We start from the raw sequence: 144,179 nt of genomic DNA, 5'->3' as shown, positions 1-144,179 counted from the left end.
TACTTGGGCATGCTGCAGTTCGAGTGAGACAGTTTTTTCCAGCATTAGATCAATACAGAGAGTGTGATAGGAGCAGAATTCTGCCTAAAAGAGAGATATTTTGTGTACGTATCCAACTTGCTTTTCAATAATTAAGCATATATTTATAAGCTAACCAATTTCATTTGCTAACATTCAGACTTAAAAAACATGAATGTTTCTAAAATGTTTGTAAATTTTTCAGGCTACGCTATTTTTTTCCGCCTTGCTTAATAAAGCTTGATAGCTTTCCTCAAATTAAACTAAATTAATATGCCAGCTGTACCCAGTTTTGAGCACACAAAGCCCCCGATGGTTTATAATAAATTAATACATATGGTTATGGTACATCTTAACATGAAACTCTCGTTTGCATGTTGGATGCCAGAATCTATTAGATTTGCTTCATAGTTCTTACATTAAGTTTATCTCAAGACATCACTCTCCCTGCCGATAAGTACAATTAACTACATATTAATTTGCCCTAAGTGGATTTTTGTATTTTGGTTTGTAACCGATGGATGCATGTTTACTAAAGAACTGTTCTAAATTCCAATATTTTCTTATTGCCCCACTAAACTTGTAATCTCTCTCCCCTGTGGGTTTCTGTTACCCAGCTGTGATTTGCATTAATTATTTTTTCAGTTTAGGACCTCTAACAGTTAATATAGGCACCGTTGCTTTAAATGGGCATTAGTTTGGTTGCCACATGGACTGCAGGCTTGACTACAATTAAGCGTGTACATAACTGTTTCCAGAATCACCATCTCAGCAGCAACCTCTCTTTTTCATTTGTCATCCACTAAAAAGAAACACTGGAAGCACAGATACTCTCAGCCATTTATTGAGCTTTAAGTTCTAGCAGAGACCAGACATGAGGGCATCATGACTACTTAGAGTACAGATGCCTTCCAAGATTAGGATGAAAAAGTCAGATCCTCTGTAGTGGTTAGTATTTCAGTTCTGGGTTCCGTTTCAGATATGGATGTCTAGAGCAGTTTGGTATATTGTAAAATATCCTATTTGGCTTTCAGCTTCTGGTCTGGAAGGGTACGGTCTCCTGCAGGTCCTGTGTCATCTCTGCCTGACTTGCGTGGATGTCTCTGATATTCTATGGCAATTCAGATGACCCTAAGCACTCATGTGTGGGCAACTGAGAGAGGCCATCAGTGGATGAAAAGCAGATTAAGGGTAAAATTCAGCCTGAGATGGACAACTTCATTTAGGTGCTCTCAAATGAGTGAAGTGTCCAAGCTCCCACTACAATCAAGAGTGAGTTATTCAACAGAGAGACTCATTTGCCTAAAAGTAGGTCACTAATGTTATTTTAGAAACAGTGACCATCCTCCCTGACCTCTGCCTGCTAGCCCAGATGATCATTCAGTGTAACATCTACCAGCCATCTAAGTTGCATCTAAGCAAGCATCTGTCCAGCTTGGATAACTCAGGGAATCCAAGTGACCGTTGTGTTCATCCATCTGAAGCCCAGCCAGTGATCCTGCCCAGCTCTGGGCTCCACTGGCTGTACTGATGTACGGGGTCTGGCTGGGATGGAGACCACTTTCCCCATAGCAGCCCTTATAGCGCTGTGCTTTGTGTTTGTAGTTAGAACGATGTTGATGACACACCGGTGTTTTGGCAACTGCTGAGCAGTGCTTGCACAGCATCAAGGCTGTCTCTCCAACCCCCCCCAACCCCAACAGCCAGTAGGATGGGGATGGACAAAAGGTTGAGAGGGGACATAGCCAGGAGAGCTGACCCAAACTGACCAAAGGGATATTCCATACCGTATGACATCGTGCTCAGCAATAAGAGAAAGAAGGAGGAGCAGGGGCATTCGTTATTTAAGCATTTGTCTTCCAATGCAACCACTACACATACCAAGGCCCTGCTTCCCAAGAAATGGCCAGACATCGCCTGCTGATGGGAGGTAGAGAATAAATCTTTTCTACTTGGCATTGCTTTCATTTGCAGCCTTTGCTTTTCTTTATTAAACTGCTGTTACCTCGACCTATGAATTTTTAGTCTTATTTTCTCCCCCTGTCCTGCTGAGGAGGAAAAGTGATAGAGCAGCTTGGTGGGCACCTGGAGGCCAGCCAAGGTCAACCCACCACAACTGAGTGTGTACTGATATGTAGAAACCTAAATGGAAGCATCCTGTCCTAGGGGTCCAAATACCTTCAAAGTTTTAGCTAAAAGCTATATGTGCTATATATGCTAAAGGCATATGTGTTAAAACTCTATAAATACGTATATATATATATACACCCATGCACACCTATAGGTATAGGTGTATATGTATGTATCAATAGAAAAATAAAGCTTTAAAGTAACCAGAAGCATACATGCCTAGAAAGGTTCATTTTGATAGAAGAGTGCTAATAAAAATACTCCCCACATACCATATTTATGCTATACTCATATGCAGTATTTGGGAGTCCATGCAGAATACTAGCAGAGTAGTGTCACCTTTCCTAACTAAATTTTCTAAACAGAATACTATAAGTGAGAGTATTTTTGTGAAACTTAACTGTTATCAATTTCAAATACGTCTCACTTCCTTTACAGACAGCCGTTAGGATATTCCTATATCCATCAAATATTTTTGAAAGTTTCATGACAGCTATAAAAGATAGGGGCAGTTAAACAAATTAAATACAATTAGTCTATTTTTGTGAGTATTAGCTTTCAGTGACAGTGAATTTGCCATTAGTTCATTATTGGGAAAAGTATCCACAATATGGTTACAGCACTGTTACTCCTTTTTATGGGAATTAGAAAAAAAATTAAGTCAAAACTTAACCATATGGTTTTGCCCAAGATGTAACTGTGATTATGATATATTAGACACTTCATGAGAAGTAATGCCTAATTCATTAGCCAATTAAACAGCTTAATACTTGTTCCCAATATTGCATCATATCTCTAATGATTTATTAATTTACAGCATCGAGATCAGCAGCTTTCTCCTCTACAGAGAGCTCAAGGTAAGTCTTCTGGAAGAATAGGCATGTCTGCAGGATTCCCTGGAGACTTCAGGAGAAGCTATGCCTCTTTTGGGAGGCAGCAAGCCACAAGGTATTAAACATGCGATTCCACATCTCAAATTGCAAAATTGTTGAACGGAAACATTGTAGCAAATATTTTGCCTATTCAACATTTTTATATGGTGGGATGCATTTGGAGGAAGTAGGGTTTATTCTACCCATCTGTAGAGAATGAAACTGGACTTTAAAGAACGGGACCAACACTCAAGCCGCATCACTGGCCTGATGAACAACCTAACAAATTTGGAAATGATCCAAGAAAATCTTTGTGTTTCAGTTCCCTGATCCAGTGACTACTTATGTATTTATTTGAGAGAGTGATCAGGTAAAATGGCATTGGAAGAAGACTCTTCCTTTCCAAGGGAATGACTTCCAAACCAGACTCCAGGTTCCCTCACTTCTCCTGATCTCATGAATCTTGCTTTCCATTCTGGTTGTGACCAGATCCATAAGGGCTATAAAGAATGCTATCACCACTTGCAGCTTTCAGATAGGCACTCTATAGGCAGATATGAATCGTCTCAGATTGAGAAGGATATTGGATCATGATACTTCAGGTCCTTCCAATAAATGTGAAGAGTTGGATATTGATGCCTTTGCTGAGCTTTAAAATTCGTGAAGAATTTTTCCTTAAATTACTATCGTGTTGCCTTCAGGGAGTTACACTGATCAACACACTTCAAGGCTCTGACCACCATGACAGTTAATCTGAACAACCTGCCTAAGCACTGCCCTAATTCTGTTCAGCTCCACTGAGCAAGCTGAGCTCTTCTTATTCAAAATAATTGTTGAGAAGTACTGTCCAAAGGCCAAGAAAAAAAGAACAACCTGGAGGCTACCATGAAAACCAGTAACCGTGGCTTTGCTTGCATCAGTGCACAAAGGTATTCGAAAACACTCTGGTCTTCCTAGAGGTGATCTTGTTTTCTACCACCCCGCTGTTTGGTAACCTCAGCATCAGCACCTCAGGTGAGGGCATCTGGGAGATGTCATCACCTCGGGGACAGTGGCCAAGAATGAATTACAGGTGATAGGAGGATGGGAAAATGCAATGCTTTTTGGCAGGCTTGCTTACACAAGTAAAAGCCAGAACTTTTGGTGGAAGCTCATCAGGTTTTTCTAAGACTTGCAAAGAAAGAAGTAGTTATACTTGGGTAGTTGCTACATTGTGAGATTTCCTGCTGTTCTTCTAATAGCAACGACCATTGAAAAGGACCTTTCACCTTTCTCCTGTAAATACTCAAAGGTCTCCAAGGTGGAGGTAATATACCCCTTCTAAAACTACATTAGCTGTTGTGACTTGGATACACCATTGATGTTATTCTTCCCCTAATCATTGCTTTCCCACAATCACGTGGTTTTGTAGCACTCATTCTTTTCATGGTCCAGGTGGTTGAGGTGTTAAGCTCTCCAAGCAGTCATTGTCATTCTAATGTTAGGAGGTCTATGTGCTGTTAGCTGCTGGGCAATGAAGCCATCCAGTATTCACTTCTCTGAGGTGGATGTCTGGTGAGTCAGGAGGTATATTTTGGGTCAGTGAGATTTTCAGCAGGACAGCAATATTTTATGAATCATACAGACATCGTTATGAAATTTAGAGGATGACAGAGGATATATTAAGGGACTCCCTTTCTGAGCCCTGGCATCAGATGACTGCAGCAGTTCTTTCTATTCTGGAACATCTGTTCATTCTGTGGAGTTTATTATCTATACAAATGAATCTTTTAAAAATCAAAATAGAAAATTAGTCACATGCCTTCTAAGTTTCACATGTTTTGACACGACAGAAGTGAATAAAGAACAATCTCTGTTTGTTATAACCATACAAATGTTGGTGTATATAAATTGTACACAGCAAAAATAGAGAGTTGTAGCTAGCAGGTATGACAATGGAATCTAGTAACCTTTTAGCCTATATTCTCAGCCATTAGCTTGATTCAAGGGATGCATAGTACCGCATATAAAAATAAATTGCTGTCTCTATTAGAATGGAATAGCTAAAGTGAAAGGTTTTCCAAAAAATACTGATGGCCTACCTGTGATAGAGCCGGTATAATTGGCTTTGTTCCAGCACTTTGTACAGTTTGAGTTTTACCCTAAACCACTAAATTATATCTGAATAATAATGACTCTTTCAACACCAGAAATGTGATTTTTTTTAAGACTTCCACCAATTCTCTGGGGAACAAAAACACTTCACATGCCATGTGCCTAAATACAACAGTTTGAATTTTAAGCAACCAGCATTTGCAAGGAAATGAAATGCAATCTAAAGACCAGGACTTTTTCAAAGCAGTTATTTGCAGAATAATAAGGCTTACTGGGAACTGCAACGTGCTCTGGGAAAACCTGCAAATAGTAGAGAAATTCACCGAATGGAATATTCATTATTTGCCTACCTCTAGTCACTACCTCTCAAATTCTGCTACACAAGGGAAGCACTGTTTAGTGTCCAATAACATCAGATAAACCCCAGTAACACAACAAACCTTCAGTTTTAGGCACGCTTCATAGACAAGCACCGGATTTAGGTTCGTGTGTGAGACACCCTTCAGAGTTACGGTTTCCAGCTTTGTATCTTCTGTGACAAAGAGGACCGTGATTAATGCAGCATCTTCCACAATCTGACTGCTCAAAAGAGACGGAAAAAGCTAAGTAATTTCCTGGCCCAATGGAAATTTTATTAGTTCCCATCCTCTCTCTCTTTATTTTCTGATTGAGCTGAGCATTTTAAGATCAGTTTTCCAAAATACTGCTATTAGAGAGCTGCTCCAGAATTCAACTCCTCTAATGAAAAGAAGTGACCTTCCAACTTTCTTTTTCTTTTTTTTCATGATCCATTTGTATCCATTTGTTCTTATTCCAGTGTTGTCCTTTAGTTTAGCTTACACTTTTCTTGCTGTCCTTACATTCTTGATGTATTTACACTCTGCTCTGCAGGGCTGAGCACAGTCAAATCCAAAGGCTTCAAATCAGCAAAGTATTCAAATATGCATTTAATTTTAATGTGTGTGTAAGAGACTTTTCTAAGTTAGAATTTAAGTACATAAGGCTTCATATAGATAAACTGAAATCTGGTTTTGAGGGCAAAATATTTCTCTGACAGTCATGCCTTTTCAAACTTCTGTTTAATCCACATTGCAAACTGGTGTCAATACCCACACAGTTACAAGGAGAAATAATTTACAAAGATGAGATTTTATTTTAGGGATATTTTTCTAATTTTATACGTTTGGGCTAAATTTTCCCATCAGGTTATGTGACTGAAGGATCATCTCCATGAACACAAAGGAGCACAGAGGAATGGTGACGGGCACAGGGTGGTTCCAAATAACCCATCAGAGATGTGAGCCTCTGACGCGGTCCCTCCTGGGGCTGTCCCAGGGCACCCTTTGCCCCATGGCCTGGGGTGACACCCAGCACCATGGGGCAGTGGGAGAGCACCTTACAGACTGGCGGGGTCGCTGCCTATGGGGGTTGTGGCATGAAGGGGAAGAAGTTTTGGGGATTGCACAAGACTTAGTATGGGTTGTCTAATGGAGAAACCAAAGGTGGGACCAGGAAGGGATCAAGGTAAACAAATGTGGGAAAACAGAGATAAGGGGACAAAAAGGGCCAGTAATCTGTAAACAGTACATGTGTGTGGCCATGCCCCACACCTGATGGACACGGTCTGTCCTGTCTTCTCATTTAACTCCATTTCCAGATATTTTCTGGTCTGAGGGGCTCTCTGTTCTGCATGTGTGCACGTGTACGGGGCTCTGAGTGCCAGCAAACAGAGCGGGACCAAGGGTGACAGGGGCCCACGCGTCTGTGGCGCCAGCAGCTAGAGTGATGTACACATCACGTGGGTGCGTACGTCAGCGGGTGATCAGAAGCAAACATCAAGCTGGATTAACCAGCAAGCAGGACTAAGCGCTTAGGAACAAGTATCAGGGTGGCCATAAATCTGTGCTGGGTACAGGAGGGACCCAAGGGGTTGGGAGCTGGCTGCTGGAGGGACCAGGGGGTCCCAGCCAGTGACTGGGTCTGGACCGGCTCCTGGAGACACCCATTACACGTGTGTGTGTGTGAATGAAGGGGTCTCCACCAGCAGCTGGAGTGGGGCTGTGGCCTCAGGGGCTCCCCTGTCCAGGTGCCAGCAACTGGGGAGACTGGGGTCTAGGGGCAGCTACTGGATAGACTGAGTGCCTGATCCCACCTGCTGGGGGGCACCACACTACACATATGTGTGTATATATATATATATTTCCCACTAACAGACCTTCATCCTGATGAGCCAGAGGATGAATCTTTACCCTGATTGTATTTGTGTGAGTGCTGTGTTTTCTTTCTATGTTGATAGGTGCGACCAGGCATCTGTATATGTATAAAGGTCTTGAATACAGGTGTATCTGTGTGTGTGTGCACCTGTATGGAATACGTGTTCAGGCTCGCTCCCAGCTGGACCTGGCAACAGACCTGCAACAGCGTCCTTTCTGTCAGGCTACTGGATTAGGAAACTCATAGCATATTCCACAGGTCTTTGCTTTACCTTCAACAAACATGCAAAATAATCAAAATAACAAAAGTATTTCTCATATATGAGCTGGGGAGCAAACACATGAGATCTTCAAGGCCTAAGGAAGGCATTAGAGAAAGGCAAATTGGGTTTTGTTTGAGATAGTTGTTTTGACATTGTTTTTAAAAAAATGTTAGTTAAATTTGCCCAACGCTATGTGTTCAAAAGCCAAACAAACCCAGCATTTTCCTCAAAGGAGACTGAGCACAATATATGTGTATGCATACAAGCAGAGAGGCTAAAATAAATTTGCACAGTTGTACACACATCTATCTGATGGACGCTGGGAAAAGCAGGAGCGAGCATTCTTGCAGTGCGTGACCCTGAATACATGCAGCGCTGGACATAGGGATAATTACAACCTCTGCGGCCCCTTGAGCAAATCTGTGCCTACAGGCACCAATTCATTCCTGACCCACCTGAGCTTTTAAAGACTTGGCTTGGCAAGAATAGCAGCATTTGTACCATATGCGGCACTTTACTAAAATGAAGAGATACTACAGTACCGTTAGGCACACACCAGGTTTCTATGCATTAAACATGCGTGCAACGTGTGCAAGGAAGCAACGTCTCTATTGCAATTTTGCAGTGTCAAAAGTTGTCACTTATCGAGTAGGGGATAATATGGGAAAAGCATTAGTAATGGTGCCATCTTGTGTTTGACATCTGAAAATGTTGCATAACTTTTTGTTGTGATAATCCATTTGTAACGAACTTCATGAAACTAGAGTTTACAAGAGATTGCAGCCGGAATTTAAGTTGATAGTCAGAGAAGGAATCAGGTTTTGAGCCTTTATTCTGCAAATCAGTTTGTGTTTAAACATATGGGATTGTGTTTTAAATGAATGTTAGGGATGATTAATCTAAAAGAAGTAAAATAGCACTAGCAGTGATTTTCTCAGTCTTCCAATTAAGAAGACTTTACACATTGCCTTTTTTTTTGGTGTATTTTAAACTGTGCATAACATTCCAAATCTAAACTCCATAGAAATTTTACTGCAAGGGATTACTATAAAATTTTCAAAAGAGAAAGCCAAGTAAATGCAAAATCTTAGGAACACCAAAAAGGGCCTGCAAATTGCACAAATGTTTCCCACCTATTTCCTCATACCTAAAGTGACATAAAAAGGCAAGAAGAATACAACCTTTTACAAACAGAAAGAAAGCTAACAAGTCAGCACCAGGGCCATCTGGCTGCAAACACACAGGAAGGTGCAAACAGTACTCGCTTTTAGTGAAGGTGATTTCTTTTGATGATAGGTTTACAAGATGCAAACTGTGCACAGAACTATATGAAAACATCTCGTCATCCAGACAAGCTTCATCATATATGCAAAAACCCCAATTTCAATGCACACATGCATGTCCCAGAATACTGAGAAATCTGCCCAAAGTACACTTTTTGGGATTTTACATTTTCAACAATTTTTATCTAATGACAAACAATCCTGGAATGTAAAATATTTTGCATTTGAACACTTAATTCATGATTTGTACTTATCTTAGGCATGCAAATACCAGCTTTGGAAACTCAAAGCGTATGTACAGCTTGACCCTAAATATGAACTTAACCTGATTTCAATGGGAACAGCTAGAGGTCCATTTTACTTAGATGTCTATTATTCAACATAACATTTCAGTTATATCAAGTAATTAATTGCACTGTGTGACAGTTAAGGCTGCACCAAGCTACTGAAGGAAAAGAAAAAAGAAAAAAAACCCACCCAAATTAGCTTTCCTTAAGATGTTAAAATAGTTACTTGCTAAAATTTATAATGACACAAATTTGTTGCATACAGTTTGCTGATGGATTCAGGGAGAGAAAGAACAGCTTATATAGCTTATTTTTTATGTTAGCTGTTGATGTTTGAATTGCAAATCTCTGGATGCAAAATGTTTTACAATAACTGCTGAGCTGCAACATATCTTAAAAGAGGCTTTCTGTGTCAATAAGCAGAGTATGTTATCCTTGATCTGACCATATACTCCTGTTGGACAGAGTTCAATAGCACTTGGCTGGGCAGTATTCTCATTTTGCATTGAGTAAAACGTGACCACTTGCAAACCACAGGCTTAATTTAGCTTTTTTCTAATGTTAGTAGATACGCTTGGTGTATCCTTGCCATCAACTCTCTATTTAAATATGCATTTTAAAACCCAATCCATATTTCTATTAATATTAATAAGAATGTGATTGCAACAACTATGGAATAATCTACACAGTTGGTTTCAGTGACAGCAGCCTTGATCAATTGCTTCTCCATCACTCTCACAAATGTTTCTGGGTATTTTTCCATAATGCTCTCAGGGCATGGGGAAAAACTGTCTTGCAAGTGATTAACCTGATATTTTCCCTTTTTTTTAAAGCTGTCATAACATCTACAGATTACTTCATCATGGCAGTGGGTAGAAAATTGATGAGTTTCACTCTAGCACTTACTGCAAATGCTACTTGTTATTCCCATATCCCTTCACTCCCCCCCCCAGTTTGTCCCAGTACTCACCAGGGCCCAGCTCCACAAATTCCTTTAGTCCCTTAATCTGCCCAAACAGGGACTACCTTTGCACTGTGTTATTCTCTAGAATGTTGCTAACACTCTGAATTAAAAGTGCAAATTAAGAAAGAACAGTTTGAGACAGGATTTAGGTTTGTGGGGCGTTTGTTTGGGTTTTGGGGGGTTTTTAAGGGTTTGTTGTTGTTTTCTTTTAGGGGCCCCTCAAGCTCTACCACAGATCTGAACTTTCAGCAGCTTTCACGGATACTCCTCTTGGATTTTTGATCTACTCCCGGCTCTACTCTTTAACAGTTATCTTTTTTTATTTATCTGCCTCTTAGATTTATTTAGATAAGTTCACCCACACCGGTACCTAGTAGAATATACTCAGGGGATCTGCTTCTGTTTATAAGCTATTTCCAGACCAGGCACACAAAACAAAAAGTGGTCATATTTTTATGAAACTAAGTTATGTTCTGATTTTGGAGATGCAATTCACTTTTTATCAGGCTATAAATGAAAAATACTTTTGGAGATAGACTTGATTTTATGAGTTATGGTTTAAAACAGTGGTTATTATGAATATTTTGTACAACACTATTTGTGTGGGGAAATTGAAGCTCGTATTACTTTCAATAAATTATAAATAAGAACTTTAAGATCTTTCCTTGAGAAAAAAAAGAATAAAAACCAACAAACCACACTGTGCCAAGAAGTAGAGAGATCACTTCTGTGCTATGGCATGATGAAATTTGTTAACTAACTGCTAGCATTTATGAAATATTGAGTGGAGAATCTGTCTACTGACCTGAAAATCAAATGAAAAAGCTATAGACAGTGCAACAAAGTATTTAAAACAATCTGGCACAGGGGGAAAAAACAAAACAAAACAAAACAAAAAAACCCCAACCAACCAAAAAAAAAAAAAAAATCAAAGCAGCAAGAGCAACAAAACTCTTCTGTTCTTTAGAGTAAAAGGATTACTGCAGTAGCTCTGGGGGGGGACTATGAAGTGACAAGTCCAGGCTCATTGATCTCTGTTACAGATTGTGATCTGGAGGAAGCCACTTCGATTCAGAGACTCAAAAGATATGCAAGTTCTGTGCTACTTGGTCCTTCAAGACCTGTATGGTTTCAGGAGGTAGGGTATCTTTAGAAATGACAGGTACTTGGAAGCCTGTAGCCCTTCAGTTGCTCCCCAGCATCTCTAAGACAAAGGAGAGGTTATATAAATACATTCAATACTCAGATGTTGCTGCCTGCTGAAACACACCTCAACGCAGATGTAAATGTTTTTGTGAAGATAACAAAGAATGACCTAGATGGTCTGGGTTTTTTAAGCTGTCTTGCAAAATTCAGTTGAAGAGAAAGAACTTCAATATTTGAATGTGGATATGCATGGGAAAAGGTATTTTCACATCTTCAACAAGTGGATCTCAAAACATTCCCCCGGAGGAATGATGTGCGTTTACATGCTTGTGATGTAGCCCAGGGAGCGAGAAGGTTTAGGAGACATCATGCACTAACCTCCCTCTATACTTCACTGCAGCCCCAAAAGTCCACATTTTCTATACCAGTTTCCTCAAGCTGGAACTCCACATGAACTGAATTCAGTGGCTTTGCAGTTGATAGACACTACAAAAACAGCTCTTTTCATTAACATTAGCCATCATTGCCTAAAAAAGAAAAAAATGCCAGCAAACAGAATGATATCAGCTAGGGAAATACATTAGCAAAAATTCTGCTCTGCAGATATTTGAAATGCCTGTATTTCTGTTCTGCTTAAGCCCAGGTAGGACACCACTCTTCGTGACTGGGCAAAAATCAAAATCTATGAATTTTACAGTAGCAGAAGAAATAACATGATTGTTCTTTATGTGATCAAAGTCAGTTAGAAAGAGAAACTAACCTATCAGCTTAGGAATGGAATGTTTCCAGCAAACACTGAGGGTACTGAGCATATGATTAGAAGACTGAAGAGGAGAAAATGGAGGTATGTACAGGAACAGTAATGTATCTTGGTTCTCAAAGTCTTCTGCATTTAAAGAATAAATTCTGGCAACCCTCTTTGCCACTAAACTATTGGAGGATGCAAGCTCTTGACGCGATGAAATGTGTTCAAGTAACAGCCTGCTGACTCATGGCTACATTGCATCGAAAGGATCTAAATATTTTATGAAGCATAAAATGAGCAATGAACTGTGTAGCGTTTCAACACTTGCTTACAATTCCAGCAATTACAAACTGAAGCACAGCAAATCTTTAAAGGGGAGAGAGAGGGAGAGAAAGAAGAAACACCCTAAAACCCAGTTCGGCTGGCTAATAGCTTTTACAAAGAATTCTGACTCAGTCCATAGAGGAGCAAACCCTAGACGGTGATATTAAGAGGTTGCAAGGTGGCAGAAGAGTCTCACATAAGAACAACAGCACAAAACAAAGGAAAACAAATTTACTAGTTTAGGGCAGTTTTTGCATCATCAGATTGCGATTCCCCCGAGTCTTAGGGTGATGTATAACAGGGATGCCCCAGGCAACTCTGGTGGTGATTTGGTGCAACCGACACAACGGGATCCTTTGGACAACAAATCCATGCCATAAGCCATAAAGCTTGATGTTGCTTTCTTTGATCTCCATCGCTATGGGATCGTTATAATAAATTTGGTCCAAGCAGCACTTCATAAATGAGTTTTTTATCTTAGTCTACTTGAAAAATATACTGAAGCATGATTTTGGATCTGGTTTTCCCTTCTGATGGGTCCTTTTGTTTCAGTAAGTGAATAAATAAAACCGCTCTGTGTCTGACATTTCTAATACAGTCCCAAATTCCTATTTTTCATTGTGTGCTTCAGCCAAGTATTCCAATAATCTCTGCAGCTCTGTGGTAAATTAGGATCCCATTACCCACCTGAGTCTCAAAGACCAGCTCTGTTGCAATTAGGCACAAAATTCTTTAGTCAAAATCACACCAAATAACTCCAGACAGTACCACCTGCCTAAATCTGGGTCTGGAAAGGACTTTTTCCTAACTACATTTTTGACATTGACTGCAGAACTTGATTATAAATAAAAAACCCCTGGACTTAGAAACATAAACTAATTTAATTTGGAAAAAGGCATTGCCTAGTGCGACCTCTAGATGAAAGAAGGGCCAACTTCAAAAATGGATCTAAGTCTGAAGTTAGACCATGGGTTTTGACTGCCCTGACATGGTGACTTGTTTTTCCCCTATATCTAATTGGATTCTCCCTTGCTGCAACATGTGCATGTTGCCTCCAGTTCTTTCCTTGTTCACCTCTGAGAAGAGTCTGTCTCTCAGTTTCTACATGCTCCCAGTAGGAAGCTGCAAACAGCAAGAAGGTTCCTCTTCTTCTCTTCTCCAGCCTGAACAGACCAGCTCTCAACTTCTCCTCCCACATCCTGGCCAGCTTGGTAGCCCTTTGCTGGACTCCCTCTAATATATTAATGTCTGTCTTGTACTATAGAGCTCAAAAGTGAGCAAAATACTGGAGTTGAAGTCTAAGAAGAGCTGAGTGGAAGGAACTGTAAGCACAAAAGGAATGGCTATCTACCAAAGAATCACAAAACCAGCCAAAACCAAATGGCCTTAAAAAAAGAATGAAGCTTGAAGCTTTAGTTCTTCTACAGTTGTAGGAAACCACACCTTCCTTCCTTACAGGAGGCACAGAATGAAATTTCTGACCAGCAACACAGAAATAAAAATAAATAATTTTTTTTTTTTACTTTTTTAAAATTGGTATTTACATCCAACACTGTGATCTTGGGACGGCTAGAAAAAGAGAATGAATGTACAATGTACTGTAAATACATCAGGGGCTCAATTCCCAACTCCCACCACTACAATTGGCAATAACAGCCCTTTCCTTGTTTTGCTTACCTGCAGGGCAGAGTCCATTTGGCTGCAGAAATCCCGTTGTGGCCAATATTTCTGTTGATATCAGAAGACTGGTTTGGCTCTAGGTGAGTAAGGTGTCTTTCAGACTTCCTCCTCACTTGGTGTGTTGGAGTTACAGTATGACAAACTAGCCCATCCCTTAGAGTATTTTCAGATTTCGGACTTGTGTCTGCCTTGCAGTTGTGTACAGACATGCACTGTGTACAGCCAGTGATGGGGATATAAATTATTCTCTGAGGAAGAACATACTTTATATTTTATATATTTTTTTTATCTTCATGTTTTGGATTTCAATACAAACAAAACAGATGTGGATCTGTTAGGTCTGTAGCAGGTTAAAAGGCTGCACTCTACTGTTCAAAACCAATACTGCACGATGTTTCTAAAATCAATCTGTTCTTGAACACTTCCTTTCTTTATGCAACTAAATTTGCATATCCTGCAGCTGAAAAAGGCATAATTAGTAATTTGTGATTAATTTAAGCAGGAGCAGCTATAAAAATCTTAGGTATTTACATAGTTCTCATAAATTAGAGTCACAAACTGTAATTTGTTAAATTGAAATTCTGCTAAAAGCTTGCATTTACATAGATGTTCAGATGTTAAAGTGTTGACACGCATTTTAAAATCAACACTGCTGGCACATTCATAATTCATGCCAATGAGCTGGAAGGTTTATTTGGGAAGTTATTTGGACAGTAAAATATGATGGTCAGTAAGAAACTGCAATTGTAACCACTCTTAACCAATGCAAGCATGCATCTTCTTTATTAACAGTAGAATATGTTTCTACAGAAGATCTGCATGCATTATCATTGCCAAAACCGGAGCTACACTGATTGATGTAGTACGATATCTTGGGCTAATCCCATGGTCCTGCTTCATATTCATTATTTGCAAGAACAAAAGATCAGGAAATGGGCTGTACAAACCTGTCTGGACAAGTCAACCCTTGGTACTTGATGAAAGTTTGCAGATGAAGACACCAAACAAGGTGTTCACTTCAAGAATGGAATATGCAAAAAGTCAAAACAGTCTCATTTTAAGAACTGTGTCAGTACATCTGAATTCAAAATGGAAAGGTCATATTAAGGTCTGGGAAAGCTCTTTTCTATAATGTTGCAACTGTCAGTAGTACTAATGCAAATAGTGAGATGGTTAATGGACTGAAATAGAAACATCAATGCCAGGTCACCCATTAGCTGACACAAGTCAGCACAGATCTACAGAGGCATAGCTAGCTTTATGTCCTCTAAGAATCTGTCATCTGAAGTACTCAAAAAAAATTAAATTTTACTTCTTAAGTGCTGAAGAAGCCATGTTTTAGTATTTTAAAAATACTAATATCAGGAGTCTCCTGGGTAGACTGGTGATTTTATTTTTGTTTTCAAATAACACCCTGTGTAACCAGATATGACTAACTTATGACTAAGTGGCTATGCATATAAACATTTGTATATCTACAGAGAAGTAAGATACTATAGAATTTCCTTCTAAAATGTCAACATGGTTCTGTAAGACCAGAAATGGATAAAATAGTTTTGCCGTATTCCTGCTGTATAGATATGCTAACTGTCACAAAAGAGGGAAAAGTAAAATGCCCAGTCAATGCTTAGTGATGGTGTCAGGTGGGATGTTCTCCTGACCATCTTCAGAAATCTCTAGGAAAACACTTTTTTCTGGCACTGCTATTTATCCACACAGAACTGGTGAGGCCAGATCCTTTCTCTTGACTCAGCAGAGGATTTGAACAGAGTTGCCCAGATTCATCTCACTTGGCCTGAAGTGCTGACACTAGGAACAGTGTTGTTCTTAATGCAGTGAAGAGTAAAGACAGACCACTCCAGGCCCAGGTATGATCATAGGTGGGCTGAAACTCCCTCTGAAGACATCTGGCTCCTCTCTCACTTGCAGAGAATCAGCTCCTTTCCCATCCAGGTGCCTAAATGTTGGTGAGATGGATCAACACCATTGTACTTCAAAGTAAAACACAAGTATGAACTCTCGCCCTATTTTCCAAACCTCTCTTACATGTTTTTCACCCATCTTTGATCTTGTTCCTTGTTGCAAAACTGCATATGCACATCTCCATATACTCTAGACTTTTACCCACAGAGAAGCCTTACAAATTTATATCTATCTTTCATTTTATTGGACTGCTCAACTCAAGCTTGATGACATTCTGCTAACATTGCACCCATGTCCATGCCTATATCCAAAGGCAATTTTCCAATAGGACAATCTTCTCTCTCTTGGGTTCCCTTTCTGCCCAACTGCCCTGCCAGAGCCTTTGCAACCCCTAGCAGCTGCACAGTAATCTATCCCTTGTTAAGTCAGGTCCTTAGTGAATGCAATATGAGTTCGTGCCTGCCTCTACCCTGAAAAGCACTAAAGCAGTTGTTTGCATACTAGAGTTCCATCAACGTTGACTTGAACCTGATACCCTTTAACATTCGATCACAGGTATGAGCTAAGGCAATGCCCTGGAAGCTGGCTGTAACAGTAAACTCCTAATGGGTCCAACAGTATGGAAGAATATCGTCTGCCCAGCCAGAGCGGATGCGCAGTCTGGTGCTTTGCACTGCGGTACTTATCATAGGGTTAGGCTATCCATAAGGTTTAACAGATGTATTTGACAGCAGCCAAGCTGCTGCTTGTAGGTGTTGAGAATACGTGTCAATGAAAGCAAAAATTCAATAGAATGAAAAAATTACATCAGATATAATTTTCAAAGTAATAATTGTCTATTTTTATTTGATTTGATTTATGAAGTATTACATTTCCTTTCTTACTCTGTGGCACTTTACTTGAGATTGAGTCCCACAATCTAGTCTACTGTAAGCTCCTTAGAGAACAGAAAATTACGTTATCAGTGTTTAATTTTCGTGCACAGCTTGCCACAGTGACTAGCTCTCCTTAGAAGAGAAGCTGAGTTATTTGTTACTGCAAAGCATGCTGCTGATAATAAGATTAGAGGTGATGCATGCTCATATTTTCACCATTACCAATAAAGCCTAGCTCCCGTGTGTTTAACTGTTCAAATCTTCACAGTGATCTGCTTTATAAAATGCCAGGCACCCAGGAGTTTCCACAGAAGTCAGCGGAAACAGTACTCAGCAGTTTTGAAAATAGATTTGGAAACCAGAATAATCATATAATCTAACATTTTTCATCCTGTTGGCCCCATAAAATGTAGATGACTACATAAGGTTTTAGAGACTCTCTTATAGGCAGCTGTATCTTAAGAGAAATTAACATTGTCTCTGGTTTTTAGTATTGGCACTATTAAATACTGTTACAATGTTCAAGGGACATTTTAAAATTTTTATCTATATTTCTTGAGGGTGGCATTACATTAATTGGCTTTTGCATCATTTGAGTTGTGAGTTTCACATAATCAAAACAGTATAAATTTACTTCTGTTTTTTTAGGTTTTATCTTGTTACTTAAATACAATGGTTGAAAATAGCTTGCCAGAGGTTAAATACTGTTTTTATAAGATGTTAGGAGCTTTGGAAATATTTGCTGTAAAGAAAAGAACATATGACATAAAATATACAGTGACAAACTTATTCAGTCTAAGAAATTTACAGTAGACCTATCACTGTGGGTGAAATAGTCAACACTCAATGAGAGCTAAATAACGTTTTGTTTTATTTTATTTTATTTTATTTTATTTTAAATTATGTGCCCATATATCACTGCCTCACAGCTACTGTTAAGTCACTGAAATTATTTATCTGGGGGGACCATCAAATGTCTGTCAGTGAATACAGTGAGAAGGAAATTAGCCAAATTTCTGTCAGGAATGGTTTAGGCTGAGGTGATCTAGGGAGGGAAAAAGGGTAGATAGAAGAAGAAATGATCACTGTAAATCCACTGCTTCTATCAATATATTTTAATAAAGAGAAACAAAGCAGCTTATGAATACTGTACTTATATATACCACTCTATATATAAGATTCTTTACTCCTCTATAGTGAAGGGAAAAGGCAGACAATTTCAGAGAGAAATGTAGATTAATGTTTTAATCCCCAGCTGGTAAGAACTGGCACTCGCAGTTGGAGCTGGTGGCGAGGATTAGCGTATAGGACCACACAGCCAATCGATTGCAAAAGTGTGTACAAAACTTATGAACTGATATTCCCACCTCTCCTCAATCCATTTCACTATTGCACTGTCCATACCTGGATTTGCCTCTTGTCTCTGGCACAGATTATATTGACGGCCTCAATTCATATTCTTCTGTCTCTAGTACATCTGATGAACAAGCACTGACTAAAATTGTACTGTTGATGAAATACAACAGGAATTTGGCTATGGTGAACGTGCCAGAAGCAGATCTCACACCAAGACCTGACTGACTTAAGAAAATATGCTCTTTGGAAAATATCTTCTTAACTCCCCCAGTTTAGGGGACATACATGTAAATAGAAAACTAGGGGAATAATTTGGCCAAGCCTTTGCCCCTATCTCAGTGTTTAACTCAGCTGCAGATGGAAACAAAACCTACCAATTTTCAAAAATGTTTAAATTCTGAAGTGTGGTAGACACTGTCTAGTGTTTTCAAGGATATTTAAACACATTTTTAGATGCCTGAGGTTTCCAAAAGGTCCAATCCAGCAAGGGATTTCTGAAAGTACCTTGCCAAGAATTATTACCATCAGATCTCCCCTAAAACACAGATGTATCTGATTCTTCCTAGGGAGGTGATGGTGTTACACCCTCTGCCCTCAGGTTGCTCAACCAGGACACAAGAGGTGTAGGTTCAACCAGTCACAGCCTCCAGGCATTTAAAAACAATTTGCAGGAGAATTCATGAATCAGTAAACCAGAGATTTGGCTTAGTGCAGGGAAGTTTCCATTCCTTCCCGCCGAAATCCTGCTCCTGAGCAGAAGGGAATGAAGAATTCAAGTGGCCAGAAAAATAGAGGGGGAGGGACTCAGCAGCTGAATAGTTATAAAAGTCTTCTGAGATCAGGGAGTTTTGAGAGTCTGCTTCTGTTCCTAGGACTGTTCAAATTTTTCTGTTAAATTGAAATGATCTGGGGAGCAAGGAAGTTAAGCACTGACTAAGACTCATCATCTGCTGAGCCAGAAGCATTTCCTCCAACTTACCAGTTAAAGTAGAATCCACACCACAGAGAAATATCTCAGGTTTTGTGAGATTATCTGACTCAAATAAATCTTTTTGGGCTATATGTGGTGAAATGCACTAGAAGTGTGGTGTCAGCATCTAAGGAAGGCAAAGAAAAACATTTCTGCTTGTGTCTGGTTCAAGAACTAAACCAAATTTTGGAAAGCTCTGTAGCATTCTAAAGGGTGGTGGAGGTTCATAGAAGTAGATGCAACATTTTTCAGAATAAAGTGTATGCACCAATACCACTGCACTTAATTTATGCATCATATTTGCAAATCTAAATCAAGATCCAAATCCAGTCACTCCAGCAGGAGCTTTGTCGGTCCAGAAACTTCCAGTAAGGATTCAGTCTTCCAGCTCAGGTTGCCATATCTTAAGTACTGGCCACATTAACCATATCCTCCTTCAGTATGCTTAATTTGTTTAATTTTATTTTATTATTTTTTAAATAACAATGAAAAATAATCTTCTGGTCTGTCTCTAGATTTCATTAATGCTGACATCCCCTACCTCTGAATGGCTGTTCCTCTAACATTGTCCAGGACCTATGAAAGATTATAGTTACAATTTTTTTATCTCCAGATTCCAGCTCTGCACAGTTATTCCTGCTCTTGGGAACATTAGAAAATCTCTCCCTAATTGGTCATATGCTATCTTTTAAAGGTCATACCTATGATTCCTCTTATTCACTTGAGAGCAATTCTTTTAAAGGGCAGGCCTGGGTGCAGATTTTTAATCATGTTCCTATATTGTTGCTGGATGGAAAAGAAGAAAAAACATAAGCAATCCTAAGGAAGGCAGCTGTCATAAGGTTTCCAATCCATAAGACTCTTGACTGAGTTCCAGCAAGTTTTCAGAAAATGATCCAAACTCCTAAATTTTTCTCTGTGCTGCGAAACTTTGGATATTTATGTCTAGGTACATGAACTCACTTTTATAAAAGTGTTATTACATCCCAGAGCTGACTTCTTATCTGTCAATCAAGAAGTTCCTTTAATAATATTTGAAAATACTAAAGGGCATTTATTTATCCTTTGAAAGAAGTAATTTAGGTCTCAGCAGGTAATTTGCATATGTCACTAGTTTAACTAAGCAAGGATTAGCAAATTAAAATGTAATTAGGTTTTTTTGCATAATTTGTCAAAATTATATGCTTTGTGTGAGTGACAGGTGGGTGGTAAAGCTTTTAATACAAAGCGTATTCCAAAAGTTTCTCTGACTTTGTAGGGACTTCAGTGGAAAAGTAACTATTTATTTTATTATTTTATTTTAGTGAATACGGGTCTATCACAAACTCCAGGTTAATGTAAAGAATTAGACAATTTTTTATAATGTTTGTCCAAACTGTAAGACAATTTACTTTTCTTTCTCATAAACTCCAGGAGCACTTTAGGATCCTACCCAGAAAAGCTTCTAGTCTCATCAGGCTAGGCAGCTTGTCAGACAAACAACAAAAGAAATGCAATTACCATTTTACTAGTGGAAAACCATAGCCCAAAGAGATTATGCATATGCGACTTGTTCAAAGTCGAGTAACAAAAAACAGGGGGTGGAACTGGATTTTCTGGGTCTCAGAGCAGCTCCTTCACTGCAGCCAGCGCCTTCAAACTCGCCTCAGACTGGCTTTCGCCCAATCACTGCAGCACATTCAGGTTCATGCCACATTCAAAACTGTGCAAAGACGTGATTTAGGCTATGTAACCTGAATAAGTGTGTGCAGTACTAAGAAGATATAAATTTATAATTTTGTATATTAATCCCATGGAATGTCAAAATAATGGAGCATCAGAGAAATGTTTTGGTAAAGCTTATGTGAATTGTTTGTGTTTGGTTACCCTTCAGAAAAACTGCTTCATCTCCGAGATGTGTGTTTTCTATTTAATATGCTGACATAAGATATTGTAAAAAGGCATAACTGTGAGACAGCCAAAAGGAGAAGGCTCCTGACTTTTATTAGTCACACAGTCTTAGAGCATTTCCTACATTGTATAACAACATAATGCAAGGTACTTCTGCAGAGGCCTCTTAAATTTGACTAATGAACTGCCACACAAACAAACTCGCAGCATTAACAGCATCTACTGATTAGTCAGCTGAGCCACCTGAAAATGAAGGTATGCTTGGTATTAGGGTTCTTAAAGCATCAAAAGTTGAATTCATTGCAAAGTGGTCCAGGGAGGCCTCCTTAACATATTCGGTCTTTAGTGCACTCTAAAATGTTTATTGTTAACAGTAGTGTATCCACTCAATGCTTGCATGGCATCATTTTGAGAGCACTGGGAGGAACCCCTGTTGCCTTTGCAGAGGGAAAGAATACATGGAAAATCAGCTTGGGCTCATGGCCTGATCCGAAATGCATCTGGGGTCAATGGAGCATGCACTGATTTTAGTGGATTTAGGCTGTGTCCTGTGATGAAAGGAACAAGGGACTACTCTACAGAAACAATCCTGAACATTACAGATTTCAGCACAGGGAGAAGTACAAGGATAATGCTGATGGCTCATTTTCTTGCTTTGCTGCCATTGTGACTCCGCTAGGAAGGGCTGCTGTATTAATTGAATACAACTTCTACAAATAACAGAGCTGATACAGAAACGGCAAAGAAGTTTCAATGTTTTCGGCTGGCTAGCAATCACAAGGGACATCCTGAGAGCTGGCCGTCTACCTGGGTACGGGACGGGGAGGACACCAGCCACAGGTTCTGTATGTTCACACTGTGGTCCAGCCAGCAGCCGTAGGCAGGTAGGTATTCCTACCTGTTTTAAACTGATAAAACAATGGTCTTTTTTCAAAATCCATGATATTATTTTATTACCTGAGCTGGATTTGCTAATCCAGGAAGCCACCTTTGACCCTAAATGTCAGTGTAGAGTAAATAGCTTAGAATCATACATAGGTTTTGGCTGATCGAAGTATGAGGACGTTTCAAGAAGTGTTTGCAATGTGGACGTAGAGTATCATGAAAATGCCTTGCATGTGGCTAGAAGTAAGATTCAGACTTGCACAGGCTAGAAGCATGAGACATATCTCCTAAAATAGCTATTCACTTGCTAAGGGTTCCACCGAGGCTTGAAGGATGACAGAGTGCCATTATAAATAAGCTGTTGTCTGCTCAGCTTTGGATGACAAATTCAGGTGCTACAATGCTGTGCCTTTTGCAATACATCATTTTCTTAAAGCATGCAGTGGTTTAGGCAAAACCCTGCTCAGGTGCTAAAAATTCACAGAAGGACAATTAGCAGAAGTAGGACGATTGTATCTGACAGTTCTATAATAATATGAACCCTGTAGAGTTGCCCAAAATATCAGTGGCAAGTAAACCAGAGCCATAGTATATGTTTGGTCTTTTGTCTATAATTTAAAGGGTAACTTACATCTCCTGCTGTGTGATAGCACAATTAATTGTATTTTCCCACAGGTGCCTATTTTTAGTGTAGGAAAGGAATAAGGAAGCTGTGGCTGGAGAAGGAAAAAAAAAGTTTTTTAAAAAGACCATCAGAGACCGCAGTGCTGTGTAGCTAATACGTCTCCTTGTGCAAGAAATGGTAGTGTGGCCACTTTCCAGCAGGTCACCAGTTCTCACTTAGATTAACATCAGCTACCTCTGCATCTGGCAGTTGATCTCTAGTGTAGCTTTATTGTTCATATCTAGTTGCAACAATTAAATGGCTTAAAATTAATAAATTAAAATACATAAATAAAATTTTAAAAAACATACCCTTTCTCCCCAATAATTCTTCAAGAAGTTTCGTCAGTTGTCCACCTATACAAGATGCAGGGGCTGCCAGAACTTCTAAAATATTTTCCACTCTGGAATAAAATACCCAAGCAATCTTCTCTTTTCCTCTCCCCTATGCTCGCTAACCTTGTATACAAGAGACCAAGATACTGTATGAAGCTGCTGCAGTCTAAACAAAACCCAAACACTTTAAAGGAAAGGAATAGGTGCACATCCTGAGTTGGTGGCTCGGGGCTGTGCTGATGGGCAAACACATATCCCTGCAACCCAGAGGGATGCAGCTCAGTTCAAGACCTACGCTTTTAGCATTTCTCTATGGCTAACAGGAGGCAGCTACAGACCAAGTACTTGGACCTTAAGTCACGAGTCACTTCATGTCCTGCTTTGAGCCTTATTCTGAAGTACCCATTCCTCATGTACCACAACAGAAATTAGCATTTGTACAAGGATCACAAGAGCTCATGGTCCTTAGTTACGCAAGTCCTTTATTGCACCTAAATACCTATTACAGAACTCTGGATTTGGGTGAATGATCATTCAGTAGCTCCTGTCCACCCAAAAGGGATACAAATTATTCTGCCTACAGTGGCCATTTACATACCATCTCCATGTCCAGAGTCAAACACATGCTTAAAGTCCTCTTTCTCAAGGAAAGATTTGATGCAGTAGGATTGCAGTGTTTCTACCATGTTTGTTGTTTGAGAAGTTTAAAGCATAGAATAGCGGGTAAACACACACAAGGTTTTTATAGAAAGGAAAAGGGAAGGGAAGGGAAGGGAAGGGAAGAGAAGGGAAGGGAAGGGAAGGGAAGGGAAGGGAAGGGAAGGGAAGGGAAGGGAAGGGAAGAGAAGGGAAGGGAAGGGAAGGGAAAGAAAGGAAAGGAAAGGAAAGGAAAGGAAAGGAAAGGAAAGGAAAGGAAAGGAAAGGAAAGGAAAGGAAAGGAAAGGAAAGGAAAGGAAAGGAAAGGAAAGGAAAGGAAAGGACTAGAAAATGTTTTAAATTCATATATCAGAAGGTGTGTCTAAAACTGGTGAAGAGCAGCCAATCCATGGGCACTGTAGTATTAGTTTACAAATATATTGGAAGGACAGAGTAGCTTACATACTTTGAGAAATGCACACATTTAAAAAAACCCCAAACTTCACAGGCCAATCAAATATCTAACTTGAGTGATCAAGAATTAGTACAGACATCTTTGGGGACTGAAATCCCAAGAATATATAAGAATACTTCATTACTAGGATGGAAAAGAATTTTGTAAAATAGTAACAAACTAAGAAATGATAGGGTTGTGAGGACAGGAAACACGATAAAAATAGAAGACTTCAATTATCCTCAGTACCTATGTAAATGTCATGTCACAGTGAGAAAGTGAAGCTCCATCTTAGGTATTGTAAATGCCTTCCTCATGGATCAGGTACTTAAGGATACCAAAGGGAAAAAGCAGCACTTGACTTGATCCAGGATAGAAAAAAGGAGCTGATTGAAAATTTTATTGTTAAAGAACATCTTTGTTACAGTGTACCTAAGATGTTTAGAGTTAACAATCCTCATAGGTGAATCAAGAACAAAAATCTACTACAAGAGGTCTTAATTTCAAAACAGGTGACTAGTGCATAGGCTTGTTACAAAGGAACTAACAACTAAAAGGCTTAAACGTTTGCAGGTGGTGTAGAGATTAAGGACGTCATTGTAGGCACTCCAAGCAAGTGTATGTCAGTCAGAAAGTTGTATGGCAATCAAAAAACATTATAGAAAGACCAGAACAGAAAAAGAAAAAAAATAAATTAAAAGGCAGTAAGACAGGGCAGGAGGACAAAGGAAGCTATTAAAAATATGACATTCCTTAGGAAAGCTATACTCATTTTCAAACAAGGGCACAAATACAAGCAAGAAAAACATATAAGGCAGGCCAAACCAACTCTGAAAAAGAACTTGCTAAAGGCATAAAAACTAATGTGGTTTGGTTGTTTGGTTTTGTTTTTTTTTTTTTCAAACACACCCAAAGCAGAAAGTTCTCCTGCTAGCCGGTAGAGTCAGTATGCAATTAAAACATCAGAGAAATACAGATTGGTTGAAAGTACGATACTGAGCAGAGCTAGTGGATACCTACAAAAGATGATCAATACTGGGTAACACGAAACAGAGAATATGCCAAAGGCAGGCATGTGTTACAATCCACTTGCACTTCTCTGAAAGTACCAAGCAGCATGTTGCTAAAAAAAGGGTCAGTTGCTATTGTTTGTCTCCTTGGACGGCCAAGGCTTTTGATAAATCCCCCATTAATGATTCCTGTAGAAACTAAGCTTCTGTAAGACAGGAAGAAATTTATCTTCTAAATTAATATAAATAGGCAAAAATATAGAAAACAAAGTTTAGGAATAGATAATCAGTTTTGAGAATGTAGGCAAGATTACCACTGAAGTCCCACAGGGCCTAGAGATCGCTAGAATGTTAAGAGACTTGTGCTAGTAACTTATACTGGTTGACATCTTCATAAATTACCTAGGAAATGAGTTAATAATGAGGTAATAAAGCTTGCTGATCAAACGAAGCCATTGAGAGCAATAAAACTGAAAAACTGATTGAGAAGAACTGCAGAAAAACCTCATGATACTGAGAATGCCATTCATCTGACCAAATCTGTGCATCTGCAGTGTACGGAGGCCTTTGTTCCCTTTTTACAGTCTGTGGGAGGAAACAGGTACTTTTATGGAGTGACTTATCTCACCGTAATGCAGGGTGGTTTAAATCATCACTTAAAAATGCCAGTTTGTCTCCATTGATTATAAAGGGAGCCAAAGCCGAAGAGCTCAGATGTCACCAGATGAATCTCACCTTGAAAGACTTGGACATAAAATGACAGATGAAATTTGATATAACTATTTACAAAGAGGGGTATGGGATAAACAATCCTAACTTTGTGTACAAAGTATGGAGTATCAACTAGCTATTACCACTCAGATCTCAAAATTATAGTCCATAATTCCATGAAATGCAATTTCAGTGCTCAAGAACAGTCAAAACCAAACCAAACATCAATAATTAGCAAAGGATAGAAAAGACAGCAGAAATCATCATGCCACTGTGTAACCTCAGCAACTTGAATATCATCTTTGTTCCTGGCCCTTTCGTTCCAGGAAGTGTAGATTAGAAATAGAAAATATTCAGAGAAGGTGGCAGAGATGATCAAAGCTATGGAATGAGACCAGGAGACTCTGGTCTGAAAAAGAGAGGGTGGAGGGAACTATGATAGTAGCCTAAGAAATAGAAAGTAGCATAAAAAAAGTTAAAAGGCAGTGACCATTCACTATAATTTTTTTACTACGTGGACAGGTACATTAAATTAAATTACTAGAATGAAAAGTGTAGCAGAAACAAAGGGAACAGCTTTTCCACACAGCTGGAGTTCAGGTGGGGAGTCCATTGCTGCAGAAGGCTGTGGATTTTAAATGTTTCTATCAATTCAAAGAGCAATTTGAAAAATTGGGGGGGGGGGGAGACACAAGTGCTGTTAAAAACAAAAATACCCTTCTTGCTCTTGCCCCAGAGGTCTGTAAGACGCAGAATTCAGGTTGCTGGAAGGATATAGTGGAGGCAGTGTACCTATGTGTTTGCCCTGTTACTATATTTAGTCATTTTTTCTAGGCCATTGCCATAGACAGTACACTAGAACTAAATGAACCATAGTCTGACTTAGTAAACCTGTTCTCACATTCTAATGTAAACCTTTTGACCTTTTATTTCCTATTACATTTTCTGAGGGAGGTATAGGTGCCTTAAACCTTTTAAGAGAGACTTGCCTTTTATAGTTATTTTTCCATAAACTGAGCTGCAATATGGCAATGATTTGGTATTAAAATATGAAGATTAATTCTTTCAGTAGTATGGATGGTGTATACAAGCAAAGGTGAAAAATGAGATTGTTGTACAAGTGTTGTCTTTAGAAATTTTAACAGATGAAAAAGAAGCAGTGTCCATTATGTATTCCCAGATTCAAGCTTTTCATTAAAGCTACTTTAGAAATATTTTGACCTGCCCACAGTACTGATAGAATATGTTAAATAACAAGCCTCATATGATAATGAGCTAAGCTTTATCTACTCCTACTGAAATCCAAGGGTTCTGAAAGAACACAGCACCTGGTAAGATCAGGCTAAAAGATAAGTTACCACAGACATGGGTTCACTTTTTCTTTGGATGAGAGTGATTTGAAGAGGAATTCTGCTCTAACGTGAGTATTTAATGAATACTTTTTTTACTAGGTTTACTAGAGCGGTATTCATAGAGGTTAATATCATATTGCTTGCTAGAAGTTTTTTTGTGTACACCTTGCACTTCACATCACTGACTAACTCCATGATCAGATTTTTCCATTTCCTAGAACATTTCTTTACTGACCAGATAAGAGATCACATACTAAGTTGCCTTCCCTTGCTGCTCTGTGCCTGGCAGGGGAGGTTGGATGGAGATATTTTGCTGTCTCTCCTGCTGCCAGACATTGTTTTACCCACAGGTTGACAGAAATGTATACGGAGCCCCCAGAAGTGATATTGATTTACGACTGACCCTTGTCACATGTAGGGCAGCAGTCAGACATCACGATGCTCTTGCCATGGAGGGAACAAAACTAATGGGTTGAGTTAGCAGCTCAGTAGGCAAATATGAGCAGAAGAAGGGAGCAAATAAAAGGAAAGGAATCTGTATTCTGTTTATTGAATATTGTGCTTCCTCCAGAGTAATAGCAACGTCTTTTCCTTTTAATTTTTCCATTTGAGTTTGATCACAACCCGTGCAGATGTTGTTTCATGCTTCAGATGTTTAAACCGACTAATTTTAAGGATGTCCGTGGGGCATGCATCTTTTAACACTCTGAGCAGCTTTTCACACTTATGCTCTCTCTAGGCTTTGGGAAATACTGCTTTACACTTGAAGACGCTTTTGTTAAGTGGCCTGGAAGCAGGAATTCTGTCCTGTCATTTTAGCAAATCTAGACTTAAGCTGAATTTTCAGCCTTGAGAAAGTCAGTTTTTCCCATTTTAGAAACCTATCAAATATTTCATCTCTGGTTAGTTAACATGAACAGCATGGACAACTCACAATTGAAATGTATATGTTAAAAGCCCTTTCATCAACTGCATTTATGGAAGCAATTACCTTAGTGAAAGACAGGAAGAAAAAGCAATATCAGGACACAATCAGAAGGAACTAAGACTCCTACACTGAAACAAAACAGAGTCGTACTAAATTTTCTGAGCATATGGAAGAATCCAAATAAATTTCAGTGGTGGTCTTAACTAAAAATAATATATACCATACCAGTAATAATTATACATATAAAAAAGTAGTCCAAAGGAAGTCTCAAGTGAGGGGAAATAATCAGTTTGGGGTCAGAAAATGACTGATATGTGGCTGGAGACTGAACTGGTGGTGACTTAAACAGCAACTCTGAAGTTGAGAGCCATTCTGAAAGGTACTGGTACTTGAGTTGCTGGCCGTACTGTTATGTATGAATCCAATCTGTCAGAGGAATAAAGGACTAACAGATTAAAAGTCAACAGTTGCTGGTGGGAAAGAGAAGGTGGAATCAAGATTTAGTTTCTCTTTTCAGTCTTAAATTTCTGTGTGCTTCTGCTTGGGAAATTCACTTACACCAAACCTTCAAAATAAGCAAGTACTTCTGCTTTGGATTGCAGCTTTAGACATGCAGAGCCTGACTTCAGGCTTGTGGACTCTGCTGTTGTCATTGATTTCATGGCCCCACAGTATTATTAATCCAAATCTCAGTCTTCCTCACAACCACTTACACCTTGAGCTGGTTTTGTCTGGGACAGAGTTAATTTTCTTCATAGTACCTATGTATGGTTTGGATTTGTGCTGAAAACAGTGCTGATAACACCGGGATGTTTTCGTTCCTCTGAGCAGGGCTTACCCAGAGCCAAGGGCTTTTCTGCTTCTCCCCCCACCCCACCAGCGAGCAGGCTGGGGGGGCACAAGGAGTTGGGGGGGACACAGCCGGGACAGCCGACCCCGACTGACCCGAGGGATATCCCAGACCGTAGGACGTCATGCTCAGCAGATGGAGCTGGGGAAGAAGGAGGAAGGGGGGACGTTGGGAGTGATGGCGTTTGTCTTCCCCAGTCCCCGTTCGGCGTGCTGGAGCCCTGCTGTCCTGGAGATGGCCGAACTCCTGCCTGCCCCTGGGAAGTGGGGAATGGATTCCTGGGTTTGCTTTGCTTGTGTGCGTGGCTTTTGCTTTACCTATTAAACTGTCTTTATCTCAACCCAAAAGTGAGTTTTCTTACTTTTACCCTTCTGATTCTCTCCCCCATCCCACTGCAGGGGAGTGAGTGAGTGGCTGCATGGGGGTTAGTTGCCAGCTGGGGTTAAACCACGGCACACCTCCTGAAGGATTGCTTAAGAGTCCATTAATTCCCAGCTAAATTATCTTTAATTACTTAGCATCATAGGGCTAGATAATCTGCAGGACAGACAATCCAGTCCCTTGTAATGAGTAAGAACAATTATATAAAAACCTACTTGATAATTATATGTCACACCTGTTCTTAAAAATCTCTAATGAAGAAAATTGTATGTCACACCTATTTTTAAAAATCTCTAATGAAGAAAGTTCCTCAATGTTGTGATACTGCCTATCCATTAGTTTAATACCTTCTTTTATCATTAAAATTCCTGTAAAAAAACAGTAGTTTTTTCATCTTTTTCTCCTTTGGTACATGGAGAACAATTAATTCCTCTTTACAACAGAAAGCTTACTCTACTTTTCAGGAAAAAAAGAAATGCAATTCACTTCAGTGTTTCCCTTTAGGTCATGTTTTCTGATTTGCTGATCATTGGTGGTTTCCTCTGCCGTCTCTTGTTTACATCTGTGTTAAGGTATGTTTCCCAATATTTGACACAGTATTCAAGTGCCAACTGAAGCAGAATAATTACTTTAGACCTCTCTGACATTCCTATAATTTTATTCTTAAATATAGTTCAGCTTATTTGCAAAAATATGACATTAAATAAAAGTAGAATAATTACCTTTGATCTCCTGACATTCCTAATAATATATCCGTACCTGCAATTCACCCTTTTTGCAATGATATCACTTTAAATTAATCTATAACAATATTTTAGTTTGGATGAGGAATTTTGAAGTGGATTTCCAGGCATTTCTGTTTATCATGCTTTCTTTATCATCAGAGAGAAATCTCAGAGTAGACATACTGAATTCTTTTAAGACGAAACTCACTTGGAAGCTGTGCCCAGTAGTACATGTGAGCACAAGTGCTTCAGCTACTACCTGGCTTTAAGATCACAGAAAGGACCAATCTAGCCATAATCTGAATTTACCCCCTCCTGGAAACACTTAGTGTGTTAATTTTGTGTTTTCAAAATTTTTTTCTCTGTAAAAAAAATCCTTTATTCTGGGCTGCACTAGTTGCTAATGTAAATGTAGCTATTTTGGACTTTTACTTGTTTCAGGCTTACAGGCTCATTTGTATCAGCATCCTCTCCAGCCTGAAATAATCCTACATCAAAGCTCTTCTAGGGATCCAAGTTTAAGTGACTTAGTGTTACCATGGAATTTGGTGGCAGAATGGAGAATTGAACAGAAATACCCCAAATCGTAAGCCACTAGCTCATTTTTCCCTCTGCCACATTAGCAAAGGGGAATTTGTGAAGGTTTTGTTTTGGTGTTTTTTTCCTCCCTAAAGGTGTCAGGTAAAATCAAGTAGGCATATGTCATATGATGATCTGCTATTGCAAGGAATATGCCTCAGTGGACACAGGTTTTTCCTGTTACCTTTATTGTACACTTTCTCAATGCTGAGGAGAACTCCCCCCCCCCCCCCCCCCCCCCATTTTTCATTACTGTTTTAGTAATTTTGGTGCACTTTCTGTATTAGGAGACCAAGATTCAGCACCCACAAGTGTTATTTCAAATATTTTAGTCAAGAATCTTCCATATATATGCTGTAGTTGTACTGGACCAATTTTTTGTTAGTCAAGTACCATTAGGCTATTGCAACAGTAATCTGATTTTACAATATAATATAAGCTGGAGGAAAAGAAACATTAAGTGTTATTTGTCAAGAAGAGTGATCTTTATTAGATCTGACCTTTCTCTAAGCCAACACAATAAAAAGGTGAGTGTCATTTTTATACTTGCAAAGATTAGTTTTGCTTACTGTAAGCAAAAGATGAGTCTCTCAGGGGGCTTAAAATTCTCATTGGAAATAATTGAATCTCATTACCAAGAATGCACTGTGAAGCTCTTATGATTTGCCCCAATAAACTATTAAAATCATGTTCCTACTCAGAGCACTACCTTTCCAACCTCTGCTGCTACATGGTACAGTATTAGTGAATTGACCTTTTATGAAGACTTAAAGCACCATGTAATTAACGTTTTGTATGTACAGAGTTAAGACTTAATGAAACTGTGAGGTTAAACGTCAATACGTCCTTTGCAAGCATTTTTGATATTACAGTTCTTGGCTTTCAGATGTTAATGATACACTTTCTGTACCCATTTTTGGTTTAAAAAAAAATGCAAATTTGTACTGCAGTCCAATTTCACTCTTTGAGCAACCCCAATCAATGAAGAATAGCTCTGAAATGCAAAGCAATAAGCCATTGTCGTGGTTTAACCCCAGCCAGCAACTAAGCACCACACAGCCGCTCATTCATTCTCCCCCCCACCCAGTGGGATGGGGGAGACAACTGGGAAAAAACAAGTAAAACTTGTGGGTTGAGATACGAACAGTTTAATAGAACAGAAAGGAAGAAACTAATAATGATAATAACGACAATAATAAAATGACAATAATAATAAAAGGATTGGAATGTACAAGTGATGCACAATGCAATTGCTCACCACTCACGGACTGATGCCCAGTTAGTCCCTGAACAGTGATCCCCCCAGGCCAACTCCCCCCAGTTTATATACTGGGCATGACGTCACATGGTATGGAATACCCCGTTGGCCAGTTTGGGTCAGGTGCCCTGGCTGTGTCCCCGCCCAAATTCTTGTGCCCCTCCAGCCTTCTCGCTGGCTGGGCATGAGAAGCTGAAAAATCCTTGACTTTAGTCTAAACATTACTTAGCAACAACTGAAAACATCAGTGTGTTATCAACATTCTTCTCATACTGAACCCAAAACATAACACTATACCAGCTATGAGAAAGAAAATTAACTCTATCCCAGCCGAAACCAGGACAGCCATGTTGGAGATTATTTTATGATCCTGATCCAAAATCCATTGAAGTGGATGGAAATGTGTTGTACTCGAGGTTGCATGGTTTCCACATATCTTGTCGTTGTGGTTTAACCCCAGCCAGCAACTAAGCACCACGCAGCCACTCACTCACACACTTCTGTACAGTTTCACTTTAACAGCCAGGGCAGCTTTGTGTAAGACCTCTAGATGGTCATCAAAACCTTTTTGCAAGACCAGTAGCTGATTTGCACACCTCTGAACCGAAGTGATTACCCTAGAAATAGGCATGTGTGGATACCAATTTCATCGGTGGTTGAAAAGTCTTATAAAAGGGATGAGTGAGTATTGTTTTCCCTATATCTTAGCGATACTTGAAATTCAAAGAGAATTTCCCATTTCTCACGTCAGGTTTTTCCAGTGGCAATTCAACATCTTTCACTGACTGTAAGATTTTTAGGGTATGAATAGGTCTTCTCATATATTTACCCGAGCACTCTGGATTCAACTAGGAACAAGCTGCAGTGAATCAGATACTGTAAGAGTTGCTTCCTCTTGAGTACCACAGAAGCTGAATGTATTTCTTGATCGAATTAGATCCATAAATATGAGCTCCTAAATTCCATTTACTATTGTGTCTCCGTGTCATATCAAATTAATAAACTCCTAGAACCCAGGGTGTAATCTGCCTAAGTTGACATGCACTGTGTTTAATAGATAATTAATTCTAATTAAGACAATTAAGAAAGATCATGCTTCTAGGGCAATTTTGCATTTATTTTTTTAAATGCCATTGACTAATACATTTAAAGCTGTTCTGAAATCCATACACAACTGGATGAGCTCTGGAATTTATGAAAGCCACACTCCTATCTTATCAGCTGGTTTGCCTCATACATCTTATGATATATACCAGTGATTTTCATTCGCATCTTACTGAAAAAAAAAAAAAAAAAAGAATCCTGCAGAACTTGTCAGACCAGAGCAAAACCAGTTTTTCACATGCATCAGGACAGCAATTGAAAGTGTATATGTCACTTAGGAGCAGTGAGTTGTTATAAGGAACTATTTAAAGACAGCCAGGAGGCGACAAGCTATAGGCCAGAAAGGGAAGGCTAGACAATAATCTACTGAGTCCCCTTGACTCCAAAGAATAAAGTGACCTTCTGGGGGAAAAAAAAAAAAAAAAAAGAAAAGAAAAAAAAAAAGGAAAGGAAATAGATTTCTGAAACAGCTAGAAAGGAAATCTTAAATTGCATGGAAATTGTGCTTCAGACATTGTCTAGCCCATGGTGCCACAACGTATGAAAAGGCCAATTGCTTTAAAATCTGTCCTTTCAGGTTTTCAGGGAAAATGTCTTTTATTATAACCAGCAGTGGAGAAGTGCTTTTGGGAAGCTTTGCAATACCAGTACTCACACATCTGTCTCCAGCACATGAATTGGGTCCTGGCAGACAATTACACAATATTAGGGAAAGAATATTGTAAAATCTAACTAAGACATTGCGTATGGGCTCCTGGAAGCTGCAGCAAATTACTCCTGAGTTAGAAGACTCTGGACATCCAACACTGTGTACGAGGCAGAAAGCAACTGCATCATTTGAGAGGGATCCTAGGAAGAAACACCAACCTATGCCCTTCTTTCTCTGTCTTTCAGAGACATGTTCCTCCAGTTTGCAGCTTAGCACTTTCTTCTGACATTGAGTTTGATATATTTAATGATTTGGCTAGAAATCTACATATTACCTGTGCATTTCTCTCTCTTCTATACAAATAATCATAGCAACGGGGAGAGTTAGAGAACATTAAGGACATAGGCCTTCTGTAATCCGGTATTTTAGGCCAAAATCCAGCGATATCTTCCAGTGCTACATGAAGGATCTGATGGAGACCTCAGCTTCATTACTACAAAACACTGAGTCTAATTAATAATTGGAGAATTCCTTTCCATTCTTCCTTGACTCCATTCCCCAAGGCTGAGGTGTGGCTTTTACATTCTGCCTAATTTCATTCAGTCAGAAGTTAAATACCAGGCCCTCTTATGACAAGTGACAATAGTGAGGTTAGAAGTGCTGAGATATGGGACACCTGCTAACTTTCACAATTAAATGACAGTGTCCAGAAGGGGCAGTTACAAAAAAATGAAAAAAGTGCTCGTGGCAAAGATGAATGCTGCATCTTTAGATGTAATGTAAAGAAAGTTTCTCAGTGACAGCAGAGAGAAGATTTTGAATTTCTGGAAGTTTTGGGGTTTGTTTTGTTTTGATTTGATTAGTTTTAAGCAAGCAAAAAGTGCTTGGAATAAAGACACAATTTAAAGAAATTTTTTTAAAGTTCAAATGAAGCAAAAATCTTCAAGCATTTCTATCTATTGGATTCTCTCAGAAGAGACATATGAATATTATTTAACCTTCTAGCAGTTAAGAAAAGTGTTTAAGCAGAAACTGCCTATAAGTATATGATATATATATATAGGCATAGTATTAATAGGCATCCTAAGCTTAGACTGCAAAGCAGGCTCAGAGCCAGGTCAGATATAACTTAGGTGCAGTCAAGGAAGCTCTGAACAAAGACTATAGTCTGGCCCTTTTATAATCCCATCTACCTACCACAGATTTGAACTTTTACGTAAATTATCCCATAAACTCTTCCAATTGTTCACCCATAAAACAAAGTTTGTTCTCAGAACCATTTTGCTTCAGGATCACGTTGCATCAACACAAACAAAGGAACATTCTTCTTATTTCTGTGCTCCTGAAGGAAAACTGCTCGAGAATATTGTGTCTTGTTCTCTTTATTAATTTAATGGAAATCTTCAAGACCTTCTTTAGAATGTCACTAATTCCTGATTTGAATATGAATTATAAATGACTAATAAATCTGTTGGAAGTTAACTTAAAAACCCAACTTCATACGAGTATCCCAGAAGAGAAACAAGAAAGCCAGGCAGGGAAAAATTATACCAAACATTATCTCTGACAGAGCAATTTTCATCTCTACATGTGAAAATGCATTACAAAGGGAGTTAATTATCATTATTACCATTTTCCTTTCAGATTGGTAAACTTAGTCAGAAAGAGATTATATAACTCAACAGAGATCCAAGCTGAAAAGTGAGGGAAAAAACCTGTATCTCTCTGAATACCTGCCTGTTTGTTTGTAACTCAGCCAACCATGAAATAACAGAAAAAAAATTAAGGGAATGGAAAGGTAGCAATCGGCGCATCACAGCAAACGAGTCAAAATATGTCCAGAATGGCCACCTTTGGTTAGACCTTTCCGTTTTTCTTAGGTCTGAAGTGCCAGATGAAAGAGGAGGACATGAGGGCCAGCTTACAGTATTATACATGGACCAGCATTTGATAAAACTGTGCAGATAATATTCAGCAATAGTATAAAAAGACCTGGTCTTGGAATAAAAAATCCTATGGTGTGATAAGAGTATATTACTTATTTTCTTTGTATTATAGAAAGCTTCCCTTTTTACTTCATTTGTAATGCAGAAAACATTCTTGATTATGATTTTAAATCAGTTGCTGCATATCTCTAATTTCATCTGCACAATTGCATGGTGTTGCATACCTTAAAAGATCAAAAGCTACATATAAAAGGATGGAAGAAACCTATTGGGTTTTTTTCCCTGCAAGTTCAGCAGTAATACCTTTTGTTGATGCTGTTCTTTAGACAAAAGGATTGTTTCTTCTGAGATTAATAGCACCCAATAACACAAAGCCACAGGTACAGGTGATAATGGAAACTGCAGACTCCAAAACCATCCTGGTTCTATGCATTTAGGTTGCCTCCTTTACTTTTAACTACCTTTTGTAGACTGAATTGTTCATAGTCTAGTTACATAGGCAGCTTTTCTTCTGCAAAGCCATGAAATACTGCAGTCTTCAACCTAAAAATTCTCAGAAACCATTCAGCAAGAACTGCAATAACAGTTTTCTTCCATAAAAGTATGGTTCCAATAAAAATTTTACAATTAAGCATCAACTTGCAAGTAGATCTTGATGATGGCTGTGTAAGTCTGCCTGTGAGTAGAGAGGCATCATGGAAGACAGTTTCATTAAGCACAATTTTTTCACTTACTAGATCACTTTAGAAATCTCTTTGCTTCACTTGGTGTCTCTTCCAGAGGGACTTTTCTCTCTAGCTTGCTTTCCTTCTTTCTCTGGTTTCCTTCCTCTTTCTTTTCACCTATTTTGCATATCTTTTTTTGTCCCACCATTTTCTCCTCCCTTCATTCATCTCACTGATGGTTTTTTTATTATCCTCATACCACATGGACTGTCAGATGGCATGTTACCACTGCAAGTCATATTATCAAAACAGTAGCAACATTTTGACCTTTGTTTTCTGTAAAAACTTGTGTAAAAAAAGAGAAGAAAAAGTTTTCATGTTCTGAGGGAATCAAATTGCTCTGTAAACTCTGATTATCATGGCTTGTGTTCTCTGATATTTGTATCTGCTGATACTAATAATATTTGTAAATAACACAAGATAATGTTGCAGATTCAGATCTTGGTATGATCCTGGAATTGTTCACTGTGTGACCATGAATGTTCCATATTCATGTTAGTGCCATGGAGAACACTTGGGCCCCTGATCTTCTCACCACACTCTTATAATCCAGGTACTTTTGGAAGAAGCAATGAAAGATTATCAAAATGGTCACACTAGCTGATGACAAGAAGCAGAACAGCTCGAGCTCACATCACTTCAGCTGAACATCCAACTACTTTCATTATCAGGCTAAAACTAAGCTTTACTTGACCATCAGTTAACAACATTTGTAAGTTGCTTAAGTACTCTGAGGTGTACAGTGGAGTATGATTTTGAGAATGGCACTTTTCTAATTGTGTCTAACTCTATGAATCAAGCAGCTTACAAAGGATTCAGTAGTGACCTCTGGTTATCAATAAACTGCTCTTGTGAGTAAAGACTTTGATTAGAAAGCCTTATTACTGGGGGAAACATCTATTCCTGACAGCAACTCAGGTTTCAGAAACAAATACTACAAAGGGTAACAATCTATAAAAGCTAAAATATTCAAGAATTAACAACAAGAAGGTCTTTTATTTCATTGTACTTCTCTACCTTGACCCAAGTACACACAAGTTCAGTGGTTTGCTCTCTGATGGTGAGAGCTGACATTCAAGAATAACCTGTGAAATTAGTGCGCTCCTGCACACCCCTACCAGCAGTTCCTATAGGTCATCCAAAAGAATAATTTTGAGGAGTCTTTTTAGTTCACTTTTATTCTGGAGCTTATCCTCTGGGTTGATGTTCCCACCTAAGTAATACAGTACTTCAAACATAGGCTGCGCTGGGGAGAAATATTTGAAACATCTTCACTAAGATATTTTATTGAAAAGTACCTTCTCATATACCCTAGCTGCCACCAGCTAACATTTGTGGAGCATATATCTGCTGTCAAGACGGGAACACGCAGTGGCAACAGAAGAACAGTGACATGGTGTTGAAGAATTTGGGATAAAAGTGGATGTTTGTTGCTTTTAAAAAGCAAGATAATCACTTAAAGGATATCTAAGTTAATTAAATGTACCATTTGGGGGAAAAATTAACCACAAGGAAAACCATATGGATAATTATAAATGAGATTCAAATACTAAATATAGTAATAGAAGTTCACTTAAAACTCACGATCAATTTTATTGAGCCAATGTGAAGAAGAAACATAGTCTGCAGTTTTAGAAGATGATAACATTGACAGCAAAGCTATGGCAAGAAGTTCACAACCCCAGTCCAACCCTCACTATTCGCTGCTTCTAATTTGCTCATCTCAGTGAGGCAGTCAACCACAAACCCACAAACAGCTGTACTAGCACAAGAGAGACAGAGGCAAACAGCATCGTAGGAAGACAGGACTGTAGAAATATCCTAAGCTGCCTTTGTATGCCAAGCAAGGATCTTGTGAAACTATATCCTAGGGGTAGATCCATAGAAGAATTTCAGATATGGTGATAAATTTTCTTTACCAATACTTCTTGGCTGCCTGCATCCTGATGTGAAGTCTGTAATGTTGAGTTAGCTCAGCATCTCAGAGTCAGATTCAGAAAAGCCGAATGTTAACCAGAAGACTGTATCATAAACCCTCCACTTCACTGTCCCCAGAGCACAACCTGGGGCTCTACTTATGTGTACTGGGTCTGGCTGGGATGGAGTTAATTTTCTTCATAGCAGCCTGTATGGTGCTGTGTTTTGGATTTGTGACCAAAATGACCAAAGGGATATCCCATACCATGTGACATGCTCAGCAATAAAAGCTGAGGGAAGGAGGAGGAAGTGGGAGATATTTGGAGCGATGGCGTTTGTCTTCCCAAGTAACTGTGACATGTGAGGAAGCCCTGCTTTCCTGGAGATGGCTGAACAACTGCCTGCCAATGGGAAGTAGTGAATGAATTCCTTCTTTTGCACTGCTTTATGTATTGAACTGTCTTTATCACAACCCACAATTTACTTGCTTTTACCCATCTGATTCTCTCCCCATCCCACAGGGACAGAGCAAGCTGCTGTGTGGGGCTTAGCTACCTACTGGGGTTAACCCACAACATTACGTCAATTTAATTTACTCATGGCTCTACTCTCTCTGAAGAGTGCCCTATTCATTGGTCATGCTCCCTCATCCTATCTCTCTCTCTCCCTTCTAGTCTGGTTAATCATGAATTAATTTACTGATAAGAAGAATTTCAGAAAAAGCAGTTTCCCCACTCTGTTTTGTGCATGCATTCCATGTCTCTGCCTAATTACTCAAACTTTCTGTTTGCAGAAGGACTTATGGATAAATTCATCTGAACAGTGATCTTCCACAGCAAGTGCAATGATGTACAAGAAGACCTGGGCAGGAGCTTTGAAACTTTCAGAGAAAGACAGAGTGTTTTTCTGCAAAACAACCATTTTATAAAGGAGGGCACCATCTTCTTTCAATATTTTAAACTGACAGTAGCCTTGGTACTATGCTCTGCAGAGACCCTAGTCTTTCCAGCGATGAGGTTGGGTTTGCTTTGCTAGACTTCCCCTGACGCCCTTTATGAAAGGGACTGCCTCAGCTGGTGTTTCTATATGGGCTAAGGTTGGTTATAATCACTCACTTCTTTACCCCGTTAAACCAGTGGATACCCACAGAAAGATAGATAAGCACAAATGCCCAGAGAGAGGTGCCTGCTGACTGCAGGTGTAGGATGTATTTGCTCATATGTAGACACCTATAAGGAAAATAATAATCTTAGGCTCCCATCCAGCCCAAAGACATAACAGACACTTTGTCATATCCTAAAAGAGATGTTTAAAAGAGACCAGGTGAAAAATACTTTTTTAAATTCTTCCTAAACTTGAGGCAGAATAATATGAGACATTAATATCCTTTTTTTGGACCTGACCTCAACTGAGGTGTACGAAGGCTGTATTTTGTGACATTTGAAAGACATCTTTGTATATAAATGATGTCACTAATCACCATTAAAAAGAGCCCCAAAGCAAGTCTACTTAAAATTTGGAGGTATTTTCATTCCAGATGATAAACTACATTTGATGAGTGTCTGCATTTTATTAACTGAGAGGATCGAATAATTTGGCTAAACTTTAAACATAAAGCCATATTTGATGGCTTGTTTTAAGGGCCTTACCTAGAACAGCATTTAAGTTTTAAAGAACTGAAGGCCTTCTCTAATGTCCCTGGGACTTCAGTTTACAGCATACTGAATTGTTGGCTTAAACACTGATGCTTTTCTGAACTGCAAGCTCAAATCCAAGTGTTCCTTTAGGGTCTACATCTCCCTCATGCAATGTGTCAGCAGTCCTGTTCAAAATCAGCAATAGCTTGATATATATACAGTAAAGAGGGCAAAATTCATCCTTTGTATGACAGTCGTGAATCATATTTAGTGTAATGTGCACTGAAAAAAAATAGTAAGGTAAACACTTTATTATTGGAACAATCTGAAACACATTTTCAAATTTTTATCTAGATCTTTGTATCCTGTGCAAAACCAGCACGGCACTAGCTCACACATGATGTTCAAACTTCACTGTTTTATTATTCGACCACTGTATGCAGTTATATTTCTGACCTACTCTCTTTCAACTGTATACACTTATCAAGAGAAAAATATCTGGGGGTCATGTGGGAATTGTGTTTTTCTCCACCAGATATTTTAAAAGTAAATATTTCCCATAGAGAATAAAATGAAAACAAAACAAAAAACTTCTAAACACTTTTAATAGAGAAAGTAGCTATGCAGCATTTTCTGAAAAATTGGCACTGAAAATCTCCTAGTAAGTATCGAAACAAGCTCAGATTTATATGTGAAGTTCTCCCTTTTTTTTAATGCAGCAGCATCAAGGTGTCAAGGTATTCTGTCACATGTTCTGAACTTCCAGAAAAGGTTTCACAGGTTGGAGGGCAGGGACGTTAATGGTTTCTGATAAGGTGCTCTTACAGTGCAATGAGATTCTGCTTCTGATTTTTTTCAAACCATCTCAAACAAAAAAACCACATAAAACATATGGTTTATATCTTAACCAACTCACTGCTTTTGAGATGTTTTGATGAGAGTGGCTCTTTGATTTTTCAAAAAATACTGATATTAATATGACAATCTCTCCACTGTTTTCCTCTTACCATTTCCTTGAGTCGTGATTATTTTTCATTTATTCCATTTCATTACTGAACCATAGGGATTAACTGGGATCTTGCCAACAATTCACCTATGTGTTGACTTGGTCCTCTCAGAATCTCTCTATTTCTGTGCAAACATTCCAAGGGTCAGAGACACTTTCACCTTCTCTCAGAGTCTCTGCCAGTGACTCCTTATCATCACCTTTAGAAATATGCATTTTGTTTATAGTTTGGATTTATACAGCTTTCAACTCCCAGATATGGGATTGGGTAATCCTTCAGTATCTTGAAGGCCTTCTGTTGTCTTCTTCTATGAAGATCAGCCAGTAGAGCCAACACCCAGTAGAGCTATCTACTGTGTCAATAAGGCTTTTATTTGCACAGTGTTTTTCAAGTAGCATGCAAAAGTTTTCTTTACATTTATGGTCTCATGTAAATACCTGCCAGCGACAGAGAGAAACAGTGGCTTGATCATGGCTTGTAAAAGTCTACATGGGAGACATACTTTTGAGAGCAAAGGGTTTTTTTAATCTAAGAAGGAGAAGACATCATAACAAGATCCAGAAGGTGAAAACTGAAACTACGTAAACTAATTTCAGGCTAGAAATAATGAAGAGAATTTACCAGTGAAATTAATAAAAGCACATAATGCATCTTTCAGCACTTGAGATCAAGACTGAATATTTACATTAATACATAGAAGTGCACTTGGCTAAACTGTGAGACTGAAAGAGAAATAGTTGGATGGACACCTGTTCCTGTGCAGTCCTTGAATCAAGTTCAATAAACAGGCCAGTCCCTTTTATCTCCACTTGTTCAAAGACAAGAACTACAATAAAAGAGGATAAAACTGGATGTCACTGTAACCTATAAATAACCCTGTCACAATTTTCATTTGTCAAATTTGCTTTTTCTTTTCCCAATAAAACAGGTATCTTTAGTATCTTTTCCCTCAAAAAGAGAGAAACAAACATCATTCTATGATACACTTCACTTTGAGCTGTATTGTTAAATTACATAGGTCTGGATAGCTACAGGTAATCCCATATGTCTGTTACTGCAATTGCAATATTGACTTTATCTTTTTTACACCAGTAAGGATGAAAGCTTAAAAATAAAAAAATCATTGAATACAAGTTCAGCCTGGTGAACACCCCACTGTCAGCTCTCTCAGGGAGATTTTGTCCCAGGTTTGGGAAGACTGGTGGAAAAAAAGACTTAAGGAAAATCTTTTTTTTAGAATTACTTGAAGTCTAATATACATGCTACTGAATCAAAGGAGGGTTCAAGAAATCCAGAGGACCACATTACTAAATCTGATGGGCTTTTTTGGAAAAGGAAAGAGTCTGCAGTTATTTCTACAGAATTTTTAGTCCCTTTTGAGTTCCCATCACTAAAAAAGCCTCAGGAAGACCTGCTGTCGAGTGCTGCTGAGGTCTACGGTTACCAGAAAAGAAAGTTTGTTTTGACATCTGAGAGTAGAGAGACCACAGTGCTGCTGTAGCTTCTACATATTGCTAACATACATTCTCTGACAGCTCACAGGAGTGTGAGGTCCCAAGCTAAACTATACAGAGCATCAAAACAGAACATCTGGAGCATGTATGACAGAGCTGTAGTTTCAATCCCATTACAATTTCCAGTTCGATTGAAACATTAACCTTCTGAGACCTTCTCCTATTTCTACCCATGCAAACATGAGAAGGGTGTCATTAGCAACTTGATTTCATACTGGTTTCCATTACCGTTCCTTAAACGTTTCATATGGTACAACTAATAGACAGAGGCAGCCAAAACTGGCACCTGGTCCAGTGTGAAATGAAGGAGAAGAACAAATCTTAACACTCCATCCCATGGAGCAGGTTTTACCATTATCCAGCTTTTATCATCTCCAGAAGAGAGTTATAGTCTTGTGAAAAGCTATGCCAAAATGTATTATATATGGAAGGAAGTTTTAACTTTACAGGCAATTTTAAAATTATATATATATACTGGGGAAATTAATCGTAGAATCATAGAATGGTTTAGGTTGGAAGGGACTTTAAAGATCATCTAGTTCCAACCCCCCTGCCATGGGCAGGGACACCTTCCACTAGACCAGGTTGCTCAAAGCCCCATCCAACCTGGCCTTGAACACTTCCAGGGATGGGGCAGCCACAACCTCTCTGGGCAACATGTTCCAGTGCCTCACCACCCTCACAGTGAAGAACTTCTTCCTTACATCTAATCTAAATCTACCTTCTTTCAGTTTAAAGCCATTACCCTTTGTCCTAACACTACATGCCCTTGTAAAAAGTCCCTCCCCATCTTTCTTGTAGGCCCCCTTTAGGAAGTCTCCCTGGAACCTTCTCTTCTCCAGGCTGAACAACCCCAACTCTCTCAGCCTGCCTACACAGGAGAGGTGCTCCAGCCCTCTGATAATTTTCGTGGCCCTCCTCTGGACCCACTCATGCAGGTTCATGGCCTTCTTAATTTGGGGGCCCCAGAGCTGGACGCAGTACTCTAGATGGGGTCTCACGAGAGGGAGGGAATCACCTCCCTCCTTCTGCTTGTCACGCTTCTTTTGGTGCAGCCCAGGATACAGTTGGCTTTCTGGGCTGCAGATGCATGTGTCGTGTTGAGCTTCTCATCAACCAGCACCCCCAAGTCCTTCTCTGTGGGGCTGCTCTCAATCTACTCATCGCCCAGCCTGTAGTTGTGCTTGGGATTGCCCCAACCCCGGTGCAGGACCTTGCACTTGGCCTTGTTGAACTTCATGAGGTTCGCGCAGGCCCACGTCTCAAGCCTGTCAAGGTCCCTCTGGATGGCATCCCTTCCCTCCAGCGTGTCAACCGCACCACACAGCTTGATGTCATTGGTAACCTTGCTGAGGGTGCATTCAATCCCACTGTCCGTGTCACCAACAAAGATGATAAACAGCGCTGGTCCCAATACTGACCCCCGAGGAATGCCACGCATCACTGTTCTCCACTTGGACATCGAGCCGTTGACTGTAACTCTTTGATTGCGACCATCCAGCCAATTCCTTATCTACTGAGTGGTCCATCTATCAAATCCATGCCTCTCCAATTTAGAGACAAGGATGTCATGTGGGATAGTGTCAAATGCTTTGCTCAAGTCCAGGTAGATGACATCAGTTGCTCTTCCCTTATCTACCAACACTGTAACCCCATCGTAGAAGGCCACCAGATTTGTCAGGCATGATTTGTCCTTAGTGAAGCCATGTTGGCTGTTACCAATCAGCTCTTTATTTTCCATGTGCCCTAGCGTAGTTACCAGGAGGATCCAGTCCACAATCTTGCTGGGCACAGATGTGAGACTGACTGGCCTGTAGTTCCCCTGGTCTTCCGTTTTTCCCATTTTAAAAATGGGGGTTATGTTTCCCCTTTTCCAGTGGAAATATGGAAATGACTCGTTTACAGAAGCAATGTTTGATCATGAACCTTGAGTTTTAGATTCTGCTGATATCTAGCATCAGCCAGGTGAGAAAGCACATCTTTAAATTATTAAAATGTGTTCTGTCATGATCAGTGCAGACTTAAACAGTTCTTAAAATAGCCACAAAACTGATAACTTGTTTAAAAGCACCAAAATCTCCAGCCAGTCAATTGTCTTGCTTTGGACCTCTTGATGTCATAAACTGGGTGGGGATGTTATTGCACAAAGAGTGCAGGTCCCTATGCAGTGATTCATCTGACTTATTTATTATGAAACAGTTTAAAGAAAAGAAAGAGCACCGAACCCTGAGTGTCATCTATCTCAGTTCACATCTCAAGAAGATAATAATTACCAGTTCATGTTTAACCTTCCTTTCTGTGATATGAAAACTCCAGTGTTTTAGAGAAGATCAGAGATTCAGGCAGGAATTCTTTGAATGAAAAAAATCTCATTTTATGAACATGGAGGAAAAGATATTATGTAAAACTCTGATATTATACTGACATTAAAAACTCCCAAAACATAGAATTTATTGCATAAATATGCCTAAATGAAAGGTATTTCTTCCCCAGTGCTAGTAAACTCAGAGTTAACAGATAAGAGAACTGTTACTTATGGCAACATAAAAAGAATATACCTGAAGGGTCTGGTGCTCCCCTCCCTCTGATCAATCCATCTCTCTAAATGTAACATTCGATTTCACAGGCAAAACTTGTTTAAAGTTTTTAAAGTTTGCAAGGTTTTGAGAAGAATAGGAAACTTGCAAAAAGTTGCAAATAACAACTGAAAGTAATCTTATATTACTATGAGTTCACTTTAGTTTTATATATTCAGAAGTTTTCTAGGCACTTGGAATAACAGTTTTTTTGAAATCACAGTAATAAACATTGAAGGGAAAAATATTGAAAAAAAATCTGCCATAGGCAGGGCAAGAAATAATTTCACAAACCACCAGTTCAAGATTTGAAAACAAAAAATGGCAATACCAAATCTGCACTATGAATTTGCTTCTGAATAAACTTACACCAAAGTGAATCAAGGAGAAATCCAAAGGAGCATGTTTAACATGCAAAGACACAGAAGAAGGAACTATTTCATCAGAGTTTCTGGAACAGAATTTATGATAGGATAACCTTTTCATTTTAAGTAACTGCTTTCTTCTTTTCCATATTAAAATAGTTGATTTTACTAGGTCTTTCATTATTCACTCAGCTCAGAAGTTTGTGTATGTAAACACAGACAGAAGCATAAATATCTATGCATATGTTTTCTGAAAATAGCTAATAGAAGGACTGATGCTAGCTTCAAATGACATTACCTCTCTCCCGATATTTTTGCCATTGTTTAAAAGTCACAATATAATCTGGTTATTCAATAGCCTTTTGTAAAGAACTGCATTCATTGGAGCCTTTACCATACAGATACTCTACATCTTGGAACAGGGAGGCTAAGAGATTTTTTTGATGCAAAGACAAGCTCCAATTGCAGGAACAGAAGAGAGAATTTCTGAAACTATTACATATGTGAAGCATTTTTAGTAGAGAATCTGATTTGTGATTCAATCTCTGCCAGAAAAAGGGTTCTATTTTCTTTTCCCTTTTCCTGGAGAACCTTGTACACTTTTCATTTCTGACTAAAACCACAATCTTTTTGCTTTCCTATTACTACTTCATGGTTCCACATCTTAATTTGCTAACCATATGTGCCTCTGATCAAATCAGCAGATGCTTCTTCTCTTGAGCTCAGCCTGCAAATATCTCAGCAGTGTCGAAAGAGCTATATGCCAGAAGTGCTAACTAAACTAAACAAGTAATAGAAACAGGCAAAACCTTTATCGGTCAAATTCCTAGGTTATTTTTATTATAATTTCATAGCTATCATTAATCTGATCAAAAATATAATTGTGGCTTCAGAGTTTGAAATTCTCTTTGTTCCCAGCAGCAGTGTGTCAAAATTCATCTCTGGGACATGATCCTGTTTATTATCTGAGGCACTTTAAAAACAAAAAACCCAGCAGCATTTCTTAACAGGTGACTGGCCAGAGTCAGACTCAGCACACTCCTTGGAGGTGTTCTTATTTACATTATTTCTGACCTTGCATACTAGGCCTGTCACATCTTTCTTATCCCTATCAATAAGCTAAAGTATGTATTTAACATTTCACCCTCTTTCCCTCCACTCTGTTTTATTCTCTTTGAGCTAATAATCTGTATGTAGCTGTAGTAGCTGCTGAAAGAAGTTCACTGCATTATTTAGTTTTGTTTGTTTTGTCTGAGTGCTGGCAAGAATACTGATGTACACAGCTGTCTTATTCATAGTACTAATTCGTAAGTCATATCTCTTCATGTACATTTTTTACAGCTGGTGACTATGTCCTTAGGGATATTTAAGTAATACAGTTTTCCAGAATGCTATTCTTTTCTTTTTTAGGCAAACCACAAATGAGTCTAAGAAACAGTAGTTCATATAGTTACCTGCAGAAGAAGAAAAGTATGATGGTATAACACCTTAAAACATCTTCACTTTTGTCTTGAGATACTGACATGCAATAAGAAACATCTTACCCCACATTCATTGAGGCTTTGCATTTTATTTCTTTGCATTTTGGACACATCTGTGCTGATGGTCCTAGGCTACAAACTCTCACTGCAAGAAAACCATATTTACTTCTATTTCTAGAAGCATTCTTATCCCTGTGTCATGGTTTAACCTCAGTCGACAACTAACCCCCACACAGCCACTCACTCACTCCCCGCATTGGGATGGGGGAGAGAATCAGAAGGGTAAAAGTAAGAAAACTCACTTTTGGGTTGAGATAAAGACAGTTTAATAGGGAAAGCAAAAGCCGCGCACACAAGCAAAGCAAACCCAGGAATCCATTCCCCACTTCCCAGGGGCAGGCAGGAGTTCGGCCATCTCCAGGACAGCAGGGCTCCATCACGCCGAACGGGGACTGGGGAAGACAAACGCCATCACTCCCAACGTCCCCCCTTCCTTCTTCTTCCCCAGCTCCATCTGCTGAGCATGACGTCCTACGGTCTGGGATATCCCTCGGGTCAGTCGGGGTCGGCTGTCCCGGCTGTGTCCCCTCCAACTCCTTGTGCCCCCCCAGCCTGCTCGCTGGTGGGGTGGGGGGAGAAGCAGAAAAGCCCTTGGCTCTGGGTAAGCCCTGCCCAGAGGAACGAAAACATCCCGGTGTTATCAGCACTGTTTCCAGCACAAATCCAAACCATAGCCTCATGCCAGCTACTGTGAAGAAAATTAACACTACCCCAGCCAAAACCAGCACACCCCAAGACCATGAGATGTATACTACCGACTATATGTTTATGTCTATGATTCTCTGGAAGGCTGGATTCTCCAGCTGCTATAAGGGATGCTGCGTCCCTTCCATCACCTGTATCATAACCTGCCAGGTACACTTGAACATAAGTAATACCGTTCTGTCAGGGCCCTTCTAATCACTTCTAAGGTTCTACCTGCAGCTCTGTTTGCTTTAAAATGTGCATGGCAGATGGCAAGGGTAACCTCAAAAATGGCATGTATCACGATGCTTCAAGCTATGCCATAGTCCTAAGATAAGGAAAAAAAAAAAAAAGCAGATGGATGTTGATGAATGCAGAGGACGACAACTAAGCAATGTTCCATAGAATCAGACAGAAATAATAGTTTCTAAAAGTGGAAACACCTTATTCACCTCATTTATCAGCAACCCTGTTGCCTTCATTCCCATTGGAATGACTCTTCTCAGTACCTATAGCACAATATACGTTGGTTTTATGTTAGCCTTTTCCTGGCCATTTAGCTGCTAAGTTAGCCACATCCACACAGAAATAAAAAGCTAGTCCTCCAGTGAGTATTTCTCTCTCCTCTAACTCTCTGTTGTTGAGGTGTTTTTTGTTTGGTTGGAGGGGTTTTGTTGTTGTTTTTTTCTTTTAAACTCTATTATTGAGACAAACACAAATGAAGCTGCCATTATTTGGTCATTGAGAACCAAGCAGATGGTAGATAACTATATTAAATCAATGATACTAACTTAAGGCATCAGCCTGTCAGCAAAAAATCTTGGCAAAGGCTCTATTTTAGAATCCGAACATGTCCTTCAAAACTTGATGTACATCTGACATTTTTCATTGGTGGGGAGTTGAAGGCATCCAGATCTGATTGGGGAAAAACAATTGGGTATGCCAACAGATAAATTCATATATCTTTCCTAAACTTCTAGCAATTCTAAGTTTCAAGAAAAAACTCTTCTACTGGGTCACTATATTATTTAATTGGTTGTTGTGGTAGGCTAAGCTGAGAACAGTTGAGCTGAAGAAAGAAGTCTGAAAATCTTCATGAAAAGGCACATTTTTTCCTGCATCTCTAGGCACCTAGCAAAATAGAGCTCTGATCAATAATTAAGGATATAGGAATAGATTTGGCAGAACTAATAAACAGCATTCGTGTAAAAGGTGCTGCATAAGGCATTCTTCTTTCTTCTTTGAGTCATTAATGGCCACAGACTTTCCTCCTCATTCATGAGATGTACATTGATAATCAGCCCACTCAAGAAAAGAAAACAACAAAGCCCAATATACAGTTACATACACAATATTTCTTCTATCACAAAAGATTGCACTCTGCTAGGAAGAGAAACCATCAGCAAGCTCAGAAATGACAAATACAATTCAGTTTATTCACAGTGAGATGAGCAGTTCACTTTTGGCAGTTTCAGGTTATTGAACTGAAGAAAATGGACACAGTTTCTTTCAAAGCTAAGAAATGCTCTTTGACAGGTGATTAATATGACAATCAAAATAAGCACATTAAGAAAAAACAACACAAAAATTGGAATTGGATGGGTCAAAACTTTTATGCTACTTCTAACCCTGTAAGTCAAGGGTCAGAGCTTGCAGTCCACAGGGATTTAAATGGGTGACAAAGTTCTCCAGTGAGTAACAATGAAAAATAGTGGGGGAAGGAAGGTTTTGTCAGCATGAGATTAATTTCTTTGACAACTATCATGTTTTCTATAACTTCAGTTTTCATGGTCGAGCATTTTTAGTGTAATTAATTTTCTATAATAAATGTTGAGGAATTCCCAGATCATGTATAGTAAAAATAAATTTTGATAAAATGTACACTTCACCTCCATCAGAGGCAATTAAGAGGGCAACTATTTTAATACACAGGGGCTCACAGATATTTAATACCCCAAATGTAAATAAACCCAAATAAGAAATTTTAATCTATTTTTGGTTTTCTTCTGAATCTCTTGAGAGATTACAATATACACTTCTTTAGGGGCAGAAATGGAAGCTTTTTAATGATAATTTTATATCTTGTTATGAGTATTTCAGCTCTTTAATGACTAGACCGCAATGTAATTAATGCTACCTAAAATAGATCCCTCTAGCATTTTACTTATTAGCTGCAAATTGAAGATAAGATCAAAAGGATGATGCTGGCTGACAGACTGGCTAGTATTACCTTGACCCTAATAAGTGCCATTATACGTTATCCACCTGCACCTACATCTGATAACAAAACTTTTTTCTTTACTCATTTTTGTTATTACCTGGGTCTTCATCTTCCAACGTTCTCACCCTACAGCTTGACCATAATCCAACTGCTCAACAGCTGAGTTACCTGCCTCCTATTAACTAGCATCTCAGTTCACCTCTGCTGGGGTCTGAGACTGAAATACTAATGACAAGAAGAGAGACTCAACCATGCATCTATTTCTATACTACAAGACAAGTAACAATTAAGATAAGAAAGCCGAAGGCAACTACACATAGATGAAATTACAGAACTATTGATACAACTGGAATCTTACCTGAAGGCAAAAGAGTGATAATAATGTATTTTGTTCCTAAGAAGGACTTTAGAGAGGTTAAATGATTTTGTATACAATCATGTCACATTCTTGCCCAGTACCATGAGTCAATGGGAGCACACCTTACAGACTGGGAAAGGGGTGGGACACATTGTGGGGTGCTGGGAAAATAGTCTTTGGTTTGTACAAGACTTACCATGGGATATTTAGAAAAGTAGTCAAAAGTGGGGGAAGGGAGGGATCAAGATAAACAAATGTGGGAAAAGAGAGGGAAAAAAGGAATAAGGGCTGGTGGCATATGAACAGGCTGCTGGTCGGTGTGCTCGTCTGGCCATGCCCTGCAGCGGGTAGGTGCAGTCTGTCCTGTCTTCTCCTTGAACTCCACTTCTAGCTATATTCTTGGGTGAGGAGCTCTTTATTCCACATGTGTGCATGTGTATGGGGCTCTTGAGTGCCAGTGAATGCAGTGGGACCAGGGGTCATAGGGGCCTGTGTGTCTGTGGTGCCAGCAACTGGAGTAACTGGAGCACGTACACATCACATGGGTATATATGTCAGTGGGTGATCACTAGCAACCATCAAGCCAGGCTAGGTGGCAAGTGGGATTTCACACTTAGGTTTTGGGGCAGCTGTCAGCCTGGACTGGATACAGCAGGGATCCAAGGGCTGCAGGAGGGACCAGGGGATCCCAGCCAGAAACTGTGGGGTCTGGGAGTCAAACGGGAGACCTGTTTGGATGCACTAGGCACTGTGCCTTAGGCAACTGGAGAAAAGGGGATCCAGGGAACACTACTTAGTAGCCTTATCTGTGGCCATTTACTGGAGGGATCCACAGTGCTTGTGCACACATGTGAGTGAAGGGGTCTCTACCAGCAGCTGGAGTGGTGGTGCATCCTCGGAAGCTCATCTGTTCAGGTGCCAGCAAAAGGGAAGACTGGGATCTAGGGGCAGCTACTGGTTTGACAGAGGGTCTGAGCACAGCTGCTGGGGGGAACCACCTTGCACGTAAGTATATACATAGATATATTTCCCACAAACAGACCTTCATCCTGATGAGCCACACCAGGGAACAGAATGAGACTGTTGATGCTGTTTATGTTTGTGTGAGTCCTGAGAGTTTGCCCATGTGCCTGGTTATGTGTACGTGTGCATATGTGTATTACACTCATGCGTTTGTGGGTGTACCTACAGGGAACACCCATTCAGCGTGACTCCTGGCTGCAGCTGGGAACAGGGAGCTGTGACAGCCTCGTTGGGCTCCCAGATTTCGCAACTGCTAATAGAAAGAGTCTGACTCATCCAAAGCTACAAAATAGATTTTAAAAAGAATATAGGACACTATCAAAATCTGTATTCCATTTTCTATTCACTAGGGTTTTTTCTTCCTCATATAACATGGAAGTTTACGCTCTGGATGGTTTAGTTGATTCTTTCAGAGTGGAGATATTTCTATACAAATTAGCTACAGAAAACAGATGTTGATAGTTCTTGGAACCCTGTAGCCCTGTAGTACGGCACTTCCATTCTCAATAACAGGCCATAAGCTTTGTGCTGAGTTTGCAAGGCCTCAGGACTGAGATTTGTCAGGCTTGCTCTGACTGAACTTTTGCCAACCTGCTTGAGCTTCGCTTTACTTGGTTTAGCTGTGACAGCAATTTCTCTAGTAGACCAGGTGTCTATCTATATGTAATTTGTAATGCCTTTGTTTATATTTGTATGGTATGACTATAGTTTTATATAAACAAAAATAACAACCACCTATTCCATTTAGAATGAGATATTTATGACTCTAACACAATGATTTAGTGTAGAGAAATACAAGCCTGGTAGCATAGCAGAGGCCTGGAGAAGGGAAGACAGAACAGGGCACAAAAGAGCATGGGCAGGGGATGATGAGAGATGGGCACAGGCTGGCATTAGTGGCAGCTTGCCCATGGTCAGTTAAAAAATGCAGACCTGGAGCTGGACAAAACTGAGTTTAGGGGTAACAAAGAGAATGAAGTCATATCTGGCATAGGTACCATACATAGTAAATTTGGATGTAATGTGGACCTGCAGACAGATGAAGACGTAGGTGTAAAAGCATGCCAGCTAAATCTGAAAATAGACCCCAGATGGTTCTTAGGGAAAGGAAGATGAAACCATCAACACAAACACTGTTTTCCTCTTGGTGGACTCCAGATGCTATTTGCTGTAACACCCTCCCAAACAACCACCACCAGAATGAAACTGTGAACCCTGGCACCAAGAGGAGCAAGGGAAGGGTGAGCACAAGGGCCTGGGACCAAGAGGGCAAGGGGTAGAGAATGAGAAGTGTGTGTATAACAGTTTTAACTGCATAATTACTTCTTTTTCTGTAACATTTAGATCTCAATAAATAACAATGCCTGGATTTGACTGTTGAGATTTCACTTATACAAACAATAAATTCTTGGGTTTATACATATATAAAAAAAAGTGTGTTTACTCTTTTCCCATAAACAAGATTCACACGAAAGTTACTGAAATTACTGAATTATATTGGCTGGAATGAAATCTGTATTGCGCCCAAAACAATAATGCATGATTTCCAAAAAACTGAACCAAAGAGTAAAAGAAAATTAATCTTTTAAAAGCCCTGCAAGACATATAACAGTAACTACAGAAGCAGTCTAAGGGCAATATTTCTCATGTGGTGCATCACTGATTTTAAATTTGATCTAGAGGCAAGATTTTCAACTCATCTTTAACTAGGCATCAATTTTATACACGTAATTTTGTAGACACAAATAACTACAGATACATTTTATGCTTGCTGTGTTACAAGGAACCAAAATCAACTAAGTAGCTCATGTAAAGCATAGCAAAAAGAATACAAATATAATGGAGAACATGATAACCACTCGGCCATGGATAGCCATAAGTTTAGCTCACTCAGACCTTTTAACAGTGTGTACTTTCACCTGAAGACAAAAGCTGCCAGTGTTTTGCTCCCACTTTGAAAATAACTGTCAGTGGCAGGACATTTAAGTCACCATTCCTTATTTGAAATGCAGGCACTAATCATGTGCACAGTCTCTATCTATTGTAACACAAAGTAAAAATGGGTAAATGAAATGCAGAAGGCGATGATAATTTCTTTAGGCTAATATATTTCAATTCATATTTCAGTTCATTAAGGGCATGCCAAAAGGAGTTATTCAGGCTCAGCTGAAGGTTGGTAACATTTTGTGAAAAGAAGAAATTGCTTTGTCGAATGTCCCTGCTTGATCACTTGTCTCCATCTAATCATGTCTTTAGTATTTGTTACCACTTAATAAGTCTCCATGTACGTGGCAGCAACTGATTTGCTTATATCAAAACAGCTCACCTATTCAGTCCCAGTCAAGGATACTTTTTTTTTTTTTTTTTGTGTGTGTGTGTGTGTGTGTGTGAGGACATGGTCTGAAGAATGAAGAAGTGATTTAGGGACTTGGTTGATGTACCTGTGTAGACACAGGCATCTTGCGCCATTTGAGATGCTCTTGCTTCCAGTTGTCACTTAGGCGATGTGTAAAGGCTCTTCCCTAAATCCCATGTTTTGTCTGCCAGCCCCTGTGAATGCCTCAGATACACTGGGATACCTTTTAGCATACCTAAAAATGTCATTACATACCTCTGTTTAGGCACCTGAATTACTCCCACATGGTCTCAAATCACTTAAAGTTGGAATGAATGACAACTGATACCATCAGGCTAAAGCCTTTGGAAAGCTATTATTTCTGGAACTGAATCCTAATTGGGTTGTCAGTGAAAACTCCAAACATTAAGAAAGATGCCAGTGAAATCACCAAAATTATGTCAATAAAACCAGGATCATACCTTGGAATTCTAAAAAAAATTATTTTCAGAACATTTTCCATCATGGGTTACTTCAGTTTTTGTGTTTCTGAATGTCAGCACATTGTTCTGAGTCATAACTCCTTTAAATCCTTTTTTCTTGCAAAGCTTTCAAACAAACAACAGGTCTTTTTCCTGTTCTCTTTCTCTGCAGAAGTACATCTACATATATTTTCCAAGGGTCTTTGTTTTCAGAGGCCTGTTAATTTTTTTTTTTTTTTTGCTATTGAACTTGCTCTCTTTCAAAAGTGGTCTCTGAAGGATATTACAGAACAAAAGAAAAAAAGAAAATTCACATTACATATAGTCACCTACCAGTAGGAAAAATGTGTGTGTCATCAGGTCACCAAATGCTCTTTATCAGGCAGCTTTTACTATACTAGCTGATGTTGTCGTGGTTTCAGCCCAGCTGGTAACAAAGCACCACGCAGCCACTTGCCCACTCCTCCCCCCAGCCCCAGTGGGATGAGGAGGAGAAAATAGAAAGGCAAGCTTGTGGGTCGAGACAAGGACAGGGAGGGATCACTCACCACTTATAGTCATGGGCAAAAGACAGGCTCAACTTGGGGAAAAAACAAAATCAATTTAATTTACTACCCATCAAATCAAAACAAGGCTGATAAGAAGCAAAACCAAACCTTAGAACACCTTCCCCCCACTCCTCCCTCCTTCCCACCTCAACTCCACTCCCGGTTTTCCCTACCTCATGGGGAATGGGGGTTGGGGTCAGTTCATCACACGTTGTCTCTGCCGCTCCTTCCTCCTCAGGGGGAGGAGGACTCCTCGCTCGGCCCCTGCTCTGGCGGGGCATCCCTCCCATGGGACACAGTTCTCCAAGAACTGCTCCAGCGTGGGTCCCTTCCCCGGGCTGCAGTCCTTCAGGCACAGCCTGCTCCAGCGCGGGCTTTCCCATGGCGTCCCGGCCATCTTGGGGGGGAACCCCCTGCTCCGCCGTGGGCTCCTCTCTCCCCGGGCTGCAGACGGGCGTCTGCTCCCCCGCTCCCCTCCCTGGGCTGTGGGGGGGGACAGCCTGCCGCCTCACCGCGGGCGGCGGGGGCATCCCCTCCTGCCCCCCTTCTCCGCACTGACCTCACAGGGGTTCCTCTCACATCCCACTCCCCTCTCTGCTGCAGTTTCCCCTTCTTAACTCTGTTCTCCCAGAGGCACTAGCACTGTCACTGATGGGCTTAGCCTGGGCCAGCGGCGGGTCCGACTTGGAGCCGGGGAAGCTTCTAGAAACTTCTCACAGGAGCCGGCCCTGCAGCCCCCTTCCCTACTACCAAAACCCTGCCACACAAACCCAAAACAGATATCAGTGTCAACAATTCATAACTTATATGTGGGTGGCCAGGTGAACGTAAATATGTTTTTATAGCCCTCCATTGCAAGCTCAAAAGAATCACCCTAGATGTGGATTCTTGGACTGAAGTTTCTGTACTGGTGCCTATTCTTGTAGTAGTGCTGAGACAAGGGTTAAACAGACATGAGATGCACGTATTGTGTTCTTTTTTGTGTGATTATTATCTGTTTTACTATTATACCTACTCTAATAATCCTTCAAAGTATCCAGGAAAAATCACGACTCAGTTTTATACTAGTCTCAATATGCAGAATAAGACCCAAGTTTCCAAACCTTAACTTTGAATAAGGTAAGAGAGAAAAAAATGTGTGAAAAAGAAAGCATTATGAATTCTCTTTATATTCTGCAGTCAGCAATAAAGACTCTCAGAGTTTAAGGATGTGAGAAAAATGTGAAAAAATATATGTGAAATATATGTGAAAAAATACATATCATGATTGGGAAATGAACACAGTTCTATCAGTCCTGCATAGATTAAGATGAGACAAACATCATATCCATTACAACAACCAAAACTGTATTATTAGATTAAGAAATACTTTATTTTATTTTATTTTATTCTAGTTAGCTGAATCTCTCAGCAGGAATCTGGACATGAGAGTTCTCACCCATCTGGTCTAATAACCAAGTGTTTCCTCCATGAGGTATAAACACTTAAGCTCACTCCGTTTTTCTCCATTTTTGCCTGAGGCCATGAATTGTGATAAAGTATGTAGAAAAGGGATTTTGGTTTTTTTTTTTTCAAATGTGGCAGATTGACATGAACAACATGTGCACCCTAGTCCACATGGATGGATTCATGTAAATGTTCATACATTAATCTCATTAGTAACTAACTCAATAAAAAAAGTCATAAGAATTATCAGCAGTGCAAAGTGCTTGGAAAAACTGAATGTTGAGCAAAAATAGACCAAACAAAAGACAACTTCATATGTCAGTTAAGTTAATAAAAATATGGTATTTGTCCTAGTCCCCACTGAAAGCCGTAGTTGATCTTCTGCCAAAGTCAACACAGTGACAATTTTTCTTGAGGCTGACATTGCAGTGCTACCTAATCCTTATTTTGCCATCCCTATCCCTTTTCATTCATGAGGTGTCACATTGGAATTATCCCTCCCTAAATCTTTTGTAAAATATTGTGGTGCTATTTATTGAGTAATAGTTTGTCATTACTGTGAAATTGTGAATTGTGATTTTCTGGAAGTGAATAATCATTTTTTTACTTGTTCCGTTTTTCATTCTAGCGATACATGTCTCTCCATATATTTAGGAAACAGTTGTTTAGGAAATCTTAGCATAATCTCTATTTCATTCCAAAACAGGGAAGTGGTGGTTATTTTGACTATCTGTCCTAGAGATCCAAATAAAACTTTTGACTGCTCTGTCAAGACATCCCGAAGAGCCTTGTGAGCATGTTTGCTTCTTTCTAAATGTCACAGCACACCTGGATGGGCCAGATTCTAAGCTGGCACCGTCAACCTTAATTGTCCTGAAATCAGTGAACCTGTATTCATATATGCCAACCAGGAATTAGAAAACCACTCCTGCTAACAGTAGAGATTTGAGAACAGCAACGTCAACTGAAGCAGTTATTTTACGTATCTTAAATAAGTTCTCTGTATTAAAAACATACATTTGTTGATTGTATTAAAACTAGGAATGTATTTTAGCCTTATCACACAACTCCTTTAACCAACAACAGGTGAGAGTCCATACTGGATATGAGTCTACCACATAAAAGATGTTTTAAAAAGCAAAAGTGGTGCACTGCTGTGAACCAATATATTTCAAGGGTAAGTTTGTACGTGCCTTCTAAAGTAAACACCTCAATCTGTATGAAAAGCTTGGACTATTTTTTTTTTTTTTTTTCCAATGGATTTTAGGCAAATTCTGCTTTGAGGGGAAAAAAAATGCTTATCTTGAAAAGAAGTGCACAAAGTTAGATAGAAAAAGGGTGACAAATGCTTTTAATGGCAGAGAAGCTGGCTTAGGGACATCTTGTCCCTTGCACCACGCACGTGCTAAGTGGTTTCAAGTCAGTCACTGTGACCAGGAGAAAGTCTGGAGTCAAGAAGGAAAAGGAAATTATATGGTGAGAAAAGTGTCCCAAAAGCACTTGGAAATGATGTAAATTAATGCTGAAAGCTTCAGTAATAACCCAGGCCAACACGTCCTTCCACTCAGCTACTCAGAAGAGAGGGGAAGTTTTTGCATCGCCAGGCTTTTCTAAATGTCACGACTGATAATAATAAGGAGGTGCAGGATTTACTGAAAATGCATAAATTACATCTCAGCTGTGTAGAGAAATACGGATTTGTTCTGAATTGCATCCTGCAAGGACCATATCAGTGTAAATTGTGCAAAATGCTTAAATTAAGCATGGTTGTGGGGCTTGATCTTTAAAGCCCCTAAATGTCTCAGAAGAGCTTCTGAACAGTTTTAATCACCACTAAGTCTGAAGTACGTGCAAATAGAGGAGGGGAAAAGCAGCATCTGCCCCCTGATGTCTGTGTAGGTATCACAACACAGTGCCAAGCAAAGGTATCCGAGTGGCTTCTGAACTAGCTCAGCCAGGAGCAATAGGATATTGGTGTGATAACTCACCCAGAGAAATTAGAGCCTGGAAAAGTGTTTCAGGACACGGGAATATTTAATTCAGCTAAACTCCCTCTGGCATCCCAGCTAGCAAACAAGGACAATTTGTGTTTGCACTAACAGTAGTTCTCAGTGCTTCAATTATCTCATATTATGTTCAGAGTCCCAAATGCACATTCACTACCAAACTGTACATTAAGCTGCCTCAAGCCTTTTTCTGGTTCAAGTGTATGTCTAGCCTATAACTAGTACCTACAACGTGTTATGTACAGACAGCTCCAGATTGAAAGAGAAATTACTTTTTTTTTTCCAAATATTTATCTAATAAAATAAAACTTGAGTAAAATTATACAATTTATGGGGAAAAAAAAATAATATATTCAACAACCCAAATAGCTTTTCTTAGCATAGCCTCAGTAAAAAAAAAAAGTTTTGATCTGTCAGTGGTTTTTACAGTCTGACATGACACATAGGGCAATGTGAAAGATCATCTCTACAATCTAAATGTAAAAATAAATCTGTAATATCAAAGTCTCATCTGTTATCATCAATGAGCATAGTTCATAAGAAGCTAATGAGAATAAACATGCTGTAAAACCAGAGTGGAAATTCATTTTTCTTTCCCTGATTCAACATCAGGAACCAGTATTGTTAAAGCTCTTCATTTTCTTTATAGATGGAAATAAAAATGACGTAATGGAAAACCAAGTTTTTAAAGTAATTATTTTTCTTGTTCTCCTGGAACAGCTGGAGGTGAGTCTGGCCTTGAGGATCTTCTCTGGGGGAAGCACTGCTGGTAAGGATGGTCACTGCTGAACCAGAGCTGGTGAACTCAGCAAGCACCAAGGAGTGTTGATGACTGTTATGTGGGAGCAGATAAACACCAAACTCAGAGAGACAATGGTTATCGGTGGCTGGTGAGGCCAGGAAGATCAGCAACCAGCGAAGCTGATAGAAAATTGGATCTAAAAAAATCTCAAAATGTCAGAACCAAAATGCTCCATTTATGGAGATCAGATTAATATGCTTAAGAGTTAGACTTTTCTGAGCCTGGACAAGAAACTAAGAGTGGACTGAAATTGAAGCAGGGGGAAGTTACAGAATGAGACAGTATTTTAAAAAAATTTAGTGTCAACCCCAAGCAACGGAACAAAACTCGTGCTATTGTGAATTGAGCCCTGGGGGAAGAGTCAGGTTCCTTACATATTCTGCACAAGGAAGGGGTAGTACAGGTTTATATTAAAACCAGGAGGTGAAGATTCTACAGTTAAAGTATATTAGTATCCAGTTACTTCAATACAGTAAGAGAACACTGCCTCATATTAATGTGTTAATAATATAGCGAATGATCATTTCCATTTTGCAGCAAGAGAGCAGAAACAGTGAAGTTAAGCACCCAAATTCGCTAGTCTCTTAATAACAAGACCAATGCCTTAATCACTTTTCTTCCCTGATTTCCATTTCTCCATATGCCACATTTTATGACCATAATCAAGTCCCTTATGACTTATGTGTATCATCATTTAACCATCCATCATTTAAAATATTTGCCTCACAAAGGCTGCCAGAGACAAACATTCCATGAATCATTAAATACTTTCATTGAAAATCACTCCAAACACGACTATTATTATTAGCTGTATTAATAATAATTAGTAATGGCCATTAGATCAGACGTTTGTAGTGCTCATGATTCTTTTCACTAAAAAGCATCTGTCTTTAAGAGACCAACTGTTGAAAGTTAATTGTCAGGTGGTCTTAATGACATACATTTATACTGAGGTTATAATGGACCATAAGATGCTAAATCTTCAGCCTAAAATGTTACACTTACATAAGCTTTGGATGTCCAAGACAAGATTAAGACAGTAAAAATAAGTGCTTAATAAGCGATAAGCATATAAATGTGTTTCTTGCTTTCTGGAAACCTATAGGAATGTATCACTCATTAAAACCAGATCAGTAATGTGTAATAAATGAAGCTCAGGTATTACATAAATTATAAGAGATATTATAAAAGATTTTTCTCCTGTGACATGGACATAGAGCACTGAACAGCAATATAAATACACAGAGGGATTAGAATGTAATTGTCCTATGGAACAGGACTTGGTTTTTTAATACGATTTCCTCTGTCCAAATAAGGTCTGCTTTTGCATTGCAGCAAGCAAACTTCTCCTTTAAGCACCATCAATAAAACTTCCAGCTGACCTTTTCACGCCTTCTATAAGGAAGCTAAATGTTACTCGCTTTTCACATTCAATAAAAACTATTACTGTGTTCTAGTTCAATGCATATCTGTGTCATCATGGCGGAAAGTCACTTTGCACTACGTGTTAATCTTCCCTTTAAAGTTCATTTCCAAGCTTTTGGGTTGCTAAATGTGTCACTTTGGTTTATTCATGAGCCCCACGTGGTGTGTGACAAAATAACTTGAAGTTCATCTGAAGGTTTTCAGATGTTTGGGCCTTCAGATCTAATTGTCACAGGTTTTCCGTTTTAAAAAAAAAACCAAACTAAAAGCAACCAGATATTCTGCATTTACCCTAATGCCAGACAGAATGGCATTAAGTTTCAAAAAAATTGATGGTTATTCTGGCCAGAACTTCAACTGGTGCAAAGTGATACAGTAGCACTGTCTTCAGTAGAGCTGTATTTCCCAGCTGAGATAACTGGACACTTCTGATGAGTCTCTGAATAATGATCCCAGTCAACATTTTCAGTGACTGGAGTCTAGTTACGGAGTTTGAAACTTCCTCAGATAATCCCACCAACTGCACCTTCCTCATCAGATTTTCTTTAGATGAGACCCTCTATCAGCCTCCTGAGATCTTAATAAGCAGCACCTTACATGTGAGCATCTTTCTAAGCAGAATACTCATGGATATAAAAACACTGCTGAACTATTTAAATTTTTTGCCCAGGCAGCCAGCCATAGCAAAGTATGTCTGAAGGCACAAAGAGTTAAAAGCTAAATCATAGAATCACAAAATCTTAGAATGGTTTGGGTTGGAAGACACCCTTAAATATCATCCAGTTCCAACCCCCCTGCCATGGGCAGGGACACCTTCCACTAGACCAGGTTGCTCAAAGCCCCGTCCAACCTGGCCTTGAACACTGCCAGGGATGGGGCAGCCACAACCTCTCCGGGAAATCTGTTCCAGTGTCTCACATTCCTTACCATAAAAAATAATTTCTTCTTTATATCTACCTTCTTTCATTTAAAAACTGTTGCCCCTTGTCCTGCCACTACAGGCCTTGGTAAAAAGTCTCTCTCTGTCTCTCTTATAAGCCCCCTTTATACATTGAAAGGACACAATAAGGACTCCCTGGAGCCCCCCAGGGACAAGGTAAACAAAGCTTTTACATTCACTGGAGCCAGGAATCCTCTCATATGGACCATTAGACTGTAGATATCTACCTTTCAGCTAGTTGCCCTATGTTCCTTTTATACCAATGAAAAGAAATAGGTGTCTTTAAACATACCTAGTTTTGATGTGTATTTTTGGCTGAGATAAATCATACTCTAGAAGTGCCTATATCTCTCAGGGACTGTAAGAGAAACCATTATAACTAGTTCCCACCCTGGAAGCTCTTCCTTTTCATCCCTTAGCCGTTAAAGGTAGGTTTCAGAAAAGTTAGAAACTATGGAAAAGTCCCATTTTTACTGGAGCTGTAAAAATTCTCCTCCTGCTCTATAGCAGTAAGTCTTTTAGAACTGTTTGCTGTAAGTTAGCTCTAAGGAGGCCTTTGACAACTTTTGTGCAATTACAATATTGCTCAAAAGGTGTTGTGCATTAATATCACTTACGTAAGCACTAAGAATTCATATTTCAGGTTCTTAATACTCTAATAATGTAGAGACATCCTAGCTCATATTCTCCTAAAATACCATCCCAGTATCATTGTTTGAAGCATTTGGAAATTGTTTCCATGATACATGACATCCAATAAAATATATGAAGAAGCTCTGAAAATTTCTTAAAGGTACAAACCGGGAGTACTTAACATGTCAGGTGTTTGCATTTCAGTTGGTTAGTCTCAGTGATCTTAAATACTCTGAGATATCCTGAAAGCTGTAGAAGAGAGTGTGTCCCAAGCGGAAGTATGAAACAACATAAATCTTGTAAAATATCTAAACCTATCTGAATGCTTACGAAATAAGAATTATTTCTCCAAACATTTTTGGAATTTCTGTTAGCATGGTGAACTACGAACAGCTTTTCCAATACTCATTTTTACTTGCAATAATTAATTTAAATTTAATTTTGCTGATAACTGGACTTCAACTTGAGTTGCAAAGGATACTCTGCTTCACTGGGCTCTGTGCAACTTCATCTCCGTGTCATCAAGATCCTTCCTGGCATCTGACCCTCACCTTCACCCAGGAAGCCCAAGGGCGGCAGTGTGAGCCACTTGCTCCCAAGACCCTGGCTCCAGCCCATGTGTAGAGAAAGCAAGTGAGACAGGCTATGTGCATTTGTAGAGAATCTTGGTGAAACTTGAGATGAGATCAATAAGGAGAGGCATAAAAACTTCAGTATATATGTGTGTGGATGGAAGATTGAGATTTCAAATAGCTAATCAGTTCTTTATATTTTTCTCATTTACATTCTTGATTCTCCTTGAAAGTAAAAATAAACAAACTTCTTTGTTCCCTGTCACTGGCTAGAAATGTCAACGTTTCCTTCTGCAGACGCTGCCTGTGCCTTGACATTTACTCCGTGTTCCCAAACATAGATGACATGCCCCTTAGGAAAAGTCAGTTAAAGAAAAGACAGAAAGGCAGGATCACAAAATATTGTATCTACAGTTGTTCAGTGTGTGTAACTGCCTTCTGGTACAAAACAGAACTCTGAACATACCAGGTGTGTGATGAACACTCTCCCTTTGGCTCATACAGATCTGCAGAAGAGGAGAACCTGCCTCCTCTTGCATTCAGCTTTCCCCTCTTTGTAAGAACTTGCAAAAATTGTTGATTAGCAGGTAGCCTCAAAGATATACTGACAATATGAAAAAGCAAATACCAGAGTTCTGCCAAATGCCCTAAATCTAGGAAATTTTTTTTCTAGTTTACTACACAAAGTGCTGAACAAACCTAACCACTAAAGATTAGTGTTCAGGTAATTTATTAGGAATATGAGCACTTCTTATGTGTACAATGAAAGGCTTTTTTCTTTCTTCTGTTTTTTTTTTTCTTTTTTTCTTTTCACAGAAGTCCAATGTCTGATAACTTAAGAAATAGTAACCATAATTACACGGTAATCATGTTTTCATCAACATCAGCATTAGCTGGCTAGTAAAATGCCAGACAAAGCTAAAAGGAATCTTTTATTTCAAGGAATGTTCATTCAGATTCTTATGAATTCAGTAAAACCATCATGTAAGACTAAAATTTCTTTCTGTGGTTTTAGCAGCATGTGCAGTATAGAAAGAAAATTCTCTCACCTCACGTTTTATAGTATTATATATATAAATAATAGCAGTTTCTACCCAGCAGACTAAGTCAGCTGGTGCAACTGAAGTTGACAACTTAACATGAGAGGTCTCAATGCAAAATTTCATCCAGGTGCCCTGAAAAGGGCAATTTCAAGTTAAAATACAAATGGCCGGATCTGGATGGGATTTCCAACAAACCCATTGAGTCTTAATGGTGATGTTTTGGAAAATCCTTGGCTATTTACTCTTCCCTGTAGCTCATATCTTCATTCTTTTCCTTTCCTCCCTTCCTCATCTCATTTTAAAAAGGGCTGATCTAAAATGCTGACTCACCAGTATCTTGCATTTTCCATCCTCTTCGCCTGCCCTGGTTTAAATCAAAGTAAACCTTGAGTAGCGTTCTATAAAAAATACATCAGCCTCTATTTTTCTGTGGCGTTAGTCAGAGTGGTTGCAGTGAGCTTGTGCCACATTTTCAGGGTCAACTCCCTCTTCTTGTACCACAATGAGGTAGGCGCTGTGGTAATACCATGTTTCAGCTTCTCTGCTTTTCTGAGTACCAGTCTAACTGTTTCAATCACAGAGGGAAAAAAGCTGCTTTGACTTCAGTATTACCCACAAAACACTATAGAGATTTAAAGAACAGATCCATGCTCTCTGAGTCCTCAAAAGTAATTATAAGCAACAGTTTCCAGAGACCACCACAGACAGAAAAAATCTTCATGTACAGAAAACACTCTAATAGTATTAAAAATACTTAAAGGTTATTAAAGTAACCAGTGATGTGTAAAGTGTCTCACTCATGGAGAGATTCATCCTGCTTAACCATAGACATCTGAAAGGTAGGTGTCTCTGCCTGAGATGGTTACCAGATGCTCTTTATATCATCTGTGGGGAAAAGTAGTTTTTTCCAGTGTGTAATCTGGCCAACTTTTTCAGACATATTTTAGGATGACATGAAGCATATCATAGGACTGCTGTGTTTCTCAACTGATAAAAATGCATATGGAAATGTCAGTATTTGGTCAGCTTAAACTTTCAGAGGTTGAGAAGGGAAACTCCTCCATTCCCCTCTAAAAACACCACAGTCCCAAAAGAATAGCTTTAGGACCTTAACATGGCCTCACTCTAACTTATGGATGAAAAGCTGTCAATTCAACACAAGAGCCATCAAAACAAAATCTATATATTGTATCATGAATGATGCATACACTGAGACACAGGACTCAGTGCACACACAAGCTTTGTTCATGTACTAGCCATCAGCTGAATGTACATTACTGTCTTCAACTTCTAAATTTACAGCTTTCTTCTTCTAGCATTGATTAGATCATCTCACAGATGCAGAATGCAGAGTTTTCATTCCGTTCTATTGAGCCTCAGAAAGAAAACCAAAGAAGTCTGAAGCCCATGGGTTACAACTGCAACACTTGCAAGTGTATTTTTGGTCACTTATTCTCATAGCAGTTACAACTGCACAGCTGAATACGAACAAAAGATTGCAAATGTTGCAATGTTTTGCATATTTCCCCACACATTTCCACCATAATAAAACTGTGTTAAGATTGTCATGATCACCAGTGAACTTTGGGGCATCTTCTGGGAACAAATGAAAAGCAAAGCAAAACCAGGTGAACATCTGGTTGTGAACGTCATCTAGAGTTTACTGCAAATCTTCACTCATTTGGAGTGTATCCAGTCGGGTGCAGCATCTCAGTTGGGAGCGTAACATTTTAATAAGAATTTGATTTCCTATGTAGCATTAACACTTTGCCGACAGACATCAGGCTTATCGAAGAAATATTTCTGTTTTCAGGGTTTCACTTGAATGTCCTGTAGCTCCACTGACCGTAGTAAAGTGTACCATAAAGAATTAGCAAAATGAGTTCCTCATCAACTAAAGAATAACATCCTTTTTCCCATAACCCCATTCCTAAGCATTCAGAACAGTAGGAAAAATAGCTGTACTTCAGAAATAGCAGATAGAGAAAAAGCTCAAAGTGTCATTCAGCTTGCTTACTTCACATTATTCGAAGTGGCTTAGAGGACAAAAGCAGCAATTTCTTTCCCAGTGGTGCTCACTACTGCAGTTGCAGAACATAATGCAAAGAGTAATGAAAATATTTCCACAGCTCATCTTGAGTGGTGGCATATAAAAAAAAAAGAAAAAAGAAAAAAAAGCAAGACTAAAATTGCCAATTTATGTTCTTTACCTAGATTTTGTTTGGTTTTAGGATATTCCACTCTGTTTAGAGCTTTATACATTCACGGCAGCAATCCCATTAACTTCAGCAGCAGTTGTGAATGATCAGCGCTTCCATAAATCACAACTAAAATTTTCAGTCAGGCATCCTGTCTCAACCCTGGCTGCATCTACATCTGTGTGGGCCACATGTTTGGCTTCAATTCTAGATTTTCTTCTGCATTCGTATCCGATTTGATTCTTTTTCCGTGCTGCCACCCTAAAGGCAGGACATAGGATAATAAGCATAGGATTGGCAAATACCCTGTTGCAGCCTAACGGAGGGGTTTCCCTGCATGTTCTCTACATTTTGGAAAGGACCATACCCAACTGAGACATAATTGAAAAAAAAATACATCATGAACTGCATCAGATTTCTACTGAGCCTGATAAACTGAGATTTCTGCAGATAAAAAGTTCATAGCAGATGTCCAGGGTGGAGAAATTCAAGCTCATGCAAACAGCATTTGAGAAAATAAATAATAACTGAAAATAGAAAGTTAAAGTGAGAAATCTCATATAACCTTCTATTACGACTATGTTACCAGCTGCATCAATAAACAGAAAATCCCTCTGCTGAAGTTAACAGCAGAATACATTTTGATCTGCAATTATCTCACATGAAAACTGTCAGCAGGTCCCCAGAAGATACTCTCTAAAGTAGTACATTTATTAGTGCTAAAGACTCACAGCATAGGTTTTCTCGTCTTTTTATTAAGTTTTTTTTAAATTTATTTTCCTACAGTATTAGAAATCTTGCATGTAAAGGCACTTTGTAGAATCACAGGTCAAGTTGTCTCTGGTGGATCTCATAATTTTGCACACAATCTCCTTCATCTAAGAGTAAATAGATAAGCTACTAATCTCTATTTTTCAATTAGTAAAAATAAGCCATTTGAAGATATCTCTAAAGAGGTTTTCTATTTTACTGATACTGAGCAGAGTTACAACAGTGGTCTTCAAGCTCTTATAAATTGTTCTTTTAAATTACTAAAGTCCTACAACAAAATTATTGTGAAGCCTCCAGTGTTTATTTCGGTCTTATCAAGAAGTTACAACTGAATACAAATTTACTCATAAATAAATAAAGTTTCAAATAAAATTTGGCTAATACATTCACATTTTATCTTGATGATGCTTCCCATTAAAAACATATAACCTTAAAAAAAAAAAATCCAGATCCACCAGTTGTCAAACTTTTACTGATCAGTGTCAAAATTTTAGTAATAGGAATGCCCATTACTAGGGCATGAGATCATTATCCACATTTTCAAGCCAAAGTACTGACACCTCTGAACAGCACAATGCAGGACAGACCACGGAAATAGGGATTTTTGCAATCTTTGTAAAACACTTTGGGATCCCAGGACAAATAGCTGCTATACAGCAGTTATTGCTACTGTTATTTCTGTTTGTTTAGTCCAAGCCTACAGGACAGTTCTCAAGACTATATGAAATGATCTCACTGAAAGGTGGTAAGGAAGGGCTTTATCCATTTCTTTCTTTCAGTTCTTGGGAGTGACCAATAAAGCCCTGTGGTGGAGGAGGTCTCGGTGGAGGTGGCCCAGGACGATGTGCCTCTGAAGGCTGGGGAATGGCGCGGGCCGTGGCTGACCACCGCTGTTGCGAAGAGGCTGGCTTTGTGTCAGCATGGGGGGGACTAGAGGGTGGCCTTTGTTTTAGGTGGACATCTGTCAGCAGTTGAGCGGGTCAACTGGTGGTGGTTCTCCCTGAGTTCATTAAAAGTGAATGTCTCCATGAAGTAGCCAGACCAACACAGGGGGAGTGAGTATGTGGCTCAGCCCAGAGTAGGATATGGAGGCTGAAAAACTGGCAGGGGTATTTCAGGGAGAACGGCAAGCTTGGGCTGGCTTCAACCCACATATTCCTTCCTGGTGACTGGGGACACCCAGCACTGTAACGGTGAGTAGATAATAGAGACCGGTAATGGGAGTCACAGTGGTATTATGATCAAACTCTGTTTTGCAATTGCTATATATATTTTGCTAAGTGTAACTTACATTTGCATTATATTATGCAACACATTTTGTATCACACTGCTAAATCAGAAATCCTGTGTAACATCAACTATCTTTAAATAAATATATTTGACATTAAACATTTCACCCACCATGTGTACAATATCTGAAAGAACCTGGTCAGAACGTATTGGACTCTGTGAAGCCTTAAGCACCAGTCCTTCACTCCAAATACATTGCAATAATTCAAATAGCTCAAATAAAATCCACAAAATACATGGTGAGTGCTCAGAATATTTCACACTAAGTCTTGCATGAGTATTAAATTAACCCTAATGGTCTCTATATTTGACCACTTACCTAAAATCAACCATTCTTAGACTCTCAGAAGGGAAAGGGATCCAATACTGCGAGACCCACAAGAGGCGTCGTACCACAGCACCTATAGTGAGACTCCATTTTGTAAACAAAAGCAGAATACTCTCAAGTAATGTGACAACATGCAATACCTGCTCTTCATCAAAGTCATTTATCCTACAACGTTTCCTCCAAAACATGGAAAATGGCAATTCTGAGCGACGACATTGCCAGTATTTCCGCCTAGGCTCTGACTATCCACTAAGTACAAGCTCTCCTCTTTGGTTGCAATCTGCCTGGAGTATCCAGATGATCTCCGGTACTTCAGCAAGTGGGAAGGCTAAAAATGGGAGAGGAAATAGTGAATGATGCACAGCTGAAGGTCAGCCTGTACACACTTGTCCCTGGTAACGGCTGCTGGAGGAGACAGTTCAGAAGTTTCCAGGAGCAGTCAACACAGGAAAAGCAGATGGCTTAGACCTTCTCAGGGCAGAGACCTTGCCGTATATTATAACATATAATTGCAAAAACCCACATGAAATGGTTACAAGTAAACATTTCTCAAGAGCTCTGCCATTTCTGATGATTGCCTCTTTCCTTAAAGAGCACTGAGTTTTCACTGCTAAAAATGTTCATAGCCTCCTTGAATGGCCCTGACCCTCCCCTTCATTAGATGGCTTTTACACCAGTATTATTCAGTTCAGCATTGTGCTTCTACAGATTTCAATTATTTTTTTCCAAGATCTCTCTGTGCTCGAGAGATTATAAGAAAGGAGTATAAACATGCAATTATAATGCTAGATGAATGAGACCTGTTTCGATATTTTGGCCCAAATGACCCTTCATTGCAATTGTTCCAGGGGATGAACTGCCTCTTAATGTTTGTTAAATGCCACTGATAGAAGACCATATCTATAGCTGTATATAACAGAGTGTGAAAATGATTTAATGTTTCAAAACTATCTAGAACTCATACTGTGGCTGACTTTCTCAAATCGATTTTTGACAAAGTAATTCAAAGTTATGTGCTAAAACTGTATTATGCCACTTGCTCTGGAGTCTGCCATTGTTCACTGGTTCTGCTGCGTGCTCACAGACGACGACACATACCAGATTTCATCAGCTACACAATTTTCTGCGCAACAGGAAGATTTAAAAAACAAACAAATTGAAGATGAACAAGAATCAAAAGAGACAGAGCTGGTGGAAGGCATTATTTAGCCTTGAAGATAACAACAACAGCAAAGATTTAGATGTCAGATAAGCTGCTATCACAGATGACCTGGATTCATAAAAGATATCTACGACAGGCTGAAACACAGTATGAAAGGCCAGAATTGTATTCACTTGTTTGTTTGGGCAGAGCAGGAGTGAGTTTGCTGAAGTCTATTAATGTTAACATTACTGAAATGGGAACTTGAATTCACATCTCTGCTTCTAACAATGTAGATAGTTCATCTTATATATCTTTCCCTCAGAGTTATCAGAATCCTTTCTTTTGCATCTGATTCTTCCCAGATACTTGTATAATTATGTTTGCAAACAGCGAATCAATATGAAATCATTGTTCTTTTTAAAAAGCATTTAATCAAGCCAAGATGTGAGACATCCACCATAAATGAGTTTTGTCCTACTGCAGTAAATTTTATCCTGCTGTACAGGCTATATATCTTGCTCACTATTTCACATTCATAATGACAACGTGAACAATTTTTTTATTAACTGTGGTGGTAAAGACCCCAGCGGACAATGAGCCCTTGAGCTTTATGAAAACTTGGACAGATTAAAGAGACTTAGACAGGAGGACAAACATAAATCTATGAAGGTGAAGTCGCTTGTCCAATGATGACAACATCAGATTAACTCCACAAGAGACCTGGAACTGAACTGGAGGGCTGTCTCCAAGTACTTTTTCCTCCCTTTTAGTATCAGACTTGATTTTTCTGTCCATCCCATTTGCAAATAGGGGAATATGAGTATTCAATCTTCAAAGTAGCTCAAGAGTACCTTGGGTTATATGAATTTAGGAAAAAATCTTCTAAACAACAAACTGTTGCCTTGATCTAAGATTGAATTCCTCACACAATTAATAGCTACAATAATAAAACAACACATACCAGTTTACAGATATATAATGCCTATAATCCTTCATCAAGAATAGCTTGCATCTTAAACTGTTTTCACAGATTTGGCTCTCTATACAGAAGACAATGTTATGTGACGACATAAAGTTTTATTACAGCAAATTTGAAATGGCCAAGTGAATTACGCTGGCCAGACCAAACTTCTTCCAATAAAAGCTTTATAACTCCATCCTGTGTTTTGCTTAAACCTCACGTTTTATAGAAAAGCTATTTTAGATTTTTTTTTATTGAGTCTTTAAAAAATGTATTGGCACCATAATTTGTATTTCTATGCCTGTAAAATCCAGGTTACCTTGACATCATACATCTAACTATACTGTCAATAAGAAAGAAAAAAAAGGCATTGATTTTTTTAAAAAACTGTAGAAAACATTTAAAACCATTTTGGTGATTCTATGCTATCTTTCTGGTGTAAATAGAAAATTAATGCTTGTTATGTCAACAGAAAGATACTGGTGAAGAATGGGAAACAGAGAAGGATCAGTCCTTTTTAATATAAATCAAAATGTCACTCCTGTTTTAAGGTTCAATATTTCATCATCTGCCAGGTTGCTAAATAAATGCTGCATAACACTTGATGTATCTGAAAAGCTGAAATTCCCAGCTTTCTAATGAAACAGAAAGCCTATTTCTAACCCTGACAATTCTCAGGAGATTGAACCTTAAAATTATCAGTAGAACAGGGTTGAATACTGCATTAATAGAACTTTTAGCAATATAATTGCCAAGCTTTACTTTTAGTAGACCCACCACTGAGGAAAGAAAAGGGGATCAAGGGAAAGAGATGGGTAAAAAAGACTAAGAAAAAAACCCACCACCCCCATATTAAAAGGTCAGGAGATATGTTTTGAAAATCTGAATTATATTTGTGCACACACATATATGATACATTTTAATAGGGGAGGTACATTAGCAGAAAAAGGGCCAGAAATTGTGTAGGTTTTTAGATGTAACATTATCTTTATTGGCGCTTTTTTAATGTTCAGGTACTAAACTATGCAAAATGCTACGTTATAGAGAGATGGTTGTACATTATAGCACTAGAATGAGTTGAACAGAAGGAAAAGAAGGTCGAAAATAATTACTATTTATTTAATGTTCCTTTGATATAGTTTTTGCCAGCTAGTCTTTTACATTTAGTTATACATTTTTATTTAACTGAGTTTTAGGGTAGGATCTCCTATGCATGCATTTATTTCAATGCTGGGTTGGGGGTGTTTTTTAGCTTCTTTTTCTAAGATCATGGGGAAAAAATGTGGTTGGGGGAGATCCAGAACTTCTCTTGGCCTGAAGGCAGAACCTCTACACTCTGCTGTGGAGCCGTGGCATTACAGTATTTTAGTGCATTGTACTCTATAGTGTTTCACCTTATTTTTTTTCTTCAGGAGGCCCCAGAGGTTTCATTCCACAATGCTCTTTGTAGCCTACCATTATTTCAATGAGAAGCACATAAGACAGTGCATAAATACCTAAGATGAAGTTGCGGAGAAGACACTGGCAGCAGGTGCAGTGACCCAGAAGATCCCCAGTCTAATTCCTGAAACTGAGGTCACATCAGGTTCTCCAAAACACAGGATTCAGTGTTTCAGGCATGTGACTTGAAACACAGGACTGAAATCAAGATACCCTGATTCCAGTGTGTACTAGAGTCTTCCTTTCAATGTAACTCTGATATCTGTGGGCATGGCTGTATGATCTGGTATGGGCCATTGCCTATACTCAACAGCTGTACTCCACGCATGGCAGCAGTACAGTCCTATTATTCTGGTGCTGAGCACATAATAAAATGCCCTATGGATGCTCTGTGGAGCAAGATATATATCATCATGTCAACACAACACGTCATGCCAAAAAAAAAAAAAAAAAAAAAAAAAAGAGGAGACATATTTAAGAAGCCTTTATTTAAATATCTAAGATCCTGTCTATCAGAAAAGAGGTTCTTTGCCTTTGATTTTGTTAGGCTCTCTCTTTGTGATATTTATTCATGCATAAGTAGTTTTATGAATCTAGAAAAAAATTATCTAAACTTTGCATTAATTCCAGATAAAATGTATATATCTGCATGAATACAGAAGAAAAGACAGACATCAATCAAAGACTGAAATTACTTTGGAAAAAAAAAAAAAAAAGATGACTTGTTAACGAAATAAAAATGTTTAGAATTTGCCCTTAGACACAACATTAGGTGTGTATACATACATATATGCACAGGGAAAAGATCTATAAGACTAAGCTCTGCCACCTACACTGAAGTCTCTGTGTCCACACTGAACAAGCAGATAACCAGTAGTTACAACAGATCAGGTTTTTTGGAACAAAATCAGAAAAGAAACAGAGCAGCTCAACACTCCTGAGAATTCAGGTCAGACAGTATATGCTTTAGTTTAGAGTGCAAAATATACAATTGACAGTACCAGCAAACACAGTATTTGCAACTTCAGATGATTGTTGCAAATGCCGTACTGCGGAAGCACTCCAAGTCCCAGTTGATTATGTGCTTATGAATTCAGCAGTACAAGCTACTTAGCAAAATAAAAGCAAAATTAAAAAAAGGGAAAATGTAATCACAAAAACAAGCTAAAACTGTTTATTGCTGATCAGAAGTGCACTAATTCAAATGAAAATGTATTATATAACAGGCACTAAACAAAGACTATCAACATGTTGGAGATTTTTCTGCATTAACAAACTAAGCTGCAAAAATCACGTACCAGTGGAGAACGCATCTGGTTTGTAGCTAGCTCTTAAATTAATAAATCAACTATCACATAATTGTGAATTCTACCTGAGTGACAGCTCCAATTAATTTTGTATTGGTTCCCAGTGCAGAGGTGAGGTCAAGGTATCTTTTGGCTGCATTCCTAAATTTAAACACCAGACAATCTCATCCTTCTGGTTAAAAGTAATCAATATTAGCAATTTATCATAATTTGCTTTGCAGTGCACACTTACGCTGTTTAATCAAGTGTCTTGCCTGATTTGTTTGTTCACAGTTGCATGAAAGACATCCAGTGAGCATGCCCAATACATTTTTCTTTTCCTCACAGCATCACTACAGTGCCTATTGCCCCTTGATTCATGCTCCAAGTGAGTTGCTGGATGACTTATTCAGATTGGCAGGGACTAGAAATGAGACACCAGTCTAAAGGTCTCATGATAAATGAATTATTCTTGGCAACAGGTTCCCTGATAAAAAAGCAAAACAAAACAAAACAAAACAAAACAAACAAACAAAAACCCCAAAACAAAACAGAAACAAAACAAAAAAAGCCAAAAAGAAAAAAACAACACACACACATACACACCCCCCCAACCCAGGAGTTTGATTAGAAACTTTCTTATCTTCAATGTAGATCAATCTTCAATGAGATTTAATGGCAGAATAGCAGAGGCTGTCAAAGTTATCAGCTGTGACCTTTTATAGTCAAAGTGCAAATACAACATTTCTCATTAGGAGATATTCAGTTCACTGTAATGGAGTATATAGACTCTTTAAGGATCAGGAAAGCAGCTGGCTCAGGTCTTTAATGAAATGGCCAAAGGGCACGATTTCCAACTCAGGAATTTAACTATCTGTGTCCCAGCCCAGGGTGAGGGAGTTAGGTGAGGCACAGCATGACCTCCTTCATCTCATTTCTCTTGAAGAAGTGCTCCAAAAGTCGGTCTATATCAGGGATACCTGGGAGACACACTGGGGCATGCCCTGGGATGCTGTCCAGTTTGAAGCCTTGCTGGAGGATGATAATTCTTGTTTGTCTTTTGGGTCTGGGCTTCTTTGGTTTGGAAACCGAAGCATGGGGAAAGGGAGAAGGGTGGATGTTCTGGTATTGCCCTGAAGTGAAGTCTGAACATGTAGGATGTATCCCTAGATCTAGGAACTGGTAAGAAGAACTACCAGGTTCAGTTAAAGATATAGCTGGGAAGACTTCTTGGGTGAAGTAGCTCTGTCCTAACTATCTGAAGAGCCATCAGCTCCCAGGGGAGCTGTTGTTACCCTTTTGTATGAAAGACAGGCTTGCCTGACCTTTTATTGTTAGTCTGTTAAATATAATTTGATCGAAGTACTTTTTCATTAGAGTGTCGGACAGCATACTTGCCTGTGTCCTAAAGGACGAGTAGCCTAGATTCACTCAGTTGAAACCTGAACTGAAGTTTTGTAGGGGAATAGAAGCTATTCATTTAGGGGGCCCCTTCCTAAGGGCAGTATGAAGTGTAGTGTCCAGTCTTGCAGTTTGCCCATGCATTAGTAGCTGTGCTACATGCCCAGGAATTGAGGCAGCTGCTGTGGTGGTGGATAGGATATACACAAATACCTTGTAGTGCGAATTGGTTTCTGCACTGCAGGAGTACCAGCATTGGTGGTCATGTAGGTATGTGACTACAAAATACCACCCAAAAAATGGGATTGTACCTCCATGACTAGGGATCTCTGCTGTTGCTGTAATCCAAATTGCAGGTGCAGTCCTCAAGCACACTAAGAAAGTGGACGAAGAGAAGCAGGAACGCAAACTGTTAGCAGGGACCCATCAAAATCCAGCCTTTACTGTATTTTTATCTGAAATTGTACATTTTTCCTATTTGCCACTGTATCTTTCTCTAGGTTGTTTTTCTGGAGGTGTGGTTGTTGGTGTGTTTTTTTAAACTCTCTTGTGGATTTTTAAGGCAGAGTGGGTTTCATATTTTTGAGAAAACAGGAATTTAAAAGAGGTAAAACCTCCATAGATACCACTCCAGTTTATGCATCCCTCTGTGAAGGCATTTTTCCAAGTTTCCCAGTGTCCCCTCGCTTTAGAGGAGGATGATTGTCTGTGGCACTGTGCCATCAATGTGTTGAGTCTGAAAGCTATCCAAGGTCAATACTGTTCTGTTCTGGAAAAATATGTGCTATATTTTACCCTCTAAAGCTAATTTGCACAAACTACTAATACTATAAGTTAGGGTAGATAGTCTGGAAAGCACCTGTGAGCATCTGAGGAGATACAGCTTTACTAAAAAAAGTGTAATATAGTAGATCAGCATGGTGAAAGTTTGCTTTCATTAAACTATGTTTCTGTTTATTACCTGCTCTAAATGCCACACTAAAGCCAAAACAAAGCATCAGCTATACTCCTAGCTGGGAACTAGAAAAGACAATCGTTTGCAGGACACTGCACTTAAATCTTTCCATTCCATCATTTGTCACTCAGATCCCAAACCGCTGTAAATCATTCAACTTCTTTTGGCTGCATCTAAAGATGTATTTTAACCAAAAAGCTTCCAAAAGTACTATTCTAGGTTTATCATACCCGTGGAAAGCTTTATAAAATATACCTCTAATGCCAATAATTTGGGGAAATTCATGGTTTACATACCTGAACAGACCTTGTAGCAACCCATCGTTTTCCGTCATGACTATGTGATGTCTCTAAGACTGGGGTAATATGAGAGTATTAAGTCATAATAACTCCTCAGGAGCACTCTGGGACAATAAATTGGGTGAAGACTATGTAAAAATAAGAAAGCTGAGTCCATCTAAAAGAAATGCAGAGTGGAAAAATCCCCTCATTAAAGCACAAGGAAATGTGTTACATATATATTAGATCTTAAAAAATTCTGAGGTTGAACAGTGAAAAGAAAGCTCAGAATTACTCACAAATAAATGAAAAAACATACCTAGGACAGAGGAATATATGGATATTTTTACAGTTTAGGTTTCTATCTCATTATAAGGTTAGCAGAGAAAAGCTGAGTACTATGAGAAGGAGATAGCATCCATGATTTGGAGGAGTAGCCACTTCCATAAGGCAAAATTAAAGACTGATTGTTGGATTGTGGTCACAGCCACTGAAGACTTCACAGCAGTGAGGAAATTAAGGCAGGCAACTGCAGGCAAGGAGTTTATTATTTTTGTCCAGATCTGTACATCTTTACTGATACTTTTAAAGTAAGGAAGAGCTTTGTTCAGAGCAAAATCTTTCTGTCCTCTCCATTTCAGCCATTCAGAGCTGAAGTGGAAATCCAAAGCACCCAGAGACTTGGAGATTCAGTAAAACTGCTGTCCAGACTATACGGTCATTTCTGGGCATGAGACCCTTGTGGGATTGGGGGCAGCATCCCAGTTCCATGCAAAAGTAGCATCCCGAGTTTCTACCCAAAACAGGCTGCTGATCAGCAAGAGTTGGTCACTGGAACCTGCTGAGATCTGGAGAATATAATAGCTAAAACCACAGTGGACTGAGGCCCAAACACAGCAGTTTGGTGGTCAGCCTCCATCCTGGAGGATTTAATCTGTGGTAGACCTTCCAGGGAAAAATTCTTCACCTTTTAGTGCATTTTCCACACTATTAGTGAAGACCTGCAGAGGAGACCAACTTTGAATGGTGTACATCTTGAATGATAGCCAACCATGTAATTTCTGCTAGTGAAGCCAACTCACAGGAACGCACAGGTATTTCAGAGTCTGTGCCTGAGCGAGGGCACAGCCAAGCAGTTTGTACCAATAAACCTGCAGTGATGGGCAAAGGTTTTCAGTCTGTACTAGCAAAGGAGCAGTTTCTGTAAACAGATTTTGCAGTCTTTTCCATTCCACATACCTTTGCTCAAACCAGCAACAGCTAATAGGTTCACCACGTAAATAAAACAGGGCAGCACATATAATTTTAATTTGAAACCCACACCTACATTTGAAAATGGAGATACAATCTACAACTGTGGACTTTTTAAATCTGCACAAAAATGAGCATATAAAGCCATTTTCCTTTGTAGTTGCTTTTCTCTTTATAGATACAGGACCTGTCTGAAGCCAAGTGAGAGTTTTTCCATTTCAGTGGGCTTTAGATTATATCCAGAATACACAGAGGGAGCATATGCACTTTATAATAGGGGGATAAAAACTGCATCTGCAGAGCAAGATGACAGGGTACAACTCCTGGAATCTTTGTGCAAGAAAATGTATTTTACACTCATTTCACTACTACTTCATGATTCTTGTGATCAGAACTGCAGATGATATGGAAAAGACATTGTTTTCACTGAGGACAAAGCAATTCTAAACATAATATCAGAAGACAATAGCTTTACAAAAAATTAAAAATGCCCTATACTACACCCAAGAGGAAAGATAGGTTCACGAATTTCTCCTTGTAGATATGTTTCTTCCTCTAGGTTTGAACACTAAATCACAAAATTCACAAACCGAGGCTGCATCTGATTATTAACAATCAGGAGAACATGAAATACAGTGGATTTCTGTATCAAAGCACTCAGCTGTGTTTCTGTCTGAGCCATTAACCTGCTGAACATGATTGTCTTATTAATACTAGATATTTCTCTCAATGTTGCTTGCAGCCTTGAGACATAAATCACACCATACGGGTTTCTAAGAACTTCAGTGCTTTGGAGGTGAAAATCATATTGAAGGAATGTGTCATAGAAAACCCAGGAAGAAATTTGGAAGCAAATGCAAAAGATTAGTTACTCATTAAACAGAGGGAAGCTATTTCAAAAGCCACGTTATTGGGAGACTGAAAAGTTCTACCTACTGCAATACAGATTCAAGCAGAGTGAAATAAATTTTTACTTTGTTCTAATTATTCTTCAAGTTAATCAACTGAATATTTGCCATGTGAGTAGTGGGATGTCGTGAGAGACTGAAAGAGTTAATGTCTCAAACATTGTGGTGGGGCAAGTTCTGCACAGTAACGAACCACAAGTGAGAAGAAGCAGATCAGCACAGGACATCAGCAACAGGACACAGAAGCTGGGCCATGCCAGAGGATGCGCAGTTCTTTGCTCTGACATGCTGAGCTGGGCAGCTCACCATGCATGGCCAAAGATCAAACAATGGTCGTGTCTGCAGGGAGGGTGAAGTTACTCCCCAGACGACCCCCAAGCCCACGGACCCATTTTCTGAAGGTTCTGAAAGCACAAACTGCACGTGACACCTAATTAGCCTAATGAGTTTGAGTGCACACCCGAAGGAGGGGCAAGGAGATGATAAAAGGGCACGAACTGAAGCCCCAGGTGAGCGCGCCCTCCAGAACTGGACCCCTCGGCTGACTGCACCCCTCAGCTGGCGGGACCAATGCTGGACCCAGGACCGGTGAAATCCTTCTCTTTTCTTTTCCTCTTTCTCTCTCTGTCTCGCTCTCTTTCTCTCTCCTTTTCCATGATCCCTACACCTCATCCCTTTAGACAAAAACCGTTGACCAAGTCTGGGACTAGGATTGGATCCAGCTGCCCCTGGGCTCTTCTCTGAGAAGGAGTCTAGAAAGCAAGGGGGTCCACTCTGAACCTCATGACTCAAAGGGAGGGCTCTCCTTATTTTCTTCCCTGATTTGATGTATATGGTCACCACGGGTTACATGGCTTGCTGGGGTAGTTTCATGCCAATCCCTGTTGTGAGAGACCCCACCACCTACTGTTACACCTTCCAAGTTCAGGCTGCTTCTGCCATAAATAAAAGGTTCAACTGATCGTTTGGTGTCACTTCACCTTAATTTAGCCCAAGGGAATTCCAAACTCACCATGACCCCTCCCTGGTCTGTCCAGCATGGGTTGTGACAGATGTAGACATTTTTTTAAATGTCAAGTTACATACTGTTTCTGTGTCTGTGTTGTTAAACATTCTGATTTGCTAGATCATCTGTTCAAATCATGTCCTTGATCATCATACCCATAGCCTCTGATCTGTTTAAGAGTTTATCCTCATGCTCCCATCATTTCTTTTTTTTTTTTTTTTTATTTTCAACCTTATCTTTTTACATTCCCAAGACATTAACATAAAATCCCTGTTAGTGACTGACTGCTTTTAGAAGTGGATTACCTCACATCCATTGGGTCAGTATCAGATAAGGGCAAGAATTGTGATGCGCTGTTCTATTGCTTTTCAAATATTTTTACACAGAGAACTTTTTAATCTGTGTTGTTCTCATATTCACTTCTGCAGAGTGGACAAGCATCCTTTGCAAGGTGCTTTGGTACGTGTCTCTTGTCTAGAACAGAATAGTTCCGGTTAGAAGGGACCTACAATGATCATCTAGTCCAACTGCCTGACCACTTCAGGGCTGACCAAAAGTTAAAGCATGTTATTAAGGACATTGTCCAAATGCCTCTTAAACACTGACTGGGTAATGTTGGGGGTAATGTTTTGGGGGTACCCAAAGGCTTGGGGTATCGACCACCTCTCTAGGAAGCCTGGTCCAGTGTTTGACCACCCTCTCAGTGAAGAAACATTTCCTAATGTCTAGTCTGAACCTCCCCTGAGGCAGCTTTGAGCCATTCCCACGTGTCAGATCGCTAGATACCATGGAGAAGAGATCAGCACCTCCCTCTTCACTTCTTCCTCAACGTCACCCTTCAACCTCCTTTTCTGCAAACTAGACAAACCCAAAGTCCTTAGCTGCTCCTCACAGGACATGCCTTCCAGCCCTTTCACCAGTTTTGTTGCCCTCCTCTGGACGCCTTCAAGGACCTTCACATCCTTCTTCAATTGTGGGGCCCAGAACTGCAGACAGTGCTCCAGGTGAGGCTGCACCAGCGCTGAATACAGCGGGATAATCCCCTCTTTTGACCGGCTGGTTGTGCTGTGGTCGATGCACCCCAGGATGGGATTTGCCCTCTTGGCTGCCAGGACACACACAGCTGACCCGTGTTGACCCCGCTGCCGACCAGCACCCCCAGATCCCTTTCTGCAGGGCTGCTCTCCAGCCACTCCTCTCCCAATTTATACTTGTGCTCAGCATTACTCTGTCCTAGGTGCAGAATCCGGCATTTGGACTTGTTACATTTCATCCCATTAATCCTAGCCTAATGCTCCAAACTATCTAGACCCCTCTGCAAGGCCTCTTGTCCCTCAAGAGAGTCAACAGCACCTCCCAGTTTGGTTTCATCAGCAAACTTGCTAATAGTACATTCAACTCCTGCATCGAGATGGTTGATAAATATATTGAACAGGGCTGGCCCTAGAATTGAACCCTGAGGAACAGTGCTGGTGAACAGTTGCCAGCCAGACGTAATCCCATTTACTACAACCCTTTGAGCTCTGCCTTTCAGCCAGTTCTTCATCCAGCACACCATGAACCCGCTTATCCCACAGCTGGACAACTTGTCCAGAAGGATGCGGTGAGGGACAGTATCAAAAGCCTTACTAAAATCCAGAAAAACTACATCTGCTGTAGCTTGCTCTGAACTGGAATTTGTGTAACCTTGTCCAGTACAGCACTGAGTCTGAAGTAATAAAGTTGCTGAAAGAGAGTGCATTAGCTTTGCTCTCCAATGCCATAATATACTTGCTGGGGTTTGGGACAACTCAAGGAGAGAGAAAAGAGAAAGACCATGTTTGCCTAGAAAAGGCTTGCATTGTCATAACTCAATATGGCCAAGACTTACTTGCAAGGTCAGGCCAACCTAGCGTAGAGAAGAGCTGCCCTGTTGAGCCATGGCTGATACAGACCTTGGCTTTGGGGATGCAGTTGCATCCCCATATACAGTGATGATGCCTCTTCTGGACACTGCAGTATGATGCTGCAGCATCTTCCTCCTCCAGTGGGAACATGGACAAGAATCTGATCCTTCTTCTGTCTAAAGGTCTCCTTCTTGGCACTGAGGGTGAAATTCCACTAGGACACATGTGTTTGTATAAATGGTCTTTGCAACAGTTAAATATTATTTATAGCTCGTGGTCTGCATTATGTCTTCAGGACATTTCTTTGCAAAACAGATCAGCTCTTGTGTACAGGAATTTATTTGTTTGTGTTCATTTTAAATAGCTTCTGTATCTGGTCACTGCTTGCGTTTTCTGACTTTCTTCTTTTTCCTTGACAATTCTTAACATTACCTTGTTAAACGTACTGAATGCACTAATTCTTTCTTTAAGTAAGAAGTTCCTACACCAAGTGTCAGATCCAATTTGGTATCTTCATTCATTCTTTATCCCCTCTTTCTCACTATTTACATTCTAGTGCTGACCTCAAGCAGTCTGGCTGGATTTTTCTTTGAGCTCCAGCTAGTTTTTCTTTGTACTGTTAGGCAAGTACACAATTTAATGGGTAATTCTAGCCCCTCACATACAAAATTGCTTGTGTACAAGAACCTCAGATTTTCCAAATCTTGACTTCTTCCTAATTTTTTCTCCTTTAGTTCTGGTTTTCCACTGTAATATATATGAGAATTATAAGTCTTGACACTGACATAACAAAGATTCAACGCCTTGCATCAATTGCTTTCCTGAATGCTCTCAGTTAGACATCAGCCCCACACTTGAAAGTAGTTCTCAGTGACTGTTTGGCAGTAGCTAAAACCTGCCAAAAGCCAAACTGATGTGATAAGTGAGAACTTCAGGGAGAAGTGGCAGTGTCTGCAATAGGAACTGGGACTAGTGTAAAACAGTGGGTCTGAACTATTTCAGGATCTGCACTGAGCTGTGCAATTCACAGATATTTGCCAAAAAATAATCTAAAACTGAACCCCTCCCCACCCAAACACTCCTAAACTAACATTAAGGCATATTCTTACAGAGTAGGAATGGAGATAATTACACTCTTTCAGATTTCCTCCTTGCTTACTAGAAGTTGCCTGGAAGTTGCCTCTTAAAACTCAGTAAGGCAAACATCTTGGAAATGAGTGGTGAAAAGTAGAATAAAGGAAAATGGATGTTCCTTGCCTGACTTTTAGTGCAATGTAGCTCATAATGACCAATTCTTTGAATTTGACATGAAAAAAAAAAAAAAAAGGATAAGAATAGCTACAGGGGATGGACAGACTAATCAAGGATTTGCTACTGTGCACTGCATTGCATAAGGAAATGTAACTTGTGCAATTGCACTGCCTGTTCAGTGTCAGTCTTCTCCCTAGAATTATTCACTCTCGAAGTGGAGAGCTCGCACATATTTAAGTCTGGGGGAAAAGCAGAGCTGAGAAGCAACATGCAAGTTCATGACCATTTACCTCAATTTTTGTACCTCTCAAAATGACTGCAATGAGAGAAAAATTGCAAAAGGAGCTCAATGCTTAGATATTTTGTTTGTCCATGATCTAGCCAGTCAATACATTTATATATGCTGACCTATGAACATATACTTATCTCAGAGCCTCTTATGGCATTTGCTGTGCCACTGCCCAAGGGGTGTTGCAGGGGAGCAGGGGTAGTCAGGGACTGGTAATGTAACAGAGAAAGAAGGTGCTGGGAAAGCTGGGGAAATTGTAATCAGGATGGGAAAATCAAGTAACTCCTGACATAATTCCACCTGAAATCACGTTTTATTAGTTCTGCTAGTTGTGTATATTCTGGAAAATTCTCACTAGTGTTGGCATGAGATCGTCACATCAGTTCTTACATAAAGAAGTGGAAAAAAAAAAATTCTGTAATTAAGATGAAACAAGGGAAATCAAGAGACCTGAATTCTTATTCAGATTCTGTCTCTGTCTGCTTTGGGAAAATTATGTACCACCTTTTGAAGACACTGAACAACTTTGATGAGGAAATACCACCATATTAGTATCCCACATCATTTTCCCCTGGAGTATTTAGGAAAGCCCTTGGAACACACGGAAGTACTGGAATACAGCACTTTTATAGCCCAGGTTGCATGTTGCCGCAGTTACTGTGGGCTCTTTCAGAGCAAAGCCGCAAGTTATTCATCTGCTGATGTTTTTAAAGAAGTTTTGTGTTGCAGAGACTGCTCTGCAGGAAATATGATTTATCCTGTGGCTGTATGAATTATTCTCTGCTGGATACGCTCTGGGGTGGGTGGAAACCTGCAGTGCTTGCTACAGCAGAGACAAATATATGCTTCACAATGATGTTGTTGCATTAATGATTTGTGTACGAAATTTAGGAAATACATGAGAGAAATTTGTAGCAAACATGAAGAAAGCTGCTAGAAGAAAATACTAATTCTGATAGACTTCTGAGGTTTAGGGAAACAGAAAATATATTCGTAAGACATAGTACCTTGGATGTTTAAGGCCACTATCCTGAATACTGTCCAAATCAACTAATTGTCCAGGACGGTGAAACATATTTGCCATGACATGTCTAGAAGATAATAACTTGTTTACTAAAGTTTAGAAGTTTACATTGAATGAATTGCCAGATGAATAAGAAATAAATCAGGCAGGAAGAGCTTATTATGGTATGATGGATGCCTCCTGTAGGGCATAAGCACCATCATCTGGAAAAGTGCTGTCTTCAGGCTTTATGACAACTTGGGAAAAAACATCCATAGATAGGTTTTATGCCATAGTCAGCATGCCTGGCAGTCAGGCACGTACAAAGCTTTATAACTGGAAGACTTCTCAGTTTGTCCCCAGACACTGAAATAGTAGCAAATCCCTGGATAAATGTATTTGCCAGTGGCAGCAACTTTTTACTCATTTTTATAATTCTTCCTTAGGTGCTAAGTTCCTGTAACTGTTGCAGATAACTTCTGGTCAGCTTTTCTGTCAGCCCATTCAGTATCACTGAAATTTTATGCCATGTGTTGTGACTCTTTGATTGCCAGAAAGATTAAGCTCTGATAACTGATCCCTGGGCCTACTGCAAAAAAAAAAAAAAAAAAAAAAAAAAAAAAAAAAAAATTGAGGTGCTGTCAGATAAGCGATTATCTATAACTTCTTTTACCTGACCGAACCAGTAGGACTTTACCACAGAAACCTGATGTTTTGTGGATATGTTTTTAAAGATCGTGCAGGGCTTCCTGATATAATTTTAAACAAAGCAAACAAATACAAAGTTTCTTTTCTAAGATCTGACTCAAGGGGAGACAGGCATGGGGAAATATTGGTCCTCACAAATTATTTTCCTTGTCGCTCCAATTCCCAGCCCCATGACAGTCTTATGGTGTGATAACCTTTGCACAAGGTTTCTGGTTCCTGTTATAAAGAATCAGAAACATAGAATTATTTAGGTTGGAAAAAACCCTTAAGATCATTGAGTCCAACCATTAACCTAACACTGCCAAGTCCACTACTAAACCATGTCCCTACAAGCCACATCTACATGTCTCCAAGGATGGCGACACAACCACTTCTCTGGGCAGCCTGTGCCAATGCTTGATAATGCTTTTGGTGAAGAATTTTTGTCTAATAACCAATCTAAACCTCCCCGGCGCAACATGAGGCCATTTCCTCTCATCCTGGGAACATAAAGGCACGGGATTTTGAATAATTACATTGATGTACTTGAAGATATGAGAAATATTCACAACACTGAAGTTGAAAGATCTAATTTAGCTACTTTGCCTGCCTAATACTCCTACAGTTTATAGTCAACAGGGGATTCAGAGTCTTCCAGATTCAGCATCTAAAATTTAGCTCAGTGAATTGCTCTGGAAAATCATGTCTCTCTTCACCAGTAAGATGGAGCTCAGGGAGATGAGCCAGCTGAATTACCTGGCTAAGTTGGTCACCTAGAGGTGGCTGAATATGCCTCTAGGAGATTTTGTCTAACTGTCATGGTTTAACCCCAGCCGGCAACCAAGCCCCGCACAGCCACTCACTCATCTCCCTCACAGTGGGATGGGCGAGAGAATCAGAAGGGTAAAAGTGAGAAAACTCATGGGCTGCGATAAAGACGGTTTAATAGGTAAAGCAAAAGCTACGTGTGAAAGCAAAGCAAACCCAGGAATCCATTCCCCACTTCCCAGGGGCAGGCAGGAGTTGGGCCATCTCCAGGACAGCAGGGCTCCAGCACGCCGAACGGGGACTGGGGAAGACAAACGCCATCACTCCCAACGTCCCCCCTTCCTTCTTCTTCCCCAGCTCCATCTGCTGAGCATGACGTCCTACGGGCTGGGATATCCCTCGGGTCAGTCGGGGTCGGCTGTCCCGGCTGTGTCCCCCCCAACTCCTTGTGCCCCCCCAGCCTGCTCGCTGGTGGGGTGGGGGGAGAAGCAGAAAAGCCCTTGGCTCTGGGTAAGCCCTGCTCAGCAGGAACGAAAACATCCCGGTGTTATCAGCACTGTTTCCAGCACAAATCCAAACCATAGCCCCATGCCAGCTACTGTGAAGAAAATTAACTCTACCCCAGCCAAAACCAGCATACTAACCAACAGTGATAAAAGCCAAAAGCAAAACAGACAACAGCCATTGAAGTGCTGGTTAAAACAGGCAGCTGAGGAACACCTAGTCCAGCCCTCTGATAAAAGCAGGGCTGTTCCCAACACTAGACTGGGTAAGCATGTTTCCATCTAGCCAAGTCTTGAAAATATCTAATAATAGTGATTGCACAGCGGAAACTCTGTACCCTGCTGAGTACATATACATACTGGGAGTGATGAACAACCTGTCTGTACATTATTCCAAAAAATGGTGGTTGTTGTTGGTCTGAAACAATTGTGCTACCTGCTACGCAATGCAGAAGCAAATCTAAGGCCAGAGAACCAAAAGCAGTGACACCAGTAAAGAAATGATTAAAGAGATTTTTATGTAAAGGTTTGTAATGAAGATGAGACTTTATTCAAACTATGAACAAGTGAGAGTCCAAGGAGGGTGTTTGTGAGGGAGAGAGAAAAATCTGTGTGTTTCTTTTCAGGCTGCCAACAGTTATGAAGTTAACTAAACTTTTAAAGCCAGAATACTCTAATAGCCATATATTTTAAGGTCAATATCATGGTCTGGCAGACTCACATATTCTTACAATAACTCTTAAGTCTATGAGAAATTATTGCCTCCAGTCAATGTATGTACTGAAAATGTCATACGAAAATATAGGGTGGAAAAAATTAATACAGTATTTTGGGGATATTACATTTCCATATACTTTAGTGAGAATCCACTTTCTTCATCATTTTGATTATAAGGATCCCTAAGCTTGTGATGAATGCCTCTAAGCAGAAACCTGGTTTCCAGAAAGACATATGATTAACTGTTGTACTTGAACAATTTCTTTTTTAATTTGAGCTCAAATGTAATAGCTGAATACACTCCTGTCCTATCTCTATTTCAAATGTCCTCTCATGTTCTTATAGTCTCATTATGAAAAAGTGAGAGGCATTTGCTAAACTGCTTTTTCTAAAATACTTCAGGAAAATCTGAAGAAGGCTTTCAATACAATCTCCCTGAAATTTAACCACATTCTTTACAAAGTTAAAAGTAGATATAACAATATCTCTTGCCCTATAAAGCAACTTTACTTACCAGTGTGAATTTGCAGGAAATGGTCTGCATACTTCTATATGTGTTTACTTTTGCAACCCTCAGAGTTACTGGCTGATAGTTAAAACACATAACTAAAACTAAACTATATACAATAGCAAAGAGAAAAGCACTGTTCTGATTTACTTTGATTTATTGTATGTAGTTTAAGATTCTCATACATTCCATACCTGGAGATTTTCAGAAATGCATCTTTACTGTTTAGTCTTAAAAATAGTGGCTATTGTGATTGTATTTTGGATGGCTCAAACTCATGAGGCATCTTCAGACATTTTCTAACAATGGAGAGCTGGAATGGCAATAAAGATGAGGGTGAGTTGAGGTTAAAAAAAAAAAAAATCTTTTCCTTTCTGGAAAATTGAGGGTTTTGAAATGTAAGGCTTAAATCTATTATGCCAGTTTTGATGTCACTGTATTAAAAAAAAAAAAAAAAAAAAAAAACACAAATGAAATATTTCACTAATGCAGATTCTGTTACGTTGTTAGAACAGAACCATCAATGCTCACTTCGCGTTGCTGTTCAATAAGCTACAAGAAACTTGCCCCACTGTGTCACATGGCTTGTTCCTGCCTTCAGCCACATCTCCATGAACTTGTCTGCATTAGCTTTTGTGAGCAGGCAGAGACTAGTTCAGGCTTTTCACTGATGTGACCAGAAAGTGTGTAGTCAACGCAAAACTATGCTTAAGCTAAAAAAAGCAGCACACTGCTATTGCAGCAAATTATCCATCCGTTCTGAGTAAGGGCACAATGCCTTTTCTTTGTGCTCATGGAAGTCTGCAAAGCCACACTTACAGCCTGGTGCTCAAAATATCCAATTTGTAGATTTTGCAGTACTTAATTGGATACTGTTTGCCGTGTTCTTTGGGGGTAAAAAAAAAAAAAAAAAAAAGAAAAAAGAAAGAGGCTATAATTAATGCAGGGGACCCTTGAGAGACCCTTGATTTTTACTGTAAGATCCTGTTATAAAACCTTTTTCAAAGTGCAAAGTTTCATACAGTCACTAAACATGCATTACCTCATGGTTTTCAAGCCTGTTGGCTTAGATTATGACAGTGAACAACATTCATTACAGTTCACAGAGGAGTTTCGCATGGAGGCGTTCAGACAGATTTATTCTGCACTCATTCAAACTTGAAATAAACCATATCAAGCACACACAAAGTAATATATTGTCTCCTCATGGCAAAAGGTCACTGGTGCACCTCCGTTAAGACATCTGAAGAAATCCTAACAAAGTTGTCATACTTTCAAGTCATATTTACTGGACCTAATCTTCTTTGAACCATGTCACTGCTGCTGGAATAAACAGGGACATGGTTGTCAAGGACTTTTAATTTTCAGTGACAGCTGTCAAAGGGTCTTTCTTAGACACCAGTCATATTTTAGATAAGAAAATAGAGTTTCAGGCTGCATGCTGGCCACAGAACATGAGCAGTTGTGATTGCATACAGTCTCATTTCCCCAGTTTAATTTGAAATTGCAAATTGTAAATTGGATTTTATGGTTCAAATAAGATAGAAACAGAGACCAATTATCTCCAGTTTATTTATTACTTTTATCAATCAGTGTTTATTTTATAAATTAACTGACAAGTTGTCCTAGCTCAAAGCAGTGAGATTGGACTTTTTTTTATAACCTGAATTTTGTATGCACTTTTAAAAAAGAACAATGGACTACACAAAATCAAAGCCAAGGCTGTGGGATATCAGTTGGGTTGGTAGGGACTCCCCAAGGCAATGATTCATGGTGCATGGAAATAAAGTGACAGATGACCACTGACCTCAAAGGGGTTTGCTTTATGGTCCTAGAAATGTTTCCATGAACCACAGGGAAGATGCATGGTGCAGGATTTTGCTACAGGCCCAAAGATCGGTGCATGAAACTAGGGAAACCATAATGCTTTCAAATATGTTTCTCTTGAGCTCATTCATCCTCTAACCTTAATATGGGAAATATAGGAAGTGGAGCCATGTGCAAACACAAAAAAGAAAAAAAGGGAAAAAAGGAAAATTCGAATGAGTTAACACAAAGCAGACTTTTGAGATTTATAAAATTGAGTTTTTTTATTCTTATCCTTCACCTTCTGCCTCTTGTAATTCATTTTTCTCCCTTGCAGTCTACTGCATTACTCCTAGATTTTCAAAGGAATTTCTAGTTTCTGAAGGACTCCAGAGATGCATCACAGAGGCAGAGATTTAGGAAATACTGAAAGAGACTGATGGAGCAGGCCTGAAGGAAGTTTGGAAACAGCTACTTTCTACAGCTCAGAGTTAATTGTTCTGGGAGAAGAGGAGGTAGCATTATCCACAGGCTCAGAGAGTTCCTCAAAGCACATCTTTAAAAAAAAATTCTTTCTACAGAAGACCTTCTTGGCTATGGCTCCAGTGACCTTATACTGAAGCGGGCAAATATACACATCTACATTCATTCCACAGCTTCGTTCTTCCCTTTACATTTTAACAAAAAAGTACCTTTGAGCCTCAAAGTGAGCTGTGGAAACCCAGGTCTCAGAAGAATCACTCAAAAGTTACAGTGCCCAGCCTAGAATAAAGAGACAGACCTCCTGACAGACATGACTGACTATAATTTCTGAGTCATGCTACAGGTTGATCAAGATGAGAATTTGCAGATATGCAGCTGAACAAAGTCATATATTTGAAATGCAAGTTATAAACCTGTCTTTAAAGGCAAAATTATTCTTTAACAGTCTAGAAATATAGTAAAATAAAAACTTCTAAGGGCAAATATAAAGGATATGTATTTTAGCTGAGACATTGACTAAAACTGTAATAAGAAAATCAGAGTTCAAGTTTGGTCTGTTTTCCCAGAAGCTCTGTTTACAAAGATCAGAAGGAGACTTCAGTCCAGTAAGGTTCTAAGAACATTGTTACACTTATTGTAAAAGAGAAAGAAAAAACAAATACTCTTTTTTTTTCTTTTTTTTTTTTTTTTTAATCAGGGATGTAGTTTTAGGTTTCAGATCTTAGACTGCTTTCTCAGTGTTGGCAGGAGCCGTCTCCATGGGGCAGATAACACAGAAAAACCTGTTTTAGGACTCTTGCACCCTCCTCCAAAGCCTCAACTATTAGCCACTCTTTGACACAAAATGCATGACTGGAAGGAGGGTTCAATTTGATGTCTGACTCTTTGATCATTATTTAGGAAGAAAACAGATAATTATCCGTCTTATCTGATGTCAGCTGTCTGAAGTTCAGCGTCCTGTCCAGGCTAGTCACTGAGGCTCCCATTAAAATGAAGAGAAAGTTAAAAACAGCTCCAGAGAGTTATTCATTTCATCCTGAGATTGGTATTTGAGGTGAATGGGATGAACTGTTTTCTGGATGTGGCTGTTTCTTTTGCTGATATATAGGGAATTCAACAACCAGGTTACACCAGATACCAATCTTTTATATCCAAGGTGACGCAAGACCTGCTGAACACCACAGAGATGCCCAGTGCTGAGGGGTCAAGTGATTAAAGCTATTCTCTCTATTTATTTGTCCCTGCTTCACTATATAGCTACTGACTAGAACCATTCCCAGGCTGCTTATTGCCTATATCAGATTTAAAAGCATAGTTTGCATGTCTCCACATGAGTCCTAAGCATTTATCACTGCAGTAACATCACCTCACTGCTCTGGTGATAAGCTTAGAGGTTTTATATACAAGCCAGGATCATAATTTTTGTTGCATTATGAAATTCATGGAAATACACATCACTGGGAGTTCTTAGGCCAGACACAAAAAGGCCATAAGTTTAAGTGTTTAATTCCCATTGCATTAATTCCCAACAGATTTAGTTGTACATTAAATGCGTGTGTGTATATATATATTACACAATCTTTATTCTGGAGTTTGTTGGGTATTGTCTGTGAATGCAGCGCATGATCCTGTGGCTACTAGACACATAAGTCTTTTAGCAAATCTTTCTTCTTAGTCTTCTGTCAGTTTATGGTTTTGGTTTTGTCCAAATGCACCAATTTTTGTAATAAAGAGCAAAACAGCTGCTGATACCATGATAGCAGAAAGCATGCTATCACAAGTCACTTCAGTAAACTCCACCAATTTTTCACATTCTGCAGAAGGTGTATTTTGCTATTTGTTATGTACTGGGGAGGAATGCATTTGACTCTACGGAACTGATCTGGTCCCTTAGGACAAAGCTGAACTTCTCCCATTTAGTTTCACAGGGCTGACTGAGGTGTCTTCATTCTGTGCATTTCAAGGAAATTTAGCTGTTAAGTGCACATATGTATTCAGGGACCCAAATCCTGTAGTATATTTAGTGTTGTTAAACCTATTAATGATGGAAACCAGAATCTCTCTGCAACCTAGATTAGCTCTTGCCCAGGGGAAGATGTTACTAACTCAAAGCTCTCATTTGCTTATCTTTTCATGGCTTTGTGTTTTGTTTGGGGTGTTTTGCTTTGTTTTGTTTGCTTTCTTCATTAAGATAACCTGCTCTCTCATAAGGCTATGAACATTCCCAGTCACACACAACCACAAGCTGGAAGGAGGGAGGATGACATTTGCCTCCTGAATTGTTGTTATATTTTTAATAGCTTTATTATTATTGGAGGGTAAGGCTAGTGTTTGGTATGCAGATTGCCTCATGTTTTCAGTTCTTTCTGCAATTTTACTGGAACAATTTGGAGTACATTTTCTTAGGAGGAAAGATAAAGACCCTTAAAGGACAGTCTTTTAAGAATGGTCCAAATAATTCTAAAGTATTATCCTTAATGAGATCATTGCATGTTATATTCAGTGACTGATTGACTGGCTATGTCCATATTTATACATGGCAAAAAAGGTTTCTGTATTCCAAAACATTAGTGTATTTTGCAGATGAAGGAGGTCAAAGGTATATTCTGCATACATGTCAAGTTGTTTTGACATAGTTTAGAGCATTTTGCAGATATTTAGGATGCAAATAACATATTAAGCCTCTTATTTGCCATTACCTCTGCATATTTCAGAACAACTGGCAAGCAAGAACATATTCTATTCTTCTGGGACAGACATGTTGAATTACTGTCACACTGTGCAGCACCCCGATATAACACTCCAAGGTATTAAAAGGTAGGGAGTACTCTTTAGCTATTCACAGAAGTTTAGGAGCTGTTAATGGGTAGGTCAGCATAGCATAAGTACATTGCTATGAACTACCATAACCAGGAGCTGTTTGGTATGCAGTATGCTATAAAGGTGTCTGAAACTCAACAGATTCCCAGCAGATCTCCTACACTTTATAATACGGGCAACCACTGTAATTACACTACTGAAAAGTGTAAGAGGTATACTATTATACCTTTTTGATAATGACCCTAACAGAGTCAGTTTGTGAAGACAGAAGGAAAACTTCTGAGAAAGCACAGTATAAATTAAGGGGTGTAAACTCAATCCTCCTGATTATATGAATTATTACTAATCACTTTTCATAAAGAATCATTGTATTGTTATAATACCTTTACCACAACACAACTACAAAACAATTATAATTATGCTACAGGTATGTTAAAAGAATATCATTAAATCCACCAAGTCAAGCGCTCAGAAATTGCCATTTGCTGCGATACTATAAATTTTGCCTCTTTGTACATATAAGTCACAGCAGTCTTAGTTTATGTGATCTCAGCTACTTTTCCCCAGAAGCCCTGCCTTTATCCATGCACAGGTTAAACAGTTCTCAATTAACGCACGGGCCAAAGCAACCTAAGATAACTTTGAAGTTAGCCTTGCTTTGCACAGGGAATTAGACCATATGACCCCCAAAGATTCCCTCTAATTTAATTTATTCTATCATTCTTTACAATACTTTTTCTCCCTTCTTATTGCTGATTATATAACTCTAGGTTTTATTATAAAGCAATAAAACCCCATTTAGCATAACCAAGCTTCCTATGATGACACCACCATTATTCCACTTTTATAAATGGGAGAACAAAAATGGAAACACATCCAAGGCCAAACAGGATATATGCAGAAGAATGGAGAGAATTAATTCAATTCTCAGGGTAGTATCATACGTACTGTTTCAACCACACTCAGCTCCTGTACACTTGGAAATATAGCTTTAAAATCAGCTCAGCTTTTAAAAGCTGAAGCAACTGAATGGCGTCAGGGTCCTCCTTTGGACGATAAGAGCATGCCTTTAGAGATCTGTTCAAGTTCTGAAAATCATCTTCCATACAGTTACGCAGTGATCAGAGCTTCCAATTCGCAATGCCAAGAAGCTCCAATTTCTTCCTTTCCCTTATTTCTTCCCAAGAAAATATTGGCCCTTATAAAGCATACCTGGCAGCTGCATCCCTACTATTCCCCAAGCCCAGACAAAACAAACCTTAGGCTCTGATTTAAGATACATTTCAGCTAGATGAAAGAACCATTAGAGTGAGCCATCAGATTCATATTGATAGGTGTCAAATGCCAAACACTAGAAAGCTTTAAGTGAGGGAATTTGCCAAGAAAGTCAGTTTCCAAGTCGGTTTCCAACATCCCCTTGACAGAATCCTTTGCCTCTTTTACTATTAACTATTCTTATAAAAACTTGAAAATTTAGTTCAGAATAAACATCTTCATGTACTTCATAAGTGCATTATCTACATATATATGATATATATCATTTTCAGAAAAATCTTAATGCTACTTATTATCAGACCCACATTGAGAAAAGCCAACTAAGACTGGAATATAATTTTTCAAGGCTGTATGAAGGCATATAATAATGGACAAACAGATTCTCTCTTTATTGTCTCATGGCCCTTACCAGTGAGAGAGCACTGGCCCATTGAAACAGCCTACCTTGAATCAATGCCACCCTAGATAAGGTTTATGTGGAGAAAAGTTGCCCCACATACTTTAGCACTTGGATCTGATCTCCTTTAAACTTCATATTAGAGGTTTGTAGCCTAACAGAAAATACATTTTTAAAAATTCTGTTCAAAGTCCTCAGAGCAATGAGATGGCGCTCTTGCATTTGCTTCATTGATGTTTTTTAGCATGATGCTGAAGGTGTGGTTCATTACTTTCTCATGCTAGGAAAGCATGTTGAATATTTAAGTGTCCATGGCCTGCTGGGATAGAGCTGGGGGACTTCTCTACGAAGGGAGCGAAATGTAGTACAGTCCTCATCCAGACTGTTTAGCTGGAGAGGCTCTTTGAACTGGCTGAGTCTGGGTGTCTTTATGGAATGAATGAGCTGGCTTACTCCAGAAGTGACCATGGCAGCCAACCAGGAAAAAGCTTGCTATGTGGATAATCAGAGGACAAGGTGTCTGGTACAAGGCAAGGAAAGAAACACATCATCTATTCAGATCTCGCAGTTGAATAAATTTGTTCTAAAAATTAAAATAACAGTGAGATCCTTTATGCAGTACTGAGATTTATTAATTACAGAAGAAGAATTTAAATCAAATAACCTGAAAGAATTTTAGAGGTTTCCATTGACTTAGCAAGGTCTGACTCAGGTCTAACTGCACACCGAAAACTGAATTCTACCATCACAGAATTTACTTAATTTTTTACAAGTCTGATTTAGTTATAGTCAGTAAAAAAGATTCACCAGGGTATACAAGTACATGCAGAATATTATGTTCTGTAAATCAATGAATCCCAAGTAAAACATGACTTCCCCACAGAAAGGTTTATAAATGTTTTATAAGAGAGAGCCAAATGTTTTCATAACTCATTTTGCATATGGGCAATATGGGAAATATTGATGTTATGCTGCAAAAGGTATACAGAAATGAATAAGCAGGTGTAACCTGTTGTACCATACGTTGTACTGTCTTAAATGACTTCTCATGTGACTTAAGAGCCTACTCTAGCTTCCCTTTCATCACGGCATCAAAATCTACTCTTTTGTTTGCACAAATCTGATAGTTTGTTCATCTAGTGACCAGGTGAAATTTACTTGTTTTAGCCAAGCCCTACCCATTTAACTACACTTTTATTAAGAATACTCACCCTGCCTTCACAAGAGAAGTATTAACTCTTTATGCCTGGGAGGGTTCACTAGCTATATAGGGCCCTCCATCAGTACACATATACCTTCCACTCTAAATCTTTCTCATTCCCTAAAAATGTGCCTAATGTTCTTCACCGTTAACCCAAAGAATCCACAAATCCTAACGCAGCATCTTGTACTACAGACATTATGTATTTGTATCCACTTCTGTATGTGATTAATAATTCAATATAAGAACAAGCTTGGCAGCTTGCAAATGAACAAGGAGGTCTGTGTTCAAAAGGCTAGTACCAACTTCAACAAACAGGTGACATTAGAATAATTCATAGGCAGAAGCCTTAGCAGCCCTATTCAGGTAGAGATTGTGGAACTTTGTTTTCTTCACTGTGCTCTATCCATTGCAAACTACTGATGTACACTGTGCTAATGACACATGGCAAAGAGCTTTAAAATAATTAAACAATTAGGAACACAAAAGATAATGTAATCTAAATATTTCTTTATAAAGTTGTGGGGGGTTTTGTTTTGTTTTGCTTGTATTTGTTTTTTTGTTTTATGGTTGGGTTTTTTTTTTTTTTCTTTTTTGAAGCCATCAGAGCACTGATCCAAGGAATGCTACAAGACTGTTTTTTTAAGGAAGTTCCTGATCACAGGTAGAAAAAGAGGGGGGTGGATCAGGAGCATACATCCCTGCTTCCAAAATTAGTCTAGTATTTGTTTTTGGAAATCAGGTGCAACTTTCAAGTTAAATTGACTGATCCTGGTTTGAAAGACATCCATGATGAAGACAGCACACAGTGTAATCTCAAAGTGTTTATTAGTTGCACAGTATTTAAGGTCAGAAGGGACTTTAGAAATCACTTTCGCACCCCAGCAGAGGACATTTTGTCCAGACACCTCTGCATTGAGACAAGCATCTAAACTATCAGTAAATGTAATTTTCAAACAGCAGGCATGGATATAATGACATGAGGGGATGCAGATTGCCAAAGGAAGAAAACTGTTTCACTGTAGTGGCCACTGTTAATTGCTATCTGAATGCAACAACAAAAATCTAATTCAAATCTGATCAGTGGTATGATCAGTTTGTTCAGCTATGAATAGTTGGTGGTAGTTATTTTAGTTAACATATTTAGATGAGCTATCAGCTATGAATTATCTATGACTGGCAACTATGAACAATTGTATGTAAGTGAACAGTTTAAATGTTTTAGAGGACCACAGTACTAAAACAAATTTTAAGTTTTACAGAATGATCAGCCTGTGGGTGTCAGAGGGATAGCCAGGAGCAGCCCTATGCTCCTGGGTTTTGCCCAGCTTCATGCATGCCCAGATTTTTCACTCATTTCACTTTTATGTTGGGTTTAATCTGCTGATGCAACAGTTCCTCTTGACTGACACCAGTAATGAGCACAAAAGGAATTAGTCCTGCTCTCCACAGTTAGTGAAATAAAATAAGCATCAAACATAGTAAATAAAGTTTCAGAAATATTTGCCATTTATTCACTTTCAAAACCATTCTTTTTTTGCTTTGGTTTTGGCTGAACCAAGGGCCAGCAAAGTCATCTGGCTCTAATTACCTTCAGGGGATTTGGAGACCATAAAGTCCTATGGCTCCTACAGGAACACCAGAATGGAGTTATCCATCTATAAAGTCTATTGGATCCTATCCTCTTTCCAGGTCTTTTCCAATTCCCAGACAATTTCCAGGGCATTTTAAGACTGAACCCTTTCACTTTCTTCCTTACCTGCCCCCCTTGCTATTTCTAAGCAAGCCCAAAAGGCATGGTTATATTTTTATTTATTTAAATCATTGTCTTAATAATAATAAAAAATAAAAATATTTACATACCCTCCAAAAAACCCACAAAAATAAAATAAAAACAAACAACCACGCCCCCCCCCCCCAAAAAACCCACAACAAAACCCCCAAATCTTTACTGTTAGTCTGTAGAAGAAATTTAGCATGGATTTCATGTCCCTCTGAAGGTAGTTTAGAAAGCAGCATGTCAACTGTATAAAGGTCTAAGTTGAAGGGCTTAATTATTTATGCTCAACCCTCTTCCAGAAAGGGAAAACCAGAATGAACTAGGAGGAAAAAAAAAAAAAAAAAAAAAGGAAACATAAATAGTACTGCAAAAATAACAGTTACTTGAGTCTATATTGCTGACAGGCTTTAACTAACAAAGACTGTCCATAGACCTGCTGGCCCCATAACAAAGTGAATTTGTTGTGATTTCAGAAATACACTTTGTTATAAAATACACCAAGCCTTCCTGTCTCCTCCTTTCCCACTCCCCAAAGGCAGCTGGTAACTGTAGCTCTTTGTGTTACGCTTCAGCGATTCACACAGCATTTTAATTCCTTCTTTGGTCTTGCAAAGAAAATCCTTACATGTTGTATTTTATTGAAGGATGGGAGGAGGAGAAGGAGAGTGAAAAGAATATGAAGAATTGTTGAAGGGGAAGGGGAACAATAATTGGAATAGCCTTCTAGAAAAAGCAAGTATCATTTAAAAAAGACACTACAACTGGGAGGCCAGGGACATGAACAGGTTACAATTATTAACAATCAATAAAATATTGGTTATTACAAAAATATCTTTATTATAAGCTGGAGATGTCTAGACCCTTGGTGGAAAGCTCATCTAGGCCTCCTGGTATTTGTGCACAGAAGAGTAACTACTATCCTCCCCTCCTATCAGGCAAAACGGCCACCAAACCTGGGGGAAAGCACATCCATTACCACATCCATTTGCTTTCGGCAGGGCTCAAATACAGTCCACGTCCAATTCTTAGGGCCTCTCTTGGTAGGCGATGGATAATATTGACATTTGCTAACAAACTCCATGTTATGCCATTGAATCCTACACATGCACAAATGTCCTAGCTTGATTCAGTCTAAACACATGAAACACAACTGAAGCAAGATTAGTATTACAAACACACGACAGGAACACAAGGTAATTTTGAGTTATGATTATCTCAATAAACAGTGATCAGAGTCCATTACAGTCGGAAATTTTGTAGGTTCTGTGAGAAGTAATTCAAAGGAAATATTCCAAGAAAGATAACACATTGATATTGCATATTTTTATTATGTATCTGCTTCTAGGAGAAAACTATCTCGCTTTGGCATTTGGAGAAAAAAGTAAAACATTTAATTTAACCTGGTCTTTCTGTAATGTAACAGTGCATGGCTATAAAATGAGGAGATCTAGGGAAGTCAATTTTCGTACAACAGAATGACACTTAATAGGCATGAAAATGACCTGTATAATCTACTAAGTGTGTCTGGTCTAGTTATTAAGTTTCCAAGTCAATATGTGTAAAAAAATGCTTATCTTTTTATAAAGAGGAATCAATTTTTTGTGTGTGCTCTGAGCCCTCAGAGGTTAATTAGAAAGCAGAAGGAATGAAAACTAAGTCTCTATTTTTTATGAGAATGTGTTATTGTTTTTCATGGGGAATATTTAGCAATGCATCTCAAACTAGCTTGTTTAAAGACCACATCTGTGAATAACAGAACTATAAGCTCCGAAAACAATCTTAGGAAATTAGGACAGCTCACAACTTGGGTAGAGCCAGAACTGCTGCAGCCAAAAATGCAGAGTAGGTGTGAATTTACAGAAAAGATAAAGTTTGCTATGAAGTTAAATACTTCTGATCTCAGTTCTGTCCCTTACAAATTAAGAAAGCATGATTCTTTTTCATATGAAAACCAAATGTTTTCTACAGCTGAAAGAATCACAGGAAGGCTACTTGATCCTTCCATAGTTGCTCTCTCTAAAAATCAACTGAAATCATGTATCTTAGTAAATAAAAAGGGATGGAATTTTTGAAAGAGAAAACACATCCAAAGAAAAACTGGACAGACAGCCAAATCCTCTGGGTGTTAATACTGATGGCCTGCAGCCATACTACCTTGGGTTATGATCTTAGAGTCTCATAGGACAAGCAAGGTCAGACTTGGTCAGTAGTCAAACAGGACACCTACAAAGTAAATCCAGATGCTGCAAGTCATAGTGTCACCAGTTCAGTAGCAAGAACTTTTCTTCTGTCTTGAGCATTTAATCACTGCCGCAGGCATGGTCATAGGGGTCATTCTACTCCTGGAAGGGCTGCCTTCTGAACAGTTATAAAATTGCAGTCCAGAGCACTTGAGGGCATTAAGAAAATCATGACACTTCTTAAAGAGCAGAGGCATTAACCTTACTAGACAGTCCAGATTTCAATCAGATATTAAATATTTCAGGCTGGTTTTACTGATTAAGTAACTATTCTCTTCACCTCTTCTCTAAAGCAGAGCTTTATTGTTCTGTTCTTTTACATGCACACACACTTAGTAACATACTTTGGGCATTGTCTGGTCTAGGGGTTCTTTGTAGGTGAAAACCAACATATTTTGGTCAGAGGACTAAAAAGAATATGACTAATGGTGTTCCAGGTTTACCACAATTTTCACTGCAGAATTTTATTTGTCGTTTTATTCTATTAATATTTTTCAGCAGTACTTTGAAAATGCAAATGATTACTATAGTACTGTCTTAGCATGTTCTCTGACTCACTTTCTAATCTTCTTTTAGAGTCCTTTTGCTTTCCTAATACAGTGGGGACTTTTTTCAGATCTATCTTCAGAAATAATTCCTTTCTGAGAATCACCAATGGCAGTATTTTGACTAGCTCTACTTAAGTCTTATGGGACTGGTTCCCAAAAGCCCCAGAATGGTTTTGTCCCATTTCCTTACAGTAAGGCTCAGGTTTTCAAATGCGAAGCAGCCTGAATTCAGATTGCCTATTACACTACCTAATTTAGACATCAGAATTGCTAGGGTTTCCAAGTTCAAAGTAGTAATGAGCAATTTGTACAGCTCCAGAAACAGGCAAAGTGGCCTGGTCGTAGCTCAGGGGTCATGTTCAGTTATACAAATATGATGCTAAGCAAAGTCAGGAAAACTATCTAGCCAGAACCCACTGTTAGATGGTTATGTTTAAATAAAAGGAATCTTAGACTTGCTACATATTTTAAATATTATGATGGACCGTTACAGACTTTAAATTTCTTCTGAATTAAATTTAACATCACTTAATTGCACACTGTGACTCTATGTGGTTTCCTCAGTTTCTAACCTGATACGGAGCATAGAAGATGAAGAGGAGGGGACCATACTTCAGAGCTGTTATGCATAAGGCAAGTCCTTTCCTTTTTACAATTCTCTCATTTTGTATGAAGGTCCTTTCTATAAATAACAGTCATTCCCCCACTGCAGCTGAATTTTTTTGCAGCAGTCTAATTTTCCAGACCTGTAAGCTTTTTTTTTTTTGCTTTTTTTTCATTTTCCCAAATGATGCTCAGCTAATTTTCTTGTAGAATTACTGGTTTATCTGTGACTACTTCATGAGAACATCATGTGAAACAGTGTCAAATGACTCACTATGGTCAAGAGATACAACATCCACAGTTTCTGCCCTATGTATAAGACCTGTTGCCCTATCACAGAAAGGAATCAGACAGTTTTTACAGTATTTGTTCTTGACAAATCCATACTGACTGTTTGTCCTCTCCTTGTTTCTTCTTGTTGTTGTGTTTTCTTCTTTTTTTCTTTTTCTTTTTTTTTTTTTCTTTTCCCCTTAGGCGCTTCCAAATAATTTGTTTTGTTCCATGTCTCAGTCATTTTCCAGGAATCAACAACTGAGCAGCTGTGAACTCTCAGTCTGAGCATGGGTCCTTCTCGTTGAAGTCAACAGAACTGAAACAGGTGCGTAAGTGCTTGTCTGAGTAAGAATGGACAATGACAACAGAGCAAGTGTCTGTACCAAGTACTTAGGGGGAAATGTCAATATGTTAGGCTTTTTCTCATGGGACTCCCTGTCTGGTGGCTAATACAAAACCATTTCATGTATTTACCAGCAGCTAAGAAAAAGTACCGTCTTTATGGACCAGTTTTTAAATATTGTTGGGATAGAAAAATAACAAGGAAGAGAAGTTACTGTCATAGTGTGATTTGCAGTCCAACAAAGTATTTTATTAATCAAGAAAATATATCTGGGAATAACAAAGGCTGTGTCTACACTGTAGAACTCTGTTTTCAAAAGCAGTGACTCAGAGATGCATTTTAGGTCATCATGCTTCACCAGAAACACTCAGGAAATAATATGATCCGTGGATATATGAAAAGTAGAAAAATATCACCCCTCTGATAGTTGGAAACCTAGTTCCAATTTCCTGTCTAAATTTATCCATAGCCAAGATTTGTGCTAGTAGACTTTTCAGCTCTGCTGACAATACGTAAGATATTCCAGTGTCTGGTTTTTGTTTGTTTGGGGTTTTTTTCTCTTTCTAAATGAGACAAATTGAAACTTGAAAGAATACACCATACTAGGTAGAGGTGATAAATAAGTGCTAGAAAAGTTTATTGGAAAAGTGGTGGAATTTTCTCCTACCACTTAACATTTTAGAAATGAAATTATATTATCTGCCTTAAAACTGCATTTTAACCTAGTGTCTGTGTGCATGATGAAAGGGAGGGCTAAACAGATGGATGTGATGATCTCTTTGGCTAAGGAATTTTTTAATCTATCAATTTTCCTATTACTCGCTGCTTTCCAGAGTCTCAGAGAAAACAGAATCATCTGCACTGCCTTCATTACATGCATAACACTTGAAGATCTGCACAACTCTTTCTTCAGAGGCTTCCTACCAGGATTATGACACTTATTTAGTTCTTTCTTTCACCCTCCAAATTTAAAATATACATATTTGGAGTCTGATTTCTCTGCCAGCTTTGGAAATTGGCTTGTGTTAGAGGCAGCACATCAGCAAGTGAAGGCACACTCTTTTGTGGCACTGAAAACTGACTTTTTCAGGTGTTTGGCTACTGTCATTCTGTCTGGGCCAAGCTGACATATTGGATCCAGAAAATGTCTACTGTCAATTCTGGGAAAGTTTGTTGGCAGAAAAGGGAAGGGGGGTTGCTTTCCTTTGTAACTTGGAAAAGATACCGGATGCTATGGGCAGACCATACCTGACACATTCTCATCTGTTCCAAAAATTTCAGGTACTGTAGGAGTTAAGAAGAACGGAGTCCTGCCTGTAACACACATTTTTTGGCTCTAAGGACTCAAATTATTAAGTCTAAATTAAATCTCTTGCTTGGTGTATTGTATTTTGATGAAGTTGCCAGGAGTAAAACATCTGGGAAGGAAGCCTTCTACCCTTTAACTCAGGAAAAGTGAGTTAAAAATATTGTGTAGAGCTACACAGCTGATTTTCATCTTTGGGTTTGATGAGCAACCTGATTAAAACCATCTTTTGTTTAAAATAACAGGAAATATCATGTCACCCGAATAACATACTTTGCAGAATGGGTGCAGTCCAGTCCAACCAGTAGACAAAATTTCTGGGAGCTTCCCTTGAGTGTTATAGTCCTATCCTGAGTATGTGCAATACATCACACAAATGAATCTTAGTGAAAAACTGGAAGCCCCACATTACTGTTCTTTACATATAAAAAGTTAATATATGATAAAGTGCCAGCAGCCCTCTTTAATAATCTGAAAGACGCTGAAAGCATCTTTTAACATATTTTTTTACTATAGCTCAGATTCCTCCTTCCTTTGGCTAATCAAAAAGAAAAAAACAACCAAACAACCCAACAACACATATTACTTGCATTTCTATAAATAATGTGTGTTTAGATTTCCAGGTACTGCCTATCAACTGACTTCAGTGGAGCCATGATAATTTACACCATCCTAAGAATCTGGCTTCCTTTGCCCTAAATGGTCTACTTTACCATGTTAGTCCTGCAGTCAGATTTGATTGCCAGATCTTACGGTAATCTTATTCCACACCATAGAAAAGGTCTACCAACACAGATCCATCCAAATTCTCAAATGACCATATAATAGTGGTCATTTTTTTATTATAAATTTGTTGTAACAGACCTAATGTTGGAGTAGAAGTCTCCTAATCTGAACACTATCATGAAATAAATTGTCATTCTTCAGGAAAAGAAAAGAAAGTTGAAAATTAGATACTTTATGATTGCTCAGTTTTAATGAAAATAAGTATCAAAGGGATATCCATAAAACTATAAATACAGTTACAGAAACATCTGCCTGTAATGTTCCAGCACTGTGAGAAGCAAAGAGAGAGAAACAGGGAGGAAGAGAGAGGAAGATGAAGGAAAGAGAGAATAGAGAAGGAGAGGGGAGGAAGGGACCAGAAAGGAGCCCATCTTTATTGGTATCCCACAGAAGATGACTGAAATACACACTGAAGTGTTAAAATACTGAAATAGATTTTTCTGTACTAAAAACCCCAAAGACCTAATGGAGGAAGTGTTAACACTTCAAGTTTCCTCATCTTTCTAGCTCTAGAGAAGGTTTCAGTTTCCTACTTATTTTTCCCCAAAATGGTGTGAGGTCTTACACTTAATGGGCTAAAGATTAACACTGTTTCATTTTAGCCTGAATTTATAATAAAATAGCAGTGCAAATACCTGGTTATACAATGCATTGTGGACCAGAAGGGTGACTGCAAATTACAGTATTTCACAATCAATATTTCATTTTAATTGACACAGGGAAGCCTCATGTTTTTTACATGCCACAAAGATAACCAAGTGAGAAAAAAAACCGCTTTTGAATACTATGATCCTGAAAAAGTTCCATCTCTTATTTTGCACTTGATTTTTTTTTTTCTTCTTTATCTTCCCTACCTCTGTACAATTTTTTATCTGAAAACATACTTTTTATTAGGACATATTGCTGGCAAATGTGTTGATAGTCTGTATCACGAAGATGAAAGCATAAAGAAGCTGGGAATTTTAGATTTATTTGTGCACCTGCTGTTTTTGCAGCCAACACTCCACCTGGGACTGATGCTATTATTTTGTCTCTTGAAGTTGGGTTACCCTGACATGCTTGTAAAGGCTGGAGGAGAAGGAAGGTGGCAATATTTATTTCACTCTGGTTTCTGAAGCAACAAGATTGTCATCTGCATTAAGCAGGTTTCCAGTACCTTACATAGTCAAGAACAAGACAAGCATGGCCAGTGTGAGTTACACCCTGCAGGAGGGGTTTCTAAGAAATCAGATATGAATTTCTTTCTGAATATTCTTAGTCCTCTAGCTTTGACTGGACACACACATTTTAGATGGTGAAAGATGGCTGAGATAAATCTCACTCAAAATATTTATCTTCACTAAGCCAGGTGTTCAGATATGTGTTGTCCTGACATAGCACCACTGAACTTAACTTAGCTTTCTTTGCCAAAAACATCTGAGAATCTTTCAGAATTTTAGTAGCAAACATTGAATTTTGCTGAACATAGTCCCGTGTCCTAAATATTAGACATCTCAGAATTATTATTGGCAAACAGAGATCAGAAAATTCCCCAAATAGAATGCATGAACCCAAACACATCCTGCTCTTTGTAAAGAAAGAAAAGCCAGATCCTGGTGGTCCTAATCATCCTGGGGAATGGTGTCATTGTCCCAAGAGTTAAAGAAGTCAGCAGAAATACTTACAGAGTAAAATAGAGCTAAGTGACAGAACAGGAAAGCAGAATATAGACTTTTGGATTTAAACCGGAAACCTCAAAACTGAGAGCCTGTGATATGTAAGCAATGAAAAGTTCACAGTGTCGTGGTTTAACCCCAGCCAGCAACTAAGCACCACGCAGCCGCTCACTCACTCCCCCCCCCACCCAGTGGGATGGGGGAGAGAATTGGGAAAAACCAAGTAAAACTCGTGGGTTGAGATAAGAACAGTTTAATAGAACAGAAAAGAAGAAACTAATAATGATAACGGTAACACTAATAAAATGACAACAGTAATAATGAAAGGATTGGAATGTACAAATGATGCGCAGTGCAATTGCTCACCACCCGCCGACCGGCACCCAGCTAGTTCCCCAGCAGCGATTCCTCGCCCCCACTCCCCCCAGTTTATATACTGGGCATGACGTCACATGGTATGGAATACCCTGTTGGCCAGTTTGGGTCAGGTGCCCTGGCTGTGTCCTGTGCCAACTTCTTGTGCCCCTCCAGCTTTCTCGCTGGCTGGGCATGAGAAGCTGAAAAATCCTTGACTTTAGTCTAAACACTACTAGCAGCAACTGAAAACATCAGTGTGTTATCAACATTCTTCTCATACTGAACTCAAAACATAGCACCGTACCAGCTACTAGGAAGACAGTTAACTCTATCCCAGCTGAAACCAGGACAACAGCAAATCATGGAACAATCAGAGCCAGCACCTCCCAGTAGGAATGCTCCAGTACAAAATCAATTTGTCCTATTTGCAAGAGTTCACCATCTCATGGTGCTTAGGAGCTTGCTATTTTTCTCATCCGCCAAGAACGCACAATGAGTTACAGGTAAACTGCTTTGGGTCACCTCTTTTGAAGTGCCAAGTACCCTCAGTGCTGTTTTGTAACGAGCAGAACCTGACTAGAATACCAACATGGTGGTTTTTATGCTCTCCGTGCAGTTTGGAAAACAACAACATGGTCTCCAAGCAGATTGGCAGATAAATGGCACCAGAGCGCTCTCTTGGCAATGTGCATCTCTGTTAGGGCCTGAAACTGAGCAATTTCAGCTGTCAGGTTGCAGCAGATGAGCCAAGCGTTATCCTGCTCAAACCCACAGGCCTGATTAGCACCTGCACTGTCACTCTTATATCTGCAAGGAAGTAACAAACCTGTTCAACAGCTGTGTAGGTGAAAGTATACCCTGTGGTATATCTCAGCATCCTGCTATTATAGAGAGAAATACTCAGCGAGCACAGCGCAAATCTAATGAACTGCTTAATGCTTCTGTCTTTGGAGATGACTTTCTGGTGTCTACAAGAACTTCCAAGGTATTTCTTCCCCACAGGATGCAGAGACGTAGGACAGGTCCTTCACTTAGCTCTGAATGGGTTTGAACTGGAGTCACTGGACATATACCTGACTTACGAACAGCACAAGGTTAAATCAGGCAAGACTAATTAACACACATACAATGCTATGATGATATGGCATATAACTTCTGAAAAACAGATTAATGTCTGCACACAGTAATAGAATGAACTCTGTAGACATAGCAACTCAATTTCTTACAGCAAAACATTACTGTACTGTAGGCAGTTAAAGAGTTTCATGGTTACAGCTACAATGAACAATTTGAAAATAAGAAAATTCACTAGAGAGCCTTAAGTGTGGCATCTTCTTCAGGTAGTGCTCATATGTCATCACTGACTGAAGGCAGAATTCAATTTGCCTTCCTAATTTAGCTGCTTCAGAAAAATATTTAGATTCGGCAAAGTGAAATCTATGCATAGATTTTAACGTAGTCCAGATAAATAACGACACTCTGAATAACCGTTATGATTAACTTAACTGTACTATAGCAATTGGGTTGTATAAGTTGACTGGTTTGCGGCTTTCCTTGAGACAACAGTTCACATTTCTTAGAAAACTCTACTCATGACAATGATGTACTGATATATTAGTAAGAGAGTTTACGAAATGCGTTAAGGGGGTTTTTTTATTTAAAAAGTATTGGTAAATGCCCAAATAATCCACAAAAAATATCTTCTCCAGGAGGTAATACAAATTTTTGGTTTGTTTCATGGGAAGAAAAAAACTGCAGAAGGTGAAAAAAAAGTTCACATATAACGTAAATTGCTCATTCAGAGTTTTCAGCTCAGATTTTCTCTAAATTGCTCTGCAGCAAAAGCCATACAAGGCCATGGAAATGCCATTTCCATTAGATTTTCAGGAAAGGCTCAGATTTAACTCCTACAATGAGAACAGAAAATTACTGTACAATGTCTTTTTTTGTGAGCCAAGTTCCTAACAGTGACCCTTATTTGATTTCTTTTGTGGTAATTTTAACATTGCTATTATACTCATTTCTGGAATAGGTAACTCATAGTCCCTACATGTCAGAGAGAATTGTTCTTCGTGTGACTCTGGAAAACAGAAATAGCCTAAGTTTAACCATTCTGTTTGCTTCTATACTGCAATCCTCTATAATTCAATATGGGATTTACCATCTTTGGGCTCACACTAAGGAACACATACGTGCCTGATCAGAAACTCTGGATCCTAGAAATGGTGAATTTAGGAAGCAATGGTTATACGACTTCCAGATGCATAAGGCTGTTTTCACAAAGAGCTATCCTTCCACAGTGGAAATGTTTTTAAGAGAAGCAGATATATTTTACACTCCTCTATGCTTTTCTACATTGCAAAGGCATGAGTCTCATTGCTCCTGTAAAGTTGTAAGTTGATGTAACTCTCTTACTCTCACGTCTTCCCTAATTTACTCAATGCTACATCAAATCAGTCCATGTTTATTTTTATAGCATATTGGAAAGCTGTGCATAGGTTTTTGTGTTGTAATTCTGACACTGTATAGAATAGTTTCAGAAATATGTGCAAGATTGTAGTGCTCTAAGAAAATCTCACTAATGGTCTTTCCCATAGTTGTAAACCTAAATTGGCAAAGAATACTAATATTTAATTTATGCTAAAAGAAATTTGCATATAGCAAATGACATTTTTCCTATTACTTAGTAAATTGCAGTGTCTGAAGCCAGCCATAAGCAAAACACACTTTAATTGTCAATTTAAGTGGGATTACTGTGATATTGTTTCTAAAACCCAATGTAGACCCTTTTAATAGGATTCATAACAGCACAGACATACTTTCTTATTCAAAATGAAATTGCCTGTAAACTATTCTGCTCCAAACAAAAGGTTTCTATTTAAGTTACTTGGTTACTTGAACAATGGTGGAACAATTTGGAAGTCTAGCAAACTTATTTCCTAATGTGCATTAGGATTTTCCATCTTTACAAGCACTAATCTCTAGAGCAGGCACATGCACTGTTTCAAACTGTGATTTTGTTTCTCAACATTTCATGGTGATATATATAAACTACAGCCTTTGTCACCTCTAGCAGATTTTTCAAAAATCTTCTCACAAGATTTATTGATGTTACAGAGATTCATCTATGACATTCTCCACGTAGGCCTTAAATCCAGTCCTTTTTAAAGGATTTTCATAATTAGCATAAGATTCAGTAAACCACATATTTGAGTCAGTTAGAATCATAGAATCATAGACTCATTTAGGTTGGAAAAGACCTTCAGGATCATTGAGTTCAACCGTAAACTTAACACTGCCAAGTCCACCACTAAACTATGTCCCTAAGTACCACATGTACACGTCTTTTCAATACCCCCAGGGATGGTGACTCAACCACTTCCCTGGGCAGCCTGTTCCAATGCTTGATAACCCTTCGGGTGAAGAAATTTTTCCTCGTATCCAATCTAAAGCTCCCCTGACACAACCTGAGGCCATTTCCTCTTGCCCTATCGCTTGTTACTTGGGAGAAAAGACTGACACCAACCTCACTACAGCCTCCTTTCAGGTGGTTGTAGAGAGCGATAAGGTCTCCCCTCAGCCTCCTTTTCTCCAGGCTGAACAACCCCAGTTCCCTCAGCCGCTCCTCATAAGACTTGTGCTCCAGACCTTCACCAGCTTCCTTGCCCTTCTCTGGACACGCTCCAGCAGCTCAATGTCTTTCCTGTAGTGAGGGGCCCAAACCTGAACACAGCACTCGAGGTGCGGCCTCACCAGTGCCCAGTACAGGGGGACGATCACTTCCCCAGTCCTGCTGGCCACACTATTTCTGATACAAGCCAGGATGCCGTTGGCCTTCTTGGCCACCTGGGCACACCACTGGCTCATATTCAGCCGGCTGTTGACCAGCACCCCCAGGTCCTTTTCCACCGGGCAGCTTTCCAACCACTCTTCCCCAAGCCTGTAGCGCGGCGTGGGGTTCTTGTGACCCAAGTGCAGGACCCGGCACTTGGCCTTGTTGAACCTCGTACAATTGGCCTTGGCCCATCGATCCGGCCTGTCCAGATCCCTCTGTAGAGCCTTCCTGCCCTCCAGCAGATCAACACTCCTGCCCAACCTTGTGTCATCTGCAGACTACTGGGCGTGCACTCAATCCCCTTGTCCAGATCATTGGTAAAGATGTTAAACAGGACTGGCCCCAGTACTGAGCCCTGGGGAACACCACTTGTGACCGGACACCAACTGGATTTAACGCCGTTCACCACCGCTCTTTGGGCCCGGCCATCCAGCCAGTTTTTTACCCAACAAAGAGTACACCCGTCCAAGCCATGAGCAGCCAGTTTCTCCAGGAGAATGCTGTGGGAATGGTTTTGACAATGAAGCTTCATTTAAATACATTTGTATATATTTTTGAGGTAGGTGTCTAACAGTGGACATGATAGTACAGACATATCTCAAATGTCACTTTTCATTCTTTCCATTAGCTCAACAGTTCCAGGTTCAGCACAGTGTTGCAATGAAAATTTCATTACTATTCTCCACATGGAATAATTCTGAAGTTCCCGAACACGAGGGACCTCAAGGCAAAGCCTATTACCACTAACTGACCTCAACAAGAGATTCTGTATCTGAGAACCACTCACTGGCTCGTGACAGAAAATAAAATAATGAATCCCAAACTTTCCAAAAAGACAAGACACTCCCAATAACATGGCACTCTTCTGCAAAAACCGTATTCAGATATGAACAATACTTTGAGACCCAGTCAATGATAACAACTACAAACAGTCAAAGCAGTGAAATACAGCAAAACACTTATATTGTGTGGTGCTTAGAAAAAACACGTCACTCACCCTTAAACTGCACAATAGACCTACAGAACTAACTGAAGGCTCGCTCTCTCTCAGAAAGGCTTCTTAAGCTCTTCTCCCACCACATAGCTCTGCTCAAATCCTGTGAAGTTCTCTGAACCAGTTTCACATGAGAACACAAAGGGTTCAGGCCCCTTGCTAGCAGAACAATATTTCATATTGTTCTTTATTTTCCTCTTTGATCTTCCAAGTTCTGGATTCTACATCTCGATATGTGAAACACTAAGGGAAAATCTTACATTGAAAAGGCAGAGAAAAACAGACAGAAAAGAAGTTCTTCAGAATGGTTTTGAGGAACACTAATGTAACTGAAAATCAAGTCCTTCAGAGTCAGGTAATGGGACATTTACAGTAATATGGTATAAACAGCCCAACAAACACAAAGCATGAGCTCTCCCAGCATGGACCATTAGAATTTACCATACACAGTTCATTCACAGTGTGCTGGAGGAAAAGGGGAAACACATGGTTCTCCAACGGCTTCCCATAAATTGCTAAAATGTTTCAGACCAGATATTTTTATTTTTATTTTTTTTAAATCCATAACCCCCTGGAAATGTTTTCTTTCCAGGGGATTCTGCTTCCTTTAAATTACCTTTTTCACGTTGTTAGTGTGGCAGTAGAGAACAGCCAGAAATGGGAAGAATCATAATGCAACTACAGTTACACCTGAACAAGTGTATGCTGCTGTTAAACATGTTTCCTCTTCCTTCCTAGTTAAATCTGCTAACATGATTTACTCTCAGAGAAATAGGCAAATGCTGGTTAAAGAAGTAACTAATTTCCTGTTGGTACTTTGTAGAAGTAAATAGTTTGGTATGAAACTGAATGTTAATTAAAAAAAACAAACAAACAAACAAAAAACCAACCAAACAGAAAAACTAAAAATCCTGCAACTCTTCCCAAACGTGTCACGAGATCTTCTGCATTTTTTTGCAAACAGCAGAGCCTTGCAACTTCTGTCAGTGTCTGGATCATAGGTCTGAGAATTAGGGCTTGATTTTTCTTCCGATTCCATCACTTTATAAAGTTGAGTGGCTCTCTCAAACCTAAAAGCCTACAGTTTTGAATATAAAGGAATTTGAGCAAGGGAAAGGATGCTGGTGTCTTTGCAACTGGATTTTCAGGAGTTCTCAGTGAGCCCCTCAGGACTGGACCCACCAACTTTCTCAGACATCACACTGCGCTTCTTTTCCCAGCATCTGCTGCAGCACAGCTCAGAGCTCTTAGCTGCTGCCCCAGCTCCCATCCAGTCCACAGGAGGATGAAAGCTAATACAGTGCCTTCGACTGGGACCTATAAATCAGTACGACACCAGACATGGGTTTGTTGCAAACCAGTTAGGAGCAGCTGCAGATTTTTGCGGATGCTTCTTTCAGGCAAACACATAACGGGACTGAAGACAGCCAGCAGTGCAAACAAACATAAGAAAAATGGGACGCTTTTCTGGAAGCACCTTTCCTGTGCTTTCAAATGCAACCACCAGTGTGCACTGCTTGCACGGACCATGCCTCTGCATGGTGAGACTGCCTCAGACACCGTCAGATGATTTTGATGGGAACAGATGTTGTAAAGAAATCTACAGAGGCATAAGGCAGGTGTCAAGCTACTAAGTGCAGGCAAGATGGCAGCAGCTCTGGATAAAACCTGCAGCAGAAATTGAAATAGTGGTAGCTTCAATACTGGAAACATAGATGCTTGCTTGTTGTGTAGCTCAGAAAACACTTCTCCTCCCCACCCATTACTAGTGAAAGGCCAAAGGCTTTGTACTGACCTAACAGCAGAGAGTCTAGGGAGCTGTCTGTACTTGTCTTGGGTTGAGATGATTTGGATTGGTTTAGCTGTGACAACAACTGCCTAGTGGTCAGGTGAGTATTGTCAAACTTGTTTTTACCTTAGTTCTATGAATACTGTATCTGATAAAGGTCTAACCCATGTAATCACTGAGGAGCTAAGGTGAAACCTTCACGTAAGTTAGGTCTGGGGCAGGGTACTGTGGTGGTTTAGCTAATAGCTAATGGGTGAACGTAGCCAAACTTCAAAGAAAGGACATGTAAGCAGAGTGTGTTAGAAAATGTACTCGAACTGGGAGAAGGAAGAGATTTGTACCATCGACAACAAACTCCTCCCAGGAGAGAGCGCAGGATGCTGCTGATTTGCTGCAGTTTGCGTAACGAACCCCACACAGCTGCCTCAGGTTTGGGGTCTATCACAAGGAATTACCTAGTTTCAGGCAAGATGGCAAGGTAGACAGAAACCATATTATGCTCTGTTACTTCAGCCATACTCCGTGACCAGGTTGTTACTATACTTGGAATTGAAACTCAGAGATATCTTACCATGAAGCAGGAAATATTGGATTTCCCACAGTTACAGCTGTCAACCATACTAATTTCAAGATGTTCAGTATTTAGCGAGTGTGTCACTGACTTATTATTATTTAAAGGATCGAGTTTATAGCATTAAAAAGTACACAGAGCAATAAAATTGCTTTTGAGGTTGATTAAATACCTCAGCAGTATAGATGTTCTTTCCCTTGAGAACTTGTACAAAGAGACCAAGACTAGATGAAAAGAAAGAAAGGATTTAATCAACATTATTTCAGGATAGGAGCTAATTTCCTACAGGGACTGATCCCTTTCATACTATCAGTACATTCCTTTTGTGTAGAAACTTTTCATATCATTCACATAATCTTTTTCATCTATGAACTTTCACGGTCATAAAAAAGACCCAGAGAGAAACCTCTGAGTTTTGTTTTTTTCTCCTCTCTCTTTCTTTCTCTCTTCTAATTCATGTCCAAACACTTTTGACTTCAGCAGTTCTGAAGAAATTTATTAAGGAATTGTTGCATTTTGAAGGAATGCTAAAAGCAGGTAAAGGATGTTTGTTTTTAGGAGATAAAAGAACCCCAAGAGAATCTTTCAAAATCTAACATTTTGGATAAAAAAATTACTTTTAAACTCAGAAGCCTCGCACCTTTTGGAATGGCTGGAATTGAGCAGAGAGATTAAATGGAAGGCACTTGTTTTATTTGCCTACCCTTAATGCTGACATTTCTCCAAGGCAGATGTTTTGAACAGGCAAGGGGGGAAACACAGTTGAAAAATTAAATTGTTCACCCAAACAACCATAGAATTTAGGAACTGTGAGTTGAACTCTGAGTTTTCTTAAAATCTCTCAGACGTTATCACTGGACTTGACTCAGCTGTAAGTCAAACTGGTAGAGCGATCCCTTCTCTTACTTTCAGTTTCCCAGGACACTGTGCGGATCCCTCTCAAAAATGGCTGCAAGTACCAGTCTCCTTGCCATTTTGTAACTACATTTCAGGTTGTAAAACTGAACTTCGGTACTGGATATCGACTTTGAACATAGCATACAAACTGCAGAGTGCAACACATAACACAGAAGCAAAGCATAGAGTATTTCACACATGCTCCACTGGTTCTCAATTAAAGAGGTTCAAACCCAATTCAGTGTGCCTGTTTTAATCTCCAGGGCTGCGGTACCAAGAATTCACTCCTTCCTTTGTGAGCCATCTAGACAGAGGGAAGACAAGGCACAACTTTGAATCAGAAATGGCTTAGTGGAGGAATACAGAGAGTGTAACTCCTTATCACAAGAAAACAGAGTCACCCTCAGCCTGGCAATCTTTGGAGCAAAACACTCCTCCTCCTCCTCCTCCTCTTGAACAAATTATGCCACAATAATGAAGGCTAGCTGTGTGACAAGGGAAGGGACATAATGGAGAGGGATGGGAAAAGCAACTGAAAAAGAATGACTGAATCAAATAAAAGGACAATATGGTTCCTTTCTGGCAGAGTCTGTACGGTTCTTAATTTTGTTGTGGTTGTCTACTAATGTGATGATGAAGGAGGTCTTAAAGAAACTAGACCAGATGTGCACAGGTTATCTGAACACCATAGTTCAGAGCCAGGAACAGGAAAAAAAAAAAAAAAAGTAAATGAGGAGGGATTTTTTCTTTCCTACACTGCAAATGTAAGAGACTTTCAGTCCCTCGCTGATCCTACCAGATCTTTGGCACTGTAGATTACAAGATCTCATATTCCTACTATCTAGTGAAATAGGAGCTTTGTTCAGTTTAAAGATCAAATTATACAATGGGATTCTAGTGACTGTCTATTTGACTCATAAAGAATTGTAGTTTGCTCAAGATAAATTTGATCTTCCAAATAAATAAATAAAAATATCTTGCTGTGAATCTTAAAATATTTTTGAACAAAAGCAGCAAAGAATAGTAATGTACTGAATATAGTTATACTTCTAAATTACATCTTGAATTATTGATGGAATATTGACCCACATAGTGTATCTCTAATAACCAATTCCTAGCATCTACACTTACAATGTACACCCTAACAATGTATTAACAGAAGACTAGATGAAACTATAAATTCAATCCTTTTATCACCTTGTATTTTATTAAAATCCATTACATTATTTTACCATGTACAAGGTCAAACCTAAAAGTTATTCAACATTAGTTTAGCCAAGTTACAGCACATAGAAGAGTTTATCAGACTATCTTCAACTTCAAAAAATTTAGTCTCAGCAAATCCATCACAATTAATAAAAATAATTTGTTGTGGTCTTGACTGAGTTACATGTACCCCAAAACCGATAAGATTAGTGAAATGAACACAACACTAACTAACTTTGATGATTGTATTTCTTTAGCAAAAAAACTACTAAAATGAATAAGAAATGTATCTTTTCTATGTTAGCAAGAAACTAAATTTTGTTTAATTTTACTGGCATATAAACATAACAGAATCACAATAACTGCTTCATTAACATCTCCTGATCTGAGCTTGCAGGGTTGCCAACTGGGAAAAACAAAACAAAGGAAAAATCAACTATTCACTAAGAAACACCAAAACTCCTGCAACATTCCAGTGTTAAAACCTGCTTCTTGATTTATAAATTAACACAGTTACTCTGGAGTCAGTGAAGAATAATAAATATGATCACAGTATAAAGTACTGTGAAAATGTGAAAATAACTTGCAGACACCAAAGCACTCTCTATATACATATACATATATATATACACACACAGCTCTGAAGATGTTACTGATGAATGTGCTTTCATATCTATGGCTTTACAAATATTTATACAGTTTTGCATAAACATACATATATATATGTATGTATATAACTTTCTTTATGTGTATACCTTATTTGGAAAATTCTTGCTGTATAACTTATATACCTGACTTTATGTTATTTGCATATGTTAACGCATTAGGAGCATTTAATATTCTGTACTCTAAATGTGGCTCCACTTTTTAAGGCATGATAAAATTGTATAGTGCTAGGTCATTAATACTCCAGGGACCTTACAGCTCAAAGAAGACAAAGATACAAATTCAAGAAGGTGAAAATGTCACAGAGAGAAGCAGTTTATGAGACTTCACACCACCAATGAATGTGACATGGACCTAGGTGACACTGACTGCCTTACGCAGGTGAGTTTGTTCCCAAACCCAGAGTCCTTTTCTTTTCTTTCTTTTCCTTTTTTTTTTTTTTTTTTTTTTTTTTTTAATAATCACAACACTCCTCAGGCTATGTTTTAAAAAGAGATTATGCCTGGAAAAATTCTGACAAGACACACTTACTCTGGAATTTCTCAGTATGCTAACACTAGAATATGTAATAAACCGTGTTCAATTTTGATGAGCATGCAATTGGCTTCAGACAAGAGTTTATCTGCAATCCAGTGGTTGTGTGTAGGTCCTTTCCAGCACACCACTGCAGCTACCAAGCCTTTCTGATTGCAAGACCAACAGTGCAATAGGATTGTGAAAGTCCTGGGAGCCACAGACTGAAGCAAACATTTTTTCCTCCATTTCATAACTTTCCTTCTTTGTGTAGCAGTACTGACACTGTGCAAGTGGCCTTTTGGCCACTCCGCAAGAGCCTGATCAGTTTTATTTCTCATATTTTCTGGTGGGCTGAAGTGAAATTGGTGAGATTCAGGGCCATTCAGTCAGTAGTTGCTGGGCTTTTGAGGTCCACAGTCGTGATGGAGTATATTAGAACGTGAGCAAAGATTATGGGGACTACCTGCCCTTTCAGAAAAGCCACAATTTCTTGTGGCTAATACTGAAATAAAGTGAAATATCACCTGTATGACAATTTTCAACTTTTTGATCTATTTGATGAAAAATGGGGTACAAGATATTTCCAAAGACAAAATGGCTTCGAGAAAGAAATTAGGCTTTCTAGCCATTGTGAATTTTGAGTAGTTTACTGCCTGCATCTTCAGCAATAAACCATACACTGCAAATTTTGTGTTCACAGGGACAGAAGTTATACTCCTTACTCAAAAACTGTCTCTACAATTCAGCTTGTTCTATGTGTATGTTAAATGTGAAGGCCGTTAAAAACACAATCTGTAATTATGTTTTATATTTCAGTCAAACCAATCAGGAGTGACCATACATCATCTATTCAAGAAAATTCTAAGACTAAGTTAATTTTTGTTAGGGTAAAAAAAAAAAAAATCTCTTTCCATGTGGTCTACATTGCTGTTATGGAAAATGTTCTGAGGGTTACATTATTTCTAATCAAATGGAGTAAATGAGACAGAATTAAGCCTTTATGGGAGATTAAAAAAAAGTGCCATAACCCAAAAAGGAATATACAATCCAAAGTAAGGACACTTCATTTGTATTACTTAAGTATTCTCTAAAATATTTCACAGAAATCTTTGAGCATCCTGAGACCTCTCCATCTGAAACACTAACACACCTGTTTATCTTAAGTAATCAGTGGGTTTTATCAAATGCTTAAAGTTAATTACATACTGAAATATCTTACTGGACTGAGGCAAAAGATACAAAAAAAAAATTAAGATTCATTCCTAAGATTTAAAAAACCAACTGTGAAAAGCAAAAGAAGTAATTAAAATTTCAAATTAAAATGGTGTTTTTTAATTCCAAACTTGTAAGGAATTCATGTTTCCCTAAGCGTTGGTCCTGTAGGAAAGGCTGGGAGAGGATCTTATTTACCTTTATGACACTCTTCACAGAAGCTGTCACATAATGAAGTCTCAACTTTATGTTTTTGGTGTTTGTTCAACTAGAGACTGAACTTTACAGAACTGCCGGTTTATCACTGCGGTGTTTTCTCAGCGTTTAGGTGAGCATTCTCTGCCTTTAAGACTCAGGTAAATGATATGATTCACCATGAAATCTCACTGGCATTCACTGGGGGAGGCAGACAAAGTACACAGACAAAATATTTCTACACAAATAACAGAACCCATCATCATCCCAAAGTTCATCTTGTGTATATACTGCAATATTTTATCAGTTCTCAGGCACAAGCTTAAATGCCTGTTTCTCCTCCAGTTGTAGATTTTCCCCTTGGAACTATTATCCATAATTTCAGAAAAAGCATCCATCATCTCAAAAAATGTAAAATAAAAAAGCTGATGAGAGTAACATAAATCTCTGTATAATACTCCTCTCATATAAGTGCATGCACAAACACACAGAATGTTTGGCCAAACTCTGTATAATACATTGCTTCAGGATCAAACAGATGTCTGTATAATAACTCTCTGCTTTTCTGATCCTCAGGGCTGCCTGAGCACTGTATTCCTCTTACTGAAGTTAAAGTAATTTCTGGCACTTGGGATCGCACTAGCTGTTCTACTTTCCTATAAGAATCCATATAAACGGATAGAGATGGTGGTAATAGTAAAGGAAAAAAACTCCGTTGGCTTCTTTTAACAGTTTCAAGTCCTCTGCAGTGTGATAAAATTTAACCTATTGTCATTATAAGAACTGATTTAACCTGGGAAAGATTCTGGCTTGTTGAGTAGCACAGAAATAGGAAATAATTATTCTTAAATTATTGTGAGTGTTGGTTCCCAATGCTAGCATCTGTCTCAATCTCCCTTTCAGGTAACTGTAAAGAGTTGTTACTTATTTCAAGAGTGATGCAAATAATTTATAGTAAAGTTTGAAACAGATAAATTACAATAGCACTTCGTTTAAAGAAAATAAACCACTAAACCAATAAAATATTGAGAGCTGTCCAAGGCGTTTCCAAAGAAGGGCATCTTGCAGTTAAATTTCTCCAGTGACCTTCTACAGTAAAGCTCCATGCTACATAAATCACAAGAAATCACTTGGATATAAAAAGGAATGGTGTGATATATTGTAACTAAAAAAATTATTTGTGAAGTGAGCCATCTGTAAAAATGTCTTCTGCATGTTTTCCCATAAATAATGCAGAAATTTTGCATCATGAAGACAAATAAAGACATACACTCTCAGTCAGAGTTCTTGGACCCATGATCTCTACCAGCCTCTTCATTTTATAATAATGAATTGATTTTCAATTGGAAATGAACAGTGTTCCTTCACCTTGATTTAAGGAATGTGACAAAATCAGAAAAGTCAGAAGGTTCTCCTGGGTTTTAAAGTAAATAGTCTGATTTATAGCTTTTGAGGCTATCCACAGAAACTTATTCCCTTAACTGCCATAATTTTACACATATTTATATAATGTTGGGGTGGGAGAGTCTTCCGACGTATTCACTACTCTACTGATTTGGCTGACTCTCACTGTATTTTCCTGACATATTTTAGAAGTTAAATTCTTGACAACAGAATTAAACCAAAAGGGAGGGCTTCAGGAATCCTGGACTGCAGATACGGAATTCAAATAACTGTATTTATTGCTGGCTGCTGAAATCAAGAGAATTTTAACCCCATATCCAAATACAAACAGGTTAGATCCTTCCTAAGATGTTCTGATAGGGAGTGTGGAGGGAAAATAATTCTTTTATAAATGCTTTTTTTGTTGGCTTCTCTACTAAGAGGAAGCTGATTTTATGTTAGGATTGTAATTATCATGGCACAGGCTTTTAAAAGAAGGTCCATTCCTATGCATCTGGGCACAATTAATTACTGCTCCAGGCACAGAAGAATGAATATTCCAAATTGCTTCATGTGATTACAAACTAGAGACAAGAATTTAATCTTGTCTACAGAATAAATAACAGGAGTCATCAGAGTTGGAAGTTAATAAAAGAGAGAAGTTCAACAAAACACTGCACAATTTTTTTTGTTTGTATCAAATTATTTGACTAGGTACCTCTAGCTATCTCAGTTTAAAATTTGATAAGATACAAAGACAAGGCAGTTTCTGCCTTGGTGTTGCTAGTCCAAATCAGTTTTGTACTTTCCATATAGATTTAATTTTAGTGAGCAAAAATTGCCTCTCTCTCTAAAAGCATTCTGCAAAGTGATACGTATTTCAAGCCAAAAATAACCTTCCCCCAAAAAACACCCACCTCGTTTGCAGATGGAGAAAGGCACAGGTTACAACACAAGAGGTTATTACTGCTGAGACTGTGGCTATTTCTCTATGTGGACAGATATGAACCTATGAAAGCAACTGCTGGATGCCCCCTCTTTTCATGCAAATGTCCCCAGCAATAATGGATTGCGCAGCAGATCCTTGGCCAAGGCACAAAGATGTACCGCAAATCCCCCACTCTTCTATCATGCTGACATCTGAAGCACCCAGCAGAGAAAAAGAGAAAGTGGCTTGTAAACAAATTACTTCTTCATTTATTATCTGGGAAAAAATGTAATAGAAGAGAGAAGGAAAGAAATATTCCATAGTATTTTGGGGCCAGCTGTCGCTGTCGTGCAAGACTTGGCTGATGCTGAGTGAGATATAGAGCGAGAGCTCAGTTCTTGCCCTACACTTACTTCCCTCATGCTGTTTTTAGTTTTCTATAAAAACAATATGGGGAGGAGGGAGGGGAAGCAGGGTGTCGAGTACAACCTGAGTCCTGGCTTCCCAAGGGGATAGTGACACCCTTTTCTTAGGATGGCTCACAGTTAAGGGAATGGTGGGAAGTGATGTTTAGTGCTCACTGCTCTGGTTGGAAGGTGTTTTGTGGTGCTCCCATCCCCAGGGGAATAGCTGGCAGTGGTAGCTTGGAGGGTGATTGCGGGGTTCAGACTTCAGCAAGCTGGGCAAGGGGGGAGGGTTAGCACTGCAGCTGCCTGAACACACAAAAATACCCCTCATAAACCTGAGCAGATTGTACAGAAATGGGCCATGAGCAGTCCAAAGCACCTTCAATCAACCCTTTTCCTTCAGGCCCTCATTTAGCTTCCAACATGCACATCCAAATGCTGTTATTTCACACACACCGCCTCTACTCTTAAATTGCTGATTCTTTTGGGCAGAGATTTGTATTCGTATTTCAGAGCTGTGCCAGACCATGTGTGCCGTCCATAAGGTGGCTTTGAAACATACAGGTGTGTTCTCAATCTGAAAAAGGAAAAAGACTATTTACAAAGTTCCCAAACTCTCTAAGAAAGCGGTACGAGCATTTTAAGCACGACTAAAGCTCACATGGACACAGGCCAAGCCACGTGAACCACTGCATTGCTTTGTGCATTATGCAAAAGGGCCAATTTACATCAGCAAAACATATTGCCCAAAAGATTAAATCAGGCAAACGTTGCTTGTGGGCTGGGAGATTGCTCCTGCCTCAGCTTTCTGTGTGATGGCTCGACTGTTGTGAAAGCACACAGTATTCAAAAGCGTACAAAACTACACCCAGTATGAGATATTTGCTGGCACTTCTGCAGGAGTAACTGCTGTCCTTGTAATCAAGGAAGCCTACTAAGTTCAAACAACCATTCATCATACCATTAACTTTGTGCCCAATTTCATAAAGAGGAAAGCAGCCTTATGAGGGGAACTCACTGCTGAATTAAAGCTCAAACTGTTGTCCATTGTTCATTTGCTACAGTACATAGGTTCCTGGTGACATTCAGCTAATGAATTTTCCTGATGATTAACTACCCGTTATATGTGGCCATTGTAATGGAAACGTATTAGCTCCTGTTACAAGTGAGGTGGTTGTGTCATTACTACAAGTGAGCTGGTTTCGTCTTTTTTCCTCCTCCTCCTCCTCCTTTTTCTTTCATGAAGTCAAAGCAAAGCAAAGCTTGGGAAAATATCATTAAAATTCAACAATTTGCTGAAAAGAAAACACTGCTCTGCTGAGCAATAAAATGTATTTAGATGCAGCTTTTTCATTAGCTGTTGAATTAGAAGAAAAGTGAAATGCAGACATGGATATAAACTAGCTCCTATTTGGAGTTTTTACATTTATTTTCATTATAATTGTAATTATACAGAGCACGATCCAGAAGTAAATAAAAAAGGAAAAAAAAAATAAAAAGACCATGTACACTTTGTAGACATCTTTCTCTGAGAACAGGTCTCATAATTAACTGTGGATGTTCTGTCTCTTTTCCTTTGCCCATTTTCAATGCAGTTCACATTCTAAGAGTGCTCTGCTGTTGCTTAAACTGCACTGACATCTTGTGGCACTGAATTAGTAGGATCCCAAAAATAAAATTGTAAACCTTCATAAAATACGAGTTACCTTGTTTGCCTTCATGCAAGTGCTGCCCTTTTTAACTCTGGAGCTGGTTAGTGTTTACTTGCACTCTAGTCCATGAACATCGTAGCATATGTTTTAAAAATGTATTTACCATTGCAAATGTAGGTACTAATGTGAGAAGTTGTCTGCAGTTTTGTGCCATTACTCAGGAGCATTCACCAGGGCAGCGAAGCTGCTTTAAGGCTGGGGTTAATCTGACAAAAACTACCTAAAATTTTGAGACGCCATGACAGAATAAGATTTTGTCCTGGAAAACTGGATGTATGTGAAGCCTGTTGACTGAAAAACCCATGTGGGTGAGCACACACACTCACACCTTCTCTCACACACACGTGCACCAAGAGAGAATACCATTAATTTCCTAGGTCGTGTCTTATCACCTTGGCAACAGCAAAGCATTTAGAATAACTTCAGGCCTTTTCATCACTGAAAATGAAGGCAAGATACTGGCAGCAATCAACAGCTGAGTAAAGATCTCCTAGTGGAAGTCCATATACAGAATAGAGTATTTGGCAGCAAATTAGGCTCCTGAATATAGTAAACTCTGAAGGCATATATTTTTCATCTTTTCTAAAGGTGAGGAAATAGTTTGTGATGATCCATTGCAGGCAAAGTGAAAAGCAAACTGTTACTATGTAAAAAGAAGGTTTGAAGAGGAGGTAGCTGCAGCAATTTTTTGTTTGTCATGGTATTCTTCCCCCACTGAATGCTCCTAAATCCTGGGAGTTTTATCACAGGTTATATACTCGTATCAAAGGAAAACACAACTCCCTAGGAAACCACGAGAAAAAAGGCATACACTTAAACACTTAAGATGAAGCAGAGTTTCCATCACACCCATGTTTGTGTTATCCACTGCTGCAGCATCTGAAAATCTCTTGTAATTTTTTTTTTTTTTTAGCTGCACAAGACCCTTTTGAGATAGAGAAACGTTATTATATGGAGGATTGAAGCAGAGGAAGATTAAGTTGGCTGTCTAACAGGAGAGAAAAAGGATGTGAGGTAAAAGGATGAGAGAAAAAGGATGTGAAGTGAGGAATTTAAACAAAGGCATTAAATGAAGGTGAACTAGCCAGTCTCTGAATTAGCTGCCACATTGTTGTCCAGCTCAGTTTTTCCCTCCCATTGATTCTTCATATAAGCTGTCTAATACATCTGATCAAGTGACATGTTCTGTGGGGTTTGCACAGATGCTGAAAAATGGAACCAAAAGGAATTCCTATTGTGAGACTAAGAAAAAAAAAAAAAAAGGAATACAGACTGACTAAAGTAAAATACAATAACCTGATTTCTGAAAGAACTTGGCTTTGGGAAAAGATCTTTTTTTAAACACATTTTCTGACTTTTCCTTACAGTTCTGCTCACATCAACTGTATTGGAACTTTTGTGTGAGGTTTCTGTAAGTGTTACAGAAACTCTGCTTTATTTCCATGTATGCTTTCAGAAAGCAAATAATGATGACTAATGGACTTTATCAAACTATGGGACTGAACTTTTAGCAAATAATCAGTCACATCCATGATGTCAAATACTGATTATTTGTGCGTGGGCCTTTTCCTCCCCTGAACGTACAATATACCTGTACTGCTAAGAAAAGGAAATTTAGAGTAGTCCAGTTACTTTCTTGACTTTTGCCATGCTCAGATTTTAGGTTTGATTGGCTTTTCGCTTCCATATTCCAGACAGAGCAGCCAGTGAAGGCATGCCTGAGCATCTCTGAGAGCCAGCTTAATGGGACCTATGGCATTTAATGCAGTATGAGCAATTTTCTAATATAGCTCACCCAAGCAGTTGATAAAGTGTATCTATTATTGCATGAGAATATGGCATCATTGGAATATGTCTTATAAAACAAGACCTTCTATTAAGTAAAAATCCTCCAGCCTACTAAGTTTTCCTTTCCCAAGGATGAAATCAGGAAAATTCTACAAAGATCCTGGGCAATATTTCAACAATGAACTATGGTGATACTCTTCGTATATTGATGTGTTGATTTCCAGAAGTCTGACACTACAAGAATCTTCTCCCAAGACACTATTACTTCTTGATTTCTCCTCTAATGTTTTCATTCCTTGCTGCCACTAAATGTTCTTTATTTCACTCTATTATTTTCACTTCACCTCCGTCTTCCACTTAAACAACTCACCAATGGTAATAGGAAACAATATGATAAAGTTGCACTATATAATCTGCTTTAACAGATTTAACTAAGGTGATAATACAACTTTAAGTTAATAACAGAAAAGCTTTACTATTTACAGAAGAGCTTTGACCACTCCCACATATTTAACTGTTTGCCTGGACAAATGCAAAGTCCTGCATATGGGAGAGCTTAACACCCACTACTGCCAAATATTATCGGTTGGGGATTGACTGTGTAACAATTCTGCAGAAAAGTCTTGGGGCATGAGCCAGCAGTGTGCCCTGGCAGCAAAGAAGAGCAGCAGCATCCTGGGCTCTAAGAGCAGGAGCAGATCCAGAAGATCCAGGGAAGGAATTATCCCTCTGTAGTTAGTACTTGTGACACCACATGTAGACACTGCATCCACTTTTGGGCAGCCCAGTGCAGGAAAGACACTGACAAATTGGAGTGAGCTCATTCAAGGGCCACCAAGATGGTTGGTGCTGGAGCACTTGCCCTGTGTGGAGATGCCATAAGAGGTAGGCTTGTTCAGCCTGGGGAAGGGACAGCTTTGGAGGCACCTAACAGCAACACCCTAGTGCCTACAGGGAGGTCATCAAGAAGAGAAGACAAACTCTTCACAGCATTGCAGTGTGGGGACATGAGAAATCACTTTGACTTCATGATGAGGATTAAAAGATTGAGCAGGTTGCCCAGAGGAGCTGTGAGACCTCCATCCCAGGAGGTTTTCAAAACACAACTGCACAATGCTGTAATTCAGTGTTGACCTTTTTTTGAATGGGATGTTGAAACAGAGATTTCCCAAGATCCATTCCAAACTGAATGACTCCGTGATTCTATCGATACAGATATTTTTTACTTACCTTTCACAAATTGCTAAAAAAATATATTATGCAATAACATTCAGCATCCACATTTCTAACTGCCTGTTGGTATCGTTAAACAGAAATATGTTGAATAGTTCTAGAAAAGCCAACATATTGAAAAGAATCACTGATGCTTTGGGTAATGTTCACCAAAGTAACTACACATTTCTGCACTGATTTTGTAGTACGTTAGTTTTCAGACAGCTGGGCCTCTCCAGAAGGTAATGCCTTCTTATGGTGACTTAAATTACTGATAAGTTTAGAAAGTGTAAGGAGATAGAGGCAACTGCCTACTTTGATTTTGGTTCAGATTGCTTTGTTTTCGTTGGTTTTTTTTTTTCCATTAATGACATGATCATATTCCAACACCTAACTTAAGGAATTATAAAAATCAGAGAAATTTCATTCATTTTGGACCTCCCCTACCTCTTCTTGCAGAAATACAGAAGTAACCAGGCTATAAAAGCAGGGGTGGTAAACTAACTACAAAGCTATGCATGCAGAAGAGATTTCAAGGGAGTGTGATTTGTTTATAGTTAGAGTTTTCTAACTGAAAAGATCCCTTTTGCAAGAAAAGAGATGCCAAAAGCCCAGAAGGAAGGTTGATTTTGCATTGCAAAGCAACCCTAACCAACCTATTTAAGTTCATCGTGGGTCTTGGAAGCCTGCGTTCTTCAATGTGTTTGATGTACATTCTTGGGAAAAAATTAAAATCTATGTTGAGAGGAAACCTCATTTAATTTAGGCTTCTACTGAGGTCTGAAATCAGTGGCATATTTTGTATCCGTCTTTATTTCACACTGAATAAAATGTTTATGTATTTCTGACTTTCACTACAAATACTTTTGAGGCGTACTTATTTCGTGTTACATTGGATAATTGTTAGAGGCACCACTGCTCTGCACAGACTGACTTCTCTTTTGTGCTAATTTAACATAATCCTATATTTACACCACTACCACTCACTACAAGACAGCTCCTATGAGTTACTTAAAGTGCCTTTAATTAAGCACGCCTTCGAATCCACCATAATATATGACATTCTATTTCAAAGTAAGTGATGAAATCAGGTTATTAAATATATGTATGATATTTGCCATGTACCTTTACTCTATTTTAACATTAATGGCATGAATATTTCTGTTTGCTACTACTAAAGAGCTTTAAGTGTTATTAGAAGGATGTTTCTAAGAAATGTAAAGAAGTCAACATAAGATCATAAAAATCTGAAAGGATATGCATTATGCTCTTATTTTACTCCAATTAATATAATGTTTCAGATTTACAGTTAAAATAGCAGGGGAAATTAATTTGTTTATGTAAAAACTTCTTGTGTTGGGAATACAAACAATAGTGTATTTTAGAGACATAGTTTTAATATTTTTTTTGTGTTTTTCCCCAAGCACTGATTTTATTCTCATTCCACTCAATCAAAAACTGATTTATATTGGAATGAAGGCCCCAGGCATTGCCAGTTGTGTTTTATTCTTTAGTGCCTCAAAGACAAAGATTTGAACCTCTAGAGATCTGATATCCTCAGGAAACGGTTCAAACATTTACAGTAACGTGTCCCTTTAGAACAAACTTTTTTAAAAGTTTTCACTTTCCCAGTTTGCCACAGTCCATCTTGGTGGACAACTGCCAATTGATTCTATGGAAGTCTCCTTCAGCACATTTGAATAAAATATGGAGGTTTTTTTATGAATGAGAAAAAATATTCCAACAAAAATTGTATTTGGGAAGATAATGACTCAAAAGCAAAAAGGGGGTGCAAGAAAAAAAATACAGAAAAACATAGATGTTTACTGTACTGGTGCTCAAGATTTGACTTATCACAATGGACACGTCACTTCCATCAGATTCAAAGGAAACTTCTTAGAAGTTAGGAGGAATTCAATGAACTTGGTTAAAATAGACTGGGTTTGCAGGCATGAATGTTTCTTGTCTATCATGATGTCTTAGAGAGAGAAGCGTAATTTCATCTGCTTGTTTTCCCATGAAGGAGAGTATTTTCCTTTGACAGTCATGTTTCCCAAATTAAAGTGTTCTGTGTCAGAAAATGTTTTTAAGCAGCACTCCTAAAACAACAGAACTTTTACAGTGACTAAATTGCATCAATTTCTTACCCTTTGTAATTATAAAATGCAGCGGATAGGGAGGTTGTTTTGAGACAAGCTGATAGTATAGAAACGTCTGTTTGATGAGGGTTTTGGAGTGGGGTTGTTTTGGATTTTTGGTGGGGTTTGGTTGTTGGTGGTTTCTTGAGATATTAGAACAGTTTCTCAAACTATTACAGTCTGCAAGAGTCAGCCATGCAATTTCACAGAGGTAATGGCAGTAGGCACCAGCCAAGCAAGAATCCAATTTGTAAAAGCCTTCACTTTATCACACCACCCTAGAAGGATGCTCTATGTAGTAACTACATGAGCCATTCGTAATAAATGACCTCGAGGGAAAAGTGATTAATCATATTTGCAGTTGTTAGTTTAGCAAGGTGAAACACGTTCCCGTGGAAGAAGATTGCCTTACTGATAAATATGTGGAGGCATGAATTCAGTGGCCAAAGTAGATGGGCATAAAATCTAGAATTATGCAATTTATTTCAAGAAACTTCTTTGTTAAAGGAAGGCTGTGGAGACTTCTTTTTAAAGCACAATCAAATGAGCATTGGAAAAGAGTGATCTCTTCTGGCACGTACATGGACTGGTCATATGGTTGATATATGCAACAAGCGTAGGATCACGCTAAACAGATGGCACACAAAACACTTCCTTTTTTGCTCTACTTCCCAAAGGAGAAAACAATTGACACACAAGATATGCCATGACATATTGTCACAGTCTGCTCTGCATTTAGCTGTAACATTTCATAATACTGTTTTCTTGAAATGGGATGCTATAAAACAGTCCTGGTCTCAAAGGTCTCCCCACCAAAGTTTCTTAAGTTTCTGTTTGTTTTCTGTCTTCTTATGGCAATTTAGTAATTTTGGCCGAAGTTTTTACTGCTGTCAACTCAGATATCAGCAGATACCGCATGAGCATCCTGGTTACTTCTTCCCAGCAGCCTTTTGCAGTGGTTCATCACCACTCATCTCGTGCAATGGAAGCATAACATGAGACACAAATCTGCTTGTGTATTTAATTCTAAGTAATTAGTGAGACACCTGTAACATGTCTGCAACCAGGCCTTCTATTACATATAGTCACCAGAACTGTTCAGAACGAGATCTGAGCACCATGACGGTCAACTTGTGCTATCAGCTTCAGTGGGAACTGGATTTCCACCTGGTATTTCTGGAAATGTCATATAATTTTTAAATAGAGGAAGTGGTTGAGGGGAAGGAGTATTGATTTTGTTTCTAATCTAGCATAAGCACAATGAATGACTCAGTAATATTCATGGGCACTAATACACCATGATAATTTAAGTATTATAGCAAATGGGTTTAATCTTCTGGTGAGACGAGTTTCTGCCAAAGTTCCCATGAGCTTCTAAGAGAAATCACATACTGATTTTCCTTTCCCAGGGCTATGCAGTATCATTTAAGTTGTCTGACTGTATTAGATAATATACTGAATATTAGCCAGTTATCATACAGATTTTCAAAAGTATTCCACAAGCATTTTTTAACAATGTAATTGTTCCTCTAGTCCCTTTAACAAAAGAACACTTTATACAGTTTTATCAAAAATAAAGTGTCACAATCCTCCCAGTCTCTGTTTCCTTACAATCAAGCATTTCTATCTGTGCAGGTTCTTCCCTGAAGTCCTGTATATTTGCTATGGCCTATTGAATACCTTCATCTATATTCCCACTTCACTGGAACTTAATGTGTTTGTTATTTATAGCTTATGCTTGTCTTACTGCATTATGATATTATTATTGTTATTATTAATCCCTTCATCATGTAACAGTAATATGTGATACATCAAAGCCCTCTATTACCAGTCTGTAATTGTTACTCCCTAAAGTGCTGCCTTTTACTTCTGATAGAAATCTTGCATTAAATTTTCTTCTAGTACGATCCTTTAAGTCATTAGATTGACTAAAGAGTGCTGCAAATGACCAATGAGGAGGTTTTTCTGTTTTAATCCCAGTCATCAATCTCTTATCTGTAAGCAGGCAGCTTTTCTATTTTCATTGTAAGTCTGTTTAAAGTGTTACAAATACACAGGATGAGAACTGACTGGATTTTTTTCTTTGCATTAAAGCACATACAAATGCACAATGAGATTATTTGTTAAATTTCTAATTTTGTAATTTCAGTGAAAGGGACAGATTGGTTTTGGTTGAAGACATTAGTAAGAGGATTTCAAGGTACTACCTACATGATCTTAGTCATAATATTTATTGTCTCTCTGAGGTGTTTTGGCTTTTTTTCCCAATTAAAAATGGAGACAGAAATGGATTTTTTCCCCAAACTTTGATTTTTCTGTCTAGGAGGTCTTTGTGAGTAGGAGCTCATTATTACATCTAGATATTTTAGGCCTCTTATCTCCACTGGGACCTTTACAGATTGTCTTGATATAAATATATGGTATTAATAATACAAAGCCAGAGAGAAAATGCATCATCACTTAAAATGCAGCATGTGACAGTGAAATTGATGCAGTTTTATCATTACCTGGCTACTGTCTGTAGAAATTCTTGATTAAAGCCAATTAATAGAAATGGTAATCTTGGATGCCTTTCATGCCATCAAAGCAAAGTCAGCATAACTAAAGAATAAATTTTAATAATTTTACAAATAATACATATTGAAAGTCATTGGAAATAAGATTAAGACATGGCTAAAGAACATTAAAACAGCCATTTAAACATCAAGTTCAAACTTCTTGCCTTTGCTTTCAAGGTCCTGCATAGCTTATTCAGCTTATTAAAGAAACGGTTGAAAGGTGACCTGATCACTTTGTTGAAGTACATTAATAATGATACCTATTTTGGGGAAGTTCTGTTTGACAAATGCCTAACAAAACCATTCCTGAAAGTGGAAGCTGGAAAATTAAAATCTGAGGAATTTTGTCTCAGTAATGCACAGTTTTGGGGAGTGAGAGAATTAAAATACTTAATATCTAAGCAAGATAACTTGAGATGGAAGCCTCACTATCCTATTTTTTTCTACAAAAAAATCAAAGGTGAATGCTGCACCCAGCTTCAAAAAAGGTTGAAAAGATAGTGCAGGAAACCACAAACTGGTCAGCCTTACCCCAGTCCCTGGGAAAAACATGGAGGCGAGTTCTCCTGGAACACATTTCGGTGTACTTGAAGGAGAAGGTGATCAGGAGCAATCAGCATAGATTTGCCAAGGATAACTCACAGTTGACCCAACTGATTGCCTTCTGTGACAAAAATGGCTGGATCTCTGGATGAGGGGAGAGCAGTGGCTGTCATTTACCTTGTCTTCAGTAAGGTTATTGGCCCTGTCTCCCTCCTTGGAGGCTTTCAAGTCTCTTTCTGAGTGACCTGGTTTGAATTCAGGGTTGACCATTCTTTGAAGAGGAGATTGGACTAGAGACCTCCTGAGCTCCCTTCCAGCCTGAGACATCCTGCAATCCTCAGCAGGATCTTGTTCCACAAGAGGACTGAGATCTAACATGGGCTGAATCACCCTTCTCCAATGCCTGTAAAGACAGTCGCTACAGTCTTAATTTAAGGGAGCTCAATGTAGTACCTAAAATTAGGTGGGAGGTACTCAGGCAAATTGAGGTAGCGTAGTTACCATTATCTGGAGTCCCTAAGAATGGATTAGAGTGTTACGCTTTTCTCCAGCTACTAGTAAATTTTCTATAGTTTGAGGGGTGAGGGTCAAGCTAGACTGTGATGAGTGCTCATTCTGGACTTTGTAATTATAAGTCCTTCTGTGCATAGCTACCTATGGACCAGGATTTCTGCCTTACTTTTAAAGCACGAATACTACTCACAGATCTGTTCTAGTTCAAATCTCACAGGGTGGAGAATGGCCACAAGTGAAGACTTAAAAATAGGCCAGTGAAAAAAATTCTCTTTCCCAGATTTATTTCCATATTAGAGGTGCAACACTATGTACTAAACAATTGTAAGCACAGAAAAAATATAACTGATTATTACTGGGATTATATTTTCCAATATCTTGTTACTCTTTTAAACAGACATGAAAGAAGTTATGGAGAGAACACCATGAAAAAAATACACAAATTTTATAATCAAAATGTCTTGCGGGTCTATCACTTCAATTTAGCTTTGTTCTTTCATAACACAGGACAACCATATCAGATTAGGATCTGTCGTCACAAACACTGTATGAGCTGCACCACAATTACCTTGTTACACGAGCATCACAAGGCTAGTTGGTGCCTTAGGCAGAAATCTTTCGTGCTGTGTCATTGTGCCTTATCATAAATTATACTCATTAACAGTGTATGAATAATGGTGGCTTGCAGTGATGACAAAACACCCAGATGATTTTACATTTTATTTAAAACATTATTGTGTGGAAACCTACGTCCTGCTGGAGATCCAAAGTCCTAATGAATCATATTAAATGGTTTATTTTTCAGTTTGTAGCTGTTCCTAACTGATGCCCATTTTACAAGTCCTTCACCAACGTATTAGAGGCATAAGTCATGAAAAGTCCTGGTCATGCAACTGAAAGTGAAGCAGCATGAAAGGCAGCAGTAGCTGGGACTAGGACTCAGGAGTTTTGAGCATTTTCTTCTAGGCTTTATCCTATTAATCTCAGGCAAGTCATTTTGCCTTTGTGTTCCTACTGGTCCTCCCCTCTGGAGAATGAATTACTTAATGAGATATTGGGACCCTAAATTCAGGTAGGACTTCTGTAATACAATGTTATATACTCCTGATTTACAGTTTCCTAGACAACAACCTGCTAAGGGGGAAAAAAAGAAAAGGAAAAACACCCAACCAAACAAACAACCCCCCAACCCAAAAAACACCCCAAGCAACAACCAGGATCTCCAAGTATTAAGAACTTACTTACTTCTTGCAAAGGTTTATGTCTTATCTGGGCAATTCAGATACAGAGATCAACTGCAGGACAGATTAGACAAAACCTGTATAGTTTTTCTGGACCTCAGTGTACATACTTGAGTTCTGAATACAGAACTGCAGCTTTACTTTAAATGTTCATTGTATCATCTTCCCAGTATAATGTTAAATTCCCATCCCAAATTAAATATATCCATAGCAAAGAGTAGAGTTTATTTAGTTGTTTCTTAGAATGTTATTGGACTAGATTCTTGCTTATAAATCCAGAAATATTATTTACATTTACATTTTAAGCTATTTACAGAAAAGAAAGGCATTTATAATACACACTGGGCACCTAACTTTTTTCAAACTAGAATGGATTCTGGACAAATCTCAGTCATCCAGACTGATATTCAGCCAGATAAATTTTCTGATTTCACCATATTTAGAGAGACCAGACTTGTCTCTCAAAATCCCAACAGACAGGATATTTCAGGTTAGCTAGAAAGGCAGAAAATATGGGTTATTTGACAACTTTTACAAAGGCAGAGAAAGCATGATTTGGAGTTTCAGACCATTTACCTCAAATGGCATACCCGTTACGCACCTCGTCAAACTGAGGTGCAAAGGACCCATCTTGGGCTCTTTATGATGACTGCAGTCCTGGCAAGCTGGGACAGAGCCACTGTCTCAGAAAGCTCTGTCCCAAAAAATTACTCTGAAGTTTTAGTAGACCATCATGTTATCCAAATGGGGTTTGCATCTACACATCAACTATCCTTGCTTTTTTAAAATTAGTGGAAATAAGTACACCAGATAAAGTTGGTATTGTCTCTTTTCCAAAGTATATTATTCCACTTTTCACTGTAAACACTATTCCATACATATTGATCGATAGACTTGTTTGCTGTTGCTTTTCATTGGTAAGACTCAGCATTCATCAGCTGCACCTTGCATTTTTTAGGTCAGGTAGCGCTAACAACCATTCTTCTTTTCACTGGTGTTTGTGGATATGACAAAGAAGCAGCAGGATATAAAATCTATTTATTTCCACTGCTAAAGTAGATTTACAAATGCACACACAGCACTGAACTTGTCTATTCTGAGTTGCCACTGATTTATTACATTATTTTCCTTCTTGAATGTACTGTGTACGGTAGGCAACTGCTTTATAAAGTCATCTTGAGTATCAGAAAGTGGTGTGTCATAACATTGACTTCATCCTTCTTTATTGTTGCTTTTTTAGTAGGTTAAACTAATGTTTCATCATCATCCCTAATCTAGTTTGGATCACCCATGAGTCCTCTTCACAGATGCTTGCAGATATATCAGAAAATCACCTCATTCCATTTATAAATAAAATCTCTGCCTATTTATCTTATTCTAAGAAACAGCATTTTTTCCTGGCAAAACATTCCAAAGTTGCTTGTGACAACTATCGTGATATCTAGGTTATACAGAATGGGAGTAGAATTAATTGTGTTTATAAAGAAGGTGGAGTCAGATTCCATATAGAGATGCACAGTGAAAGGGCAAGAGACAATGCTGACAAGCTGAAGCAAGAGAAATTTCAGCTAGCTATAGAGACAAAATTGTTCACAATGAGAGTGATGAAACACTGGAAAAGGTTGCCCAGGTCAGATGTGATATCTCCATCCCTGAAGATACACAAAACTTACCTAGACAAGACATTGAGCAACCAGATCTGTCTTTGAAATTAGTCCTGAGCTGAGCACAGCCTTGGAACAGATGATCTCCAGAAGTCCCTGCCCACCTAAATTTTTTAAATTGGATGCCTGAGCTTCTGTTTGCTCATCCGGGAATTACCTACCCTAAAATTTTATTATTTTGAACCATTAGCAATGAAACTGTTCAAAGCTTTTACTGAAGGGACAAAAACTTAACAAATTATTGGCGAATGCTAGTGATAGATGGAGATGTAGAATATATTTTAGTGGATGAAAATACATTAAAAATAAACAGAAAACTGGATGTGGATGGTCCAGTGTTAATACTAGAAAACTAGAACTCACCAGGATCATAAAAGTAATTCCCTGTTTCTGAAAAGTATCACAGAAGGCTAGAAAAGTCCTAAGTGTCACAGTAGAAATAGTTTCAAATCTTAGTGTTTTCTTGTTATGCAAATATTTTCTAGTATTTTAAGCTGAAATTATATCAGTGATGTATCAAAACTTTTATTCTCTTCAGCTTACATATGGTGAATTGCTACAATATGGTATTCAAAATTGCTTTGCAGTGGCTAAGCTAGCTGAAGAAAACACAATCACTAACCCTGTACACAAAACGAGCAGATAAATATAATTCTTGAAAGTCAATCTATTTTGAGAGAAACTGCAAGTTTCTGTTCCAACATGAACTTACAAATGCCTTAAAGATGTACAAAGCTGATGATAATGTTCAAACAGGAACTAAGGGAAACTAAAAGTGTATGAATATACCAACATGATTAAAAACAGCAAATCACCATGTCCTGTTTATGAGCAGTTCTAATAGAATGAAGTATTCAGAATCGTCCTATTTATCTGAGGTATCAGTGAGGAGGGAGAGACAACTCCAGTGAGCAATTCACATCAGAGGTGGAATGAATTGGCCTCTGGAGATGGTTCTCTATCCCCACTAGCTAAGAAAAGAGCTTACTCCTCACTTAGGATTTCCATGTTAGTTGAAATGAATCCAGGCTTAACTTATCATAGGGAATAGCCTCTTTCTACTTCAAGAACTGAAATGAGCAGAACAAGCGTAAAGCAACTCTAAAATACTAATGGGATAAATGCTGAAATGATTACCTAGTTACACAAAAACTATTGGCAAGAGCCCTACAACATTGTTTAACAAAATCATACCATTAAAACTACTTGACTACAGCTATAACAGAAATCTGTGACACAGCAAGGGCTAGAACCTGGACCTCACCTGTTATCCAAGTCCAAACCTATGGGTACATCTCCATCAGTAAATGCAACAGATCAAGGGCCATTCTCCACTATGGAGGGCGAGCCCCACAGCACGCTCCTCCATGCAGCTGAATTCTTTCCTTCAATTAAATAGGATGATTTCTACCATGCTGCCAGCTGAGAGCAGCCTGTGCCTTGTGATATTCTTCAGACTATGGTGGACATTTGTTGGGAGCACACAACATACAACAAAGCATATGACACGGTCCAGGCGCTTTCTAGTTTAGTAATACAGATGGATCATAAATTTTACTTTGACAGCAAGTGCTTCTGTAGAAGTTATAGAATTGGGATGATGCACTGCCACAGATTTCTCTAAATTATGCTGGATTAAATCAAGGTTAAGGGAGATGTTCTGTGACATCTAGCTTTGGACACTTCCCTAATCAGGTCCTAGGTGCTGTTCAACTAGATAGCAAGATTAAGGCTTAGTGTCCTTACATGAACACCACTTTTTCAAAGGAACTTTCTTATTCTGGTTTTGGTAGCATTTTCTGTTCTTTCCTAAAGTCTTTTGTAAGCTGTTTTCCAGGGGAATAGCTTCCTCATATAAAGGTACCACTGCTGCACTGGGACCCAGTACCTGCCTATAAAGTGGAGGTGAACACAGCGTAGGCTGGAGAGGCATAGACGAAGCCAATAACACTATATTATTCACTGCTTGATTTGATTTCTGGTCAGTGCTATGATTTCCCCAAAATGAACTGTGACATTTCCCACAGCTGCCTCCTCAGCATATAAAATAGATTCTGCTAACCTGGGACTGCCACTAGGGAAAATGTTTGCCAGCTCTAGCTCTGTACACAATGTAAGAAAAAAAAAATATTCAATTCAACTATGTGATACAGTTCAATCATAATGATTCCCTTTTAGGAAAACAGAAGGAACAATGCATTTTAAAATGCATGGTAAGGACCCATTCTTGTTATCATTCAATAATTTGATATAAACATAATCCTTTCTCAATATGAGTTTAAGATTGCAATCTTATTTTGCACAGATGCTGAACTTAATAGAAAAAAGGTTACAACCAGCATCTTCCTGATGACATTTCTGTATGTGTTTTAATAGAGCCACCTGTGCTACCTTCTTTTTCACTTTAGTTTATTTTTTAACATGCATATAATTTTATTCCTTTGATTTGGTTGACTGGCTTCATCAATCATTTCACTAGTAAAAGAGCTCTAAAAAGCTGAATAAAACAATACAAACTTTGAATAAAAATACTCTCTAATTGAGGCAATTTCATAGAAGTAAATCTATGGGTTTTGTATAGTATGTTGCACCTGTTGTGTTTCTCCAACAGTCATTTACTAGAGTACATTTTTCACAGAAAAGTCACATAATGCTATTTTATGTAAATATTTTGTCAAGAATCCATAGGCAAGCTGATTTGATGGTCTCTCCTTATATAGCATGTTAATTTTTTTTTCAATTAACATCTTGTGATGACAGGTACCTCAAGATATAGGTGCTAGAGCAGCTTAAAATAACTACTTTTGTATCCTGGTATGGTAACATACAGTATTGTACATTAAACTGCAGAAACAACTTGATGAACACCTGTGCAATTTCTCATTTCTTGTTACTTACTTCATTTGCTAGGCTTTTAATAAATTGTTTCTGTCTAATAATAAGATAACAATTTGATGGTCTTTATTTTATTTTCTGTTACATCAAATACAACAAAACACAGTAAAAACAATATAGTGATAAATAGCTAAATCCCTCAGTGCTAACTCCAGTAGAAAATTTCTATTGGAGATAATAGGAATAGTTTCAGTATAATAAATAAATACATTAACACTCAGCAAATTCTGTCAACTTTAAAACAGAATGACCTAACTATCACTGAAGTGGACAGCAAGCTTTCCTTTGACTTGGATGGAACACAACCTGGTCCTGAAAAAAACCCTGATACCTTGAAAACATCTCTAAAAAAACATCAGATTTGGAATTCTGCGTATGTACTATAGTGCTGACACCACATATTTTTCTGCTAGTACAGAGCATGAGTTTTAGGAGTGACGGATGAACTGCACCACTGAGAGAAAAGTTGTGCAGCTTCATTTCCAACATGTTCAGCCACAGGTTCAATTGGCCTGAATCCTAGGTATGTTGCAAAGGAAGAAGGTAAAAGCTAAGCCATTTTCCTCTAGTGTGGACACCCATTTGCAAGGGCAAAGATTTGCTTTTGAAACCACGATTGAATGTTATGCTGGTATTACAATGAATTGTATCAATGCTTGAATTAAATTGAATGTTATGATGGCATTAAAAGAACAATCCAAGAAAAACAAATATTCAAACATAACAAGTTGAAAATATTAAAATATAATAACTTAAAACAAAAGGACTTACCAATCTGTCAGTAATAGTTTAATGTCAGTTTTCTTAACAGCGATGGGAGCCTGGGGGAAAAGGAAGCAAAAAGATTTGTCTCAGTTGCTTTATACAGCAAGGTCGGAGTCAGAGGAGGGTGCCAGTCAATCAGATGCCTCAGGTCAGTGGAGTCACCTCCAGCACATCCGTGCGGCTTCCCAAGTCCTCTGTGATGACACAGATTTACACCAGAAGGGCTTCCGAGAGCAAGTATTGGTGCAGATATTCATGGTTTTGCAGTCTTACCTTTTCTATAGATGTCTTTATGATATATAAGCTATACTTTTTATAAACGGTTATAAAACTACACTAAACCACACAAAATTAGATTTCTTAAGTTTCTGTGAGATATTATAATGACAGTTGACTAATTTCCTATAATGATAGGACATGTGGGGCAAGTCAGGTATCTTGACTAAAGTCCTACTCCCTGGCTTTTATTAATCATGCAAATTCAACAAAAAGATATTAAACACAGTAAGACTTTTATGGTCTTGTTCAGTACCAAGGTGTTCAACACAGCTACCCTGAACATAAAGGAAACTTGAATTTGTGCTTCAGTGCTATACACTGAAACACACTGGCATGTAAATAGAGAAATCCATATACATACATCCATACATAGACCCATACATATATACATAACTATTCATTTATATTTTTATATATATATGTAATCATTTATATATGGTTATATATTGCTTTATATATATATAAATACACATTAGCCAATATGAAGTGTTAACCTTAAAAAAAAAAGTACAAAGATGTAACTTCTGACTTAAAGCTTAATTTAAGCATTTGAAAGTTTATTGAAAACATACCATCTGAGTAGAAATATTCTGGCACATTTTTTAATTTGAAACTCAGAAATTAATTACAAAAAAGTAGATCAACTCAGAGGGTAAAGAATGAAATTCACTAAACTAATACTAAAGTTTATTAAAAAATTCCCACTGATTTTAACAGATGAAGACCCAAGTCCTGTTTTTAGGAACAATAAAAAATATTTAAACTGCAGGGGTTTTAGGGAAAAAATATTTTTACTGTAGATGGAATTTTGTCATAAACGAGGAGTCGGAATATTTTAACGAATGTCATACTCTATTCAGTGATCACAAAACATGAAATCTAGATGTTTAACTCTATTCTGAAATGTGGCATATTTGGTCATAATTAAATTCTGATCGAAAAATAATAAGTGTTTATAGTAACAGAGTGAGACATTCCTAGCCCATAGGATATATGCAAAGCTACTGGGTCTAATGTCCCATTCCCATCTCTACAGGCATCATCCAACTCTCCACAAAGCTGTTGAGAGTCTGGTAAATCTCTTTATTGGAAAATTAATTATACTAATAAAAAAAAAAGATTCCAAGAAGTTAGTGGGCATTAATGCATTAGTAGTGCACAGACATCCCAGAGAGAATCAAGCTGTTTCTCTGTTTTCTCACAAGATCTTCTATTCAAAACCTGCTCAGCTTAACCAAAATTGATGTGTCAGATAAGAAATCACAGCTAAGCTCAACATGGCTTTAGGCTGCACTGAAATATTTAAATTAACTGAAACAAAATTAATGAGGCCAGGGAAGATTCTAAATGTTATTAGACTAAAATGCCAATTATTTGTAAATGCAATAGTCAAATAAGCTTCTTCAAACCCATTATTTCAGAGTATAAAGGCTGTTAAATGAGAAGATGAAATGTTCTATATATGGGGGGTTAAGCAACTGTCACTAAACCCATTATGATACTTTAAATAGTGACAACAGTAAAAAATGGCACTCCACACAATGTAATCTCAGCTCTGTTTTCCTTTAATACCACTCACTGCATCAGGCCTGTACTCTGTGTAGAGAGGCTTAATACTTTATCTGAAGAAATCCCACTCAGTCTCCTTTACAAGCAGGTAATGACAGGAAGTAGCCCTAACAGCATTAGTCATTCACAAACACTGGTAAGTGCTATGGGATTTTATTCCAACATCATTTTATGCTTCTGTGGTTCAGAACTTTAATGAATTAGATTGCATTTCTAGTAGGAGGCTCTATGGGATAAGAATGTCAAATAAATATCTACTTAAACTGTATGTTTTCAAGCTTTTTACAAATTCTTTCCTTCAAACAAGCTGATCGCATCATAAAAACAGACAGATAAACATAACAATTTCATGTAAATAATACGTTTTTTTCTGGCTACTTACCAATCTAAGAGCTAAACTTTAATTATTATTAGTGATGGCTTATTCTAATCAGGATCAGAGATGCCAAATTTAAGGACATCAGTCTGAGGAGGTTTTTATGTTGCTGTTGGTTTATTCTTACTATCCATTACGTTTTGATTTCAAAACCTACTCTGAAGCTGCATCTGCTTACGAGATGGTTGTGGATGTGTGTCGTTATTAGCCTGAATTTCTCTGCAACTCACATCAAGCAATTCTCTCAATTTTTACCCCCACTACATACTTATTCACAAAGAAAACTACTACTTATTTTCAGCATGGCTAACCACACACTGAAGCTAATGGGGTAGGAGTAGCACCAAACAGAAGGAAGAACCATCTAATACAACAGAACAGCTATGAATGGAGGCATGAAAGGCAGAAAGAAAGAACTTACATAAAGATAAAGTAAATAGTTTGATGGACAGCCGGTTTATGTTGTGGAATATTTCCCAAAAGGCAGCTGACCAGCCACGTGGACTTTTCGAAAGCAGGGCAGAAAAAGCCATATAAAGTTTTACGGAACAGTCTTGTTCCCCAAGAAGTAGCCTAAATGTCCAAACGGTGTTTTCTGTCTCTGACTTTTTTGATCTATTATGAACATAATTAAGGCTAAAAAAAAGAAATTCTTTTGACCTGCAGAATTAGCTCCTGCTGTCAGATCACGAAAAGTCTGTGTTTAGGTAGGTAGCTGGTAAGCCCATGGAAAGGGTGGTTTCTGAAGTACCTCTTGATTATTATTATAATTAAATGTAATTCAGAGGAAACAAGATGTGAATTCCCACCATTTTGCCTTTTCTTTTTCAGTTTCTGTATTGTGTCTCACATTTAGCTGTTAGTAGTAATTGTTATCCTGACTGTTCATACAGACATATTTTCACAATATACCATAAGCATTAGTGAGATATTCAAGTCAAACTGCCACCTCTTTCACCTTCTTCTGCAAGAAGAGCAAAGTTGATGTTTCACCAAGAATGATGGAAACCATATTCTTCCCATAAATTTACAATTACTAAAACAGCCTTTGTTAAAGCCAAATAAGATTTAGGACTGAGTTATATATTGATGACAAACAAGTTACTTAGATAAAATAGTAGCCACATCAAAAATGTGTTATGAAGAATGTCCAAATAGAGGAAGTTGCATTTGGCCCATTGCAATGATGAGGCAACAGCCAGCTTGCTGGACTGAGCACACTTAAGATTAATAAATCACAAAGAAGGACATTTTGGGGGAGTCTGCCATGTGCAAGAGTCTGTTGAAAAGGCAGGAGTACAATACCAACCCCAAATGGTGCGTCAGAGTCATGCAGCAATACTAGTTCTGCTTCAAAAGCTGTATTGTTGTATGAGCAGCACCACAGTTTATGTTAATTAGCCACACATAGGAAACATTTAAATTGAGAAATTGGGGATTTTACAGTTAGAATATGCTATAATTCAGTGTGCAGATACAACCTTGAATCAGTCTCCTTGTGCATACATATTATGAAAGTCCTGAATTACACTACCTGAGCCTCATTCAGTTCACAGAACAAACAACAAGGGTAAGGAAGTACAATTGCTTTTGTACAGGCAAGTTTTTTCTGCATAAACTGATTATTTATGTTTTCAGATCACTCCTCCAGTGTGCTATGCAGACATAAGAATACTGATCTGTTTGCCTGGTTATTCTGAAATTCCAAGAAATTTTGGTAATGGTGGGAAAGGTCCAAGTAGTCATTCACTTCTTAAACTATGTAATCCAGAGATTATCCGCTTGCAATTGGAAGACTACAGGACTGGGATTCATTTCACCTACCTTTAGCCACATCAAACTTAGGCTCTTAGTCTAAACCAGGCTTCTAATTTCTTTCTATAAGCAGTGGAGAGAGACAACCACTTCCAGATTCATTCAATCCTAAAATAGACAACTAAGATAAATGAAGGACTGTCTGAACAACCCTGTCTCGCTTAACTGGCCTCATGACTGCCTTAGACAAGACCCCTAACATTTATATGGTTAATAAGACATGATTGATTCTACCTCAAAATACACAGATCTCACTTTCCTTCCATGTTCTACCATGTGTTCTTAAGGAAGCATTAAGTGTCCCAATGAAAATAAATTGTAGGCATTTTCATAAGGATAGTGCAATAGATGTGCTCATAAAACCATGCAGGAAAAGTGAGCAAGTCCTGGTCCATTTGTCAGCAAGGGACATGGCAATTCCACTATAACAGTTATCTAGTGTTAGAATTAAGACTGAATAATCATCTCCGCTGAACAGAATATGTAATTATTACTAATCAGACAGTCAATGATCCTGGTGTAAGCCTATTGTAGGCTTTCAGTGCTATAGAAGCACACATACGTAAAACTAAAATGCAAATATATCAATGCATAATAAGTAAAAGAAAGGTTTCTGCACGTTACTCCTAATATACATGAATAATTGGCAGCCCGCTACTAGCTAATTAGGAATAATAATAAACTGTTTAACAAAAACAAACCTTGGATTTTGGGGGGAGCGGCGGGGGGGGAAGTGTCTAGCTGTGAATTCTGCTAAAACCTTAGTAATTTTCCAAAGACACAGGTCAAAAAGCATGCAGATTAAACCAGGCTACTCATGCATAACTTCAGCCCCATGCCACTAGGCTGTTTCACAGGGCACTGGAGTTAGCAGCTGTGGTTGTGCCACCATGCAGCAGCCCTCAGGAGACGCCAGTATAACCACAGGGACAGGCTTCCAACATTTTGTCACATCCCAGAAGGCAACACATATACCTTCAGTACGACTGTTTTGACAAAAGTGCACCTGAGTAAAACAAAAGCTATTTCTTAGAGGCCTGAGATCCATATACTGGCAATAACCAAAGTGGCATGCAAGAAACTTTTGCATTAAGTCTCCATTTATAAAGTAAAAGTTATGTAGTGTGGGGATGCATCTGACCAAACCCAGATATTACATCAAACGTACGATGTGGCATAGACAGTGTTTTTTTCACTCTTTCGTAGCATATTGCTAGTTTTGATGTGATTCATTTAATCAAGAGCAGGCCTTGTTCTTCAAATCAAAGTATTGGCCTAGAAACATCCCAGTGAGAAAGGTATAAAAGAAGGAAATGATAAAAAAGTGTATTATTTGCATTTAGTAATACAAGAGTAACATATTTTAAACTGAGGATTTTTGAAACCTCAAAAGCAAGAATGAGGAATTGCAAATGAAAATCAGCTGTCCACAGCAGGTATGATAAAATATCAGATTTGATGCAAGAAATTACTTCTGCATAGCACCTACAAGCTCATAAGGAATAGCTTATGTAAACAACAGATTGGAGGAAAAAAGCAAAATAACATGTTGAGACCTACTATTAAGGAACAGCACCTTATCAAGGCACAACACAACAGTCTAAGAAATTCAGATTTTCTTAAGTCATCATGTCATGTCTGATCAAATCTCACTTACAGCTTTGTTTATGTGTTGGTATGCAAATATTTGTAGGCACGTTTCTCCAAGCAGAAATTCCCTTTCCTTTCTCCATTGAACCAGTGAGTGGGAAGACATTGTTCCCCTGCCAGCGGGGCTGATAATGGAGTGGCAGCAGCCCCCAGTTAACACGGAGCAGATGTAAAAGCCACTTCTGCAATGTGCTGACACATACAGTGGGATTTATCTCACTTTGCTTTTGAAGTCCTTAGAGAAAACACCTGCATTTGGGATAATCACCTGGGCCTCCATCACTGGCACTGGAGAGAGATAGGCATTTTCAGAACTTGACTACCTGATCCATAAACAGACATTTCACACCTTGGGCTTATAGAAATCTGTTTGCACTTTTATTCTGAATCTCTCTACCACGTTTCCCAATCTAGAAAAGCAGCTGCATCTCCTCAAGGCAGCAGACACAAATAGATGTGGACTGCCAAAAGCTTGATACTGTCTTACATTTATTTACTTTTTTCCCACAAAAAAAAACCAAACTGGTTTTGTTATCCTCAGAAACATTGTCAGTTTTTTTGCAGCCCTTAATTCAGTAATCAACTATGATCCCACAGCAGGCACTTTTATATTTTTTGTGACAGCCTCTTCAGCAAAAGTAATTCTCATTATCAAAAACATTTTTAAAGGACTTGAAATAGAGCTTCACATTGAATTTTCATCCTTTTGCTGGTTGTTTCATTAGACTTTTAGTTCTTTCATGCACTAAATCTGGTTTTGTGCCTTGAAGCAGCGATGTTATCTTGCCAATGGAAGTGTTGCTTACACCTTTTTCCTTCCTCTTTTGCAAGCATTCAAGGAAAAGATACAAATAGCTTAAAAAGAAAATGTTTACTCAGCAGTAAGGCCTGGTTCATGTAGTGGGTTTTTTTCCTGAGTTAGATTAATTCTCCAACCTAGGGATTTCTGGAGGTTACTTCTTATGACCATATAAGCTTTTAAACAGATGTGTTTGTTGTTTTGATTATTAATTTTAAGGGGTTTTTTTGGCTGATGCTTTGAGATATACGCCTAACTGGTATTTTACGTTTTTCACACGGGCTTGCCAGTGCTGGGTGTACCATGTCCTTGTTTCCAGGGCTGGGTAACTCACTCAGGGCAGGGCCCTGAGGATCCCAAGTTTGCCTCACTCTGTAAGCCCTCACGCATCTCTGGAGCCTACTTATTTTATTGTAAGAAATAGAAAATAATTGATCCATTTTTATATTTTCTCCACACCATGAAATATACAAACCCATCTTCTTCCGTCTGTAAGAGGATTATTTATTGTTATTGGCGTAATCGTCCTCCTCTTCATTATCATCACGGTAGCTGGAGGTTTTTGCTGAAATGTCCGTGCACAACCAGTTTATAGCCAGAAGATAAGAGAAAAAGTCTCACCCTGAATACTTTGCAGTCTTCTAAGAAAGAGCAGGGGAGGAATTGGAAGCAAGAGGAGGCCTGAGGCATGTTTCGACTGCAAATCCAGTGTAGCACACGAAGACGTGAGCTTGCTTTAAACAAGCTGCCTCAGATACCAGAGCAGTCTGGCCACAAGCACCCAGAGAAGACCATGGACTAATTTTTCTCTATTGAGAAGTGAAGCAAATTAGCCTATGTGTTGCTCACTGCTTCCTTGGCTCAAACGTTTCCCGTACACGAACTGGGGACAGGTATTGATGTGCAGCATTGCAGCACTGACCAACCTTGCTGCCAACAGAAAAATCACCTATATCCCAGCACAGCTAGGAACAAAACCTAATGGTGAATCCTGTTTGCTTAGTGGCAAACATTCGAAAAGAACTGTCAGGCTGCCCGGATCTAAAGAACAAATGAAATTAGTGTGTTAATAAAATGCCTTTGCCCTCAGCAGTCTCTAGGGCCTGGCCCTGCAGCGAGCTCCATGCTGTGGTTCCCCCTCTTACAGGATCCAAGTCAAGACAGCGAGTGCTTTCAGCAAGAAAAGCACAGGCGGATCGTGAATTTATACTAAAGGTACCCACCTGCCACACAGCTGTTTGACGCGGAAAAACCCGGGAGAAAGCCAGGCAGCTTTTGTCAATCTTTAGTGCTGCAGTTTAAAGAATTAGTGCTCTAGGTTTGTGTGACAGGTTTTTGTTAGCGGGGCAGGGTCCGCGGGGCCGGCTCCTGTGAGAAGCTGCTGGAAGCTTCCCCGGCTCCAGCCGGACCCGCCGCTGGCCCAGGCCGAGCCCGTCAGCGATGGCGGCAGCGCCTCTGGGAGAGCGGAGTGAAGGAGGGGAACCCGCGGCGGAGAGGGGATCGGGACGTGAGAGGAACCCCCGTGCAGACATGGAGGTCAGTGAGGACGGAGGGCAGGAGGAGCGGGGCAGGAGGGGATGCCCCCGCCGCCCGCGGTGAGGCGGCAGGCTGTCCCCCCCCAGCCCAGGGAGGGGAGCGGGGGAGCAGACGCCCGTCTGCAGCCCGGGGAGAGAGGAGCCCACGGCGGAGCAGGGGGTTCCCCCCCAAGATGGCCGGGACTCCGTGGGAAAGCCCGCGCTGGAGCAGGCTGTGCCTGAAGGACTGCAGCCCGGGGAAGGGACCCACGCTGGAGCAGTTCGTGAAGGACTGTCTCCTGTGGGAGGACCCCACGGCGGAGCAGGGGCCGAGCGAGGAGTCCTCCTCCCCCTGAGGAGGAAGGAGCGGCAGAGACGAGGGGTGAGGAACTGACCCCGGCCCCATTCCCCGTCCCCCCGCGCCGCTCGGAGGCGGGAGGTGGAGAGAACTGGGAGTGGGGCTGAGGCGGGAAGGCGGGGGGGTGTTCTCAGGTTGGGGTTACTTCTCGTTGTCCTCGGTTTGATTTGGCGGGTAGTAGATTAAATT

Source organism: Aquila chrysaetos, chromosome 19 (genome assembly GCF_900496995.4).
Source record: "Aquila chrysaetos chrysaetos chromosome 19, bAquChr1.4, whole genome shotgun sequence".
Lineage (NCBI taxonomy): Eukaryota > Metazoa > Chordata > Aves > Accipitriformes > Accipitridae > Aquila > Aquila chrysaetos.
Note: the sequence above shows the minus strand (reverse complement) of the source record.